Source organism: Schistocerca piceifrons, chromosome 3, assembly GCF_021461385.2.
Source record: "Schistocerca piceifrons isolate TAMUIC-IGC-003096 chromosome 3, iqSchPice1.1, whole genome shotgun sequence".
Taxonomy (NCBI): domain Eukaryota; kingdom Metazoa; phylum Arthropoda; class Insecta; order Orthoptera; family Acrididae; genus Schistocerca; species Schistocerca piceifrons.
In genome coordinates, this window is record NC_060140.1 from 882305319 (window position 1) to 882449497 (window position 144179).

The window sequence follows — 144179 nt, forward strand, 5'->3', positions numbered from 1 at the left end:
AGAATCACAAGAGGAGGAGGTGTACTTGAAAAGACCTGGAGACAAAGAAAGGTTCCGGCTAGATTACTTCATGGTCGGACAGAGATTCTGCAATCAGATTTTGAATTGTAGCGCGTAGCCAAGTGCAGATATGGACTCAGATCACAATTTAGTAATGATGAAAAGCAGACTGAAGTTTAAGAGGCTCGTTCGGAAGAATCAGTGTGGAAGGACGTGTGATACTCAAGACTGAGGAATGATGAGTTGCGTCTGAAGTTTTCTAAGGATGTGGATAGTGCGCTAAGGTATACCAGAATAAGCAGTCTTGTTGAAGAGGAGTAGATATCTCTGAAAAGGGCAGATGTGCGACAGTCAAATGCAGGTAGAAGAAAGGTGGCCGCAAAGAAACCTTGGGCAACACACGAAATACTTCAACTGATCGATGAAAGAAGGAAATACAAAAATATTCATGGAAAGACAGGATGCAGTAATATAAATCCCGTAGAAATGAATAGGAAGTGCAGGGCAGCCAAGGTGAAATGGCTGCAGGAAAGATGCGAAAAAATCGAAAAAGAAATGATCGTCACGGGCACTGACTCAGCATATAGATAAGTCATAAGAAACTTTGGTAAAATTAAAAGCAAGGGTGGTGGCGTTAAGAGCGCAATGCCAGTTCTTCTGTTAGACGGTCAAGAGAGAACAGATAGGTGAAAACAGAACAATGAAAGACTGAATGACATGACAGAAGAAGAAATTGGAGTCGATATGGAAGACATAAGGGCATCTGATAACAGGGTCATAATTGAAAAGAACTCAACAAGATTTGAGGTTAAATAAGGTAGAAGGGATAGATAAAATTCCATCAGAATTTCTAAAATCGTTGGGAGACTCAGCAACCAACCGACCATTGAAATTGAATGTATGAACATGACAACTTACTATCATACTTTCTGAAAAATATCATCCACACAATTCCGAAGATAGTGAAAACTATGGCACAATCAGCTTAACAGCTTATGCATCCAAGTTACTAACATTAATGATGGAAAAGAAAATTGTGAATCGATTAGATTACGGTCAGTTTGGTTTTAGCAAAGTTGAAGGCACCAGAGAGGCAGTTCTGATTTTGCACTTGATAATGGAAGCAAGGTTGACGAAAATCAAGGCACGCTCATAGGAGTTGTTGACAAAGGAAAAGCGTTCGACAGTGTAAAATTATGAAAGCTTTTCGAAATTCTGAGAAAAGTAGTAGTAGAGCCTACGCTATAGGAAAGACGGGTAATATACAGTATGTACAAGAACCAACAAAAAACAATCAGATTGGTAGGCAGAAACAAAGTACTCGGATTGAAGAGGGTATAAGTCAGGGATGCCGTCTTTCGCCTCTGTAGGAAGAAGTAATGGCAGAAATAAAAGAAACTTTCAAGAGTGTGACTAAAATTCAGAGTGAAAGGATTTCAGTGATAAGATTCGCTGGTTACATTGACATTGCTATTCTCAGTGAAAGTGAAGAAGAATTACAGGATCTGGGGGATGGAATGAACAGCATAGTGAGTACAGAATATGGATTGAGCTAACCTGGCAAAATACAAAGGTGATAGGATGTGGCAGAAACTTGAATAGCAAGCAACATACCGTGAAAATTGGTGATCCCAAAGTAGATGAAGATAAGGAAATCTGAAACTTTGGAAGGAAAATAACCAGTGATAGACAAGGCAAGCAGGACATGAAAAGCAGACTAGCATGGGCAAAGAGCTCATTTCTGGCCAAGGGGAGTCTACTGGCATCAAACATACGCCTTAATTTGAGAAATAAATTTATGAGAATATACGTTTGAAGCACATCACTGTGTGGGAATGAATCATGGTCACTGCAAAAATTGGAGTAGAAGACAATCGAAGCGTCTGAAATACCGGGTGATCAAAAGCCAGTATAAATTTGAAAACTTAATAAGCCACGGAATAATGTAGATAGAGGGGTAAAAATTGACACACATGCTTGGAATGACATGGGGTTTTATTAGAACAAAAAAAATACAAAAGTTCACAAAATGTCCGACGGATGGCGCTGGACAGCAAGACGTCAGTGACTTCGCATGACAATCATGTGTAAAAGGAGCTGTAATGAGAGAAAGAATCAGATGCGCCAGCAGTCGCAGCATGTTGACGTTACCTGAAAAGGCGCTTTTAATGAAGCTGTATTATCAGAATGGGGAATGTGCTAGTTCAGCGTCACGATCATATCGCCATAGGAAGGGGATACGAACGGGTAAAGGTCCGTTTACAAATGCAGCTGTGGCGAGAATGATTTCGAAGTTCGAAGCCACGGGTTGTTTAGACGCTAGCCCCGTAGTGGCTGACTGAGCACAAGGCGTAATGCTGCTGAGACAGTTCAGGAAGAAATGGAGACTGTAGCGGGTTCGTCTATCCACGGGGAAGTCAGCGCTCGTGCAGTTGCACGTCGCACAGGCATTCCATACACTACTGTTTGGTTGGCACTTAGGCGCACGCTCCGATACTATCCGTACAAAATCCATTGGCATCAAGAACTGTTACCTGCCGATTTAGTGATGCGGAGGGCATTTGTGGTGTGGGAGTTTCAAAAGATGGCGGAAGATGACAATTGGTTGAGTAACGTGTTGTGGACCGACGAAGATCATTTCACGCTCCTAGGGTCTGTCAACGCCCACAACTGCAGAATTTGGGCTACCGAAAATCCTAAACTGTTGTGGAAACTCCATTGCACGACGAGAAACTCACGGTATGGGTTGGATTTACCACATCTACCGTTATCGGGCCTTTTTCCTTCGAGGAAATGCGTGATTCTGGTTTTGTAACTGATACCGTGACGAGTGAGAGGTACGCTGATATGTTACAGAATCGCATCATCCCCAGCCTTGCTGATAAACACCTGCTGGAACGTACGATGTTTATGCACCACCCCATATTGCTAGACGCGTGAAAGATCTCTTGCGCGCGTCGTTTGGTGATGATCGTGTGCTCAGCCGCCACTTTCGTCATGCTTGGCGTCTCAGGTCTCCAGACCTCAGTCCGTGCGATTATTGGCTTTGGGGTTACCTGAAGTCGCAAGTGTATCGTGATCGACCGACATCTCTAGGAATGCTGAAAGACAACATCCGACGCCAATGCCTCACCATAACTCCGGACATGCTTTACAGTGCTGTTCACAACATTATTCCTCGACTACAGCTATTGTTGAGGAATGATGGTGGACATATTGAGCATTTCCTGTAAAGAACATCATCTTTGCTTTGTCTTCCTTTGTTATTCTAATTATTGCTGTTCTGATCAGATGAACCGCCATCTGTCGGACATTTTTTGATCTTTTGTATTTTAGTGGTTCTAATAAAACCCCATGTTATTCCAAGCATGTGTGTCAATTTGTACCTCTCTATCTACATTATTCCGTGATTTATTCAGTTTTCAAATTTATACTGACTTTTTGATCACCCGGTATAGTGCTACAGAAGAACGTTGAAATTTAGGTGGACTGATAAGGAAAGGAATGAGGAGGTTCTCCACAGAACAGAATCGGAAAAGAAAGGAGCATATCAAAGACATTGATAAGAAGAAGGGGTAGGACGATGGAGCATGTGTTATGACATCAGGGACTAACCTCCATAGTAGTAGAGGAAGCTGTAGAGGGTAAGAGCCGCAGGGGAAGTCAAAGATTGCAATACATCCAGCAATAGCTGTGGACATTGGGTGGAAGTACTACTCTGAGATGGAGACGTTAGTGCAGTAGAGGAATTTGTGGTGGGCCACATCAAAGCAGCCACGAGACTGATGACTCAAAAAAATTGCTCCATCTTCTGAAGAGCTTTGGAAAGGCACTTTTTAGTCGACAAAGAAGAAACATACCTGTTTCAAGATCTCTGTTAACATACTAGCTACGAGGGTTAGCATAGTGCGTCGTTATCGATGAACATTTCAAGTTATACACTCACACTGTTGACTATAGTTGGACATTGTCTCAGCTTTGTTGCTGACTGATTCTGTGTACTATAACTTGCTGTAATAGTGGATTCGATATTGAGAAGAATTCATAAATTAAAAGTGTTACGTCTTTCACGATTCCTCATGACGATGTGAGAATTTTAGGCCACACGTGTCCTGCCACGAAGAAGCTACCGCTACGTTATCCCGCAGAACACAAGAGACTCGATAGCCGGTGAGTGGGTGTGCTGTGACGGACAAAGGAATCTGCTCCAGCTGCTGCCTGGTGGAGCTGGGTCGGATGCGGAACCTGCGCAGCACTGCAGCCAGCGCAACCCGCATCTCCAGGTCGGCGAAGCGCGCGCCCACGCACTTGCGAGGTCCTGTGCCAAACGGCAGGTAGCTGCCCGGCTGCCTGCTGGTGGCGCTGCCTCCGGGCAGGAAGCGGCCGGGGTCGAACAGGTCGGGCTCAGGGAACAGGTCTGGCCGGCGGTGCATCAGCAGGAACGACACAAGCACGCAGCAGCCGCGCGGTGCCACGTGCCGGCCTTCGCACAGCGGCGTGTCCTCAGTTACCAGGTGTGACATGTTGGGGATCGTCGGGAACAGCCGCAGCGACTCCTGCAACAGTCATACCTATCAAGCTCTAGGCTGTTCAGAATGAAGGGGACATTTAGCACCCGTAGCCCTTTTTCGCCCCAAAAACGTAGAAGTACCATATGTCGAAAATTGTCGTGGTTTTGCAGAGGGAACAAGAAAGAGTACGAGATTTCCTAGCCAGAAATTCATTGAAAATAAACATTCAAATGAATGGATTTTGCCGAATGTGGGAAACACAGCATAGTGGATGCGTGGGCTCTGAAACAAAAACATCGACACAGAAATGAGGCCTGGTAGATACCCCTGAACATACACGAGTCATCGGATGCCTCCCAATATCCTGTTGAACCTCCGTTTCCTCTGTGTAGTGCAATGACTCAACGGGCCAAGGACACAGGTCGTTGGAAGTCCCCTGCAGAAATGCTGAGCCATGCTGGCTCTATATCCATCTACAATTGCGGACGTGTTGCTGGTATAGGATTTTCTGCACGAACTGACCTGTCGGTTGAATCCTATAAATGTTCGACAAGATTCACGTTGAGCGATCTGGGTGCTCAAATCATTCTTTGGAACTGTCCAGAATGTTCTTCAAACTAATCACAAACGGTTGTGGTCCAGTGACATGCTCCATTGTCATCCACAAAAACTTCATTGTTGTTTGGACACAGAAGGCCTCCAAGTAAGAGAACATAACTATTTCCGCGTAACGATCGGTTCACTTGCACCAGAGGACCCAATACATTCCATGTGAAAACGTCTCACACCATTGTGGAGTCACTTCCAGCTTGCACGCTGCATTGCTGACAACTTGGTTCCATGACTTCATGGGGTACGCCCCGCACTCGAACCCTACCGTCAGCTCTTACCAACTGAAATCGGGACTCATCTGATCTGGCCAGGTTTTTCCAGTCGTCTAGGGTAAACTGATATTGTCACAACCCCAGGACAGGCACTACAGGTGATATTGTGCTGCTAGCAAAGGTACTAGCATCGGTCGTCTGATGGCATAGCCCATTAACACCAAATTTCACCACACTGCCAAAACGGATACATTCGTCGTATGTCTCAATTATTGCACATAGTGTTGCTTGTCTATCAGCACTGACAACTCTATGCAAGCGCCGTCACAGCATTGTCTGTCGTGAGAGGTAATGCCTAAATGTGGTGTTCTCGCCACGCTCTTTACACTGTGGATCCCGGAATATTGAATTCGCTAACTATTCCCCAAATGGAATGTCTCATACTTCTACCTCCAGCTATCATTCCACGTTAAAAATCTGTTAATTCCCGTCCTGCGGCCAGAATCACGTCGGAAACCTTTACACATGAATCATCTGAGTACGAATGAGAGCTATGCAACGTACTGTCCTTTAATACTTTGTGAATGCGATACTACCTTCGTCTGTGTATGTGTGTATCACTATCCCATGCCCTTTGTCACCTCACTGTACTATGTTTCAATGTGATCAATGCTCAGTTTAGAGAGGCAGCTCATATTCCATATTCCGCAATCAGGAAATGTAGCATGTGGTTGACACTCCAAGAAATAATATATCTAAAGCTAATCTAAATTAATATTAAAATACAAGAAATATGGGGTAGAAATTGAAGTGTGAAGTACACTGGCTATATCATTAGGGGTTACAGATCAGCAAGTATTAAGGACCGCTGCAGATGGAGAAACATCGTTAGGAGCTATGACCGGATCAAGATCACGACGTGACCTCTCGTCCAGATTGAGTAACAGCCAGGTTCTTTCCAGAGGATGCTCATACAACAGCTCCCGATTTAGCAATTATATTCAACGGCACGCTCACAGAAAGATCCACACCTAAAGACTGGAAAATTGCTCAAGTCACACCAATACCGAAAAAGAGAAATAGGAGTATCCCGCGGAATTACAGGCCCATATCACTAACGTTTAACTGTATTAGGGATTTAGAACATATACTGTGTTCGAATGTTATGAATTACCTCGAAGAAAACGATTTATCGACGCATAGTCTCCGCGATATCCTTTATTCCAGCAGTGCTAGTACTGCAAGGTTCGCAGCAGAACTTCTGTGAAGCTTGGAAGGGACGAGACGAGGTACTGGCGGAAGTAAAATTGTGAGGACGGGTCGCGAGTCGTGCTTGGGTAGCTTAGTTGGTAGAGCACATGCCCGCGAAAGGCAAAGGTCCCGAGTTCGAGTCTCGGTCTGGCACACAGTTTTAATCTTCCAGGAAATTTCACTCTAGGGGGTGTCTTCCAACAGTATAACGATCGCCACATACCGCTGTTGTAACCCAACATACTCTATAGAGTGTCAAAATATGTCAATAGGCTTCTCGGTGTATACTGCTGATGGAATCTTCTCGGGCTTCCATCCGGGTAGTTGCGTCGAAAATCCGCGACGTTTCGATGAGTGTCATTTTCATCATCTTCTGGCGAAGATGATGAGAATGACTCTCATCGAAACGTCGCGGATTTTCGACGCAGCTATCCGGATGGAAGCCTGAGGCGTGTCAAAATGTTGTCTCCTCCAGCTCGATCACGAGATACGTCTCCAGTCGAGCACACACACTACTGGCCATTAAAATTGCTACACCAAGAAGAAATGCAGATGATAAACGGGTATTCATTGGACAAATATATTATACTAGAACTGACATGTGATTACGTTTTCACGCAATTTGGGTGCATAGATCCTGAGAAATCAGTACCCAGGACAACTACCCCTGGCCATAATAACGGCCTTGATACGCCTGAGCATTGAGTCAAGCAGAGCTTGGATAGCGTGTACAGGTACAGCTGCCCTTGCAGCTTCAACACGATACCACAGTTCATGAAGAGTAGTGACTGGCGTATTGGTGCTCTGCCACCATTGACCAGACGTTTTCAGTTGGTGAGAGATCTGGAGAATGTGCTGGCCAGGGCAGTAGTCGAACATTTTCTGTATCCAGAAAGGCCCGTACACGACCTGCAACATGCGGTCGTGCATTATCCTGTTTTGCAGGGATCGAACGAACGGTAGAGCCACGGGTCGTAACACATCTGAAATGTAACGTCCACTGTTCAAAGTGCCGTCAATGCGAACAAGAGGTGACCAAGACGTGTCACCAATGGCACACCATACCATCAAGCCGGGTGATATGCCAATATGTCGATGACGAATACACGCTTCCAATGTGCGTTCACCGCGATGTCGCCAAACACGGATGCGACCATCATGATGCTGTAAACAGAACCGGGATTCATCCGAAAAACTGACGTTTTGCCATTCGTGCACCCACGTTCGTCGTTGAGTACACCATCACAGGCGCTCCAGTCTGTGATGCAGCGTCAAGGGTGACCGCAGCCGTACTTTCCGAGCTGATAGTCCATGCTGCTGCAAACGTCATCGAACTGTTCGTGCAGATGGTTGTTGTCTTGCAAACTTCCCCATCTGTTGAATCAGGGATCGAGACGTGGCTGCACGATCCGTTAAAGCCATGCGTATAAGATGTCTGTCATTTCGACTGCTAGTGATAAGAGCCCTTGGGATCCAGCACGGCGTTCCGTATTGCACTTCTGAACCCACCGATTCCATATTCTGCCAACAGTCACTGGATCTCGACCAACGTGAGCAGCAATGTCGCGATACGATAAACCGCAATCGCGATAGGCTACAATCCGACCTTTACCAAAGTCGGAAACGTGATGGTACGCATTTCTCCTCCTTATAAGAGGCATCACAACATTTCACCAGGCAACGCCGGTCAACTGCTGTTTGTGTATGAGAAATCGGTTGGAAACTTTCCTCACGTGAGCACGTTGTAGGTGTCGCCACTGGCGCCAACCTTGTGTGAATGCTCTGAAAAGCTAATAATTTGCATATCACAGCATCTTCTTCCTGTCGGTTAAATTTCGGGTGTGTAGCACGTCATCTTCGTGGTGTAGCAATTTTAATGGCCAGTAGTGTAGTAGACATCATCAAACAACAACTTCAGTGTCATCCATAACCAGTATTGACCGACCAAGTGCAACAAGCCTGAAACTCCATACCGTAAACTGACATCCGGCACCTGTGCGACATAATTCATGCACGTTTCCACGCTTGCATTCAACATTCTGGCGTTGCACTGATTATTAATGCACCAAAATTTCACATCGGCTTATCTGGCGCCTACCTTAACCTGTGCTCTTGCAATGGTAATCTCTTAAATATGTTACCCAGACCAATATATTCTCGAAAGTCATTACGCTGTATTAATTATTTTTTCCCATTAACGTATGTGCATCTCTATTGTCACCTAATGCCCTTGTTATCTAGCACAGAGTGAAATAAAATATCTAAGGTGTTCATGAGCAGGTGGATCTATGTGCATTTCGACTGTCGACTAATGCCCTTATTATCTAGTGCAAAGTGATATGAAATATCTAAAGGGTAGTGTTACAGGCCGTCTGCTGTTCCTTATCTACATAAACGATTTAGGAGACAATCTGAGCGGCCGTCTTACGTTGTTTGCAGATGATGCTATCGTTTATCGTCTAGTAAAATCAGAACATCAAAACAAATTGCAAAGCGATTTTGAAAAGATATCTGTAGGGTGCGAAAATTGGCAATTGACTCTAAATAATGAAAAGTGTGGGGTCATCCACAAGAGTGCTAAAACGAATACTTTAAACATCGGGTACAAGAAAAATCATTCAAATCTAAAGGCCGTAAATTCAACTAAATATTTAGGAATTACAATTAAGAACAACTTAAAATGGAAGGAACACATAGGAAATGTTTTGAGGAAGACAAACGAATGACTGCGTTTTACTAGCAGAATACTTAGAAGATGCAACAGATCTGCTAAAGAGACTGTCTACAATGCGCTTGCCCGTTATCTTTTGGAATATTGGTGTGCGGTGTGTGGTACTTACCAGATAGGATTAATGGAGTACATTCAGAAAGTACAAGAACGTTTTGCATTATCGAGAAATAGGGGAGATGGTGTAACTGACATGACACAGGATTTGGGATGGACATAATTGAAACGAAGGCATTTTTAGTTGCGGCAGAATCTTCTCACGAAATTTCAATCGTCTACTTTCACCTCCGAACGCGAAAATATTTTGTAGACACCGACCTACATAGGGAGAAACGATCGTCAGAATAAAATATGGGGAATCAGAGTTCGCACGGAAAAATTTTGGTGTTCGTTTTTTCCACTCGCTGTTCGAGATTGGAATAACAGAGAATTATTGTGAAGGTGGTTCGCTGAAAACCCTCTTGCAGCCTCTTAAGTGTGATTTGCAGAGTATACATGTAGAAGTAGATGAAAAGGGTTCATCAGCAGCTAGCTACACACATGTCTGAACTTTAAATGAAATACCGAACAGTTTTGATCTGCATGTGGATTCAAACCCAGTACCTACTGCCAATGGTAACGAAGCAAATCCTTCGTGGCTGACCGAGAGTCTCAATCGGTACCGATCACCTTTGCTGACTAAGCATAAAGAGACGTAGGGAATCTCACTAACAGGTCTCAAATTGAAACTAAATGACGAAATCCTTGTACTGGACTTGAACTCTCATTCAACTACTACAGTCCTTATTCATTAACTACGAAAGATATTAAATATAGCTTCATTCACAAGCGACAAGGTGTGCACTTGTTTAAAACTTGAAATGATGTGACGGAAACTTTTGTGTTGGACTGGAAATCGAGCCCAGCACCTAATCGGATTGTTACTAAAGGACAGTCAGATGTTAGATATGGAACTTTTTCATCAGAGTCCCAGTAGGTTGAGACGTGAGCAAGTATTCTTGCTTGTTCAAACAAAATCTACTTATTTAACAGGTTGTGGTCTGCCACCTCTGATTTATCCATATTACTGTATTTAAGCTATTGGCACTCTGTGATGAGGGAAGCAGTTGAAGGTAGTCTTTGTGAAAATGACATCAATAGAGACTCCGGCTATGCACTTGGCAATGCATGGAAGCGTGTTTTTGATGAATATGAAGCAGAGAGGAAGACTTCTCGCAGTTTATCGCCTGGCGTGAGAGATGGCGCTGTAGGCAACGCTGGAAACCGAGCGGAAACAAAATCTATGGACGTGGAGGACCATTCCGCTGTAGACAGCGTGATGTAATACAGCTAATGAGATGCTTTGCTGTGGGTACAAAAGAAGAAGCGTCACCAGTTCACGGCAGTCACTTTTAGCCCTTGACGACGATGATGGAGCTAATCATCGAAAATTTGGAATTTTATTCGAATTTGACGCAGGGAGCAAACAGAGAACGTTTTACGCAAGGACTCCATAGTGAGCAACATCGTAGGCAGAAAGTTATTCTTGGCTGAAAATTTACCTCATTCTATCCTTGCACGCATCGAAAGTGATATGGATATGGAAGATTTTCTGGCCGTCACGTGAACAAGGCCTTCCCTTCTAGAAGTTCTCCTAGTACTAGCTGACGGAATTTCATCCACAGTATGAGGAACCCCTTCTTGAAGCTCCAGCGCTTGTACGTTGTGTAGACTCTGTAACGACACCAGTATACGTCACACAGGGTAGGAATTCTTCAATTTCATTGCGTAGAAGTTATTTCGCTATTCTCTGTCATAACTTAGGAAAAATACGAGCAATAGCAGAGCAGTTGTAAAAACCTGTACAATGCAAGCAGTGAGATGATAGAGCCCTGAGGACGTGTATGCCATCCAACGGCAGCAGGGTAAAGTATGGCAGCTCGCCGCTGTAAGGTGCTGCCACCAGGCTGCGAAGTACGCAACCAATAATCTGTAACTGTCTCCAAAATGTATAGCTGTAAATAATGGTTTTTCCTATTAATCTCTATATATTGTTAAGTAAATGTTAGTTTCAAAAGTATTATGAACCTTTTTAATTAAAGCTGCAACGAGTAAAGGCTTAAGTTTCAATCTAAAGGGACTTATCCGTGGAAGAGTAAGGGGAGGAATGTTGCGACAGAAAGTTCCAGAACAGTTCTCTTTGTGAGTCGGAAGGGTTGTGAAGTAGCATGTGTGATGCCCACGTACTGAATTGTGTGGTGATTAAAAGGAGCACAATCATTGTCAAATGGCTGAGATGGACCAGAAATTATTGCTAGACATAATTCTACAGTGTGAAGCAGCTGTTTGTCAACCAAGCAGAAGTGGGAATGTTATTACGAGGGCCAGTGGGAAGACGTTGTTTGCTGTGAAGGAGGCAGACATTACGTTGCAGCATTACACACTGTACTGGCCAAATATTACAATGGGAATTACGACTTGGAAGCCACTGTGTAAAAGCTGCTGAATGGAGGAGGAGTTGCCAAATTTATTAAAAACTGCCATAAATTCAAGAACATTGACATCAATAAATTCTGTTTAGAGCAGCATCTAGAAGCATGTGCAACAGAAGTGAGTTCCATAACAGATCCTATATAATAGTAACTATCAACCGAGCACCTGCAAGAAATTATAATCTATTCATAAATCATCTAGAAGCTCTTATGGGTTATTTAACGGGAAGAAACAAAGAAATTTTGATTGCTGGTGACTCTAATACAGATTTTCAATGCAATCTTCCAGTAAAAATTTACTGCAGTTAGTAATGTTGTCTTTCAATCTAACTCATACTGTAAACTTTCCAACTAGGAACACTAAATCCTCAAGGACAGCCACTGATAACATTTTTATAGACAAATCAAAGGAACAAAATCATATCATAAAACCTGTAATAAATGGACTATCAGATCATGACATGCAACTCCTTGTTTTAGATGTAAATTCTAAGCAGATTATCAAGACTGCTAAATCTGAGTACAGGAGAGCAGTCAATCAACCAAAAATTGAGTGTTTTAGAAAACTGCTCAAAGTTATGAAGTGGAAAGGTGTTTATAGTGCTCCTGACATGAATGAAAAATATAACACATTCATGAACAATGTCAGTACCATGTTTGAAAACTATTTTCCCCTAAAAGTTACTCAAATTAAACAGAAGTCTATTATAAAACCATGGATTACTCAAGGAATAAAGATTTCCTGTAAGACAAGAAGGAAAATGTATCTGTCGACCAAGAATAGCTACAATGCTGATGATTTAGCTAAATACAAGGAATACTGTAAAATATTACAAAAAGTAATTCAGACATCTAGGCAAACGCACTATGAAAAGAAGACAGCAATGTCAGGGAACAAAATGAAAACAATATGGGATATAGTGAAAGAGGAGACTGGTAGAACCAGAAAGGAACAGGAGCAAATAGTTGGCTCTGAGCACTATGCGACTTAACTTCTGAGGCCATCAGTCGCCTAGAACTTAGAACTAATTAAACCTAACTAACCTAAGGGCATCGCACACATTCATGCCCGATGCAGGATTCGAACCTGCGACCGTAGCGGTCGCTTCAATCCAGACTGTAGCTCCTAGAATCGCACGGCCACTCTGGCCGGCAGGAGCAAATAGCATTAAGGGTAGATGACACATTAGTAACCGATGGACATAGTGTGGCAAATCTATTTAACATGTACTTTATATCCATTACTTATAGAATGGGATTGTCAGGATCAGTAAATAATGCCCTTGAATATCTGAAACTAGCCTTTACAAATAGCTTCATGTACATAAATATGTCACTCACTTCATCAAAAGAAATAACTTTCATAATAAAATCTTTAAAGACAAAGCATTCTAGTGGTTGTGATGAAATATCAACCAAGTTAATTAAGGCATGTTCTTGTGAGTTTACTACAATTCTAAGTAACTTGTGTAACCAATCAATTACAACTGGGACATTTCCTGACTGGCTAAAATATGCAAATGTTAAGCCTCTATTCAAGAAAGGGGATAAAGAGATACCATGAAACTACAGACCGATTTCACTTTTCCCAGCATTCTCAAAAATTTTAGAAAAAGTAATGTACAGGCAGGTTCTCAACCATCTGACCACAAATAACATATTACCGAGAACACAGTTTGGATTTCTGAAGGGTTCTGATATTGAGAAGGCTATTTACACCTACAGTGAAAATGTACTTAATTCATTAAATAACACACTACAAGCAGCAGGTATTTTCTGTGATTTGTCAAAGGCATTTGATTGTGTGAACCACAACATCCTTTTAAATAAATTAGAATTCTATGGTGTCATGGGCAGCGCTGCAAAATGGTTCAAGTCATGCCTTGCTAACAGGAAACAAAGGGTGTCAGTGCAAGGGACTCGTGAATTAAGTCATCAGTTATCATCAGAATGGGAAGAAATTACATGTGGTGTCCCACAAAGATCCATTTTAGGGCCATTGCTTTTTCTTGTGTACATTAATGATCTCTCATCAGTTACACTGCCAGAAGCAGAGTTCGTTTTGTTTGCAGATGACACAAGTATTGCAACAAATAGTTTGTCGAGTGTAGTTCTAGAAAGATCTGCTAATGATATTTTCATGGATATTAATAAATGGTTTAAAGCCAACTCACTGACATTAAACTTCAAAAACACTCACTATATGCAATTCAGAACCTATAAGAGGTCTCCATCCAGCATATGCATAAAGTATCAAGAAGAGCAGATAGAAGAGGTTGACAGTCTTAAATGCCTGGGATTACAACTTGATAATAAATTCAGTTGGGAGGAGCACACCACAGAACTGCAGGAACACCTTAACAAATCTGTATTTGCAATTCGAGTGTTAGTAGACATAGGCGACATAAAAATGAAAAAGCTTGCATACTTTGCCTACTTTCATTCCATAATATCATATAGTATAATATTTTGGGGTAACTCTTCAAGTCAAACAAAAGTTTTCAGAGTCCAAAAGTGTGTAATATGTATTATTTGTGGAGTAAATTCACGGACGTCCTGTAGAAACGTCTTCAAAGAACTGGGTATACTAACTACTGCCTCTCAGTATATTTACTCCTTAATGAAATTTGTCCTAAATAATATATCTGTTTTTCCAACAAACAGCTCAGTTCATACATACAATACCAGGAACAAAAATGATCTGCACAAGGACTTAAAAGCACTTACTTTAGTTCAAAAAGGGGTTCACTTCCCAGGAACAATCATCTTCAATAATTTGCCAGCAAACATAAAAAATTTAGTTACAAATAAAGATCAGTTTAAAAGAAGCCTGAAAGACTTACTAGTGGCCAACTCCTTCTACTCCATCGACGAATTTTTTAAATAGAAACAAATGCTGTATTGTATATACTCATACTATTAGTACTGTTATTTCAGCTTTAAAAAAAGTGACATGTTCCACATCCACGATGATCTCCTCAGCACGGATCTATGGAACAAAAAACTAATCTAATCTAATCTCATCAATCGGTAGCAAAATCTCGTCAGAGGCTGCAATACGCGGCTCAACTCAACAAAGCGACTGAAGTAATTATTTCTGTGGTAAAGTTCAGTAAATTCTATTTTTCCTAGTGGCGGACATATTATAAAAATCATGATTCGCCGACCTCTTGTGCAAGTTAAGTAATAAAAATTAAGTGTTTAAAAAAAACGACTTTATTACAGTGTTGTTATTTCAGTACACACTTAGTGTGTCCTTTCCACATACCGTGACATTTAATCAGAAACATTTTCATATTATAAGCTGGTAATACAGAGGTCTATATAAAGTGCTTCAAATTATTAGTGCAATATTAAGCAAAGCATCAGATTGTGTACAAAGTACCAGCTATTTTATTACATTGGGAAGCATAATAAAAGCAGTTGCAGAAGAAGACAACAAAAGGTATTGTGTACATTTTCATTACTACAAAAAGGATTATTACCACGATGTTCAGAACATACGATTTTACTGATTCATGGCATGTGACAAACTAAATTTATGTATCAACAAAAGTCCAGGAAAGTGTTTTTGCTAAGTTGCACTGAAGTATTATCCGTTCAAAAATTCTTCATGTTGAAAATGATCAGGAACAACAATGTAATAACACATTTTTAGTAAGTGGTCAATTCTGTGTAAAGATAATACTAAAGAAAGATGTTTATTAGTTACAAGAAGTACACATAACACCACCACAATAGCTATGCATCTTCAATTCTCAGCAGGATCTTTTCACTCAACAACTCTGTATTGCTTTACATAGAAGTATCTCGATTTTCAAACGATTTATTCCGTACTGATGGAAGTGTCAGTGGCTGCGGTAACGACAGTAATAAATGTGTAGGATCCATATTGTCAATATGCAGCATATGTCGGTGTTTCAAAGTGGTTATGACTTATATTGTGTGCTCTCCTCCTCCACAATTGTTTGTCAATTTACTACACTACTGGCCATTAAAATTGCTACACCACGAAGATGACGTGCTACAGACGCGAAATTTAACCGACAGGAAGAAGATGCTGTGATATGCAAATTATTAGCTTTTCAGGGCATTCACACAAGGTTGGCGCCGGTGGCGAAACCTACTACGTGCTGAAATGAGGAAAGTTTCTAACTGATTTCTCATACGCAAACAGCCGTTGACCGGCGTTGCCTGGTAAAACGTTGTTGGAATACCTCGTGTAAGGAGGAGAAATGCGTACCATCACGTTTCCGACTTTGATAAAGGTCGGATTGTAGCCTATAGCGATTGCAGTTTGTCGTATCGCGATATTGCTGCTCGCGTTGGACGAGATCCAATCACTGTTAGCAGAATATGGAATCGGTGGATTCAAGAGTGTAATACGGAACGCCGTGCTGGATCCCAACGGCCTCGTATCACTAGCAGTCGCGATGACAGGCATCTTATCCGCATGGCTGTAACGGATCGTGCAGCCACGTCTCGATCCCTGAGTCAATAGATGGGGTCGTCTGCGAGACAACAACCATTTGCACGAACAGTTCGATGACGTTTGCAGCAGCATGGCCTATCAGTTCGGAGACCATGGCTGTGGTTACCCTCGACACTGCATCACAGACAGGAGTGCCTGTGATGGTGTACTCAACGACGAACCTGGGTGCACGAATGTCAAAAAGCCATTATTACGGATGAATCCAGGTTCTGTTTACAGCATCATGAGGGTCGCATCCATGTTTGGCGACATCGCGTTGAAAGCACATTGTAAGCATGTATTCGTTATCGCCATACTGGCGTATCATCCGACGTGATGGTATGGAGTGCCATTGGTTACACGTCTCGGTCACCTCATGTTCGCATTGACGGCACTTTGAATGTTGGACGTTACTTTTCAGATGTATTACGACCCGTGGCTCTACCGTTCATTCTATCCCTGCGAAACCCTACATTTCAGCAGGATAATGCACTACCGCATGTTGTATGTCCTGTACGGGCCCTTCTAGGCACAGAAAATGTTCGACTCCTGCCCTGGCCAGCACATCCTCCAGATCTCTCACCAATTGAAAACGTCTGGTCAATAGTGGCCGAGCAACTGGCTCCTCACAATACGCCAGTCACTAGTCGTGATGAACTGTAGCATTGCGTTGAAGCTGCATGGGCAGATGTACCTGTACACACCATCCAAGTTCTGTTTGACTCAATGCCCAGGCGTATCAAGGCAGTTATTACGGCCAGAGGTGGTTGTTCTGGGTACTGATTTCTCAGGATCCATGCACCCAAATTACATTACCAAGGTTCTAGCAACGGGTAACTGCTTCTCAGCACAAAGTTAGCATGTTGCGTCCTCATTTGCATCTGCTGATCTGTACATGTAGTGCATGCCCATCATTTCAGACACTGAATACAGCGTTGTGAAATGTCATGATGGAACTTATTCTTAAGAGAACAAACTACGATGAGACAAAACAAAACAAATACCATGACAACTGTAAACAAGAAAGTGAGAAAAACAACGCATTTGAGGTAAATTGCACACCAGGAGTCAACGAAGGGAATTCCTTTCACACCTCCCTAAGGAAAAGGATTTTTCGACCAATAATCATATGAATTTTTTGTATTGTTTTGAATTCAAGAATCAATCCCTAAAGTTTCGGATACGTATTTTATACACCCTGTAGAGCATTTAGCTTCAAATGATAATTGTACACGAGTATCTAAAGACTGCTGCTAGTCTGGTGGAAGAACAGTTTGGATTTCGTGAATAATTTCAGAACAAACGAGACTATATCGGCCTTACAAGTCGTCGTACTAGATATGTCGAAGAAAAACACATTCCCATATTTATGGTACATCATTTGTTCATTTTGAAACACATTCTAAACAAAAAGGAGAGCAGAAGGTTATCAATAACTTGGACATAAAACGGCAGTCATAGCAGGTGAAGGACGTGGCAGTGGATCAGTAACAGAGAATGGAGTAAGACACGACTTTCGACCAGATGGCTGGACTTGGTGCATCTAATGAAAAGAAAATAAAGGGTTTGTACAACATCTATAACTGTAAGTTACGCTGATAAGTCATTCTAGTGCATACCTTAACAATGGCATCTATGACCGTGAGCTGGGAGAGGTCAGACACAGTGGCTGGCCTGAGGTAGTCGCCTCCAGACCCGAACACGTCGTCCAGCTGCCTCTGTGCCGCGTCCTGCCACTCTGGGTGCAGCCCGAGCAGCGCCAGCGTGAAACCCATGGAGGCTGCGGTCGTCTCCACAGCGCTCAGGGCGAGAGTGCGTATCTGAAGCAACAAGCCGCAACACAGCTGGTGCAAATTCTAAAATATTAGAATGTCTAGAGAATGTGCAACACAGGATTGGCTACTGTGAATGACACGAAAACACTTTCATTAAGAGAGGACTCCGTAAAGAGGTTGTGGGGATCAGTTCTGGAATGACAAAACACTTAACACATTTTCTGGCCGCCTTTCAAGATAAAGGTTAAGATGTGGCTAGTAGAAGATACTCTTTCAAACATCTACATATACAACTATGCTCTGCAAACCACCGTGAGGTGCATAGCTGAGCGTGTGTTCCATTGTACCAGTTTTAAGGTTTCTTCTGTACCATCCACGTATGGAGTACAGGAAGAATGATTGTTTCGATGCCTCTGTGCATGCATTAATTAATCTTATCTTCGTGATCCCCATGTGAGTGATACGTACGTGGTTGTATTATAGTCCTAGAGTAACCATTTAAAACCGGTTCTTGAAAGTTTGTTAATAGACTTTCTCGGGATAATTCACGTATATCTTCAAGAATCTTCCTGTTCAGTTCATTCACAATCTCTGTGACACTCTCTCGTGGGTTAAACAAACATGTGACCATTCGTGCTGCTCTTCTCTGTATATGTTCAATATCCCTCTCAGTCGTACCTGGTACAGATCCCACACACTTGAGCAATATTCTAGAAATGGTCACAGGTGTGATTTACGAGCAATCTCCTCTGTAGAGTGCTTGCACTTTCTCAGTATTCTAAAAATAAATGGGTTATGCAGCATTCTTTGTGAGTGTGGGTACTTTTGTACTGGTCAGTTGCAACATAACATTGCTGGCCACACCACAGGACTTTGACAGTTCCAGGGTGGGAGTTTTTTCTAGCATCTACCTGGGGACTTAGTGTTCCCCTAAAATGTCTAAAGTGGTCTGTGTCAGGAACCTACTTCTCTCACGTAGAGACAGGCGTACTCCAGTTCCCACTGGAAATTAGTTGGGTCAAATGGCTCTGAGCACTATGGGGCTCAACTTCTGAGGTCATCAGTCCCCAAGAACTTAGAACTACTTAAACCTAACTAACCTAAGGACATCACACACATCCATGCCCGCGGCAGGATTCGAACCTGCGACGTAGCGATCGCGCAGCTCCAGACTGTAGCGCCTAGAACCGCTCGGCCACTCCGGCTGGCTGGAAATTAGTGTGTGAAAAGTCCTAGTAGCGAGCAGCAGCTGTTATTGGGAGTACGGGAGCAGGAAATGAGCAGTGGAAATGTGTGAACTCCACTCCTGCGGCTAAGTGCCTGAAAGCCCTGAGTGTTATAACAATTTCCGTGCAGCTTCTTACAGGCCATGAAGTAAATAAGTCAGCTAGCGTAGGAGGCCCGCCGTGGGTGCTATGGTGAGAAGACGGTGTTTAGACGTCTTCAGCATTTGCAAAGTCCATAATTAGTGAACTTTAATGATCAACAAAGTTGTTTTCCTAGTACATAAAGCATACAAGAATATAAACAATCATTTCTATGTGTGGCATTCTCTAGAGTTCTAGGTGAGTGTCAGACTTTAGTGGGTGTGCACGAGCTTGGCAGGTAGCGTCCATATATCTGACCACGGAGCCATTACGTGGCTGGCATTGGTGTTTAATGGAGGTTGTGGGGTGTAACTATTGGTCGAGTCTTCAGACCAAACTCCCGTTTGGTGCAGCTCTCCATGTTACTCTATCCTGTGCAAGCCTCTCCATTTCCAAATAAATACTGCAACCTCTCTGAATCTGTTTACTGTATCCAACTCTTGGCCTCCATCTACGATTTTTACCCCCTCACACTAAATTGGTGATCCCCTGATGTCTCAGAATGCGTACTATGAACCAATCCCTTCTTCTCGTCAGGTTGTGCCACAAATTTCTTTTCTCCCCAATTCCATTCAGTACTTTCTCGTTAGTTACGTGATCTACCCATCTAATCTTCAGCATTCTTCTACAGCACCAAATTTCAAAATCTTTTGTTCTCTTTTTCTCTACACTGTTTATTGTCCGTGTTTCACTTCCATACATGGCACACCCTATCCAAGTACTTTCAGAAAGAATTCCTGACCGTTAAATCTACATTCAATGTTAACAAGTATCTCTTCTTCAGAAACGCTTTTCTTGCTATTGCTAGGCTACATTTTATACACTAAAGAGCCATAGAAACTGGTATAGGCTGAATTATTCAAATAAAGACTTATGTAAAGAATACGGCGCTGCGGTCGGCAACCCCTACGTAAGACAACAAATTGTTTGATCACTTACTACTGCTGCAATGGTAGATCATCAAGATTTAAGTCAGTTTGAACCTGGTCTTACAGTCGGCGCACGAGCGATGGGACACAACATGTCGGAGGTAGCGATAAACTGGGGATTTTCGTGTACGATCATTTGACGAGTGTACCATGAAAATAAGGAATCCGCTAACACATCAAATCTCTGACATTTCCGCGTCCAGAAAAAGATCCTGCAAGAACGGGACCAACGACGACTGAAGAGAATCGTTTAACGTAACAGAAGTGCAGCCCTTCCGCAAACTGCTCCAGATTTCAGCGCTGGACCATCAACAAGTGTCAGCGTGCGAACCATTCAATGAGACATCATCGGTATGGGCTTTTGGAGCCGAAGACCCACTCGTTTATCTTTGATGGCTGCAAGACACAAATTTTTATGCCTCGCCTCGAACTGTGAACACCGACATTGGACTGTTGATAACTGGAAACATGTTGCCTGGTCAGACGAGTCTCATTTCAAATTGTATCGCGCGGATGGACGTGTACGAGTATGGAGACAGTCTCACAAATCCATGGACCTGCATGTCAGCAAGGGCTGTTCAAGCTGGTGGAGGCACTGTAATGGTGTGGGGCGTGTGCAGTTGGAGTGATATGGGACTTCTGATATGTCTAGATAACACTGTGACTGGTGACGCGTACGTAAGCATCCTGTCTGGTCACCTGCATCCATTCATGTCCATTGTAAATTTCTAAGGACTTAGGCAATTCCAGCAGACAATGCAATACTCCACACTTCCAGAATTGCTAGACTGGCTCCAGCAACACTCTTCTGAGTTTAAACACTTCCGCTGGCGACCAAACACCCCACATATGAACATTATTGAGCATATCTGGGATGCCTTGCAACGTGCCGTTCAGAAGAGACAGTGCTAAAGAGCCAAAGAAACTAGTACAGCTGCCTAATATTGTGTAGGGCCCCCTAGAGCACACAGAAGTGCCCCAACACGATGTGGTATGGACTAGACTTGTCTGAAGTAGTGTTGGAGGGAACTGACGCCATGAATCCTGCAGGGCTGCCCATAAACCCTCAAGAGTACGAGGGGCAGATATATCTACTGAAAAGCACGTTGCATGGCATCCCAGATATGCTCAATAATGTTCATGTCTGGTGAGTTTGGTGGCCAGCGGAATTGTTTAAACATAGAAGATCGTTCCTGGAGCCACTCTGTAGCAATTCTGCACGTGTGGGGTGTCGCATTGTCCTGCTGGAATTGTCCAAGTCCGTCGAGTATGCACAATGGAAGTGAATGGATGCAGGTGACCAGACAGGATGCTTTTGTGCTTGTCGTCTGTCAAAGACGTATCTAGACGTATCAGTGGTCCCATACTACTCCAACTGCACATGCCCCACAGCAAAACAGAGCCTGCATAAGGTCGAACAGTACCCTCCTGACATGCACGGTCCTTGAATTCATGTGGTTGTCTCCATACTCATACATCTCCATCCACCTCACACAATTTGAAACGACACTAGTCCGACCAGGTAACATGTTTCCAGTCATCAACAGTCTATTGTCAGTGTTGAATGCACGAGGCGAGACGAAAAGCTTTGCGTTGTGCAGTCATCAGGGGTAAATGAGTCGGCCTTTAGCTTCGAAAGCCCATATTGATGTTGTTTCATTGAATGATTCGCACACTGACAGTTGCTGATGATCCAGCACTGAAATCTGCAGCAATCTGCGGAAGGGTAGCACGACTGTCATGTTAAACGATTCTCTTCATACGTGTTGGTCCCGTTCTTTTTCCGGCCACAGCAATGTCGGAGATTTGATGTTCTACCGGATTCCCGATATTCACGGTACACTCACGCAGATGCTTTGTCTCATCGATCGTGTGGCGACTGTAGCACCAAGTTCAAACTGATTTAAATCTTGATAACCTGCCACTGTAGCAGCAGTAAGCGATCTAACAACTGTGGCAAACACTGGTTGCCTTATACACTGGGCTCTCGCTAATGTGACCCTCAGTGGTCCGGCCTCTCAGTAATTCGGCTCACATTCAGCCTCTAGTCGCTCAAGCAGAAATGATGACGCATACAGTAATGAGTTCTCGTGTGTAGCAAAGTTGTTAGTTTAATACAATGTTAAATAATACTACACATGTTTGAATTTGTTACTTTTTTACTGTTCAGTATCAAGGCTTCCAAAAGGAAGCACCGTATGTTAGATGTCAAATAGAAACTCGAAATTAGAGATAAGGTGAACTGTGCTTCTTCACAGAAAGCCATTGCTGCCGGGTAAAATGTTGTAGGAGAAACTATTTACGACCAAACTTTAAAAGACGAAAAGATAATCAAAATTGCGCAGAAAAGTTATGATAAAAGTGATGAAGAAGAGGACATAGGGGGAAATAACGTAAAGATACGTCACACTGCTGGTACTGAAGCTGCAGACATCTAGGTGGAGTGCATTATGCAAATACAACACCGATTTAATGCTTGTAAAGTCGTTGTGTGATAAAGCATACAGCTGACGTGTATCATCAATGTGACAACTAAAAATGTGAGACATGTTTCATATGGATACTACTGTATAAGTATACGCTCAAGAACTTAGTTTTCTATGAAAATGAATGTCCCTTTGGATATAATAAAGTATTACGCCTATTTTACACTAAATTTAAGACACTCTCAACAATCCGTCACTTCCGCTAATTGGTGACCCATATGTGCAAAGAATGGCTAGATTAGCAAGAGTCCAGTGTATAGGCGTTGCCGAGCGCAATATTCTGCCTGTTTACTTATATCTGTATTTGAATACGATATCCAGGGTGTTTGAAAAAGAATTTCCTAATTTTAATGTATCCTCGAATCTGTATAAAGTGACATACAATATTCTAGTTCGTCGTGTTTGATTCATCAACTCTCCACATTTGGCTCCCCTGCAGTTGGCGTGCCTGCTTGACCTTGAGACGGCACGGCACGAGTGCTGTTTTTTTTTTCCTCTACGCCCTCAGTTCAGTCCAGGGGTGCATGTAGCGCAGTGCAGAGCAACTCAGCAACAGTGTGTACTCCACACCTGGATGTGCAGTGTGTTCTTTCACTTTCTTTTGGGGCCACATAAAAAATGTTGTGTACAGTGAAAAGACCAGAGACATCAATCATTTATGGGAAAGAATCGTCGCCGTGGTTGGGACGTTACACCTGAAATGTTGGAGAATATGTGGCAAGAAGTGGAATATCATCTTGACCTGTGCAGGGCAACAAATGGATACCATGATGACATCCGCTAACGTAACAAAACTTGAAGGAATCCTCATTGACGTAATTTTTCATTAATTTCCTCATTAAATTTATACTTAAAACTAGGGTGTTCTTTTTCAAACACCCTTTATATATATATATATATATATATATATATATATATATATATATATATATATATATATAACAAAATTTGAAAAACAGCTATGTGCTGTTTTGATTTCTTCCTCGGAGTCATATTTAACAGTGAATAGGAAAGTCGTAATTGTGGCTTAAGGTCGTATGATTAGATTGCCTCTACGGAATCTGAATCGCCACAACTTAGTATTAATACACGTGTGCAGATTAAAATGAGCTAATTACTGTCTGTGAAGCTGCTGTCCTCACAGACCCAGCAGCAGGAGAGCTCTCACACCTCAGATACCAATGATACCAACCAATTTACCCATTTATTTTAAGTGACTTCAACTCTCATCCAGAGTTCGTTGGCAGTAACAATAAACAAGGCTTAATGTAAGAGAGGGGGGAACTATATACGCAGATGGAAGGGGGGGGGGGAGGAAATGGACGCAGAGAGGGGAAGGAGAAGACGAACCAACAGAGAGCGGTGGAGGAGATGGAGGTGGAGAGAAATAGGGAGAGGAGGGGACGGTCAGAGAGATGGGGAAGGAGGTAATGGACAAAGAGAGGGGAAGGAGTAGGAGACGGACAGAGAGAGTGGGGAAACGGGAGTAGGACGTATATCGAATTCGCATACGTAATTAGCAATTGCAAAGCTTTTCCGTGTTTGCTATTGCAATTATGATATGAGAAAAAGGGACCCAACACATCGTGCTGAAAATCGTTTGGGGTGCCGTATTTGTTTACATTTTCGCCATATATACGGCGAAAATGTAAGCAAATACGGCACCCCAAACGATTTTCGGCACGATGTGTTGTCCAATAGATACGTGACATTCGTGTTGCGGCTCTTCCGCGCGCTCGAGGGGGCTCTACACGAAATTAGTCAGGTGCACCAGTATCTTTGGCTCTTCAGTGTATCAACGTAGCTCTTCTTTTCGTGAATTTGTGTAATTTTCCCAGAAAATTTCACGTCCCTTGGGACTGGTGATGAGCGCCTGTGTCCGATAGATCTGTGACATTCGACTTTTTGATCATGTTTCACCGCGTAGAGCACAGCTGTTCTGGACATGTGCAGAGAGCGCAGAGATCTTCACTGGCACTCATTTACATTCAATTCATATACTCTTGTGGATTAATTCAATAACCTATAAGAAAAAAAAACCTTCATCCCACCATGGAGGAATTATTCGAATTGGATGGAAATCAGTAGATGTGATGTACCTTTGTACACAAACGATTACAGTTTGGGAAAAATTAGATCGTTTATTTAAAATAAAGAGATTCATGAATTGAGCAAATCAAGAATGCGTTGGTTCTCCTTTGGTCATTAGGCAAGCAGTTTTTTGGTACGGCAGTGATTGATAAAGTTGTAGGATATCTTCCTGAGGGATAGCGACCCAAATTCTGTTCGACTGGAGCGTTAGCTCGTCAAAATCTGGAGATGGTTGGAGGGTCTCGCCCATAATGCTACTAATTTTCTGGATTGGGAGAGATGCAGTGACCTTGCTGACCGCAGTGGAGATTGGCTAGCGCAAAGATAAGCAGTAAAATCTGTCGTCGTGTACGATCGGGCGTTATCTTGCTGAAATGCAAGCCCAGGACTGTTTGCCATGGACGGCAACAAAACTCGATGTACAGTATCGTCGACGTACCGCTGTGCTGTAAGGGTTCCGCGGATGACAACCAAAAGACTTCTGTTATGAAAGGAAATGGCGCTCCACTTCTGGTTGCCTGATCTTATTGCGGGCGACAGGTTAGTATCCCCCGACGTCCAGAGCGTGTCCAGACACGTCTTTGCTGGCCATCGGGGACAGTTCGAATGGGGATTCATCACTGAAGACAACTCTACTCCAGTCAATGAAATTTCAGACCGAAGACGCGTCTGGAGGCTCGCCAGACACTGGTAGGATACTAACCTGTCTGTTTCCCGCCATACGGCCCGGTATCCAGGAGTGGTGGTCTGCAGTGTCATTTCCTTTCACAGCGGGACCCCATTGGTTGTCGTCCATGGCAGCCTTCCAGTGCAGCTGTATTTCGATGATATTCTACGCCTCGTTTCGTTGCCCTTCATGGCAAGCCATCCTGGGCTCACATTTCAGCAAGATAATGCCCACCCGCAGACGGCGGGAGTTTCTACAGCTTGTCTTCTTGCTTGCCAAACCCTGTCTTGGCTAGGCGGTGCCCTCCAACCATTTCGGGATTTTGACGATCTAACTCGCCAGTTGGACAGAATTTGGCACGATATCCCTCAGGAGGGCCGGCCGCTGTGGCCGAGCGGTTCTAGGCGCTTCAGTCCGCAACCGCGCTGTTGCTACGGTCGCAGGTTCGAATCCTGCCTTGGGCATGGATGTGTATGATGTCCTTAGGTTAGTCAGGTTTAAGTAGTTCTAAGTCGAAGGGACTGATGACCTCAGATGTTACATCACACAGCGCTTAGAGCCATTTGAACCATTTGAACCTCAGGAGGAAATCCAGCTGTTCTATAAGTCAGTGCAAAGAAGCCGAATAACTGCTTGCATAAGGGCCAGAGATTGAACAACACGTTATTAACTTGCTCGATTTGTGAAGCTCCTCCTCTTGAATAAATCATCAAATCATTCTGAAAGTGTAATGTACATCGCATCTACCAATTTCTGTCTCATTTGGTTAATTCCTTCGTGATGCGTCGTTCTTTCGTGATAGACTGTATCTGCAGCAGTGGCACCAGAGTTGCAATACTCGTATTGCAGTGGAATAATAAAATATATACTGAAGAAGCGGGACAAATGTTTGTCAATTACACCACCATGATGGGAAATAGTAAGTTGGTCCTCGCATATTATTCTCTGCCAGCTCACTAACATACAACATGAACATCTAGGATCCCTTAAATGTTCCTTGGTACACCTGAAGTTTCTTGTACATCTGTAGAGGTAAATTGTGTTTATGCTGACACAAGATATATACGGCGTGTTCGGAGAATGGACAGATGCACATGTACAGACAAGAGGAAACATAGTAATTTGTAGAGATATGAATGTAGAGTTCTTAAAAGATTCTGACAGAAAAAAATTAACTCGAGTCATTATTTCGCTGTTTCAATCTGATTTCAGTAATGAATGTTCCAACTAGCGTGCAGAAAGCTAGCATGGCTCTAACCGGTATCATCTTTATAGTCACTGCTCAAATTGAAAAAAAAAATTGTATTCAACAGTTAATGGACTGTCTGCTCATGATGCACAGTTAACAGAAAAAAACAATGTAGCACCTTACAGATGTGAGGTGTGTTCATACAAAGCTATAAGGTTTATTAATCAGATCACGTTAAAATGCTTTAACAGAAAGGAACTGATATGGGATGGAGTATGTATAGCAAAACATGCTGATGAGAAATTCAATAAAATTCATAGTAAATTTATGTCGAGTAGTAGCTGACGACATATAGCCAAAAGAGTAGTAGAAAAATTTAATTATTTCGTTCCAGTGAAATTCATGTCAATTGCAGTTATCTGTAGATGGAAATATTGATGAAAGTTATCAAAAACGAATACTCACCTCATTGTATATTTCTTCCTCAGTCATATGCTGCCCATGCTTCTGCTCTGAGAGGAAGTGGACCAACGGAGTTACGCCGTCAGCCTTCATGTTTTCTCTTGCAATGGCGAGGCCACCCTTCACGAGGCTTCTGAACTCTGCGATGTTCTTCTTCACTGCCCGGCCTTCTGCACTCAGCCACATGGCGCCAGTAATCGTCTTCCAGGGTCGGACAATTATTGCCTAAGGAATACACACCATCTGCTGTAAGAGCAGAGTGTCTATGTCTTATGTATAAAAGACGTTTTTAATCAAACTAACAGTTACATTACGGCCTTTTACACGTCTTCCGATTTGTGCCACGGGACTCGCATTCGGGAGGACGACGGTTCAATCCCGCGTCCGGCCATCCTGATTTAGGTTTTCCGTGATTTCCCTAAATCACTACAGGCAAATGCCGGGATGGTTCCTTTGAAAGTGCACCGCCGACTTCCTTTCCTATCCTTCCCTAATCCGATGAGACCGATGACCTCGCAGTTTGGTCTCTTCCCCCAAACAACCCAACCCAACCGATTTGTGCATTCTTTCCACGAGAAATCTTTGTTAGCTTGCAGTAACAACCCTTTTTAGTATGTAATATTTAATGCATTAGACTGTAAAGAAATGTCCATTCCTTTCAGTTGTGAAACTGTGTAACTGGCTTAAGAAGAGAATGTTGTTGGTTTATTGTAGTTCTCAGTACAAAGGCAGGTTTGCCGCAGCTCTCGACGCTGATCCGACCTGAGCAAGTCTTTCCGTCACTACGTACGTACTGCACGCTACATCCATTTGAATCTGTATACTGTATTCAAACCTGCGACACTACCAACAATTTTTACTTCACTCCAACCCTCCTCCTCATACACATACTTTCCCTACCTATTAGGTAATTATGTATTTCATAGTGCCTTCTACACTGAAGGGCCAAAGAAACTGGTGTAGGCATACGTATTCAAATACAGACATATGTAAACAGGAGCCGCGCGAAGTGGCCACGCGGTTCGAGGCGCCATGTCACTAATCGTGCGGCCTCTCCCGCCGGAGGTTCGAGTCCTCCCTCGGGCATGGGTATGAGTGTTGTTCTTAGCGTTAAGTTAGTTTAAGTAGTGTGTTAGTTTAGGGGCCGATGACCTCAGCAGTTTGGTCCCTTAGGAATTCACACGCATTTGAATATTTGTTAGCAGAAAGAATACGGCGCTGCGGTATACAACGCCTATATAAGGCAACAAGTGTCTGGTGGTGCAATTGTTAGATCGCTTACTGCTGCTACAATGACAAGTTATCAACATTTAAGTGAGTTTGAAAGTGGTGTTATAGTCGGCGCACGAGCAATGGGACATAGCATCTCCGAGGTAGCAATGAAGTGAGGATTTTCCAGTATGACCATTTCATGAGTGTACCGTGAATCGGGTAAAACATCAAATCTCCGACATCACTGCTGTCGGAAAAAAGGTCCTGCAAGAACGGGACCAACGACGACTGAAGATAATCGTTCAAAGTGACCGAAGTGAAACCCATCATCGATATCGGCTTCCGGATCCGAAGGCCGACTTCTGTACCCTAGATGACAGCACGACACAATGCTTTACGCCTTGCCTCGTGCCGTCAGCACCGACATTGGACTGTTTATGACTGGAAAAATATTGTCTGGTCGGACGAGTCTCGTTTCAAATTCTATCGAGTGGATGGACGTGTACGGGTATGGAGACAACCTCATGAATCCATGGACCCTGCGTGTTAGCAGGGCAATGTTCGAGCAAGTGGAAGCTCTGTAATGGTGTGGGGTGTGTGCAGTTGGAGTGATATGCGACCCCGATACGTCTAGATACCTCTCTGACGAGTAACATGTATGTAAGGATCCTGTCTGATCACCTGTATCCATTCATTTTCACTGTGCATTCCGACATACTTGGGCAATTACAGCAGGACAACGCGACACCCCACACGTTCAGAATTGCTACAGAGTGGCTCTGGGAACACTCTTCTGAGTTTAAACACTTCCGCTCCTCACCAAACCACCCAGACATGAACATTGTTGACTGTATCTGGGATACCTTGTAATGTGCTGTTCAGAAGAGATCTCCACCCCGTCGTACTGTTACGGATGTATTGACGCCCCTGCGGGATTCCTGATGTCAGTTCCCTCCATCACTACTTCAGACATTAGTGTAGTGCTTCCTACATAGTGTTGCGGCTATCTGCGCGTTCGCGGGGGCTCTACACGATAACAGGCAGGTGCACCAGTACCTTTGGCTCTTCAGTGTAGCAACGTAACTCTTCTTTTCGTGAATTTGTGTAACTTTCCCAGAAAATTTCACGTCCCTTGGGACTGGTGATGAGCGCCTGTGTCCGATAGATCTGTGACGTTCGACTTTTTGATCTTATTTACCGCCCAGAGCACAGCTGTTCTGGGCATGTGCAGAGAGCGCAGAGATCTTCACTGACACTCATGAATATATATTGCTGCTTATCTCCCTCCTCAACCTGAACTCTCTTTTCTGAGCAAGACAGCAGAAACACTCGTTCCCATTAGAACAAAATCCTTTCCAACCCACTCGGATTCTTACTCCAAGTCGTTCCCAATAGCAGGAACCCGAATCTAAAATGATTTCCCTCGCGCCATTAGTAACAGTCTTCAGGTTCAGAAGACAGTTAATGACTTGTCTACTAATAGAATAATAATATCTGACTGTCTTGCAACCACCCCTTACCCCATTACAGTTAAGTACCTTTCTTGACAACCACGCCATTCTGAATTCCAGAAGCGCATAACTGGTGCAGTCGACCATTAACTTGTCCTACTTAGAATTCGCTACGTACAGTTATAAACATATTTTGTATCTGCCGCTATCACTGTTATTATTGTTATTATGATTATTATTATTAGTAGCAGCAGTAGTAGTTGTGGTACAGATAGTATTGAAAATATTACACTATCTGATCAAAGATATGCGGAACTGACCACCAAATTTCGCGAGACGCTGTCGCTCCGGCATAAAAGGAGGCGTGGACTTCTATGTTGCCAGCAGAGAAGCAGTAAGAGCAGTATTGGTCGGTCAGGAGAAATCAGCGACCTCGAACTGCATATCAATTGAGTACCAGATGTATCATGAACACTTCAAACTTTCTAAAGCTGCTCAAGTCCACTGTTGCTGATGTGACTGTGAACTGGAAATGTGAAGGAACAGTTGCAGCTGATGGATAGGGACCGTCGAGTATTGTGGAAGGAATCACTCGTGAGTTCCAAAGTGCCTCCAGCAGTCCAGTTAGCACAAATATGGGCAAGGACTTAAAAATAATAATGTGATACAAAGTTCAGGCAGCTCCTCATCAACCCCATATTCCTATAGTCAGTGCAAAGTGGCGCTGGAGGTGGTGTAAAGAGTGGAGCCACAGGACAGTGGATGTCGGGAAACGAGTGATTTGGAGTGATGAACCACGCTGTACCCTGTGGCAGTCCGATGGAACGGTTTTAGTTTGACGAATTTCTGGAGATCTTCACCTTCCATCATGGGCATTGTCAACAGCGAAGGTGGTGTTAAGGTTGAGGATGTTCCATCGTGGGTATTCCCAAGGTGGTGTTAAGGTATGAGGATGTTCTTCGGGCTTAGTGTGTGGTCTCTTTATAATGCTTGAGATGTTCCGTCATGGATATTCCCAACAATGAAGGTGGTGTTAAGGTATGAGGATGTTCTTCAGGGTTAGTGTGTGGTCTCTTTATAACGCTTGAGATGTTCTGTCATGGATATTCCCAACAATGAAGGTGGTGTTAAGGTATGAGGATGTTCTTCAGGGTTAGTGTGTGGTCTCTTTATAATGCTTGAGATGTTCTGTCATGGATATTCCCAACAATGAAGGTGGTGTTAAGGTATGAGGATGTTCTTCAGGGTTAGTGTGTGGTCTCTTTATAATGCTTGAGATGTTCCGTCATGGATATTCCCAACAATGAAGGTGGTGTTAAGGTATGAGGATGTTCTTCAGGGTTAGTGTGTGGTCTCTTTATAATGCTTGATGATGTTGTGTCATGGGTATTCCCAACATTGAAGGTAGTGTTAAGGTATGAGGATGTTCTTTGGGGTTACTGTGTGGTCCCTTCATAATCCTTGAGGATGTTACGTCATGGGTATTTCCAAGAATGAAGGTGGTGTTAAGGTATGAGGATGTTCTTTGGGGTTACTGTGTGGTCCTTTTATAATGCTTGAGGATGTTCTGTCATGCGTATTACCAACAATGAAGGTGGTGTTAAGATATGAGGAAGTTCTTCGGGATTAGTGTGTGGTCCCTTTAATGCTTGAGAAAATGCTACGTGTAGAATGATATGAACACATTTTACAGCATTATGTACTTGGTACAGACGAGGAACAGCTGGTAAACGATGATTACATCAGCATGACAGTACACCCTGCCATACAACAGCTGTGAGGCCATATTTATGGACAATAACCTTCCTGACAAATCCTAGCCTGCCCACAGTGCGGACCTGGACATAATAGAACACCTTTGAATTGACTTAGAACGCCGTTTTCGCTGTAGTCTCCAGTGTCCAAGATCTCTACATTTTCTGGTTTCAGATCTTGAGGGAGAGCGGGTTGCCATTCCTCCGTACATATTCAGACAGCTCACAGAATGTTCCCCAGCAGAGCTGAAGTCGGTACAAAGGCAAAGGCAGACACAAGCTGTATTAATGTTCAGTAATAAGCGCCGGGATACTTTTGGTTAGACAGCATAGTTCTAAGTCAGACTGTTATTTACAATTCTTATTAGAAGCATTCAAATTTTCTTTTAAACGATTATTAATTATTGTAATATCCTATCACTACCGTTGCCAACGGCCTTGCCGCAGTGGTAACACCGGTTCCCATCAGATCACCGAAGTTAAGTGCTGTTGGGCTGGGCTAGCCCTTGGATGGGTGACCATCCGGTCTGCCGAGTGCTGTTGGCAAGCGGGGCGCACTCAGCCCCTTGTGAGGCAAATTGAAGAGCTACTTGACTGAGGAGTAGTGGTTCCCGTTTCGCTGACCACATGCCCCACCATATCCGCATCAGTGACGCCTGTGGGCTGAGGATGACACGGCGGCCGGTCGGTCCCGTTGGGCCTTCCAAGGCCTGTTCGGACGGAATTTAGTTTAGTTTCATTACCATTTATGATATTAAAATTATTGTAATTACATAAGTAACTAAAATATAAGAACTTCTGTTAAAATCCAAGTCCGAATAATATACTGTCGGTTGTGCACTATCGTGGTTATGAGGTAGTAGCTGTAGTGGTTGTGGAGAAATGACTTTTTGTGGAGTTCGCCATCACATCTTGGTGTTCGCAACAACATCTGAAGTCTCTTTCGCATCGATGTATTTTTCGAAGGAAAAAAAAAGTCGAGATTGTTGTGATATGTTCTCGGGCGTCTAAGAATATTCTTGAATGTTAACGAACGGTCTAGAACGTTCTAAAATGTTCACGAATGTTCTAAAATACTATCTGCAAACAGCAGATATAACATTTATAAACACACTGGCAAAATCGTCTTAATCGATGAGTTGTGTAATGTAGTAAATACAGAGGAACAACTCGTCGAAAAAGTGAATCCCCTTGTACAGAGAAACTACACTACGTAAACCAAGAGTGGTTGTGATTGCGAAAAATTTTAGCTGTTAAAATGACGTACCTAACACACAAAGCAGCGATGATAGAAGCGGAAATATTAACTGGGAAAGGAAAAAAGGCGAGTCAATGTTCGTACTTCCGGGATTCGGGGAACCAAGACACATAGGGGTGCGTAAATTCCGTCCCGGTGGGAGCTGGAGCTGGAAGGGGGGGGTGGGGTGTGCGGGGGGGGGGGAGGTGAAGGGCAGGGGTGCTGACCGGAAGGAGCATCCGCCCACCCTCTACTACTAACACTCATTGCCAAATACAGTAATTAACAAGCCGACACCGAGAAGACACGGGGTGAACGGCAGGGAAATAAGGAGAAATCCTATTAGGAATGGGCTCTGCACGCTTCAGCAATACTCTAGGACGGGCCGAAAGAATATTTTGTATGAAATGCACTTCTTGGAAGGACCGCAAGAATTTTTGTATGATATACCCTTTTTAGACTGAACGTATTTTCATAGTGTGCTACCAGTAAACTGAAGTCTGCCACCTGCTTTATCCACTACTCAGTCTACGTAATAATTCCATTTCATATCCGACAAATTACGCTGTAGTAATTGCGTAAGTAGGCTGGCTATATTTGTGACTTACTGATATTTCGTCATAGGGGATACTGCATTATTTTTTCGTGTAGTTTCTTTCTGACAATACTTCATCAGCTACAAAAATCCCGTGGTCGATATTCATATTCCCTGTCAGCACACTAACATACAACATGAACATATGGGGTGCCTTAAACGTTCCTTGGTACACCTAAAGTTTCTTGTACATCTGTAGAGGTATATTGTGTTTATGATGACACAAGACACATGCGGCGTATTTATGCGAATGAACAGATGCACATGTTCAGACAAGAGGAAACAGACAGTAATTTGTAGAGATATGAACGTAGGCTTCTGAAAAGATTGTGACAGAAAAAATTAAGTCGGGTCATTATTTCGCTGTTTCAATCTGATTTCAGTAATGAATTTTCCAACTAGCGTGCAGAAAGATAACATGGCTCTAACTGGTATCATTTTTGTAGTCGCTGCTCAATCTGAAAAAAAACAATCCGTATTGAACAGTTAATGGACCGTCTGCTCATGCTGCGCAGTTAACAGAAATAAACAATGTAGCACCTTCCAGATGTGAGGTGTGTTTATACAAAGCTATAAGGTTTATTAATCAGATCAGGATAAAAGGCTTTAACAAAAAGAAATTAATATGGGATGGAGTATGTATAGCAAAACATGCTGATGTGAAATTCAATAAAATTCGTAGTCAATTTGTGTCAATTAGTAGATTTCCTAAAAAGTTACCCAGAAAGGTAATTAAAAAAACAGAAAAGCCACAGGAAACGAAACAGATTATATTCTCTTGTAAGAGGAAAAGATAACTTTATGTAAAGACTAGAGCATGTCAAGATCCAACGTTACTTGCATTCTGCAAAAAACACTGTGAAATTTTGACGAAAATTATTAAAATGTTAAGATATATGCGTGTTCTGACATAAATTAATAATGCAGATAACGAGATTGAAACTACAATACATCTATATCTAATAGATTAAAGCTATACAGGGTATTGGGAAAAAGGAAGGAGGGCAACCACACAGTGCACAAGATACCATTACAATTAAATTATAAGACAATGTTGTTACTCTCAGTCAGCATAGTTCTCACACTCCTCTTCGACCGTCCGCTGTGACCGGGCGGTTCTAGGCGTTTCAGTCCGGAACCACGCGGCTGCTACAGTCGCAGGTTCGAATCCTGCCTCGGGCATGGATGTGTGTGATGTCCTTAGGTTAGTTAGGTTTGAGTAGTTCTAAATCTAGGGGACTGACGACCTCCGATGTTAAGTCCCATAGTGCTTAGAGCCATTCGAACCATTTTTGAACTCCTCTTCGAAAGTAAAGTTTCTTCCCTTGTAAACATCTACACATATGAACTGGCTAGAAAGAATTGTTACAATTGGCTGTGTCGGCAAGCTGGATGTGATTTCCCCACTGCTTTGTACCAAACTATACAGTACCTTACTAGTCGTGATGAACTTTCTCCATTCTTCGAGAACCTCATGATGGGATTTATTGCGCCAGTTTCCTGCGAAGTGGGGTGAACAGAGATTCATTTTGGTGCCGGTGGCTTCTCTACCCCTTGCAGTGGTCATGATTCGGGGGGTGTGGCTATTTACTGATTGTCTCTGTTTAACATTTAGACAGACAGTGGGTTACTGCATGCTAGCGCTTCTACCTGCTGTCACATTCCCCGATAGTCGATAAAGGTCGCCTGCCATCAATGCATTGTTATCATCTGTGGCGGCATTTTCCCCCAAGGCCACTTCTCACGGCTCACTTTTGACATGGTGGCATTTTATTGACTAGTGCTTCCTAGATCCTGGAGATGTGAAGACTGTCAACTGTCGAGCTCTATCGGTCTGGCCATAATGAAATGCATTGACATGGGAAGTGTCTCCCATCCCATGCTTCATTGTCATCTCATACTCGTAGGTCAGTACGGTATTTACCAACCGGTATCCCTGTCACGGTTCCGTTCTCATCGACTGCCTGAGCAACAAAGTAGCCACTGGCAGTGCTTCTTTCATGATTATTCAGATTTCAGAGATAGAGGAGAAGTGGCAGTCTATCACTTGAAGATTGAAACTGCCGGTCTGAGAACGACTGACAAGGTAAGCACCCCACATTCAACGGCTAAAAGCGAATAAAAAAAATGTTATAGAGATTGTCAGTTCTACCACTAATTCAGGTTATTTTCTGTAAAATTTTGCAGTTGTTAGCGAACATGGAGGGCACAACAAAGAACGCCACTAAAGAAATGGCAATGTGCAATAGACAGTTATAACCAGCACAGTCACAAGATCTATAAATGAGACATTATTTAGCGAAAAGCTAACATTTTTTTTGGAACAAAATACGGTAACAAATGCAGTAGTTACTGTGTCGTATTTGCCAAAAGAGAAGTTGCTGTGCCGTCTTATGTTCTTCCCGTATTTCACACTGAACTGCAAATGTGGAATCTCAGCAGTATTGAAACTTATCTGAGTGGAAGAATATGCATACGAGACGAGGAAAACTAGTGGACATTTTCGGTGTATCTGCACTGTAAAAGTGCAGTATTAAAAGGTAGGGTGGCATCTGCTGTACCGAGGCTTTTAACGCCTGGAGTGTCAGCAACCAACGTCACATCGATGCTTCAAAGATGCTTAACACACAGGGGACAATTTTCCTGAAGACAGCCAGGAAGCAACGCAAATGCCACCAGAGGCCACAGGTTACACGAACCTATTCTCTTTTGCACGAACGTGATCGAAAATAGGCCCACCTACATCCTAGCGCAGAGAAATATTTAGTGCAGTGCTCTGTCGATAACAGACATGCTTGCTCTAAGTAAGTGTTTCTGCGCCAGGCGCTGATTCTGAAAGGATTTCATGTAACAGGGGTCTTACCGGATAGTCGACTCCACGACGTCACTGCCATTGGCGTCTGAGCTTGGGACTTTAGGAGCAGCCAGCTGTGGAGTTGAGCGTGTTTTTCACCTGTTCACCTGTTCGTGGCAGACTTGTCGGCTTATAAATATATTCCTGTTCATCGTTCAAATGGCTACATGCCAGGCTTAGACAATGTTGCTCCCTACGTGACTTAAGCTTTGTTCATGCTGTTTGCACTTTAACGATAAGCATCCTGCGGAACTAACATTTTTATAAGGGGTGTGTTTAATGAACTTAGTTACAATCTAACCGACCTACAGTTGCTGTAAGTATTATTTTTCTGTTACAAAAAGTTACTTACAATATGCTTTGTTTAAATCTACATCAGGGTGGATGTGCTATAAACCTTTGATAAATGAACATGTTTATCCATTCCTACCTAGAAAATTTTTATGCCAATGGTGGACGTATCAATATCATTAACCAGATCTTTTCCATAAGCTGTCCCATTCCCCTGTCTTAATCATTTCATTGAGGCACATGGCTTTTATGATGTCTTCTGACGATTGAAAAATTGTAGGAAATGGTCAGTGACCCACGATATGACTTCCTCAAAACGGAAAGGAAATATGTACTCCACTTAAACTAATGCTAATGAGTATTCTGTTACATTTATGTCTAAACAGCGAGGACCGTAAGAGAAAAACGAACACTGAAGGAAAATTCTACCATCTGAAAGAAGCAATACAGTTTGTTTGGTGGGTTAGGGATGTAGGAAATGTCAAATTGTGATCAGGGTATTTGAAACAGCGCTACAGGTGACTCGTACCTAATATTATCATCTACTTAAAATGATAATTATTGCCGTTTTAAGTGACTAAATTGCATTGTCATTACTTCCCTTTTCACATTTAAGAGCAGAAAAACCATAACACTACGTGTGGGAAAAGTATCTTTACGCAAAACAGTGCTTAAATGGGGTCAGGGTAAAGAAACGTAACGTGACTGAACCATGGACAATAATTTTGAGTTAGACAAGTGGAAAGATAGATGAAACAGTCAAAAACTATATGAGCAGTCACAAATGGTACGCGAAAGAGAAACATTGTTCTATAGCCACCTAAAAAGTAATCCCAGTACAATGAATAAATATGCATCAAACAGATGGCCTAGAATTATGTTAAGATCATTCAAAGAAACTAAGGTAGACATGTAGACGCTGAACATATACCTATGCAGGCTCCTCCACTCGTAAATACGAGAAAATGTATAGTTGTGTTGTTTGGGGGAGGAGATCAGGCAGCGAGGCCATAGGTCTAAACGGATTAGGGAAGGGCGGGGAAGGAAGTCGGTCGTGACCTTTCAAAGGAACCATCCCGGCATTTGCCTAGAGCGATTTAGGGAAATCACGGCAAACCTAAATGAGGATGGCCGGACGCGGGATTGAACCGTCGTCCTCCCGAATGCGAGTCCATTGTGCGCCACCTCGCTCGGTAAAATCGTATAGATTTAAATTATTTGTTCGTTGCTATATAAAGAAAACCGTTCCTAAAGCCATGACTTTTACAGATAAGGTAACAAGGGTGCAGTAAAAGTAAAAGAGTTTGAGCGGTTTAGTGGACTCACCGACATTTTTCTGATGGCCGCTATACGGGAATGCTTGCGCCGATCCGGCTCCAGGCGGTCCAGCTCGACGCCAAACATTGCCTTCATGATGGTGCGCAGCGCACACACCATCAGCATGGGGTAAACGTCGACCGTGGCCCCCGCAGTCTCTGCCAGCTTCTCACACAGGGAGAGCCCGCTCTCGTTGAACGTTCCCATCAACTTCATGAGCACCTGCGACATGGCAGTAGCACACCTGATATATAGCACATGTCTTCTTTAGGAATTAAGATGCATTATTAAGTGTTTGCCTATACCCTTGTCATACTACTTTTCATTACACATAGTACTATGACAAAAGCTTCTCGAAAGTAGAATAGTAGCAAATGAAGTGATCACAGAATCGAAAAGGAACAATAATTCGGAAGGCTTCTGTACCTGATGGAGTCTCCTTTGTATTCTACATGTTGTGAGGTATCACCTGTAGTTATGTGATGGGAATAGAAGAAGTAGTCTAGTCCACTAACAGTTAGTGCTAGTGACTACCTCCCTACGCACTTCCCTCTCCAGCAATTAACAGCACGGTAAGACAATGAAAAGTTAGTCGCAATGCAGTATTTTAACTGGCAGTGAAAAAGTAACAGAGAATCACAAAGTATCCCTAAAGCAGTCACCGAAACATTATAAAAACGCCATGATAAAATATTAACTTTATCTTGCAATACAGAAGTTTGTCATCTCCTGGTGATAATTTCAACCATTACATTAATCCTCATGCCTTATCACGCAGCATAAAACATTTGTCATTTTCTGCTGGTAATGCTAATTGTGCTGTCACACAGAGGTAACTACGTTACGCTTTGCTGAAATAGCGTACTGAACAGTAGCATTATACATTCATATAGGTATGAAACGAGGGTTCCTATGCTTTCAAGGTCACTCAAATATTAAAGAGACTGCATGCTAGGCGTATTAATTATATCTTGCAGCACAAGGCGTTTGGAATCTTATGCTGGCAATGCTAAGCAGGCAAGAAAGTGAGAGTTGTCGCAAGCAAATAGGTATTTGGAACTGTAGTATTTTAACAGCAGTAGCTGACTGTGTAGGTGGCATTACCTGAAAGCAAGTTGCGAATAGTTCTGAGTAGTTTCGATTAGTTGCGAGAGTTCACATTTTCATGTTACAATAACATTGTGTAAAGCAATGGTAGTCAGCTGAGGTAGTAACCGTCATTACCCAGCATGTTATTTATCTCAACTCAGCGAGATATGCTTCAAGGTAGTGTCAACGCACATGCGTAGATTTCAGTAACTCTAATCATAATGCTGAGTAAGCAAACGGAGACTTGTTCCACAATTTTGTTACTTTTTTCAACAAGCAAAAGCAAATACTCAGCAAGTTGAGACTTATCGAGTCAAGACTTGTTCCCTTGGTACTGTGGTTGTCAGCTGCTTTGGGGTGCCAGCTATTGAGGATATCTGTTACTGAGGTATCAGCTATTAGTGGAGGGAGGGGGGATGTCAGGTTCTGGGGTTCTCAGCCACTGTACAAAATTGAAACAGGATCGGGGTGAACCGATCCTCCGGAGAATAGGGGGCGGACTATAGGCTGATAATCTATACCCGAAAAAAGTCTTGTTACGAAAGCTCAAGGAAATGTAACTGGAATAATGCTGTTAAGAACGAAATTCTGGTTTGTGCTTGGTGGGAATGCTTCAATCCAGTCACAAAACTGATCTGAAAGCTCACATTTTCTTCATTAAGCAACAGTGCGGTTCTGGTGTGAACTTTGGCGTCCGTATCTACAACCTTTCGGGTACGATGGACAAACAGACGTAGCTGCACGATCATTGTTTGCAAAAGAAATGTTTGTTCTGACACAGGAGCTTTTTGGTTTTCAGAACGGTCAGAATACGCGAGCACACTGTGTGTTCCTAAATTCATATTAATTAATATGAATAATAATTAATATTCATTGATATGGATGTTCAGGTGTATGCGCCTGTACGTGAAAGAGCACACTTTTCGCGAGGAAGTAGCATCGAACTTCCTTTTTCCTCGCACAGACGTCTCCTTCAGATACAACGCCCAAAGGTCAGCTGTAGTTGCACAGATGATTGCAACTAATATAACGCTTATAATAACACGTTTGTGAAATTAGGTCGCCGTGGATGATGGCACGATCCTCGTATCTTTCCACTGTCAGTGTGATGATAACGCCAGTTTCATGAAATTGTTCTTTGTTTATGAATTAATTGAAAAGGATGACTGAGGGGGAAATAGTGCTTGCTGATTGGCCGATTTTATGCGCCTTTCTGGCATCCAGAGCGGAAGGCTTTTAGATTTGGTATTTCCGTCAGCTGGTTGCCGTATTTCGGAGGGTAAATATGTATTCTCAATACAGTCCGATGCTGTGAACACTTGGTTGTGTGCATAGGACACATTTAGAATTTTAAAATAAGTGACTTTGGTTCCAAACAGTAACATATAGTTGTTAGTAATACGATTATTAGTGCTACGACTTTTCATAATTTTGCATTTAAATAACATGCAAAAATGATGGCCTAGGCCTAATTTTACATATTTGCATCAGCTTGATCATTGAATGCGGGTTTTTTGCCACTCAGGCTATTACTTATTTAAATTTTTCTTTGTGTATATGTTTTCTCATTTTCCATTTACGAGCACAAACCGTCAAAACATTAAGAACAGCTAAAGTTTTGTAAATTAAAACGAAGGAAACACAAAATGTGAAGACACTGCTATTTAAGACATGGCAACTTTTATAGACAATAATTGAAAAATGACTTAAAAAGCCGATATCGGGTTTGAAAAGAAAGAGAAGTTTAAATAAATAAAATGAAGGTTGGGATAATGTGCTTCTGTCATTCAATAAATATATGGCTGTGGTTCCTTCAATAGAGATAAAGATAAGCTTGTCTTAATTCTGGATATGTTCCAATGACAATCTTATGTTTTAATGATCATTGATCTTACGGAATAGCATATCTCCGATCCTCTCCAATAGCAGACATTATGACGAACACCAACAGCGAAAATAATGCCAGTAATGTATCATGCAAAAGATGTGAACCATCCTCTAGTAGCACTGGCTGGGAAAAACGAATATGTGTTCCTAATTTTTAGTAAAGATCGGAACAAGATGTACGGATCTTCAAAGTCGGAACACTAACTTTAATTCGAAGTAGAAAATGTAAGTTAGTTATAAAAGGACCCCATAAATGACGTCAGTAAGTCTATGTAATTGTTCTTCAACGACGCAGTTATACGTATATGGGTTGATCACAGCAATAGAGGAATGTTGTGCGGCTATTGAAAACCTGCAAAAATCAGTACTTGATGGGAAGACTGGCAGGTGACACTCGATGTATCTAAACGATGAAATCATGGGCATCAATAGGAGAAAAAAGGACCACTGTTGTTGGAGAACAGGATGACCCAGTAATTACTGAAATACCTTTTGATACAGATGCAGGCTTTTTAAGGTGGGTCGACCATAGAACTTCAGAATAGAGAGAGCTTAGTGCTATATGAAAGCCGTTTAGAAGAGTCTTAAGGGAATCCAATTCATATACACTGGAGTTAGATTGAAAAACACTCGTCCGGCAAAAATTTCATAACTGCTCGTCAGTTTGCGATCCCTACCAAGCAGGGAGTGTAGAACAGTCACAGAAGACTTGAAGAGCTGCAAGGTTAGTCATGTCTTTGTTAAGTCGCCGTTAGAGTATCACATAAACGCCCAACAAACTACTAAGAGAGTTGCCTCAGGGAACGCATGCGTCATATACTTACTGTTTGCTTAACACTGTGTGAGCCATGGTTTTGTTACGTTGACTAACCCTGCTATGGCTGACCCACCTCAGACGTTACACAGAAATTATTTAATTGATAATATCTAATTAATATTCTTAAATAACCTATTAAGAACCGCGCTGCTGCTACTGTCGCAGGTTCGAATCCTGCCTCGGGCATGGATGTGTGTGATGTCCTTAGGTTAGTTAGGTTTAAGTAGTTCTAAGTCTAGGGGATTGATGGCCTCAGATGTTAAGTCCCATAGTGCTCAGAGCCATTTGAACAATTTTTTAACCTATTAAGAATCACTGGGGTTAATACCCATCCTAGTTAAAAAAGAATAAGAGGATGTTATCACGGTATTTATTACAAAAAATCAAAGAAATTGCGAAACTGGATCTGTACAATTACAACATTCAGTTGATCCTACTGGTTACAGTAAGTTTAAGATTGGCATGATGCCTATATTTTATGGAAAAATCGCGTCCCCCCACCTCCATTTTCATGACAGGAACACATAAGTGGTTGATACTGTCTAGCCTCTTGTAAAAACGTCCATACTCACGGGCGCTGACAACAGAGAGCTCAGAGAACAATCTAGTGGAATAGAACACATTTATCGTTACAATTCCCTATTTCTCAAGCCGTGGCATGTATATCACCATAAATCGTCAAGTGGAGAGCATGTCTGCCATGTCCATTTGTGGAAGGTTGCGGACAGTGTGGAGACGAAGTATGACGTGCAGATGTGATTTTAACCACGCAGCGGATGTGTGGTTGCATCAGCAAACTCCTATGTTTATAGTTAGTCAAATACAGAGTCCATTTATGAGTCAATACAATCTGTTTACATACTTGCGGGGAGCAGACACTTGACTCAAGTGTGCGGTCGTAAGTGAGCACTTTTGAATGCCTAAAGCTGCACGGAGAAGCGCAGATTTGTCCCTCTGCTCACAGAGAAACAAAATGATTCTGCTTCAAGTGACACATCGGCACTTCATCAGAGTAAGTTTAAGAGTGAGCACTGGACACTTTGCTACCACTGTCTCAAACAAATAATATGGTCTCCCCCGACGTGTGTCGGCTGGACACTGACCAGAGAGTCCTCAACATTTCCTACCTCGATATTAGCAAACAATGGTTCAATCAATGACGGCCTTCTTTACAACCTGATTTCCTCCCGTACTTTCTAGACATGAAACCACTGTATAACATAGAGCAGTTCATACAAAAATTCTCTTGAAGCTTCTCAAACAAGTTAAAGCAACATCCAACTGAGGTGCCTAGCCATCACAGGGCTTCCTGAAAACAGCGGTGGGAAATTGCTTCGTATTGTGCATGGGAAGAATTCTTAACCGTTTACTCCTGGACACCAACGTGGCTACAGGAGATGCATTCTGATGAGGCAGAAAAAACCTGCAGCTGGCTTTTGTTTGATGGTTCTTTACTGCCTTTTTTCAGCTTTTCCTGCACCCCTGATAAAGGGAGGCAGCGCTCGCTGAACCGCTCCACAGGACGGCTTTATGGCAGGCTGTAAAAATTCTGCCCTTCGGTTGGTGAGAAAAAAAGCTCCCAGCTCACCTCTGACCTGCCCGAAGTTTCTTGCTTCCTCTTCCTCACTCGTTTTCCTAGCCACCACAAAAATTACTTTTGTTAAGCATGCAGTACTATAGTTATTAATGTGAAGATGTCCAATATGAACCAGTACGATAAATAAACTAATAACCCCACCTAACATTCGATCCCAAATGATATAAATATGTTAATCTAATCGAACAAATTAATTTATCATGCAAGCAGGTAAAACACCACTGCACTTCAGTACGTTATACGACGAATGAAGAACCCGAGACAGACCTCACCCCTCCAGTCTGACAGACACGAAACTGCTAAACTATGTTTGCGCGTTGGAAGATCTGTAAATGAAATGACAGATTTATGGATTCTGTTCTGTGACAGTACTACACAGATGTACTCCGAGCTGTGCCCACGGACTTTCGATGGATTTGTACAGTTCCCTGTAAGACTACACCCGACTTAGCAGTCGCTATGTATGGAGTAACAGGACAATCAAGATTGTCTGCAGTAAGAAACCGGACACAAGGAAAAATTCATCAATGTAATGGATCAGACCAGCATGGATTTAAGAAAGGCCCTAGAATGAGAGGCGCAATTTAGCCATATGGATACTGCTAGAAGAAGACTAGAAATGAGTATAGGCATATTATTTCAGCTTCAGTTATTTGGAAAAGGCTTTAGAATATAGGGACTTGTAAATGATTTTCACAAATATGAAAAAAAGTTGGGCTGGACTACAAGGGTAGAATAATAATTTATAAATTATAAAAAACTTCAGGATACCAAAATTATAACAAGCGAAACTGAACAGGAGATTTAAACCAAGAAATTAATGAGGCAGGTTTGTCCTTTGCATCCATATTTTGTGTTTAATACATCATGGAAGAAACTATAGAAACTCTGAAGAGAGAACGGTAAAGAAGGACTTGTGTCATCGTCCTACCGACAAAGTCGTCGCGGGCGAAGCACAAACTCTGAATGGGGAAGGCTGGAGAGTGAAATCGGTTGTGCCTTTTCCAAGGAACCATCCCAGCATTTGCCTCTCGCATTTTAGGGAAACCACATAAAATCTAAATCCCAACGGATGAAGGGTATGTAATCCGCTGGCTTCCTGGATCTTATCTCTGTGCCCCCTATCTTAATATGAAGACAGAAACAAAAAGAGAATTACAGTCGATGGTGAAACAAGCTGCTGCATCAGACTTGGTGACAACACAGCAACATTTGAAGTTCCATAGAAAGAAATGAAACGTAGCAAATTTGATCAAAGATCTGAAAAAAAGAAAGCTGAAGGCAAATAAATTGAAAAAAGAAATACCGTAACTTAGGAACAGCCAGAAACAGATAAACATAGGGATAAGGACCGACAGTACTGAAATCAACCAAGTGAAGTAGTTTCTCTTCAGTGCAATTGTAGTACATAATTGATGTATAAGAGAAGTGAAGAATAGCACTAGCAAAATTTTGTGAACTAAACAATAGGTACACTACTGATACCACGAGAGGCGGCCACTACTCAGGCACAACCATTCGCCTGGTGGCCCTCTGTTCCTTACAGCAGCCTCCAGATGGCCCCCCAAACCTGGACCTCTTCCTGCCTCTGTGCCGCTTCTGGAATGTGTTATGTACATCCACTGATTGCGTGGAAAGACGCCACAACGGATGCTTGCACTGGGGGGACGCGGAAATAGCTTCTGCTAAGGGGCACCAAAACATGATGCACCATTGAAACTCAGACAGTTGTAAGCCAGCAGTCAGACAGATCAGTTCAGTGCCTGCAGCCAGCTCTAAACAGTTCTCTATAAGGCTACATTCTAACAAAGTAGTCGCTATTTACAGAACAGCAAGACAACCAAGAGTGTCTGCAAATCATATCAGTTATGAGCCGTACCCAGCCATGCTTAAGTGTGGCTCAGTCTGCTTGAACGGAAAATAATCAAAAACGAAAGCTAACGTTCCTGATGTGTATGGGAATTGGATACACATCGTAATCCTCTTCTCTGTCCATCTCCTCCTCACTCTATCTTTGTCCATCTCCTCCACCTCCTCCCCCTCTCTCTGTCCACCTCCTCCTCCCCCCCTTCTGTCTTTCCATCTCTCCCTCCATCTCCTCTTACCCCTTCTCTCTCTCCTCTCTCAGTCTGTCCCCTCCTCCCCCTTTCTCTGTCCATCTTCTCCTCCACTTCTGTCTCTCCACTTCCTCCAGCTCCTCATCCTTCCCATTTTCTGTGTGCATTTTCTCCCACCCCAATGTCCATTGTTCTTGCACCCTCTCTCTCACATTGAGCATTGTTTATTGTTACTGCAAATTCAGATTCTGTAGTAGTATTCTAATTATAAACCAATAACCTATAAATACAACTTTTCTGATTGCAAACAAAGTTTCATATATATATATATATATATATATATATATATATATATATATATATATATATATATATACAAGGCTATTACAAATGATTGAAGCGATTTCATAAATTCACTGTAGCTCCATTCATTGACATGTGGTCACGACACACTGCAGATACGTAGAAAAACTCATAAAGTTTTGTTCGGCTGAAGCCGCACTTCAGGTTTCTGCCGCCAGAGCGCTCGAGAGCGCAGTGAGACAAAATGGCGACAGGAGCCGAGAAAGCGTATGTCGTGCTTGAAATGCACTCACACCAGTCAGTCATAACAGTGCAACGACACTTGAGGACGAAGTTCAACAAAGATCCACCAACTGCTAACTCCATTCGGCGATGGTATGCGCAGTTTAAAGTTTCTGGATGCCTCTGTAAGGGGAAATCAACGGATCAGCCTGCAGTGAGCGAAGAAACGGTTGAACGCGTGCGGGCAAGTTTCACGCGTAGCCCGCGGAAGTCGACGAATAAAGCAAGCAGGGAGCTAAACGTACCACAGCCGACGGTTTGGAAAATCTTACAGAAAAGGCTAAAGCAGAAGCCTTACCGTTTACAATTGCTACAAGCCCTGACACCCGATGACAAAGTCAAACGCTTTGAATTTTCGGCGCGGTTACAACAGCTCATGGAAGAGGATGCGTTCAGTGCGAAACTTGTTTTCAGTGATGAAGCAACATTTTTTCTTAATGGTGAAGTGAACAGACACAATGTGCGAATCTGGGCGGTAGAGAATCCTCATGCATTCGTGCAGAAAATTCGCAATTCACCAAAAGTTAACGTGTTTTGTGCAATCTCACGGTTTAAAGTTTACGGCCCCTTTTTCTTCTGCGAAAAAAACGTTACAGGACACGTGTATCTGGACATGCTGGAAAATTGGCTCATGCCACAAATGGAGAGTGACAGCGCCGACTTCATCTTTCAACAGGATGGTGCTCCACCGCACTTCCATCATGATGTTCGGCATTTCTTAAACAGGAGATTGGAAAACCGATGGATCGGTCGTGGTGGAGATCACGATCAGCAATTCATGTCATGGCCTCCACGCTCTCCCGACTTAACCCCATGCGATTTATTTCTGTGGGGTTATGTGAAAGATTCAGTGTTTAAACCTCCTCTACCAAGAAACGTGCCACAACTGCGAGCTCGCATCAACAATGCTTTCCAACTCATTGATGGGGACATGCCGCGCCGAGTGTGGGAGAAACTTGATTATCGGCTTGATGTCTGCCGAATCACTAAAGGGGCACATATCGAACATTTGTGAATGCCTAAAAAAAACTTTTTGAGTTTTTGTATGTGTGTGCAAAGCATTGTGAAAATATCTCAAATAATAAAGTTATTGTAGAGCTGTGAAATCGCTTCAATCATTTGTAATATATATATATATATATATATATATATATATATATATATATATATATATATACAGGGTTATTACAAATGATTGAAGCGATATATATATATATATATATATATATATATATATATATATATATATATATATATACAGGGTTATTACAAATGATTGAAGCGATTTCACAGCTCTACAATAACTTTATTATTTGAGATATTTTCACAATGCTTTGCACACACATATAAAAACTCAAAAATATATATATATAACTTCAAGTGGACATATGCCCTATTGCAAAGGGTTTCTGAGATAGAACACGTTTAATACCACTGTTGTACGTTTTCCTTTAATAACTCGAAAACCGCACATTCCAACGTAAACGTGTGTCAGTCTACATTTCAACTAAACTAAACCTGCTACAAAAAAGGTCCTATTTATTTTTTGTCTAGAACTAACAGTTTGCCTGGACAGATCGCGAGAATACTGAAAATCTCGCACGACGCGCGTGCGCTGTAGCTTAAGTGTTTTTTGTGGCCCCGTTTGAGGTAGTTTCCCAACTTGATATACCACAAGCGTCCTGTATCTAAACGTTCGTCTCAACTTCCTGTATATTAATGTAGTACGTTGTAAAAGATGACAATGAATGACACAGAAAATTAATAGAAATGTACATTAAAACTGTCCTATCTCGGAAACCATTCGGAATAGGGCATATATCCACGTCTAGTTTTTTGTTCAGAATCACTAATGCTATTACCAGTCAAAACACGTACCTTTCCTCCTGACTTACCCTGTATATACAGGGTGGTCCATCTGAAGTTTCAGATGAAATTATCTCGAAGACTATACATCGGGTAAAAATAGTGGGTAAGATAGGTTCGTAAGCTCAGAGGGGGACATCAAATGATACGACACGTGACCCCAGCCCCCGCTCCCTTGGGGGCAACTTTTAAATCTTAAATGGAAACCCCCATTTTTTATTGCAGATTCGGATTCTCCATAAAAAAGTAATCAAGTTTAGTCTCAAACATTTTTTAACCCATTGACAACTGGCGCTGAAATCGAGAAAAAAGTAAAATTGGGGAATAACTGTGATTTATTTAGAATGATCCGAGAAAGGTGCTTTAAATCATTAAAAAATGTGCAACAATTCTTTCGTTTATCCAAATTAAGCTATTTTTGTACAGAATGTACTGTATCCGACTTTTAGCGTTACCCAGGAACAACCACATAGACGTAGTAGAGTGATGTTCCCATGGGGTGCTACATTAGTGTGAGTCCCCTTGCTTCTCACATGTTGGGATGCTTCATTAGTGTGAGTCCCCTTGCCTCTCACTATTTGGGGTGCTTAATTAATGAAATTAGCCACGAATAAATTGTTCAAAACTATCCCCATTTGCTTCAATGCATGAAGTCAATCGTCTGCGAGAGTTGTCCACAGTTTTGAACAGCACATCCCGTGGTATGCCTCCACATGCTCTTCGAATGCGTTGCACCATATCGTTTCGGCTTGTGGGCTGTCTTTCACAATTGATTTTTTTAAATAACCCTACAAGAAAAAATCAGATGTTAGGTCTGGTGAACGTGGAGGCCACTGAATTGGTCCGCCGCGTCCTATCCACCGACCAGGGTACCGTAAATTTAAAATGTTCCGCACATTTTTAGCATAATGGGGAACTGCTCCGTCCTGTTGCAACCACATTCGTTGCCTAGTTTCTAAATCAACATCTTCCATTAGCTCCAACAAATCATCGCGGAGAACTTTTAAATAAGATTCCCCAGTAACATTTCGGTCAAAAAAATACGGCCCTATCAAGTAACCGTTTAAAATTCCACACTAGGCCATTAACGACCAGCTGTGTTGATTGTCAACGGGTCTGTGGCAGTGTGGATTGATAGGGGACCAATAATCGATGAAAACAACGCATCTAAAAAAACTCATTGTCCTCTCTTATCATTTCCAAGGCCCATCGGCAGAAAAGCAAGCCTATTTGCATATCTTTCGGCGTTAATGCCTGTGTCAGTGTGATACGACACGCATGATATTTGTGTGCCTTCAAAACCTCAAAACAGTTGATTTCGGTATTCCAGTTTGTCTCTGAATCGCACGACTACTCATTTCGTGATACAGCTGAACACAGGCGAGAACGGTAAGGGTATAGGCGTCATTTTCATTGTATTCGCGATGACAAGGTGGACGGTGCATGTATCCATTTCGAGTTCAATGAGTGCAATGTCGAATAATATTTTCGGTTCGATGTTGTCTGTTTGGGAAACGATCCGCATACAATTGCGCAGCTGCAGCGTAATTATTATGGCCTTCACATAAAATTAACATAATATCAACAGTCTCTGTAGGAGGATAGTGCCGGCCGCGGTGGCCATGCGGTTCTAGGCGCTGTAGTCCGGAACCGCGCGACTGCTACGGTCGCAGGTTCGAATCCTGCCTCGGACATGGATGTGTGTGATGTCCTTAGTTCTAAGTTCTAAGGGACTGATGACCTCATTTCGCCAGTTGATATTTACGGTTCACAAACTGAAGTGAAGTGACGTCAGATCGCATTGCACCGACATTTATACTGTGCCATAGTTCGCAGTTGGCCACGGCAGCACCACAGTCGAGTGAGTAACGCAATTGTGAAGAGTTCCCTAACGGGATTTTAATACCATTCCGCCTCCCTCCATCAAAAACTTTGGCGGGTAGGATACGTTTTGTAATAAAATAGCTTAATTTGGTGTAATGAAAGAATTGGTGCACATTTTGTATCGATTTGATGCGTTCTTCTCGGATCATTCTGAATAAATCGGAGTTCTTACACAATTTTAATTTTTCTCGATTTCAGCGCCATCTGTCAATGGTTTAAAAAAATGTTTCAGACAAAACTTGATTACTGTTTTATGGAGAATCCGAATCTGCAATAAAAAATGGGGGTTTCCATTTAAGATTTAAAAGTTGGCCCCAAAGGGGGCAGGGGCTGGGGTCACGTGTAGTATCATTTGATGTCTCTCTTTGAGCTTACAAACTGGTCTTACCCACTATTTTTACCCAATGTATAGTTTTCCAGATAATCTCATCCGAAATATTCAGATGGACCACCCTATATATATATATATATATATATATATATATATATATATATATATATATATATATCAGTGAGAGTGTGTGTGTGTGTGTGTGTGTGTGTGTGTGTGTGTGTGTGTGTGTGTGTGTGTATTAAAAATATACATAAATGTGTAATATGTGGGTATTCGAATGCAATGTTATGTCCAAATTTCAAAGCAATCTGTGAATAACTTTTGGAGATTAGACGTTTTGAGGAAAGAAACATGTATGTTTGTACTCATACTGAAACTGTAAATGTTGCTAATCGTAAATCTCGCAAAATTTTTGACCGAATGCTTTGGAATTTTGACACAACATTGCATTCGAATACATGTATGTGTTTTTGTATACCTATTTTGGAATACACTTAATACATAATTTTTATTAATAAACATTTAGATTTTTATTCGTATAGGTTTGTGAAGTATAGAGTGCCAAGATTTCATTACATTAGATATAGGATATCAAATACTATGGATCAAAATGTATCAAAGTTAGCATATGGTTACGTACCATTTATTGTAACATACTATTAGTTGTTTCTTGTTGTGTTGCCACATCTCTGTTATAGCACCGTCTTGTCCAACAAGTATTTAATTAGTAAGCGTGCAATCAGCGCCTATAAACAACTGTTGGAGTAATTCATTTTTCTGCTAGAGTGCGTATTTAACTTGAATTAATAGTGCATTCAGTTAAAACACTGACAATATTTTGGTGGCGATGTAAAATTTTGTAGTACGTTCACGTTTTTTCGCCAAGTTTCAACATTTTGATGATGAGGAACAGCTTTAAAGATGTTGACAATTTTTCACGACTACTCAACATTTTAACAATGAGAAAAACTGGAAATTGTTGACAACGAATTTCATCAGTGCAAACCCACAGCATTATCGTCGACATTGGGGCGACAAATAGACGAGTAAAGAGAAAAGTTACTAAGCTGGACAATTTATTATTTTCATTTGTTCCTTAGAGTGCATGATTAAAAATGTGTGAAATCTTATGGGGCTTAACTGCTAAGGTCATCAGTCCCTAGAGTGCGTGATTAATTTCATTGATTTCTGTGATAACAGTAGGTGGCTTTATTCTGTGATAGTTACATCCCAGGGTTGCTAATCCATTTCCTTTCCAGGAAAATTTTTGTGAATTTTGTAAACTGTTATGAGCATAGTTTTTAGACATGATCCAATCGGAATTCGTCGTTCAGCCCATACTAAGGGAGCTTATAGTGGAATGCTTCGCCCGACTTGAAGACAGCGAGAACGACGGCCAACAGCAACAATCACTTAATTTAAAAATACTGCCGCTACTTTTTCCGGCATTCAGTAGGAAAGTTGAGTCCTGGAACAATTACATCCAGTGAGTGGAGCAGGACTACATCATTCATGAGATCCCACGTGAACAAGGCCTTGTATCTACAGAGGCAACGCATTGTGGAGACGCTGACGTGTTTACCACAAGTAAAACATCCAGCAAGGCCAAGCGACTAGCGAGCCAGATCCAGGAAAAACAATGCACGCTTACTACCCGATGCAAGTAGTCAGTAAACAAGTTAAGAAATACTAAGTTACGATCATGTTCACTCAGTGTCGTAAACCACCCAAGAGACTATTCTTTTTGTCAGAGAGGCCTTATGTTGTTTTTGTGGTATTCAGTCTAAAGACGGGTGAGATGCAGCTCTCTATCCTACTACATCCTGTACAAGCCTCTTCATTTCCGAACAGCTACTGCAAACTTACATTCTTCTGAATCTCCTTACTGTAGGCTCTCCATCTCTTGGCCTCCCTCTACAACTTTTGACCCCCACACTTCCCTCCAGTGTTAAATCTGTGATCACTTGACGTCTCAGAATGTGTCCTGTCAACCGATCCCTTCTTCTAGTCGGGTTGCGGCACAAAATCCTTTCTCCCCAATTCCATTCACTAACTCCTCGTTGTTTACGAGATATACCCATCTAATCTTCAGCATTTATCTGTATTTATAAAGCTTCAGTTGCCTTCTTGTCCAAACTGTTTATCTTCCATGTTTCACTTTCCATATATGGCTACACACTAGACAAGAACTAAATGAATTTTATCCATAGTGGATGCTGTTGAACTCCGTCACTGTTCCTTTATAGGGTGTAGAAAAATTTCCACTACCAGCCACAATAAAAGGTTATTTATTTGTCACACGACCGGTTTCGGGCTTGTGCCCATCCTCAGGTGTTTATACATTCTCCAGCAACATAAACATGTACATGAATGTGTAAACACCTGAGGAAACCGGTCGTGTGACAAATAAATTACCTTTTATTGTGCCTGGTAGCGGAAATTTTTCTACGCCCTATAGACAAGTACTTTCAGAAAAGACTTCCTAACACTTAGACCCGTATTCGATGCTAACAAATTTCTCTTCTTCAGAAACGCTTTTTTGGTCACGGACAGTCTACATTCTACATCCTCTCTACTAGGGGAGTGCCTCAAGGAAGCCCGCTGTCAATTACTTTGTTTGTGTTGTCTCTGGAGCCCCTACTTTGGATGCTAGAATCCCAGTTGATAGGTTGGACGCTTTCCGGCGGGACTACAATTGTTCGTGTATACGAGGATGACGTGATGGTTCTACTTCGCAATCCTGCTGAGATACCTCGACTGAAGGCTGTAATCGATTATTGGTGCAAAACTTAATGAGGGTAAATGCAAGTTTCTTCCCTTGCGAGGTTTTGATGAAGCGTTTGTTCCATGGGCTACTGCGGTGCATCGGTATACGTCTTTCGGTATCATCATTGATCGTTGCCCACCTAAAATAGCGACGCTAAACTGGAAGTCCGTTACGGCAAAAATTCAGGGAGCGATACTACAGCATTAAAGGCGTTCTCTTACTCTGTTCCAGAAAGTCCGAATACTGGATACATATGTATTACGCAAAGCTTATTCCGTGGCCCAAGTTAATCCGCTTCCCTCGATGATGGCGAAGAAATTGTCTGGTCGTTTCTTATGGAAGAGACATTTATTTCGCTTACGGTATGATGTGGTCACGAAGCCTCGTTCCTTTGAGGGGCTGGGCTTGACTGATACACGAAGGAACACATTCACGTCTCATTTATTTCTCTGTGTCCTTCCTGCTAGTCTTGAACCCCCTATTGATGTTGGTCCAATAAATTATAAGTTAAAACACATTTGTGAGTTCTATTTCGCGGTGAGCTGTTTATTGGCTGAAATCTTATGGAGACCTGTCCTCACCATGAAATTCCTAAAGACTCGTTGGGAAGCAGTCCCTTGCCCGAACCTCATTGAAAGAGAATCACCTCATACAATTTGGACAATAGTTTGGTTCAATAGCAATCTTCTCATTTTGTCGATGCACGTGGCGTCCTCGTGGTATAAGGTATTAAATAACTTGGTTCCAAAGAACCAACGACTTTTCCGTATTGGGCTTAGTGCAACGGATTTATGTAGTCGCTGTACGTCTCCCAATACGATACGGCATCGCTCTACTTGTGGAGGTCATGTGGCACACTGGTCTTGGATCAGGACCCAATTGGCCTTCCTTACTCGATCTTCTGAGGCTGCATACACTACGGACATTATATTGTGCCCAGATTCTTCTTTCCTCCTACGGTCGAAAACCCATACAGTTATGTGGTTGCTGGGACACTTCGACCATTATGTTGTACAAGGCGAGGTGGAATGCCACATGAACTTCATGCAGTACACGATCACTGCCTATTGGACATGTTTGCGAACGCTTGGATATCGAGACCTCTTCGGCCACATGTTGAATCTTGCTTTTCATCAGCAAGGTGTTGGTTAATTTAATTTTTCTGATAAGTGTTTTTTCTTTGTTATGTATGTTCCCATCTGATTTGCAGCGGCTTGTCCTCTCTGGTTTACCTGTTTCGTTTTGTTTCGTGTGTTGACTCAGCATCGCTCCAGTTCTATTGTAAAATGTGCGTAGAAGAAGTGTAGATAGACATGAGCGTCTACAATCCTTGCAATCAAACTGGATGTTTCTTAGTTTGCTATTTCGAATGTAATCTGATTTCGTTTAACTTCTACTTTAAGATTCTATTATAAACTATATATATATTCTATTACAAACTATATATATATATATATATATATATATATATATATATATATATATATATATATATACAGGGTGTTACAAAAAGGTACGGCCAAACTTTCAGGAAACATTCCTCACACACAAATAAAGAAAATATGTTACGTGGACATGTGTAGGGAAACGCTTAATTTCCATGTTAGAGCTTATTTTGGTTTCGTCATTATGTACTCCAACGTGATCAAATTGTAAATTTTCACAATCAACATGTGTAGGCTGACGAGAATCCGCACGCAATTGTGCAATCACGTCATCAACACAGATTTTCTGTGAACGTTTGGGCAGGCATTGTTGGTGATGTCTTGATTGGGCCCCATGTTCTTCCACCTACGCTCAATGGAGCACGTTATCATGATATCATACGGGATACTCTACCTGTGCTGTTAGAACATGTGCCTTTACAAGTACGACGCAACGTGTGGTTCATTTACGATGGAGCTCCTGCACATTTCAGTCGAAGTGTTCGTACGCTTCTCAACAACAGATTCAGTGACCGATGGATTGGTAGAGGCGGACCAATTCCATGGCCTCCACACTCTCTTGACCTCAACCCTCTTGACTTTCATTTATGGGGGCATTTGAAAGCTCTTGTCTACGCAACCCCGGTACCAAATTTAGAGACTCTTCGTGCTCGTATTGTGGACGGCTGTGATACAATACGCCACTCTCCAGGAGTGCATCAGCGCACCAGGGATTCCATGCGACGGAGGGTGGATGCATGTATCCTCGCTAACGGAGGACATTTTGAACATTTCCTGTAACAAAGTGTTTGAAGTCACGCTGGTACGTTCTGTCGCTGTGTGTTTCCATTCCATGATTAATGTGATTTGAAGAGAAGTAATAAAATGAGCTCTAACATGGAAAGTAAGCGTTTCCGGACACATGTCCACGTAACATATTTTCTTTCTTTGTGTGTGAGGAATGTTCAAATGGTTCAAATGGCTCTGAGCACTATGGGACTTAACATCTGTGGTCATCAGTCCCCTAGAACTTAGAACTACTTAAACCTAACTAACCTAAGGATATCACACACATTCATGCCTGAGGCAGGATTCGAACCTGCGACCGTAGCAGGCGCGCGGTTCCGGACTGAGCGCTTAGAACCGCTATATACATGGTGTTACAAAAAGGTACGGCCAATCTTTCAGAAAACATTCCTCAGCCGGCCGCGGTGGTCTAGCGGTTCTAGGCGCTCAGTCCGGAACCGCGCGCCTGCTACGGTCGCAGGTTCGAATCCTGCCTCAGGCTTGGTGGTGGTATGTCGGTTACGTTTTCGTTTTTTGTTATCATAATTAATTTTTTCTCCCATTTGCAGGTGATATTACATGATGATTTGACTATGGTCTTCTGAAGTGTCATGATAGTACCAAGTCATTCTGATAATACAAAAAAAAGATGGCGCAGTGTTTACGCATTTGCCTAGGAAGCAGGAGATCCCGAGTTCGAATCCCAGTCCGGTACACATTTCCACTCCTCGCCACTGATCCCGTGTAATGTTCCAATGCAGCGGACAGCAATGATCCCCTCCACGTTCAATTTACATATAACAGTTCGTATATTGTTGCAAAGCGAATAATCAAAAAGTTCTGGTCTGTTAAACGAACAGCCTTCAAATTTGAGAAAACATTTTCATGAAACATTTGAGCATATATGGTTCATATGTCTCAATTTTCCTGTCACAGATGCATGTTATAAAGTTGACATTATGAGGAAGTCGTTCTGTACAAAGTGGCAGCCAGTCGAGGAATATTTTAGGGAACGGGTTTAAAAAAATTATTTCAAAGGCCCTGTGAAATTTTTATACAAATCTACTCCCAGAGCAACTTACGCTGTGCCCACGTGACACAAATTGCCTGCCTTTCAGAACCGAGGCAGTTCTGTCCAGTCAAAGCTGTTGGCAAGAGACGCCCTCAGTCCTCTGCTGAAACTACTAACGAATTCACTCCATTGCTTTCAGCCAATAGCGAGGGTGGGATACAGCTCACATGTGTGCCTCTCTCTCTTGTGAGCCATACCTCGAGCAGAACAGATGTCTTTTTGGAAGGCAGAGCCTCTGGCTCTACATTGCATGTCCGGCCACCAACATCAATTAACATGAACTGCCGTCCCTTCCTGAGCCATACATGGCTCATGTTTCTGCCATCATGTATTTTACACCCTGTTTTTAACGTACTTCCACCTCACTACGTTAGTTTAAATTACTACTGTCATTGAGTTGCTGCTTTGTCTGATCCTGAGCTACACTAGCAGTGCTTATCGATATATCCCCTCTCGTAGTATCTTTGCTGGACTGCTATTACTCCCCAGTCGTTGTCTGTCATAGGGGAGTTTGCGTCGCGACTTCGGGTTGTGAGTTCAGGTCTGCCAGTCGGTTGAAACGTGTCTCGATGCAGTCCGGACCTGCCAGTCGGTAGTTGCAATGCGGCACTAGTGCAGTCGGGTTGGAGCAGTGAGGTTTGCGTCGACATGGCTCGCCCAACCATTGCCGCCACGCATCACTTGAGCCGGGCCACAGTCTTGGTGGACCGGCGGTCGGTCGTCCTACCGGACGACGCGTTTTGGCTCGCCGATCGTTAATGAGTTGGCTGTGTGTGTGTGCATCAACTTCCGATCTTTCGTGTGTCCTTAGTTACTGTTGAGTATCGTTCAGGTCTTCGTGCAGTGTTTGTCAGGTTGTGTGCGTAGTTGGTATGTTTGTGATTGACAAGTTATTTTAAATGTTTTCGGCGCTTTGGCTCTAAGAGGTGGGTCGTGTCATCGGGCGACGTGTAACTGGTTCTCTGAGCGCTACTGGGCCCCTTCAGTTACCATCTTGTGGAACTTGGGTGCAGGGAACCTGGTGCAGGGATGTCGCTTAGCCAGTGGGCGTGTTTCCTCTCCATCGTTGGGTCAGAGCCATATTTCCACCGTCGTGTGTCTGGAAGTGAGCGGGAGACGCACCGGCAATGCAGTCGCGACGGAGCAATAGGCGGTCGGTCGGTTGTTGCCGACGAGGGAAGTCTTCGCCACGCGGTGCAGCCGGCTGGGGCCGCTGGCAGCCCCTGTGCACTGTCGAAGCGTGTGTGGAGCTGTCCGATTGCTAAGAGCTTTGTGGTTCACCGACCCAGGACGTCAAAGTTGAGTAGTGGTTTCAACTAGCCAAGCCACGTCCATTCATGTTGTGGTGGTTAGTTTCAGTGGTTTGCTGTTGGGGAGGTTTTCCTGTGAGCAACACCAAGTGTTTCTACTGCTGAAATTTAGCCGCCATGCGGTGCAATTAACTATTTTGGTCGACTACAATTTGAATGCACCAGTGGAATTTTCTGTCTTGTTGCCGTTAGTGTTCTGGTTACCTGCCCTGGGCACTGAAGTTAGTTCAGGCAGTGTTCTTTTGAGTGAAGTTAACTGCATTGCCGTGTTTCAGATTCAAGTGTACCAGCAGAGTTTTGTGCCTAGTGGCCGTTAGTGGTCCAGTTACCAGCCCTGGCCACTAACGTAATTTCAGGCAGCGTCCTTTCCTCACCTGTTGTCGCTGTCCAACATGGTTTAATTTTGACAGCTAAAACAAAAATGTTTTAAATGGCTGTGAACACTATGGGACTTGACTTCTGAGGTCATCAGTCCCCTAGAACTTAGAACTACTTAAACCTAACTAACCTAAGGACATCACAGACACACATGCCCGAGGCAGGATTCAAGCCTGCGACCATAGCGGTCGCGCGGTTCCAGACTGTAGCGCCTAGAACCGCTCGGCCACCCCGGCAGGCAGGCTAATCCACACTCCATTGTGGATTATCACGTTGGTAACCTTTCCGGTTTGAGTTCTCATGTACTGATTGATGGGAGGAAGTCGTTGTGTCGGTCGGTCCGTGGCTGTCCCGTGGTTGAGTTCCGACGGATCAAGTATGGTTGGGTTCACCACCTGTCTCTCGCCTAAGTGAACGAGGGCAGACCGACCTCCTTGGAGGCTTCTGAGTGCCACCGGTGTTCAATTATCTGCGGTCAGCTACTTTAAATTCAAGGCTTATGGTTATTTTTTTATCTTCTTAAAAATTTGGCAAATTTTTTTTTTAAATTTATCTTTCAAGCTTAAACACTGCGGCCTTCTACCTTAAAAAGATTATGGCAATGTATTTTAAAATTTTGAAACGTAATTGAGGCCTTCAGCCATTGGTATTGCACCTTGCATATTTATGTTCTACCTGCTTAGCCTTAAGGCTTTCCACGTAGCCATGATACGTTTCTTTATTTATTTGATTTGCCTCTTTAATTGAATTTTAATCTAGTTGATTTTTAAGATTTCTTGTTGTTAAACATTCTAGCCTTCTGCCTTTAAAAGTCTGTGGTAATATATTCTAAAATTTTGAAATTTAATTGTGACCCTCAGCCATTTGTATTGCACTTTGCACATGTTTTTTTTAATTATTTTATTGCTACCTTAAATGGATTTTTGTCTTGTTGATTTGTTAAGATTTCTTGTTTGGAGGCCTTCAGCCGTGAAAGAGTTGCATTCGATAAAGTTCCGCTTTGGTTGTAAAGGTTATTGAACTACAATAAATGACAATTAGAAAGAGAAACTGACCTCAATCTGTGGCCCTTTCCACAATCCTATTACCTGTTCTGCCCAGTGGGTTTAGCGGGCGTATCACTTCCGTTGCTCAATAAATATTAAGTAGCGTAAACCTGGGAACTTCCGTCCCTAGGCGCGCCCTTTGTATACCGTACAGTGAAATATATTCTCTTTATTTTACCTAATTTTCTTTTCGGTCATTTTACGGCATCCCTGGATGCCCATTCACAAGTCCTGAACGCCCGAAATCCTGGACATTGTCATCGTAAGCAAAATCTAACCACCTTTTCCTCGCTTTCCCTGCCCATGTAAATTGGTGCCAGAAGTGGCATTCGTTCTCACCCTTCGATCCGCAGGGCGGCCGTTTACTTTTGGTTCCTGTTTGATGTCGTGTGGTCGATCAGTATTCGCCGCTCTTAACTCCGCTACGAGCCGAGCCTGGATGCTGAAGCGCGTCGGCTACGATGCCGCGCCAGATGCTGCGTCCGCACATACCAGCGCTCAGGGCAAAGACTTCCTGCCTCTCGCAGCGCGCCGCACCAACACGTGCTCGCTGAGTGCAGTGATCTGCGACTCACAGCCTGTGTGCGTACTGCCTGCGCTCTGGCCCCATTTGACGGTCACAGCTGGCCCAACTTCTCAGTCGCAGCCCGCTACCTCCAAGCCGGGCGATTTGCAGCTTGCAAAACGTGTTTGGCAACAACAGAGTCTCCCAGCCGTTCATGACATTTCCTTCCATTTCGTTTTCGTGTCCTGATCCGTCCTGCTTTCTTTCATATTTCCTATGAGCATCATTTCTGCGCCCTCTGATGAAAGTACGAGGGTCACTCCAAAAGAAACGCACACTATTTGTTTAAAATCCATCTTTTATTTTACATGTTTGAAAGTTTTACAGTGTGTAGATACATCCTTTAGGAACAATATTTTCATCTCTCCACATAATTTGCATTCCTCTCAACTGCCTTACGCCATCTTGGAACCGGCGCCTGTATACTCGCACGGTAAAATTCTGACCAACCTGTTGGAGCCACTGTTTGGCAGCGTGCACAAGGGAGTCATCATCTTCAAACCTTGTTCCACGAAGAGAGTCTTTCAGTTTACCAAAGAGATGATAGTCACATGGAGCCTGGTCACGACTGTAAGGCGGGTGTTTCAGTGTTGTCCATCCGAGTTTTGTGATCGCTTCCATGATTTTTTGACTGACATGTGGCCGTGCATTGTGGTGCAACAGCAAAACATCCTGTTTTTGCCGATGTGGTCGAACACGACTCAGTCGAGCTTGAAGTTTCTTCAGTGTCGTCACATATGCATCAGAATTTATGGTGGTTCCACTTGGCACGATGTCCACCAGCAAGAGTCTTTCGGAATCGAAAAAGACGGTAGCCGTAACTTTTCCAGCAGAAGGTGTGGTTTTGATTTTTTTTTCTTGGGTGAATTTGCATGATGCCACTCCATTTATTGCCTCTTCGTCTCTGGTGAAAAATGAGGGAGCCATGTTTCATCATCTGTCACAATTACTCAAAGAAATTCATCTCCACCATTCTCGTACTGTTCCCAAAGTTTGCTGCATACCGTTTTTCTTGTTTCTTTGTGAGCCACTGTCAACATCCTGGGAACCCACCTGGCACAAACCTTTTTAACGCCAACACTTTCAGTATTCTGCAAACACTTCCTTCCCCTATCCCAACGTAGCGTAACAATTCGTTCACTGTGATGCGTCTGTCAGCAGTCACCAATTCGTTAACTCTCTGCACTTGAGTGTGTGCAGTACGAGGCCTGCCGCTGCGAGGACAATCCTCAACATTGCCGTGCCCGCTTTCATCACGTAATCTGCTTGTCCACCGACTAACTGTAATGCGATCGACAGCAGCACCTCCACACATCTTTTTCAACCTCTTGTGGATGTTTCCCACTGTCTCGTTTTCACAGCACAGGAATTCTGTGACAGCACGTTGCTTCTGACACACGTCAAGTGTAGCAGCCATCTTGAAGACATGCTGTGAGGGCACCACTCACGGGAACAAGTTGAATCACGTTTGAAGACAAGCGGGAAGGATGTATCTACACACTGTAAAACTTTCACACATGTAAAATGAAAACTGTATTTTTACAAAAATAGTGTGTATTTCTTTTGGAGTGACCCTCGTAGATTCCTACCGCTTGCTCCACAGACGTGAACGCTTTAACGGCTCTGTAGCCCCCTATATCTCCATACCGCGTCTGCAAAGTTGCCAAAACCTTTGGCACACTAAATCACTTTACACTGATGCGAGTTAGTATCTATTGCAAGACCAGGCACAGACTCGAAATCAGCGTTTAGGCCTTGTAAGAAAAGCGACAAACTATTGGATTCTGACGAGTAAGGTAATGTTCATAGTTTATTACTGGTACTAGGCGACTTTAGGTTCCAAGCGCATAAACATAGTTCCACGATTAGCACTTCTGTTGCCGAAACCGATAGGACGGTGTGTGAAATGTCGGATTGTGGAACGAAAGGACCGAACTTTTTCTTCCTTCTCTTTCCTTTCTTTCTGCGTCTCTCTACACACTCTTTCCCGACCTTCTATTCTTATTCAGCCCATACCTTCTGTTCTTCGTAACTGGTAGTTGCTTAACTGGTTAGCTCAATGCACAAAGTTACGATGTGTTCTGTTATTTACCGTAATAAGAGTTGTAACGAAAGATGAAAGAAACTGATCTGTTGTACCCCTGTAAGTTGTTAATTGAGGATATGATGGCTTTCGGCTGTTATCCCCCAGAGGGTAGCGAAGTCTTTTTGATTTGAAGATATATACGACAATGTTTTATTGAAGTTATTTGTAAGCAGGCAATAGGTCCCGTCATTCATGTGGTTGAAGGTAATTATGCGCAGGAAAGTGTTCTTGTGTCAATTGTTTTAATTGATGTTATTTCTGTTGTACACATAATGTTTTGTTGTGGAAGCTGAGGAGGATACAATGAATGCTAATTATTTTGCTAATTGTATGACGATGTAGCCAGCCCTGGTGGCCGAGAGGTTCTAGGTGCTACAGTCTGGAACCGCACGACCGCTACGCCTCGGGCATGGATGTGTGTGATGTCCTCAGGTTAGTTAGGTTTAAGTAGTTCTAAGTTCTAGAGGACTGATGACCTCAGAAGGTAAGTCCCATAACGCTCAGAGCCAATTGAACCACTAATTGTATGAGAGAAGATGATTCAGTGATGTTAAATGGTATGTTTTATGCTGTCGGCCCAGCGGTCAGAGCAGAACCGTTAACCATGATTCATTTTACCATGCAGCGAGTTTCGAATTGAGACAACGTTTTTGCAGTCGTTTAAAATGCAGACTATGTTACAAGTGAACACTTATTAAAGCAGAGACCGCATGGTGTAGACACGTGGACAGGCACAACTGTCGCCTTGTGATAAGCCAGCCACGCCCCAACACGCTGCTACTTCTCTCCCTATTCTTAGTCTGGTCTGTCATAAATTACTTCATGATTTATGTCATCTATTGCATGAGTTTTGAATGACGATGTACTGACAGTATTATATAGAGTATAAATATTAAGTAATTGTAAGTAATCGTTAACATTTTTGTGAGAATGATGGCCTAGGTGCACTCCTATTTGTATTACGTAGAATTTTTACGTATTTTGTGGTGTTTAAAGGTACCCTCTCTCATATACTGTAGAGGTCTTTGTCAAGTGATGCATTTAGCTACCTGCATTATTCAGCTTTGTTACAAAATGTTACTGTTCTTCTGTATTTCACTTGTAGCTCACTTTCATTGACGGGGTTTTGTTTTGTCTTTCGAAACAATGCATCACGTTTATGTCACTAAATTTTTTCTACAATGCTACCTCTTACAAGTCTGCTTCGTTGAATATTTTGTTTTGTTGTCAAACCTAGAATGTGGAGCCGCTCTTTGCGGTATCTATTCTATCTGTCTTTTATTGACAATAGATTGCGATACTTCGAATGTTCATCTAATTTTTGCAACTGATGTTTCACTGCTTTGTGGATGAGCTAAGTCCACTGTCGGTTTAGAAGCATTTATTTCCCTTTTTTTTTAAGCTGTCGCTAAGATTTAGAAATGATAGCACGTTTTTAGTTCTCATGTCCGCCGAACTGAAAAAATAGAGTAGATGAGCTGCTAGTGTGTTTAAATGATCTCAAAAATAAGAATGAGTTTGAACACTCACTGTCTGAACACCATGTACCTGTGTGATTGGAAAGTGTCAATGTAAATCGGTATAATGTAGCATCTCACACTTGCAGATCTAGCATGAATAAAGGAGGAGTTGCCATTTACACAAAACAAGGGTATCAGTACAAAACAGTAAAAGTAAGCAAACTTTGTGTTGATCAGCACTTTGAAATTTATGCATGTGAACTACAGCTAGAAATTTAGTGTTGATATTAGCAACAGTGTACAGGTTCCCATTAGGAGATTGGGAGCTATACATAAAAATGTTTGATTCCCTGTTATGCTGCTCATCAGACAAAAAGAAGAAGTCATTAATCTGTGATGATTTCAATGTAAACTTCCTAGGCAAGTCTGATAGGAAAAGTGAACTGCAAGTGTTATTAATGACATATAACTTAGAGTCAGTGATCAACTTCCCTACACACATAACTCAACACAGTAGCACTGCAATAGATAATTTCTTTCTACGGCAAGAGGATGTGAAACTAACGCATGCTTTCTCTGTGATAAAGGGATTATCAGACCAAGATGCACAATTGATTAACTAACAAAACCTAGCTCGCTGAGCCCAGGCTCCTTGCCGCTAACGAAGTGATTGCTTTTGGTGACATCATTTGCAATAGCGACTGCGCGAATTGACGGTACCTCTTACGGAAAGAAAGAGTAGCTGATGCTACTGAAGACTCGGCCGCGAGCATTTTCGACGCCTTCTTGGGCTCTTATTCGTGATGGCATTCAGACAGGCACGGGTGCTGTCGATTGTTGCGTACGAATGCGAAATAGCTGCACAAAGTGATTTTTACGCCAAAATTGCGATCGTCCTACAAGTTGCGTCAGATGTGCAGCACAGAGCGTAGCAGTTGCCGTGGTGTAGCGGTTATCACGTCTGCCTAACACGCAGAAGGTCCCCCGTTCGATTCCGGGCGGAAACACTTATTCGTCACACTCAACGAGACACTTGCTTCAGAAACCATTAAGTAAAAGTGAAAGGCTGGTCAACCCAATATCTATAGATCACTTCAGAGAAAGTTTAAGTAACCTTTATTGGGGAGAAGTATATAATGAGGCCAAATGCTAATGATAAATGCTACATATTTCTTGATAAATTTATATCCCTTTTTGAACAGCGTTGCCCCAAAAAATTATTAAATGTAACACCAAACAGTTTTCAAAGGACCTTGGATTACTATAGGCATTAAATTGTATATAGAAAGAAAAAGAAAATTGTATGAGACAGCAAGAATTAGTAAAGAACCAGCAGTAATTTTACACTATATATATATATATATATATATATATATATATATATATATATATATATATATATACACTCCTGGAAATTGAAATAAGAACACCGTGAATTCATTGTCCCAGGAAGGGGAAACTTTATTGACACATTCCTGGGGTCAGATACATCACATGATAACACTGACAGAACCACAGGCACATAGGCACAGGCAACAGAGCATGCACAATGTCGGCACTAGTACAGTGTATATCCACCTTTCGCAGCAATGCAGGCTGCTATTCTCCCATGGAGACGATCGTAGAGATGCTGGATGTAGTCCTGTGGAATGGCTTGCCATGCCATTTCCACCTGGCGCCTCAGTTGGACCAGCGTTCGTGCTGGACGTGCAGACCGCGTGAGACGACGCTTCATCCAGTCCCAAACATGCTCAATGGGGGACAGATCCGGAGATCTTGCTGGCCAGGGTAGTTGACTTACACCTTCTAGAGCACGTTGGGTGGCACGGGATACATGCGGACATGCATTGTCCTGTTGGAACAGCAAGTTCCCTTGCCGGTCTAGGAATGGTAGAACGATGGGTTCGATGACGGTTTGGATGTACCGTGCACTATTCAGTGTCCCCTCGACGATCACCAGTGGTGTACGGCCAGTGTAGGAGATCGCTCCCCACACCATGATGCCGGGTGTTGGCCCTGTGTGCCTCGGTCGTATGCAGTCCTGATTGTGGCGCTCACCTGCACGGCGCCAAACACGCATACGACCATCATTGGCACCAAGGCAGAAGCGACTCTCATCGCTGAAGACGACGCGTCTCCATTCGTCCCTCCATTCACGCCTGTCGCGACACCACTGGAGGCGGGCTGCACGATGTTGGGGCGTGAGCGGAAGACGGCCTAACGGTGTGCGGGACCGTAGCCCAGCTTCATGGAGACGGTTGCGAATGGTCCTCGCCGATACCCCAGGAGCAACAGTGTCCCTAATTTGCTGGGAAGTGGCGGTGCGGTCCCCTACGGCATTGCGTAGGATCCTACGGTCTTGGCGTGCATCCGTGCGTCGCTGCGGTCCGGTCCCAGGTCGACGGGCACGTGCACCTTCCGCCGACCACTGGCGACAACATCGATGTACTGTGGAGACCTCACGCCCCACGTGTTGAGGAATTCGGCGGTACGTCCACCCGGCCTCCCGCATGCCCACTATACGCCCTCGCTCAAAGTCCGTCAACTGCACATACGGTTCACGTCCACGCTGTCGCGGCATGCTACCAGTGTTAAAGACTGCGATGGAGCTCCGTATGCCACGGCAAACTGGCTGACACTGACGGCGGCGGTGCACAAATGCTGTGCAGCTAGCGCCATTCGACGGCCAACACCGCGGTTCCTGGTGTGTCCGCTGTGCCGTGCGTGTGATCATTGCTTGTACAGCCCTCTCGCAGTGTCCGGAGCAAGTATGGTGGGTCTGACACACCGGTGTCAATGTGTCCTTTTTTCCATTTCCAGGAGTGTATATATATTAGAGATGAAATTAACAACTCGGGCAATAAAATCAAATCAATATGGAATGTTGTTAGAAGAGACACAGGGAAAGTAGCCACTATTACTATTAAAAAAATAAGACCTCCTTAACCAACAGTATACAAGTAGCTAATGTATTCAACAACCATTTCTTAAGTGTAGGTGAAAAAATTGGTGAGAATAGTTCAAAAGAAAAAGCCCAGCAGTACATGGAAAAGTCAGTTTTGAGAAATCCTTGTCAGATTAATCTTCATCTAACAACCTCTTCTGAAATAAAGGAAATCATTTAATTTTTGAAAAATAAATGTTTAGTTGGAGTAGATGACATCTCTAACAAGATATTAACACAGTGTGGAGCAGGTGCAGCTGATGTTCTGAGTAACATTTGTAATGCATCACTAATTCAAGGTATTTTCCGAGACAGGTTAAAATATGCCATTTGCAATCCTCTCTACAAAAAAGCAGTCACCACACATGTAAATAATTACTGGTTAGTAATTTTGCTTACAGCATTTTAAAAATCGTCAAGAAAGTAATATACTCAATAGTGGTTAGCCTTCTCCACAGTAATGGGATACTTAGTAAATCACAATTAGGATTTCAAAAGCGCTGCTCTACTGAAACAGCAATATACAATACCACTGCGAACGTAATGTATTGTTTAAATAGTAAAATGTCACTAATAGGAATTTTCTGTGGCTTATCCAAAGCATCTGATTGTGTGAGCTGTGGAATTATGTTACAGAAATTACAATTCTACAGTATAAATGGAATGGCATATGAGTGGTTTGTCATATGTGCAGAACAGGAAGCAAAAAGTTTCTTTATATGGTTTAAATGATTTAAGGAAGTTATCCACTTCATCTAACTGGGGTGAAATTGTATTAAGTATTCCACAGGCTTTGATCATGTGTCCCTTGCTGTTCTTGATATATGTGAATAACCTTACTTTTTATTTGAAACAACAAGCTAAACCTGCACTGTTTGCTGATGATACAAGCATAATTATTAATACAGGAAAAGAAACCCGAATAGAAAATGACACAAAGAATGTCTTTGGAAAAGTTATTGATTGGTTTTCTGTGGATGGGCTTGCTTTGAACTTTGGAAAAACATAGGACATCCAATTTTCTACTGCAAGAAGTACTGTTCCAATATAACACATAAACAGAAGTTAGTAGCCAGGGTATAGCATATTAAGTTTTTGGGTGTACATATAGCTGAGAATTTTAATTGGGAAATTCATATTTTGGATCTCCTAAAGCGACTAGGTTCAGCAACTTTCGCAATCAGAATAATTGCTAATTTTGAGGATGTAGAAATAAGCAAGCTAACATACTTTGCATACTTTCACTCTATCATGTCATAGAGAATAATATTTTAGATAACTCAACACTTAGGCAAAAAGTCTTCAATGTTCAAAAGAAAGGGGTTAGAATAATGTGTGAGGCTCATAGTAGCACGTCTTGTGGGCATCTGTTTAAAAGGTTAGCAATTCTTACAACAGCCTCACAGTACATTTATTCAGTAATGAAATTTTTTCTCAACAACATGGACCACTTTAAAAACAACAGTGACATTCATGATTGTAATACCAGAAGAAAGAAAGACTTACACTATCCTCTACTTAACCTGTCTTTGGCAGAGGAAGGAGTGAAATATGCTGCTGTAAAACTTTTCGATAAATTACCAGATGAAACAAAATATCTGACAGACAGCAGTAATAGTTTCAAAAATAAACGTCCTTTACAACTTCTTCTATACCATGGATGAATTCTTGAATTGGAATAAATATATCAATAGGTATAATATTGCATTTTGTGCCATTTAAGGGAATGAGGTTGGTAATAAATAAAAATTGTGACCTTAAAAAAATAACAACCTAGATTAATGTGTGCATTTCAGGAACTCAGCTGATTTTTTACGTCGTTTGGAGCGACTGCGGTTGAATGACTATGATATTTTAGTGAGTTTAGATGTGGTCTCTCTCTTCACTCGTGTTCCTCTGTCTGATTCGTTGCGGTTAATTGAGGCTAGGTTTGGTGCTGAATTAACTAATCTCTTTCGGCATGTGTTGACATCCACTTACTTTTTATTCAATGACCAGTATTATGAGCAGACAGATGGAATTGCGATGGGTAGTCCGTTGTCTCCTGTGATCGCAAATTTGTTTATGAAGGACATGGAGGAACGTGCATTGGAGTCGGTGCCTTTGAAACCCGCCTGTTTCTTTAGATATGTTGACGATACCTTCGTTGTTTGGCCGCATGGTAGGAAGAATTTGGATGCCTTTCTAGAACGTCTGAACTCGATCCACCTGAACATTCGTTTTACGATGGAGGTGGAAGAGGATGGTTGCCTTCCCTTTCTTGACGTGTTGGTTAGGACGAAGGATGATGGATCATTGGGACATGCAGTCTACAGGAAACCGACCTGTACTTACAGGCTAATAGTTGCCACCATCCGGCTCAGCGTGAAGGTGTACTTCGTACCCTGGTACACAGGGCACATATCGTTTCCGAAAATGAGGCTTCATCAGCTGAGCTGTCCCATCTTGAAGTTACGTTTCGTCAAAATGGTTATAATGATAGAGAGATAGAACGTGCGTTGCGCTATCGACCAACTGTACATCGGGTGATTGATGATAATTCTGAGTCGAGACCTAAGTCTACTGCCTTTTTGCCTTACGTAGGAAACACTTACAACAAGATCGGTCGTATTTTACGGTAATACGGTGTGAAATGTGTTTTCCGACCTCCATCTAAAATTAGAGTGCTTTTGAGTTCCGTTAAGGATGATCTTGGTCTGCGTAAGGCGGGTGTATCTCGCATTCCTTGTAGCTGCGGCATGGCATATGTTGGTCAAACTATCAGGACCGTGGAGGACCGATGTACTGAGCATAAACGGCACACACGACTACAGCAGCCAAGTAGATCTGCTATTGCCGATTGCTTGGATACTGGTCATCCCATGTTATATAATAACACCGAGATATTGGCATGCACGTCCAGCTATTGGGACAGTGTTATTAAGGAGGCAGTTGAGATTAAATTAGCGAGCAACCTCGTTAACAGGGATGGAGGTTTTTGTTTACACTCTGTTTGGAATCCGGCTCTCTCCCTTGTCAAAAACCAGAGGGACAGAGTCAATGCTACCTCACCCGCGAGTTCGCAGTCTCACTATCGATAGCTATGACTGGTCATCTAGTTGTTCAGTGTGTGTGTTATCTTTCTTGCATCAGTCCGAGAGCCCAGGTTTTAAATTTTCATGTACGTCGCCTGCCGTTGCAGTTTGCCTTGAAAATGGCGGGGTGTTCTCCCGCTGAAATATCAGCAGTCGCTGAAAGTGTTACCTGACTGAATTCCCGGAAGTTATTTGAAAGTTGTATACGCCAGGAGAAACTCAGGTTTGACAGTTCCCATCTGTTCACATGTCGCAAACATCACAATCATTTTACATTCGGCAACAAGATGCTATAATTCAAGAGTACGTTATTGTTTTACACATTTCAGTGCAATGGTATATTTTGCTGGCCTTTACGAAACATAAAAACCGAATCGTGGGCGTAGGCCTTGTAATAGAACCTTCTAACATCATGCAGAAGAGGACCCTATTTCTCTGATACATCGAAAACAAATACCATCTGCGTGCTGACATATGACACTTTTGTTCTATAACTCGCCTCTACCGACCTGTGTATAAAGTTTCTTTCACCCATACTTGTAGAAGAAGTCGACATCCAGCAGACTATCATTTGCAATAGCAGCAGATTTCTTTGTTGTACTTTCGTAAGCAATTTGGTTATCACAGAGGAGCCTGTTTCAAGCAATTTACTCAAATGTTGGGAAAAACACTATCATCTTTAGGTTCCACTATGAGATATATTTCAATTGGTGTCTATAATTAGAGGTTATGATATATGAAATAATACAGGACTTGCGTTAGCACATATTTTTAAACACACACTTACGAGGTTAATAATAAAAACATTCATGATTTCACGGGAAAATATACAGTTGATTTCTATTAGTTGTATGAACAAATCGGTGTAATGTGAGAGCATCTCACATAGGGGGGAGGATTAAAACTGAATGCTGACACAGCATAATTTTTAAGCTTTTCTTGGTCTTAAGAGTCTGGATACCCCAAAATCACCTCAATTAACCGCATTTCATGGTATCTTTTCTCTAATTTTATGTAGTCTGTCAGTTTATGTAATTTTGTTAATTTTTCGAGGTTTTAAATATTTCGTCGTATTCCCTCAGTTTTACGAATTTACCATCAATTTTTGTAATTATGTGAAGTTTTATTCGTTTTTTTATCGATTTCATGTCTTTTTAATATTTTTTTCCATATGTATATGGTCATATTGTTGACATACCCATGCGTTGTTTGAATTTAAATGAGGATATTTGCGTGTCTTGTACTACAAAATTCTAAGAATCCCTTTCTTCCCGATGATCTTGGTAAGACGATCATGAAAAGCATCCACTTCGTACCTAGGTGAGGCTCAACGAAAGGTGCAGGTGATGGGCACATTGAAAACTCGATGCCTGGAAACAATTCCATGTACTGCTATGACACATCAGAGAGCTTATCTGCGGACTTATTTAGTGATTTACTTCATGGAAACTCAAAGTCTGGAAACACTTCTACATGTGCATTTGACCTACACTCTATCGTGTAGGAGTCTGCAACAGTGAGTTGACTTATGTACATAGTTGATTTCTGTTGCTGCTCGGATGTTTTCCCCATAAATATACGTTGTTATAACTTGCCAGATGAGCTTTTATTTATACCCTCCAACTCTGATACTTTTCCACAACCCTGTCGGACATATAAAAACTAAATTGTTTTTTACCCTAGTAATAAGTTATTCGTTAGCTGACAGTGTGTCAATTGCACTTAGCACCCTTGACCATAAGGGTTTTCGTTTTCCTTACCTACAGAGTGTATCTCCCAAGCAGCGTAATTTGTAGACAAACAGTTATGCATTCGAACTGCAACCGTCGCCGCTGACAGCTCTACACACATTCATATAGAGACGCTAAAAGCATATTACCAATCGCAAGGTCTCAATTTCAACCACTTGTACGTTATTTTCAACAGTGCTACAGCCCTGCATATAGCGAAACGGTTCTGTAGGGGATGTAAGCACATTTAAGTTCGTCCTGCTAAAGAACATAACATCTTTCATGCAGTTTATATTAGCAGTATTTTGTAACAAGATTGTCTAGATTAACCAGTAGTAGCAACAAACCAAGGTATCTTGCTGCGGCTGGCACCCCTTCTTCTATATTCCTAGAGATCCATGATGACTGGCATATGTACATCCCAGTTCCGCTATTTTCTGTGCTAGATGTCTGTTGGATGGAGGGAGACAGTCTTTTGTGAGTATTATTCTTATGTACGAGATAGAACAGAACAGTAGTTAGTCGGTATATAACACTGTACTCGAATGCACTCAGTCACTTACAATCACATATTCTACTGATGTAGCGCATTCCTGGAGGTAAGACTGGTTCTAAGCTGGGTAGTTCATGAGTGCACATCGAGATCGAGAAGAATGCGTGTTCATCTGCCTCCCCTCTCATCTGGTGCTATCTTTTGGTGTCACTCTTTGCAGCAATTGTGTTATTACAATGATTTTTTCCAATTCCCAGTACATGTGTTGGATTATGACCTGTTATTTACGAGTGCTGGCTTTCTCACGACAATTTCTATATCTAATCAGAATAGTGAAGCATTTTAGCAGGTGTGGTAACGTGTATAAGCCTTCCTGAATTTCGAGCGCTAGAGGTACAGGGTGTTTGTCGAGCAATGCAGCAGGAGGCATCTGTGGCAAACTCGGATGTCAAACAGTGATAAACACAGAGCTCACTTGTATGCTTTCAGATAATACACTTATTAAGCTCTTCTCTGTCCAACACCAACATCTCATCAGTTAAATACAATTCCCACCAAAACTAAATTTATACCTATCACTCCAGGCTTTTCCCCACCAGCTTGTAGGTGAAGGGATCCTATGTACATTTTGAGTATATCTGCCGCTGGTTTCGAGTGGTGTTATGAATTTGTTTTCCCCAGCAGGATAACACCAGTTGTGTGACATCATCAATTTTTGAGTTGTTTTGCGATTTTAGGCGCTCTATGTGTAGCCCTTTGTATATTGACGTGTAATTAAGCCAAATCTTTATGATTAATTACATAATAAGGACTGGTCTTTACTTCAGTTTCCCATCAAAAATAAATAAAGCACAGTAACCTAACCTTGCTATCCTGCATCTGGACAGATTCCCTCTGTAGGAGGGTATTTGGGCTTTCTGTCCAGGAGGATTGGGATTAAAGTCCCAGAAAGGGCATCCACCATTTTGAATTCCCCACCAATTCCCACCAATAGGGCAGTTGAGGTAAGGGGAGGGACAGGGAGGAGAGGGGATGCAGAGGAGGCAGGGTTCCAAATGCCAGCTGGGGAAAACCCATGACATCAGTGGGGGAGGGAGTGGGGATGGGGTAATTAACTGATCAATTTAATTAATTCTGATATCAATTTGATATCAAAGGTACCCAGAGCCCCATTACCCCACTACTCCCACTACTTCCTTTCACCTATTAGATTTTCCTTCTTTTAATACTTGCAAAACGACCGGACATAAGGCTGGGGTGTGTAAAACGAAACATAACCGATAGAAACAGCAAACACAAAAGCATACTAAAATGATTAAAAATAATAAAAAGGTAAGTAATGTTCTTAATGAACAGGTACAAATTCAAAAACTTCCATGTATGAGTCGTCATGCAAATGCTATCTTTTCTGACAATAACAAGTCATTATATCAGTCTTCGAGTTAACGAAGTGGAGAGCAGTTTTCAAACTGAGACAGGGTCATCAATTTTAATCGTTAATCTGCAAGTGTACTGAAAGTTAGAAATTTCAAAGTTAACTGACTTTCGTAGTTCGCTGTTTGGTTACAGTCATCGCGAGGACCCAGTAAAAGGACAACATTTTCAACGGATGTGACATATAAACAATTCGCTAAACAGGCTACATTCGTGGTTATAAATTCAGATGAGGCAGTTTTGCTTGGACTGGATCTCTTCAAAGCTTTGGTCATCCACAGTCATATAGGACTGAATTGAAAGTTAAACCAGCTGTTGCTGAAATATGACGATATTTTTGCCGAAGCTACAAGGAATATAAAAGACTGAAGCCTAATGTGGTCTCAGAATTCTGCAAACAATGCAACATTTCTTTTGCATTAAAAGATAAGATATACCAGGAACTCGACCACCTTGAACAGAATGAGGATATCGAAGCCATAAACAGTAGCCAATGAGCAACAACAGTCGTAGCTGTACAGAAACCGAACAACTGTCTTTGCATCTTTGGAGATTTCAAAGCTGCTGTTAATTCTCAATATATTATTTATTCTAATCCTATTGCAAAGCCAGAAGAACTGATGAAAAATTACTTTGGCAAGCTGGACGTCAAAGAAACATATTTGCAAATCCTTCTGGACGAAAACCGATACTCCATTTGTTGTCTGCCATTACAACAGGCTACCCTTCGGAATAGCCACCTCATCGTCTTTATTCCATTGATATTGAGAACAATTAATTCGGAAAGCTTCGAACATTGTGAACTACTTTGACGACATAATGAGCTCTGGCACAACGCAACAGGAACACTTACAAAATATGAAAACTGTTTCCAAAATTCTACAAGTGGCAAATCAGAAATGCCACAGGGACAAATGCATCTTCTTTCATCGTGAAGAGCAGTGCTTGAATTACATACTGGCTGCAAACGACATCAAGTCGATGCCGCACCGTGCTATTTCAGGACATACATATTATTACCAAAAGTTTCTGCCGTATCCAGATTCGGTCTCTGAACCACTTCACAATATGAAACTTAAGGGTACCAAATGGAACTGGAACCATGAATGCAAGCATGCTTTTAACAAAATAAAACATTGTTAACTTGAAACCAAACGTCTTACAACATATGTTCCAAGCAAAATACTCACATTTGCTGCGAATGTTTCACATTGTGTCATAGGCACCATTCTCTCGAATCGGCATCGTGGTTCCTAACGACTTCGTTTCATAGATTCTGACAGTGGCACATTGAAATTACAGTCAGGCCAGGAAGGAGGCTCTCGCAGTTATATTTGCAGTCAAGAAATTGGAAATTTCAGAATTACATCTACAGACATAAATACACCGTCCTCACAAACTGTAAACCTTAAGTGGCTATCTTTGGAATGAACAATACTGCCCCTACATGGACAGATCGACGTTTGCAGTGCAGAAAGCCGCTTCTGTCGAATTAAGACTAAGAAATTACGATGTCTTGCTGAAAAATTGTTCCTCCGAATTATGTATGTGAAAAGTCTTTAAGCTTTTTCAATAAAATAAACGTTATCATCATTCTACATATTTATTCTTCAAGTCTAAATAATTGTGCTGGTGACTAACAAATTTCTCCCAACGAGAGCCCAGTTTGTTGATACCATTACTGTAGAAAGTTTGACTTTATTGAAGGAGGCGGAACTTCAGGTCTGCTCCATCACTATCAAAGTGAAGTCGTCGAAGGTGTAAGGTGCCCAGATTTTACGGACCTTACATGAAGTTGATTCAGAACGACAGGACGATACAGTATGAGATCCTCAGAAAATGATAATTATGTTACACGTTTCTTGTAGTGGCCATTTTCGCAGCAGCTGTATATAAATTGCAGTTGTTTCAAAGAAAATGCCTTTTTTGCATGCTGCACATTGAAATTCATATTTTTATTTATGCACCCAGACGCGTTTCGCCTTTTTTACAAGGCATTTTCAGTGGGTGTCCTGAAATGTTACACAATTTGTCCATTTTTACACTTAGGTTATGTTTTCACATCTAGGTTATAGATTTAAAAACATTTCCTTAATGTATTTTTATGAAATGGAAAGGTACTTACAGGTAACTTCTAATTCATTGCATTGAAGCAAACAGCTTTTTCTCATCTGGTAACCAGGTGGACATCTTACAGTTCACTTTCAGCTCACTATTTACGTTACACATCACTGTAACTGACATCTTTTTCATACAGTGTTTCATTTCTTTTTCTATGTGTTACCAACATTCTCAGTTTTCTGCATTCAACTGTTTTGTGAATATGTGTGTGTGTGTGTGTGTGTGTGTGTGTGTGTGTGTGTGTGTGTGTGTGTGTATTAGAGAGGGGGAGAGAGATTTCTTTTATAAAATAAAACTATTTATTTTATTTTTATTACTATTTTTTATTCTTTTATTTATTCTTAAAAATAATACAAATTATTATTATTATTATTATTATTTCCTATATAAATTTATAAGAGGAATCAGATAGGTAATCATTTGTCAGGATTTCTGTCTGTCATATGATCAATCAGTGTAAACAGTGAGTTGTTAGTCATATTTACTTGCTCATTTAGTAGTTGTTTCTTTTCAGCCTTTGTTGTGTATTTATGATAATTTTCCTGTAATGTTAGGAGATGTCATTTATTATTTATTATAATAATTTTCATGTCATTTTCTCTTGTAGTAGGTTTGTGATTGTTTTCTCTCAAATTAGAATAAATAATGAAATACATCTCCTAAGATTACAGGAAAATTATGATATATACAAAACAAAGGCTGAAAAGAAACTACTGAATGACCAAGTAAATATGACTAACAACTCACTGTTTAAACTGATTGATCATATAAGAGACAGAAATCCCAACAAAGGATTACATATCTGATTCCTCTCATAAGTATACACAGGAAATAATAATAATAATAATAATAATAATAATAATTACTATTGTTTTTAAGAATAGATAAATGATTAAATAATAGTAATAAAAATAAAATAAATAATTTTCATTTTATAAAAAAATCTCTTTCCCTCTCTAATAAACACACACACACACACACACACACACACACACACACACACACACATACATACATACACACATTCACAAAACAGTTGAATTTAGAAAACTGAGAATGTTGGTAACACTTAGAAAAACAAATGAAATTCCGTATTAAAATGATGGCAGTTACAGTGATAAAAAAGCGTGAAGGAAATGTTTTTAAATTTATAACCTAGATGTGAATCCATAACCTATGTGTAAAAATGGACAAATCATGTAATGTTTCAAGACATCCACTAAAAATGCCTTGTAAAAAAGGCGAAACGCGTATGGGTGCATAAATAAAAATAAAAATTTCGATGTGCAACATGCAAAAAAGGAATTTTCTTTGAAACAACTACAATTGATAATTATGTTGTATCAACAAAAGGCAATAGCAGTTAATCTCATGTACTGAAAACTATCAAACAATATCTACCAATATATGGACTGGTATGGACAAACAAGTTAACATGATACGCATTTTGGAGACAAACCGAGCAGGTGGTTAATGATATCATATAACTCCCACTTAGCAAGAGAACGGTGAGCTTCAGCACAGAAAAGGATAAGGCCAGAACAATACACTATTCCTATTAACGTAAATAAGGTCGGGACCAAGGGGAAGTGGCTGCACGTCATTAACAGGGCTAGGCTGCGACCCAGCAAGGAAAAAAAATGTTTATTCACCTCTTGCGAGATGGTGATTGGCTGAAGCCACACTCAGCGATGCGGACACAACACAGTGGGGAGATCCCCATTATATAAACACATTCTGAGACCTAAAATTAAGGCTCTATCTCTCTCTCATCTTGCGGCGAACCGCACAATGTGTGGAAACAAGCGAGGGCGTTGAGAACTGATTTCTGTGAAGTGCGAGAATTTTTGTGGGCAAAACCCACAGCGAATGTGCAATGGCCATTATTTCTACTAGGAAAAGATTAACGTTCTATGGAACGCAGGAAAGTTGCAAGTGAGTGAATTCAGTCAAAGTCAGACTAGGGAATTAGCGATTCAGCTCCAGCACAGAGACAACGCTGTTGCAGATGCTGCTTGGTAAAGTACCATCGCGCATTAGGCTATGGTAAATGTTGAGTCTAGATTTTACTCACTCCAACATGCGTATGCTTTGACCATTGAATATCAAAAGCAAGGATACTAACCTACCCTCACATTGAGTACATGAGAGTTTTTTTCATTGGTTCAAAAAGCAAATTTGTTCTCCACCAACTCAGTGCATTGACCAGCTACGAGAATGTAGATTTAAATGAGCTGATGAGGATTTTTAAGAATCATTCTTTCCTCGTGATTAAAAAGTTTTCATGTGTAGAGATAACGATATTAATAATCGTCATTTCAATGTCCAAGAATTAAATATTTTGTTATTGAGTGTCAAAAGTAATTGAACATGATTGTTGTTTATCACTTGACCCCTGAAAGCAACAATTGATAAATTGTATGTAGAAAGAAAGGGGAATAGCTGTGTTGTCTTTCTAGAATAGACCCTAAACTTCCACATTTATCAATGCATGCATTATAGGTATGTGACAGCAGCATTTGCAATGATTTTGTTACGATCCACACCTGATATTAGCTGCCTTACAGGGCCAGGGTCATACTCATTTAGAAATTCTGTTTGACATCCTGGGCTTGAGAAGACAGTTCAGATGGTTCAAATGGCTCTGAGCACTATGGGACTTAACTGCTGTGGTCATCTGTCCCCTAGAACTTAGAACTACTTAAACCTAACTAACCTAAGGACATCACACACATCCATGCCCGAGGCAGGATTCGAACCTGCGACTGTAGCGGTCGTGCGGTTGCAGAGTGTAACGCCTAGAACCGCTCGGCCACTTCGACGGGCGACAGTTCGGATGTTTTGTTCATTTGCCCAGTATGTGGTAAGCTAAGTTTGCACACATTAGTACACTCACTGTGCAGATACAAAGGTTGTATGTACGACAAAGGTATTCTTGAAGTTTTGGAATCAGATGAAAATCTGATGGGGCCTAGTCGGGACTGTATGGATGATGAGCAGTGACAGTGACCGCAAGGCGTCGGATTGTTGGAGACATTGCAGCGCTGGTGTGTGGTCTGGCGCTGTCGTGCTGAATGAGAGGGTGGCCCATGTGTGGACGAACTCCGCGAACTCTAAACTCGGTTACAGAGCGCTGTTTTTCATGCACCGACATAGTTGCAATGCACACCGTCATGTTACACACTATAATTCGGAGCCCTCTTGTCACAGAGCACTGCAAATATGTAGACATGAAGAATAAAGACCTAGAGTGTTATTAATATTTATTTTGGTTATCACTGTTAGCATTCAACCGCGATTCTTATACATATATTTTAACAACGCGTTTCAAGAGACAATGCTCTTATTTTCAGGTTGTAAAGTCTATGTCATGAAATTAAACGGAGTAAATTTCATGACACAGACTTTACAACTAAATTTCATGACATAGACTTTACAACCTGAAGATGAGAGCATTGTCTATTGAAACGCGTTGTTAAAATATATGTATAAGAATCGCGGTTGAATGCTAACAGTGATAACCAGTATAACGACAACTGCTACCTCGACTCCATAATGGATTATATTAAATATTTATTTTATTGAAAAAACTTCAAAAGTTTTCACATAAAATATTAAAGGCATTATTTTTCAGCACGCCCTCCTATATCGAGGTCCACAGCACACAACGCGAATGCAGATTTACATTCATGTTTGCCAGTAGGGCAGGACATAAAGCTTAACTCATCAGCTGGTTTTTGTTTCCTAACAGATATCAGTAGTCAAGACACTATGGAGAATTCCAAGTACACACTAATTTAAGTGCCAAATTGGAGTCAGAGGTCCTATTTTGTCTAAGATCAAACAGTGTATTGAAACGGAGTGGCTTAACGATAAATAGTAACGTAATCAGCCAGAGATTAAATCCTACTGGAGTATGAAGAATTCACCTAAGTAGACGAAGATGTTATTTTGGTACATTCAGAATCAAGCAAGGCATGAGTGGTTATCCCCACCTTAAATCTAAGGTACCACAGATGCTACATCAAAGGCAATGGAATATAGTTTGTACCAAACACAATGCCAGAGAGCGCTGATACTAGAAAAATATTGACAAAGACATTGAACTGATGTGGGACTAATGCCGCTTGTGTCAAAAAATACCAGTCAGCTCCGTCTCGACAATATTTCCCGTGGCCACAGGCATGATAACCCCCGTCACATCTGCATATCGATTTTGGGGGACCATTTATCGGACGCTACTGGCTTATCTTATTGATACTTTCCGCAAATTTAGATCCGTGATAGAGATGTCATCGATTTTTTAAATAAAGACTATTCAAGCTTTGTCGAAAACCATATCAATTGAAGGGATGCCGAAATCTATTGTCACTGACAATGGCACACAATTTTTTCCCAGGAATTTAAACTACAGGATTTTTCAAAAAGAATACCTGATTTTAGATGGTAATAATTACGAAACATGAGACGTGCCAGCTAGGAAATGTGTGTTTTTTCCATACACATGGACTAGAGTTTCAGAAAATCACCATTAGATGTCAGCCAATGTGTCTTGTCCGTTCGCAGCCAGTCAGGAGTAAGATGGCGTCTACTCACCAGAAGGCATTTTGTGTGCTACACTTTGCTAGGAGTGGGTCAATGACTTCGGTCCAGCGTATTTTTTATTGGCGTTCTGGCATTGATCCGTCTGCACACAAAAACATTCGTCACTGATATCGCCAATCTGCAGAGACAATATGCTTTTGCAAAGGTAAGAGTCAAGCTCAATCTTGGATTCAGTTAGAAGCTGGTGAGCCTCAAGCAGCTACAGGTGTAGACAGGGCACAACAGACTTTCACCAGCAAATTGAAAAGTAAGAATGTAGGGAAATCAGCAAAGAGAAAGAAAGTGTTGTTGTTAGGTAGTTCCCATGGAAGAGGTGTTGGCCAACTGTCGCAGGATGAACTAGGGTCAAAATACCACGTCACCAATTTTTTTAAACCTGGTGCTGGTCTGGAGCAGGTGACAGAGGATTTAGGATCACTTTGCAAAGATTTCAGGACATTGTGGTTATAGTGGGTGGGGCAGGTAATAGTATTGACAGAGATCCTAGGTACAGCATAGAGTGTGACCTGGCAAAGATTGCATCAGCATTGAAGCATACTAGTGTTGAGTTTGTATCTGTTCTTGGGCGCCATGACCGACCTCATTGGAACTCTTCTGTCAAGAGAGTTAATTTGGAGTTGGAACGGCTGCTTATGTTGGGTGCAGGGTCACACATTGGTGTGGTTCCTGTTGAGTCTCTCAATAGGTGGTATTATACTAGCCATGGCCTTCACCTCAACAGGAAGGGGAAGGGTAAACTGGCTGGGGAAATAGCAGGAAAGTTAAAGGGGGGAGGCACTGTCATAGTGATAAAATACCAGTGGTTATAGGGTTCAGAAAAGACCCTTTTTTAGGGTAGTGAGGACAGAAAGAAACCAAAATTTAAGAGAGGTTAGGACTGAGACAAACCTTCAGTTTGAGAAAGAAACCAGAAAAACATAATTCTAGCTTATTACATCAGCATAAACAGCTATTGGTTAAGAATTTTCAACAGTCAGCAGATATTTTAACTCTACCCAATGTTAACTCAGTCGATGTGAAATGTCAGCTATCTTTATTGCATCAAAATATTCGATGACTGAGAAATAAAATTAATGAATTAATTATCTGCATAGATGAATTAGAGACTTCAAACCCAGCTGACATAATCTGCCTCTCTGAATATCATGTGACCACTGGAATAGAACTTTTAAGTGTTACAGGGTTTAGGTTAGCATCTCACTTTTGTAGATCAGAAATGGGGAAAGGAGGAGTCGCCACATTCATCAGGAACTGTCATAAATTTACGAACATAGACATTCATAATTTTTGCCTAGAACAGCATATGGAAGCATGTGCAACGGAAGTAGAATTTCACAAAAAATCCTTCATAATATTAAATGTATATTGACCACCTGCAGGTAACTTCAATCTGTTCGTAAACCACATTGAAGCTGTACTGGCCCATTTAACAACCAAAAGCAAAGAAATAGTAGTAGCTGGTGATTTCAATGTAGATTTCCTTAAAGACTCTCCCAATAAGAACCTATTTGACTTAGTAACACTATAATTCAACTTAATTCCCACTGTAAAGTTCCCCACTAGGGTAGCCAATTGCTCACAAAAAGCCATTGATAATATCTTTATAGTAAAGTCCAATGAACAAAATTATATTACAAAACCAATAGTCAATGGCCTCTCAGACCATGATATGCAGTTCCTTCTGTTAAAAGTTAATACTGAACAGGATATAAAATCTGTTAAATCTGAGTTCCAGAGGGTAATCAATAAGCCAAAAATTGATTATTTTAGGACACTCCTCAGAGACATTCACTGGACTGATGTTTACAGTGCTCATGGCATGAATGAAAAATATAACACTTTTGCTAATAAAGTGCTTACCTTATTCAAACACTATTTTCCCCCAAAACTTGCCAAGGTTAGAGCAAAGTCAACAAAGAGGCCGTGGATTACTCAAGGAATAGGGATACCTTGTAAAACAAAAAGAAAACTGTATCTGTCAATCCGAAACAGTTCCGATGTTGATGCTATAGCACATTACAAGAAATACTGCAAAATATTAAAGACTGTAATATGGACATCAAAGCAAATATATTACAAGGAAAAGATAGTCATATCAGATAACAAAATAAAGACTATATAGGATATAGTGAAGGAGGAGACCGGTAGAACCAGACATGAAGAGGGACAAATAGCATTAAGAGTAAATAATACATTTGTGACAGATGTGTATGGTGTTGCAGAACTTTTTAACAAACATTTTATAACTGTTACTGACAAGATGGAGTTGTCAGGTTCCTTAGATGCTGCTATGGAATACCTCAGACCAGACATTTCAAGTAACTTCCATAATATGCATTTGATCCTCACTAGCCCAGCAGAAATAATATCCATCATAAAATCTTTAAAATCAAAAACATCTAGTGGGTATGATGAAATATCAACAAAGTTAATTAAATAATGTGATTCTGAGTTAAGTAACATAATAAGCTACCTGTGTAACCAGTCATTTTATTTCCTGAATGGTTGAAATATTCTGAAGTTAAGCCACTGTTTAAGGAGGGAGATAAAGAAATAGCATCAAATTTCTGTCCAGTTTCACTTTTGCCAGCATTCTTAAAAATTTTGGAAAAAGTAATGTACAATAGGCTTTATAACCATCTTATCTCAAATAACATATTGTCAAAGTCACAGTTCGGATTTCTAAAGGGTTCTGATATTGAGAAGGCTATCTACACTTACAGTGAAAATGTGCTTAATTCATTAGACAAAATATTGCAGGCAACTGGTATATTTTGTGATCTTTCAAAGGCATTTGACTGTGTAACTCACAATATCCTTTTAAGTAAATTGGAATATTATAGTGTAACAGGAAATTCTGCAGAATGGTTCAAATCTTATATCTCTGGCAGGAAACAAAGGGTGTTATTAGGAAAGAGACATGTATCAAGCTATCAGGCATCATCCAACTGGTAACTAATTACATGTTGGGTCCCACAAGGTTCCATTTTAGGCCCCTTACTTTTTTCTTGTGTATATCAATCACCTTTCATCAGTAACATTACCAGAAGCCAAGTTTGTTTTGTTAGCCAATGATACAAACATTGCAATAAATAGCAAATCAAGTGTAGTCTTAGAAAGGTCAGCTAATAAAATATTTGTGGACGTTAATCACTGGTTCCTAGCCAATTCTTTGTTACTAAACTTTGAAAAAAACACACTACATGCAGTTCAGAACTTGTAAGCGGTGTCCACAAGTATATGCCTAACATACAATGACAGGCAGGCAGAAGAAGTGGACAGTGTTAAATTCTTGGGATTACAGCTTGATAATAAATTCAACTGGGAGGAGCACAACACAGAACTGCTGAAGTGTCTTAACAAATCTCTATTTGCAATGCAAATTGTGTCAGACATAGGGGATGTAAAAATAATGTCATATGGGATTATTTTTTGGGGCAATTCATCAAGCCAATCTAAAGTTTTCTGGGCACATAACGTGCAGTAAGAGTTATATGTGGTGTGAACTCAAGAAACCCTGCAGAAGCCTGTTTAGGGAACTAGGGATACTAACTACTGCTTCCCATTATATTTATTCCTTAATGAAATTTGTCATTAAAATATATCACTTTTTCAAACCAACATCTCAGTTCATGGAATCAGTACTAGAAATAAGAATAATCTTCACAAGGATTTAAAGTCACTTGGTCTTGTACAAAAAGGTGTGCATTATTCAGGAACACACATTTTCAACAACTTGCCAGCAGCCATAGAAAGCTTAACAACCAATGAAATTCAGTTTAAGAGAAGCCTAAAGGATTTATTGGTGGCCAACTCCATTGATGAATTTCTCAGTAGAACCAACTGATTTATATATAAGTACAATATAACTTCGGCACACTTTCAATGCAGTAATGTGTTCATTGTAAATAAGTGTGTGTGTGTGTGTGTGTGTGTGTGTGTGTGTGTGTGTGTGTGTGCACAATCTAACTTCTGCACCAGTTCAGTGCAGTAATGTGTTCATTGTAAATAAGTATTTAGTAGTTGTATTACATGTTTATTACCTTGTAAATAAATAAATAACTTTTTTATTTTAAATTCAGTGAATTAGTATTTGTAAAATGATTCTTTCATATAGCGTTCATTAAAAAATGACAACGAAGCCACGTGGAACCTGTGGAATGGTAAATTAGCTTATTTATTTGAGTTGTAAATATTTGTCATGTATTGTTGTTTTTCTGACATGTTCTACATCCTGGAGGACCTCCTCATTACGGATCAATGAGGATGGAGCTCCAACACACTGCCACAACACCGTAAATCGGTTTGTCAAAGACACTCTCCCCCAACGTTGGATAGGGAACACGGGGCCTCGAGATACAGACCTGCATTCTTGGCCTCCAAGATCGCCAGACATGACCCCATGTAACTTTTTTCTTATGGAGGTACGTAAAGGAAAGTATGTTCATTTTCCCTTTATCTCATGACAAAGACGTGAAGAACAGAATAACAGCCGCCTTAATGTCTGTAAAAGCAGATAAATGACGAATTTTGCTATCATCTAGATGTTGTTCGTGCTGCTGCTGGTGGACATATAGAGCAATTGTAATACCACAGCTAAAACTTTAAGACTTTATGAGTATTTTGCAATGTCTCGCTTGTTTGTAGCATGTTTCTGCAATACATGTGCCGGCCGGAGTGGCCGAGCGGTTAAAGGCACTACAGTCTGGAACCGCACGACCGCTACGGTCGCAGGTTCGAATCCTGCCTCGGGCATGGATGTGTGTGATGTCCTTAGGTTAGTTAGGTTTAAGTAGTTCTAAGTTCTAGGGGACTTATGACCACAGCAGTTGAGTCCCATAGTGCTCAGAACCATTTGAACCATTTTTTTTTGCAATACATGTGGAGTTTTGAAATTATATCATTCTTTTTGAAACACCTTGTGTTTTATGAAAACAACATCATTTCACAACTCAGAACTGCACCGTTTCATCCTGAAGCTAATTTGGAAGTCATGCATGACGAAGCTTGTCCAATACTACAATGACGACAACGCTTAATTGATCTTCCTCTCTCAATACGGCCACTGCATACGATGCATATTCTGCAGCAGTGAAACTACATGAAAGACCGCATCAGGCGTTAATGCCAGTTTTAAAGTCATTCGTGCCGGCCGTTGTGTCTCAGCGGTTCTAGGCGCTTCAGTCCGGAACCACGCGGCCGCTACGATCGCAGGTTCGAATCCTGCTCGGGCATGGCTGTGTGTGATGTCGTTAGGTTAGTTAGGTTTGAGTAGTTCTACGTTCTAGGGTAAGATGTTAAGTCTGATAGTGCTTAGAGCCATTTGAATCATTTCTGAAAGTCATTCGTGCATCCATATCCCAATAGTCAACAACGATCGAAACAAAAAGTTTTTTGAACTAAATGATCCAGCACTCATTTCAATGTGCAAGAATGGGATGAAGATATGGGTACCAGGCTAAGTCACAGTACAGCTCGGCAAAGTCACGCATAAAATTAATTTTTCATATGGAGCCGCAACGTACCATAAAATCAAATTCTAATAGGCAGAACTCCAAGGCTGTTTCCTTTCATAGAATCATAACACCTAAATGCAGCCTCACATCTCAGACCATGCTACAGACGTCGGAGTGGCGAATGCTTGACTGACCATCCTCTCATCTTGGTTTTTCGTTGGTTTCCCTCAGTGCAGCGACCAAATGCCGGGGGAGGGGGGGAGGGGGGGGGGAAGAAGGGGCAACATATGTACACCCACCAAATGTGCACCCTGGCAAGCAAGGAAGCTGGACACCAATGAAGTGAGCCAGCTTCATCAGTCCCCTCTCCTTTTCCAGGGGAGGGATGTTGTGTACCAATCAAGAGCTACGCAGCAAGTGCCACGAGAGACCGTCACCACACAGCCACAGACACTCACCTGGCGCCCCTCATTTCTGTGCAGTTGCCCCCAGATAGCGCTCACAAATTGTAAACACATTGCTTTTCCCGAAAGTCGATATTTTTTTTCTTTTATGCATTACTTTGTCACAGTACGTATGTATCATTTATTTCAACTATTCTTTGTTTGTTAATACGTCACATTGTTTCTTCATTCATGTTACTGCTGTTTTATATTTTACATTGTACGAATATGAATGTTCTGGTTTTATATGCTTTGTAAATCTTTGGTTAGGCTATGAGAAGTACTGTGTCAGAGAGAGAGCGAATGACTATCGATAGAGAGCGTGGCCGGTTCGCGGGTGGAGAGACGTTGCAAAGTTCGGCCTGAAAGACGGTGATACGCGGAGGAACAATTAATTACAGTGCATCCGCTGTGTTAATAGGAGGTCGTGCATTATTACGTGAACAGTGAAACCTGAAAAGTATATCTAGTGTTTGCCGTGACGATTTTACATACTGTGTGAACTTGTGACAATTAGCCGTGAACCAGACACCATTGTCGTGTGGAGACAGTTATGTTAAAATTGCGTGAAAGTGGAACAAACCAAAATGATAAGTAAAAGAACAGTGCTGTGATTTGATCAAGAAACATTTACTACATCATCCAAACTGTCTTAAACACGACGACGTACATTGAACTGATGTTTAACGGGCTGTTATAGTGATACACAGATGCACAGATGTGACCGTTTTCCTGTGGCAACACGGTGAAAGAACTGTGCGAAGTATTGGCATTAACTGGCTGTATATCGTAAATACTAAAGACACTGCATAATTTCGACCTACCCGCACCGCGTGATTAATAAACTTTTAATAATAAAACGTCGCGCGTAACGACAACGCACACACTGGAACTATTATTATCGCGCCAGTGCTGCCAGCTGATTCGACTACAACGGAGACGTGGATCACCGCCGTAACTGGAATATTAATGAAACAGGAGGATCCAGCATTATCTTCACGCCACGAACCAGGATTCACTTCATACATCGTCCGCGCGGACCACCGCTGACGTCATCGCACTGCCTGCAGCAACAGTTAAGAATTAAAAGAAAATTATTACGCTCTCTCTCTTTTCAAAATTAAAGACAATTGCAGTTAAATTATCTATTTTAAAAATACTGTCACAATATCAAGGTTCAATTTTGTTTGGTTCCAATAAATATTCTTTTCATTATTTCGTCTTGTTGACAGTGTTGAAAACCCGCTAAATTAACGTTCAATTAATAATTTTCTTTCAAAATTCTTCTTAAACATTTTGCTGCTCATCATAATTTTATTTTAATGTTCATGTGTAACTTCTTTTGGAGGGAGTACATATTTTATTTTTGTGCAGTAAAGTTAGCTACCATAAAATTACGTATATTACCAGCTGACGCTGTCCGCCATTACTGCTGGAAAACTGACCAATAGTATTTTTGCACCGGTTTTCTCATTCGCTGTCAGCTTCAAAACAAAATTATGTATTTCGTGTCATCTAGCAGATGCGCGATGACTATGTAGGCCGCTACAATACTTTTTTTTTTTTTTTTGACTTTTGCAGGTTTACTGGAATTATAGCCTATTGACCTTAATTGTTCATTTGGCCCCCGTTAAAGTTATTTATGGCATCTATATAATAATTGTACTGAATTACCTAATTTATTTTTTTATTATATAAACATTGGCATACCATATTTAGATTAAAATTGACGTCTTATTGGCCCCACATAAGATTCTGCATGTTCTGACAAACACTATGCCAATTTCTTTTTCTTCCATGACTAACAGGGGTAGTCAGATTCCTTGTACAGTTCATGTTTTATTATTTAAAAGTTTTTTTTTAGTGAGTAGAGAACCAGTTTCTTTACAAAATCCAGACCTCTTTCTGCTTCTGCACCACTTCCTTCAGCGTATCGAGCATCGGCATATAGTGTGGACAGCTGTCACAAAACGTGCTACCGATCGTACACTGCATGGCCTTGTGGGGCCAGACATGGAAATCCGTTAACTGACAGGCACAGCTGTGGACATTCAGGCACTGATGTACCAGTAGTTACACTCAGCGCTGCCCAGCGTCTTTATATTTAACTGATACTTAACGTGGAGTAGGAGCGGCTGCCCTCGCAATCATTATTTTTGTATTACTATTACTACCTACTACTACATTCATGCTCATAAATTAAGGATAATTGCAGAATGTGGTGCCACACAACGTGGCACTACACAAAACGGGCGCTAATGGCATAGGAACACACACAACACAGATCTGTAAGTCCGTAGTATTGGTGATAAATTGAGAAAACCGTCCCGAAAAACATGTGATACAAACCGCCACTGTTTCCTGCGCATGTACCCCGACATCGATATGGGATATGATCACCATGCACACGTACACAAGCCGCACAATGGGTTGGTATACTCTGGATCAGGTGGTCGAGCAGCTGCTGTGGTATAGCCTCCCATTATTGCACCAGTGCCTGTCTGAGCTCCTGAAGTGTCGTAGGGGTTTGAAGACGTGCAGCAAAACGTCGACTGAGAGCATCCCAGACGTGCTCGATGGGGTTTAGGTCTGGAAGCAGACAGGCCACTCCATTCGCCTGATATCTTCTGTTTCAAGGTACTCCTCCACGATCGCAGCTCCGCGGGGCTGTGCATTATCATCCATCAGGAGGATGGTGGGACCCACTGCACGCCAGAAAAGGCGGACATTCTGGTGCAAAATGATGTCCCGATACATGTGATCTGTTACAGTTCCTCTGTCAAAGACATGCTGGGGTGTACGTGCACCAATCATAATCCCACCCCACGCCATCAAACCACGACCTCCATACAGGCCTCTTTGAAGGACATTAGGGGGTTGGTGTCTGGTTACTGGTTCACGCCAGATGAAAACCCGGCAAGAATCACTGTTCAGACTATACCTGGACTTGTCTGTGAACATAACCTGAAAACACTGTTCCAATGACCATGCACTGTATTCTTGACACTAGGCTTTACGGGCTCTCCTGTGACCAGGGGTCAGAGGAATGCACCATGCAGGTCTCCAGGCGAATTAATCATGTCTGTTTAGTCGTCTGTAGACTGTGTGTCTGGAGACATCTGTTCCAGTGACTGCGGTAAGGTCCCGAGCAAGGCTACCTGCAGTACTCCGTGGCGGTCTGCGGACACTGATGGTGAGATATCGGTCTTCTTGTGGTGTTGTACACTGTGGATGTCCCGTACTGTAGTGCCTGGACATGTTTCCTGTCTGCTGGAAATCGTTGCCATAATCTTGAGATCACACTTTGTGTCACACGGAGGGCCCGTGCTACGACCTGCTGTGTTTGACCAGCCTCCAGTCGCCCTAGTATTCTACCCCTTATAACGTCACCAATATGTGTTCTTTGAGCCATTTTCAACACACAGTCACCATTAGCAGGTCTGAAAACGTCTGCATACTGACTCACTACACCGTACTCTGACATGCATCAACACACCTCTGAGTATGTGGTTTGATGTCAGAGCCACAATGCGACGACCGCAGGTCAAATGCACCATATGGTCATACCCCGAAGTGATTTAAACCCGCAAACCGCCGACCAGATCGTTGTTTCAAAATGTATCAGCATTATCCTTAATTTATGAGCATGAGTGTACAAATGTGTAATGCTGTAAAGTGTTTCAAGGAACTATAATTATAATTGCTTAGTTTTTCAACTTACATAATTAATTAGGAGTCTGACACTGCATGTTCGCTGTAAGTTCAGAAAAATTTGGTGTATAGCTTGAACACGCTATTGTTAATGCATCATCTAAACGTGAGTCTGTCGGGCTGGACTGGTATTTATTATTGATGTTCATAGATGAAAATGCAATCTCCCAAAGATATGTCGAGCCAAATCAAGAATAAGTTTTCAAAGCAACACTAGCGATCAAAGGATATTTGTTGCTATCCAGCAGAGTCCAGAAATTGTCTGAAGTTGCAAAACATAGTTTCAAAGACGTATTTTCATGAAAGTCTAAAACTTCCATTTCTAATTCTTCAAGATTACAAATTCCGAAGATCTCACACATCTTGTCTCCAAGTTCAGCAATGTCAACTGGTAAAAACAGATTACTGACAAATTAAATCACTAAATCAAATGCTGAAAACAGGCTAAACCTATTTATAAATTGTGTCTAGGATTCCAAGACGTTTGGCATAGATAAATAATCACATAAACCGACATTTGCGGTTCCATAATTGAAGTCGAAGCTAGAAAGTGTTACGGGGAATTTCTTTTTAAATGTGCAATCTATAATTGTAGTTTTCTCTGAACGCATTTACTGTACGTAGCACAGCTGAAACATTTCAATTTTCTCCCTTGCAACTGTAGGTTTAGCTCAGTTAAATTTTAGGTGATATATGAAAAGAAAACTAACTCCAATGGCCATGATCTCTTGTCAAGTTTTTGACGACGTTATCCACAAGATGATTTCAAAAAATCTCTTATCTCATCCAGAAAATGGTTATTAAGCTACCTGACATCTGCATGAAAAATTGTATCACCTTGCTCAGAATCTGATAGATTTAAAAGATTTCTGAACAATCGGTTTCGTGTAGAGGATGGTCAGATGCAATTTGCTACACGAGTTACAATTTTCATGACTTTGTTAACCCCAGCAATACCTAGGCATTTTCCATAACACGCAGTACCAAGGAGGATTGCTTTATGGCCACACAAAAAATAAAAAAAAAAACAAAATTCCCTAATTGTTGTTGAGTTATATTAACAATTTTTAAAGAGGTACTGATGTGTAATTAGGGTTCAAAACATGAAAATATCTTTTAGCACTCACTTACCAGTATTAATGCGCTTTCAGTATCGTGTGCTACCGACTTTGATAACCATAAAAATTAAAAAACGCACATTTCGTTTATTGTTGTTGACCTTTAATCTCAAAATACTTTTTAAAGATATATTCTCGTGTATATTAGGTCCTGAGCCTGGACATACCAAGTTCACTGTGGGAAGTGACATCTGCCACTGAGATTTAAATTTTTTGGTTACGTTTAACGAAAATTTTGAAACAGACGTGGAATCCGCTGGAATAATTAATTAAAAACGATAAATATTTTTTCAAAATTTTGAAATAAAAAGTAACCGACAGAATTAAAAATTATAGGGAGATGAGCTTAAGCTACCCTCCCCCCCCCCCCCCCCCCTGGGGCATGGTGTTGCAAGGGTTTAACTTCAGAATTTTTGCACGTAAAAGCTTCCTGGTGCATAATACAGTGAGAAGAAAGAAATTTTGATAATGAGTCATCTTTAGCACAAAGAGCGAGAATTTTGGTCACTGAAGGCATCTCACCAGTTGTTACAGCAAGTGGCATCAAATAAAAGCACTTGAACTGCGTGGCAGAACAATCCGAGATGGGGTCTTCCTGCCAAAAATACCATACGACCTAAAAGTTTGGTACAGTCGCAGGTTCGAATCTTGCCTCTGGCATGGATGTGTGAGATGTCCTTAGGTTAGGTTTAAGTATTTCTCTAAGTCTAGGGGACTGATGACCTCAGATATTAAGTCCCACACTGCTTAGAGCCATTTGAACCTAAAAGTTTTTGTTTTCCTCTACTTTTTGTAGTACTTATAAATTTATTTTTCCTTTCATCGGACTTGTTCTGAAGATTCGGTGACACATCCACACCTCTATTCCCTCCACATAGATTCTATCGCGTTTCCTCATGCTCCACTTTTGTATAACCGAAGTTCACTCCCTACAGTTGATTTTACAAATAATTTCCGTATGTCTACTTTGATCTTCGTACTCGAAGAAATGTTTCTCTTGGCCCTATTGCTTGTTTTGTGTTGTGGATGCATACTGACTACTACTATTAATCGAGACCAAACTTTCACAACCAGTAGCATGAAAGGGTATTACTGCTACTTTTCTTTAAATGTGGCTAATTACACACTTAATAATTAAACACATGTTGGATGGGGTGGCACTGTAACAGGAATATGGCAAAGAAATAAAACATAAACAATAACATTGATTAAGAGTATGTTACCAAATGGTACTTAACTTTGGTACACTTTGATGCCTGGGACTTGATGTCCTACACATAATACAATGAAATCTAAATAACTTTGCTGTCTCTTGGCAGTTTATGATATTATATCTATAACAGTTATGTTTTAGGCACTCTTGGTTGTCCTTTTAATCCTTAAATAGTTTCTGCTAAGTGGGAAGGTAGTCTTGTGTTGGTCTGGCTTCAGGCACTCATCTGAACTGTAAAATAGCGCCGTTCAACAGGTTCGAATCTTGCCTCGGGCATGGATGTGTGTGATGTCCTTAGGTTAGTTAGGTTTAAGTAGTTCTCTAAGTCTAGGGCACCCCGGGTGCCATGATGTCCATGGTATATTCTCCTGGCGCCCTTCGCAAGCAAATTTCTTATCCGACTATTTCTGATATTAAATCAAATATCAGGAAAAGTCTGGTTTTTTAAAGCAGTACTCATTACTTTTCTTAGAGTTTTTTTTTTTACACTCAAAGCAGTACTAATTATCCCCCTACACAAATATTACACCTCAGTTGCTGGGAACTGGAGGTTACAAGCTTAATCCCAACAAAACTTTGCCACAAACAACAACTCCGCTCTTTTCAAACATTGTTGTTTGTAGCGATAGCTTCTTCCTGTGCAATATTTTTGGCGCTATCCAGTGTAACTTGGGGGGGGGGGGATGGGTAGGGGGGGGGGGGGAGGAGTTGTGTGTGGACTATTATTCTTAATACAATACGACTAACAGAGAAAGAGTATACAGTTTTGATAGTGATTGGGAGAAGCACTATTGTTTGGTCGAATTCGGAGGAAAATCTGTGTGTTTATTGCTTAACAGTAGTGCGTAGGTACTCAAGGAAAGTAATGTAGGACGTCAGTTTTCGACAAATCACACAAAGTTTAACAGTGAGTTTCCTGTTAATTCTGAACTACGAAAACAAAGGTACAGCCTTAAAATCTAAGTTAACGTAACAGGAAAGAGTGTTTAAAAAGCCAGCTCAGCAAAATATTAATGCGTTAACAGCCTCTTATAAAGTATATTATGCTTTAGCGAAAAGGAAGAAAAACTTCTCAGTGATGGATAAGTAGTTAAAGAAGCAATGATCAGTGCCATTTGCTCGTCGATGATGATGAAATGAAGATGAGCGCAGTACAGTACCCAGGCCCCAGGCGGATCATAGTGCTGACCTGGCCTTAGACGAGATGTAGCCCCAAACGACAATACCAAAGCGCTCAGTGATCGTTCCTTTTACCACACAGTTTGAGTGAAACGCTTTTTCCCATGGGCGGTAAGCCTAGTAACATCGAAACATATGTTCTGTTAAAGCAAGTGTTCGTAATTCCATTTGCTTAACAGATGGAGGATAAAAACAATGTAAGTGTACTGGAAAGGAAATATAAACCTACAAAATACGAAATAATTTTGTAATTCAAATGGATTTAAACAAATTTGTATGATCATTTCCTTCTTGTCTCTCCTGGGATGTTTTAAGCGTTAGAAGACACTAGTTCATTCGCCAAGATGAATCGTCCAGTCAGAATCTTTCTTTCTTTCTTTTCCCTTTTTTTTTTTTTTAAGACATGTTTTCGATCTTTAGATGTGCAATCAAAGGGTTTTTGGATCTCGGACAATATAGTCTCTTCCTGCAGTTCAGTTCATGTACTATACATAACCGCTCCCAGAGGATAGCAGTCGAGGAAAGCATTCGCTTTTAAGTTTATCTGAGAGACATTGTCCATCTCTTTCACTAGACAAACAGGATCGAACGCTTTCACCATTTCCCTCGATAAACCCATTTCTCAAGTAACATTTCGACCTATGTCTAGCTGTGTGCATCGGTCCCTTGTCCTTTGGAAGAACGGCATTTCTCACTGTCGATCAGCATGATTTTTCAAGTTTTTCTCGACTGGCTCTACTGCGAATGCATTATCAGTTGTCACCTATCTTGTGTGAATCGCCATTTATACAGAAATTCGTCTACTATTAAAAGGAAGAACACGAGAATAATAAAAGGAAGACAAAGAGCCTACGGATTATGTAAAAAAACGTCCAACCAAAAAATGCGTGAGGGACCTCCATCTGTAACTTTCCACTACTTTTCAGCTACAGCTGTTCCTCTTATTTACACTTGTCCGCAATTTAGCCTTTAAATCGGAAAGGTGGCAAGAACAATTGTAAAATAAAGTACTTGCATTTACTTGTCATCTTTATCTGCAACTTTGTAATCTTTTCCGATAACGTTTTCAACTCGTTTCCGGGTGTTAATAACGTTTCAGGTAAATTTAGGCAGTACACTTAAATATAGTATAGAAAACGTTCGAATTTTATGCATCCTCTGTTTATTAAATTAGTCAGCCCAACGGCCTCTGTTTACACAAAAGTTTTTAATTCATACAGCTTTTTACTTATATTATCAACTATCATTATTCAGTGAGGCATTACTAAACATTCTGCTCCATGACCTTTTCCATTGAATTTCCGACGAGCCGCCCATCACTTTGTTGTACAAAGATGCAACAGCAATGACTGCTCAAAAATGAAGGAAAGTAATACAAAACAACACTTAATATTTGAATTGTGTAGGCTTTTAAGATTTTTTGTAATCCAACTTTTCAAACATGTTTATAACAATTTTACTTTTGATGATAGGATTCTAAAAAGCTTCTAATAAATTTTAAAGTCCGAAATTTCACCTTTACTGACAACATCTCACAATTCTATGTCAATTAAAAATTTCTAAGTAAATAATTTGGATAATGAATGCTGGAAAGGATTACTACACAAAATGTCCTAAATTGAAACACCTATCTCACAAACATAAAAAAAATGATTATCCTTCACAGAAGTCTGCCAGCTCATATACCTGCTGAAGAGTAATGAACTGTGACAACACTGAATTAGATTAATAGAACCACATCTTGCCGATCTATACTCAACCGTCTGATATTCCTGATAACATCACACACAACAAAGACAAAACAGTTTTAATTGATATTTGAGGAAGTAGTACAGTAATTGTTATTAATTACAAAATCGTCCGCCCCCGGTAGCTGAGTGCTCAGCGCGACAGACTGTCAATCCTAAGGGCCCAGGTTCGATTCCCGGCTGGGTCGGAGGTTTTCTCCGCTCAGGGACTGGGTGTTGTGTTGTCCTAATCATCATCATTTCATCCCCATCAACGCGCACGTCGCCGAAGTGGCGTCAAATCGAAAGACTTGCACCAGGCGAGCGGTCTACCCGACGGGAGGCCCTCGTCACACGATTGCATGCATTACAAAATCAGTTTTGATACAGACTCGTGTATGGCTTACTTGTTTAAACAGATGTTTGGCTTATTATGTGAGTAATACATTAAGCATACACATTTTGACACTGCTACTTTGTAAAATTGACGCACTAGACGGCGTGAAAAGTTATTGTGGTGTTACGTTGACTATACGAGGAAGTCCAGGGCAGCCATGTCTCTGAAAGAATTGTTCAGTCAGTTGCTCAGCTGAACATTATTCCTCTGTTCAGAGACCCAGTCCCTGCTCGCAAGTGAATTAAGCGTTTCGTAGTAAGAACATTTGTGGATCCAATACTACACTCCTGGAAATGGAAAAAAGAACACATTGACACCGGTGTGTCAGACCCACCATACTTGCTCCGGACACTGCGAGAGGGCTGTACAAGCAATGATCACACGCACGGCACAGCGGACACACCAGGAACCGCGGTGTTGGCCGTCGAATGGCGCTAGCTGCGCAGCATTTGTGCACCGCCGCCGTCAGTGTCAGCCAGTTTGCCGTGGCATACGGAGCTCCATCGCAGTCTTTAACACTGGTAGCATGCCGCGACAGCGTGGACGTGAACCGTATGTGCAGTTGACGGACTTTGAGCGAGGGCGTATAGTGGGCATGCGGGAGGCCGGGTGGACGTACCGCCGAATTCCTCAACACGTGGGGCGTGAGGTCTCCACAGTACATCGATGTTGTCGCCAGTGGTCGGCGGAAGGTGCACGTGCCCGTCGACCTGGGACCGGACCGCAGCGACGCACGGATGCACGCCAAGACCGTAGGATCCTACGCGGTGCCGTAGGGGACCGCACCGCCACTTCCCAGCAAATTAGGGACACTGTTGCTCCTGGGGTATCGGCGAGGACCATTCGCAACCGTCTCCATGAAGCTGGGCTACGGTCCCGCACACCGTTAGGCCGTCTTCCGCTCACGCCCCAACATCGTGCAGCCCGCCTCCAGTAGTGTCGCGGCAGGCGTGAATGGAGGGACGAATGGAGACGTGTCGTCTTCAGCGATGAGAGTCGCTTCTGCCTTGGTGCCAATGATGGTCGTATGCGTGTTTGGCGCCGTGCAGGTGAGCGCCACAATCAGGACTGCATACGACCGAGGCACACAGGGCCAACACCCGGCATCATGGTGTGGGGAGCGATCTCCTACACTGGCCGTACACCACTGGTGATCGTCGAGGGGACACTGAATAGTGCACGGTACATCCAAACCGTCATCGAACCCATCGTTCTACCATTCCTAGACCGGCAAGGGAACTTGCTGTTCCAACAGGTCAATGCACGTCCGCATGTATCCCGTGCCACCCAACGTGCTCTAGAAGGTGTAAGTCAACTACCCTGGCCAGCAAGATCTCCGGATCTGTCCCCCATTGAGCATGTTTGGGACTGGATGAAGCGTCGTCTCACGCGGTCTGCACGTCCAGCACGAACGCTGGTCCAACTGAGGCGCCAGGTGGAAATGGCATGCCCAGCCGTTCCACAGGACTACATCCAGCATCTCTACGATCGTCTCCATGGGAGAATAGCAGCCTGCATTGCTGCGAAAGGTGAATATACACTGTACTAGTGCCGACATTGTGCATGCTCTGTTGCCTGTGTCTATGTGCCTGTGGTTCTGTCAGTGTGATCATGTGATGTATCTGACCCCAGGAATGTGTCAATAAAGTTTCCCCTTCCTGGGACAATGAATTCACGGTGTTCTTATTTCAATTTCCAGGAGTGTATAAATTCGTCCCAAGAAACACGGTAGTTTTTCAAAATGTCATATGATACGGCAACAATATTGTCCTACCTCGTAGTGGAAAGCTGGTTCGATGGCCTTCCGGTGCCTCCTCCAGGTGTCACCCGTACAGGTGATGAGCCCGTCGCTTATGAGAGTCCGGAGCACGTGCATGAAGTAGGGGTCCCGCTCGCACGTCTTGGTCGACGCCAGGACCTTCCGCACGTCTTCTGGTCGCGATATCACAATGAACAGCTTGGGACCCACGTAGTACCTGCAACACAGTGTCTTGAAACTGTACAAGTGCAGTGCGTTTCCATGAAACTTTGATAAAGCACTTACAGTATTGCAATCAGGCTCAAGCAAACGACGTAACAAAGTTAACACTTCTGCTAACTATCCTTGAAACAAATAACGCTTTCGAAAGCATCGGCCCTTCGAAATTCTAGAATTTTGGAGTCACGTGCTGCCACAAGCTATACGCCAAATAAGAAACCGTATTGAAAGCCGACAAAATGGACTGAAAAGAACAGACCCATTCTCTAATGAAATCGAGGTACTACGCGTACCAATTAGTTTCTGCCGTTCAACATTAACATTCTTGTTGTCACCATAACGTCTCTCTGGAGTACATCAAGCTGCCGCCTTACGTAAGAGTAAGTATATTTTTTCTAGCCTCGAAATGAATTAGTAAAGTTTGTAATTGTCTGCACTACAAAATTGATTTTACTGTATAATATCTTCAAAAAAGCTATGTTCTTTTCATAAATAAGTACTGTACAGCACCATATACTGGACCCCCTACAATCCGTAATAACTTTTTATATCCCTTTTTTCATTTTCTCACCACTGAAGGGCTAGGCTGTACTGGCAGCGATGTTATTTGGTATCACGGCGAGTTTTGTCTATGCTGTAGACTACTGAGATACTAAATGGCTCAGCCGGCCGGAGTGGCCGTGCGGTTCTAGGCGCTGCAGTCTGGAACCGAGCGACCGCTACAGTCGCAGGTTCGAATCCTGCTTCGGGCATGGGTGTATGTGATGTCCTTAGGTTAGTTCGGTTTAATTAGTTCTAAGTTCTAGGCGACTGATGACCTCAGAAGTTAAGTCGCATAGTGCTCAGAGCCATTTTGAACTAAATGGGTCAGGAATCAGCCGAGACTGCGAGCAAGGTTTCTGACTGTGTGTGGGGAGCATACGAAGGTTTCTTGGATCAGGTGACTGTCCATCCACTCATTATAGTGATAGCTATCCGAGACCCAAATTAGTGCCACTCACGGACGAGACCACTAAAATCCCAGTCATCAGTTGCCGAAGCTTTCGCAACAAAGTCCATGAGTTTGAAGCACTCCCAACAAGTCAATGGAGCTCATGCTTGGAAAGAGAAGGGCAGCTAAAACCCGAGATGATACAGGTGAAATATTTGAAGCAAACCTAAGTGTATAACTAAACGCTAACTAATGGGTAATAGCACTCCGTCTTCAGGCCACAAGTGGCCCATCGGGATCATCCGACCGCCGTGTCGTCCTCATAAGGATGCAGATAGGACGGGCATATGGTCAGCACACTGCTCTCCCGGTCGTTACGATGGTTTTCTGACCGGACCCGCTACTATTCGGTCGAGTAGCTCCTCAAGTGGGATCCCGAGGCTCAGTTCAGCCCGAAAAGTGGCAACAGCGCGTGGCGGTCCAGATGGTTAATCATCAAAGTGCCGGCCACGCCCGACAGCGCTTAATTTCGGTGATCTGACTGGAACTGGTGTATCCACTGCGGCAAGGCCGTTACCTAACTAATAGCTAATGGTGGTGTTGTATTTATTACAGCAGGAAATAAAGTCATACTCAGCGACGTACGAGGATCACTCAAAAAGTAATGTCTCCTGTTTGCTTTATTTGTCAGGAATTTCAGATGCAAGTACATTGGTTGAAAACCACAACACTGACGATTAATTTATGACTTTATATTTATAACTTCCTATTTCCCTCCATTTCCACAGTTTTGGTCCTCTTTTAACAAGGCATGTATTCCATTGTGGTGAAACGCTCGGTACTGCTTCCGAAGTCTTGACACTCGGACATTTTCATAGCGTGCTCATTTTAAAAGTGAATCCCACGATGAGCCCGAACAGATGGAAGCCTGATGACGCCATGTCAGAGCTGTATGGGGGATGAGGCAACACTTCTCATTCAATTTGCCAATATATTCGGTGGTGTGATAACTGGTGTGCGGTCGTGGATTGTCACCCAAAATAGCTTTCGTTGGGAGAGCTTGCTGAAGAGGTACTTTAAGCTGTCTGGGGGTTCTGACTTACTGCACAGAATTTGTTGTCGACCCCTACATCAAAAAATTAACCATAATCAAACCCTCTGTGACTCAAAATACTGTATCCGTAACTTTCTGATCCGATCGCACAGTTTTCAACCTTTTTTTCCCCCTCGGTGAGTTTCTGTGATGCCATGTCATTGGATGCCCCTTTTCTTCTGGTTTAAAAAAATAGTTCATGTTCCTGGTCACATTTTTTTTTCAGAAAATCCTTTTCCTCCAAACGGAAGCGCTGCAGGAGTTGGGAGGCAACTGTATTTCTTTCCTCTTTATCATGGTCGGTTAGTATTCTTGATAACCAAGATGCACAAACCTTTGAGTATCCCAGTTGTTGAATAATCGGTATCACGCTGCTTTTACTGAGGAAGGCAACGTGACACTAATCGTGGAGTTACTTAGGTTGCCGCTTCGCGTTTCGTCAGCCAACGGTGTTTGACCTTCAGTTTCGTTACAACGACGAACCTATCGTCTAATAGTGCTGGTATCCTCTGATGCATCTCCGTGCATATTTCCCAGTCTTTCACGAATATGAGTGGGCGTTTCATTTTCTATATTCAATAGTTCATCACAGGACCCTATCTAATACGAACATCGATATCGGCCATTTTGCAGGCGACTCCATTTCTGGCATCTGTTGACACAGAAAACTACTTCTGCAGTGGGTTGAAGAAGAAGCATTGCGGAGTAACAGCTAATTCAAATTTTTCGCTTAACAAACTTTGTTTATGGAGGCTTTTTGACTGGCCATCGTATTTCATGAACTACATACCGTACAGTGATAAAATTAAGCTGCATTCGAGGTCGTCCGCGCAAGACTCTGGTCAGTGGATACACTGGATATAATGAGTGATTCAAAATTGTTACTTTGGTCATGGAACGTGCATGTGCATAAAAGATGCCCTAATCTGCAGATTATGTAGTGGTCTCAGACTTGCTCACCATCATTTGTAACAGACAGAAGCTATGCTAGACTAAAGTTGAATACCGTACGTGTTTGGTCAACATTCAATAGATAGACATCCATCCCATTTCAGTGGCAACATAGGTCTGAACATAATTTTGTATATTAGATCTAATTGCATAACACAGACCTTACGTCTTTGAAGACGTCCATCCCGAAACTGACAAAAGTGGCCGTAAACAGCTGTAACAACAATGATAACCAGAGTACAATGGGCAGTCAAAGTTGTAGAAAGATTTACATCAGTAATCTAGGTAAAGACGTAATAGTGTCTTATGTCAACGAGGAACTCGAAAATTTAGCTCTGGGCAGGAGCCTGCAGAAGAACTGGAGCTGAAACTTAGGAAACAGCTGACCCAGTAAATACTGGAAACCGATTTTCACTACCAAGTTCACATGTTAGGCCTTGAACCGGTTTTACAACCCTATCAGATATCGGATTTGCAAGCTTCAGTTGCTTACCGTGGAAAGTCTGTGTAAATCGCCTGCTCCGATTCCACCGAGGCAATGTATTTAGGTTATCAGTATCTTCGTAATATTTTTGTAGAAGCGAGAATAAGGATGCTCCGTGAACTCATAAGGAGGAAGAGAGGGAGATTTTTCAAGAAAAGATGCTTCAAAAATGTAATCTACGCTAGTTAAAGTGTGCGAAACTGGATTATCACACGTAAATAGATAACGTGCTTTTGAAAAAAATGCAAAGTTATCACTGGTGAAATGTTATTGCACTCCAAAAACTTGGAGAGTCGGAATCGCTGGAAAACTCCCTAATGAGTAAAGACACATTCTTAACCCTGCACACAGAATGAGCGAAAATTTAGCCAGCCGGTGTGGCCGAGCGGTTCTAGGCGCTTCAGTCTGGAACCACGCGACCGCTACTGTCGCAGGTTCGAATACTGCCTCGGGCATGGATGTGTGTGATGTCCTTAGGTTAGTTAGGTTTAAGTAGTTCTAAGTTCTAGGGGACTGATGACCTCAGATGTTAAGTCCCATAGTGCTCAGAGCCATTTGAACCATTTTTTGGGAGAGCCTTTGCCACTAAATGAGCGTCAGTACAGCAGTTTGTAAATTAGCCAGCTATGAGTATACAGAGTTGGATGAAAAATTATTACGTCACAATGGCTTAGACATGAAAAAAATTACGTTACCGGTTTTGGCAAGTAGTTGATATCTTCAGATGTGATTAATCCACTAAAAAACTTCATATAGTTATATAAACAAATATAGTTGGGCACCTGTGACCATCATTATTTTAACATTTCAATGAATGTACATCACATCATCATATGATAAAAGACTTGAAATTAGATATCGTCTTGCTTTACTGCACATAGGGATATCGGAGAAAGGGTATAGGAAAAATGGGGGAAGGGAGTAAGAGGGGGGGGGGGATAGCAGTCGAAACGAGAGGATTACAGCGTACTCTACATCTGATTATGTCTTTTGTGGTCTATCATGCAAAAGTGATAGTTTCTTTAAAAAAAAGGGGGGCCAAGGGCGCAAAGTACTACCTTAAAATCATAAAACCTTTAAAAAAATTTTAAATTAAAAAAAATTCAAATAACTTGAAAAATTAGTAACATATGCATACGGCTGCAACTGTCGTATATTAAAATCATATAAAAGTATAGATTTCTTTACGTCTAATCCAACATTTAATAAACTTCTTTACGTCTAATCCAACATTTAAAGCAAATTATCTAAAAAATTGTTGTAGTGAAGGAAGTGCTCATATTAAATCACTCACATGTGTATAACTAAACGACTGACAAAACCATGATGTTGTTAATGGAAGAGGTAAGGACGCTAAGGTCATTATTAAAAAAATGCAAGCGTTATGTGTACGATAAAATGAGTGAAAACTCATATAAAAGCTGTTACAATGAAATAAAAATAAAACACCATGATCTCAGGATAGCAAAGTCCTCCACTGGGTTGTTCTGTAGTGTTGCATTGCAGGTTCCCGCGCCGTTGTTTTCTTTATAGTTGTTATCTTATTTTTTGAAATTTATTTATTGTGTTTCGGCGTTAACCACTTAGCCAGAAATTTGAGTAGTTACATATATGGTATACAATATCTTATATACAGCATATGAATTAGGAATTACATTAACAGCAGTCAACGTTCATGGTACAATTTGTACATTCACATATTCAACACAGTTCGTATATCACAATTTCTGATGTGTCTGACTTGCAAACTAGGTATCAACTTCTTGCAGAAACAGACCAGTACTGACGTAGCCAGTTGTTGACAACTGCCAACGTGTTTTCAGTAGCGCGTGGTAGGCCCGGTGTGGTCACCTCGACCGACATAGTTGCTGCGTCCGTCACCTGCTACCTATCTCAAGGTCTGGCCTTCTACGTTCCACCGGAGGATCAACTCCTCAAAAACATTTCAAAACGAACTCCGACAAAAACCGTAGTGATCGTTCAGCAGATTTACGGGATCCAGCATGTTATGTGAGTGAATTGCAAGCTCCCCCCATATATCTAGTGCCTGTCCCTGATCTGTTCTATGTAAATTTTTAAGCGTCCTTTGTAGTCATTCGACAGCATGTATATTCAACCAAGTGAGGATCGAAAGTTGTCTTATAGCTATAGAGCCGTAAGCGTTCCTCAAATCTAATCTCAGAATGTCGTCTCGTCAGCTCTACGTATATTTTTTTAGCAATTAATACGCTTTGTCCAGTATACTCCCGAAATTGCAAACGGATTCTTGTTATTTTCAGTGTTGTGCTGTAGTTGTATTTTAAACAGTTGCGTCCGGAAACATTTGTTAACTTTCATGTCACGAAAGCGTTTTGCAACCTTATCGTTCACCTGATCATAATTTCATAGGTGCACGTCACGTTTTCATCCTTACAAGGGAACCTCCCCATCGCACCCCCCCCCAGATTTAGTTATAAGTTGGCACAGTGGATAGGCCTTCAAAAACTGAACACAGATCAATCGAGAAAACAGGAAGAAGTTGAGTACAACTCCTCCGCTGTTCGATCGTGTGTATCTGAGAGCACCGAATTACGTAGGGATCCATAGGGAGCGGTGATGGACCTTAGGTACAGAAGAGACTGGAACAGCACATTACGTCCACATGCTAACACCTTTTTATCGATTCGTCAGTATTTGATGTGGTTTACGAAATATATCCAGCGGTAATGTTAGGTGACTCACCCTGTATATATATATATATATATATATATATATATATATATATATATATATACATCACCCTGTATATATATATATATATATATATATATATATATACAGGGTGAGTCACCTAACATTACCGCTGGATATATTTCGTAAACCACATCAAATATATATATATATATATATATATATATATATATATATATATATATATATATATATATACAGGGTGAGTCACCTAACATTACCGCTGGATATATTTCGTAAACCACATCAAATACTGACGAATCGATTCCACAGACCGAACGTGAGGAGAGAGGCTAGTGTAATTGGTTAATACAAACCATAAAAAAATGCACGGAAGTATGTTTTCTAACACAAACCTACGTTTTTTAAAATGGAACCCCGTTAGTTTTGTTAGCACATCTGAACATATAAACAAATACGTAATCATTGCCGTTTGTTGCATTGTAAAATGTTAATTACATCCGGAGATATTGTAACCTAAAGTTGACGCTTGAGTACAACGCCTCCGCTGTTCGATCGTGTGTATCTGAGAGCACCGAATTACGTAGGGATCCATAGGGAGCGGTGATGGACCTTAGGTACAGAAGAGACTGGAACAGCACATTACGTCCACATGCTAACACCTTTTTATTGGTCTTTTTCACTGACGCACATGTACATTACCATGAGGGGTGAGGTACACGTACACACGTGGTTTCCGTTTTCAATTACGGAGTGTAATAGAGTGTGTTCCTGACATGTCAGGCCAATAGATGTTCAATATGGTGGCCATCATTTGCTGCACACAATTGCAATCTCTGGCGTAATGAATGTCGTACACGCCGCAGTACATCTGGTGTAATGTAGCCGCAGGCTGCCACAATACGTTGTTTCATATCCTCTGGGGTTGTAGGCACATCACGGTACACATTCTCCTTTAACGTACCCTACAGAAAGAAGTCCAGAGGTGTAAGATCAGGAGAACGGGCTGGCCAATTTATGCGTCCTCCACGTCTTATGAAACGCCAGTCGAACATCCTGTCAAGGGTCAGCCTAGTTTGAACTGCGGAATGTGCAGATGCACCATCATGCTGATACCACATACGTCGACGCGTTTCCTGTGGGACATTTTCGAGCAACGTTGGCAGATCATTCTGTAGAAACGCGATGTATGTTGCAGCTGTTTGGGCCCCTAATGAAGTGAGGACCAATGAGGTGGTCGCCAATGATTTCGCACCATACATTTACAGTCCACGGTCGAAGTCGCTCTACCTGTCTGAGCCAGCGAGGATTGTCCACGGACCAGTAACGCATGTTCCGTAGATTCACTGCCCCGTGGTTTGTGAAACCCGCTTCATCGGTAAACAGGTAGAACTGCAACGCATTCTCTGTTAATGCCCATTGACATAATTGTACTCGATGATTAATGTCACCACCATGTAATTGCTGATGTAGCGACACATGAAACGGGTGAAAGCGGTGACGATGCAGTATACGCATGACACTACTTCGACTCAGTCCACCGGATCTCGCAATGTCCCGTGTACTCATGTGTGGGTCCATGGCAACAGCAGCTAACACACCAACTGCACCCGCTTCTCCTGTGACGGGCCTGTTACGGACCCGTTTGCGTGCTACGACCATACATGTTGCATACAGTTGGCGGTTTTGCAATGTGCGGCACGTTGGATGCTCTCTGTCCGGGTACCGTTCTGCATACACCCTGCAGGCTTCAGCTGCATTTCGTCGACACTCGTCATAGATGAGTATCATCTCCGCCTTTTCAGAGTTCGAATACACCATGCTCACAGTTCCTACAACACTACACTATCACAGACGTCTGGTAACACGGTGTACTACAGTTAGTCTGCGTGGGGAGACGAATGCAGAATATCAATAGCAGCAAGCGCTACATGCGGACACGGCGACAGCTAGACCAAACCACAACAGTGCACTACAGCCACACTCGTAAACACGGCCGTCATCGTAAACATGTCTCTGCAGATGCTGCTCGCCGACCGTGGCCCGTGTTTGTTACAACACGTAACTGAACGTCGGAGGTTTCAAGCGTCAATTTTAGGTTACAATATCTCCGGATATAATTAACATTTTACAATGCAACAAACGGCACTGATTACGTATTTGTTTATATGTTCAGATGTTCTAACAAAACTAACGGGGTTCCATTTTAAAAAACGTAGGTTTGTGTTAAAAAACATACTTCCGTGCATTTTTTTATGGTTTGTATTAACCAATTACACTAGCCTCTCTCCTCACGTTCGGTCTGTGGAATCGATTCGTCAGTATTTGATGTGGTTTACGAAATATATCCAGCGGTAATGTTAGGTGACTCACCCTGTATATAACATAGTGGGAGTATTGTGGACACTCTGACTTGTGTACAAATTTGATCTGTTTCTGGCAGATTAAAACTGTGTGCCGGACCGAGACTCGAACTTGGGACCTTTGCCTTTCGTGCTTGGGTAGCTCAGTTGGTAGAGCACTGGCCCGCGAAAGGCAAGGTCCCGAGTTCGAGTCTCGGTCCGGCACACAGTTTTAATCTGCCAGGAAGTTTCATATCAGCGCACACTCCGCTGCAGAACGAAAATCTCATTCTGGAAACATCCCCCAGGCTGTGGCTAAGCCACGGTCCGCAATATCCTTTCTTCCAGGAGTGCTAGTTCTGTAAAGTTTGCAGGAGAGCATACAGTCTGCCTTCGGCAGTGACACAGTGCGGACCGTGTTGCCTGCCGGCCGCGCTGTGGTGCGCGCGCCTGTTTGTTTACCCCGGAGCAGCTTCGCGTGTGCGGTGTTGTGAGTCTAGAACGAGATGGCACACTCGTACAGAAAAACGACTTTGAAGTTCAGTTTTGCGAACGACTATACACGACCAAAGGCACACGAAATTGAACGTTTCTTCAGAGAAGAGGTAAAAATCGATCCACAGGAAATCATGGGAATCAATTTATCGCTCGTTTCAAGCGTCGTCTATGTCAAACTTGTTGACGAGGCTGCTTGCGAAAGACTTCTACAACGATCACCGAACGGGTATCGTTTCTGTCATGCCGACGGGAATGTTGGTGCGGTTACAGTCGATCACGCGGGAATGGGGATCCGCACTATACGAGTCTTCGAACTTCCGTTTGAGATCCCGTCTGAACTTGTTACCGACGCCTTTCGACCATACGGTACAGTTCTATCCCATGTGGCCGAAAAATGGACGAGTTTTACAACGTACCCCGTTTTAAATGGGGTGAGACAAATACGGATAGAACTGCGCAAGCACGTCCCCTCTTATTTGTACATAGGAGGTTGTCGAGCGATTATAATCTATGATGGGCAACCTCGCACTTGCTCGGGGTGCGGGAAAGAAGGTCACGTCCACTCGGAATGCCTCCAGCGACGTTTAGTGCAAACTCCACGGAATGACGTTCAGTCACCACAACCAACGACTGTCTTACCGTTGACCTTTGTGGAAGCCCTGAGAGGCGACGTGAGGGAGACTTCCGGTGGGCACCAGCAGCTGCCCCCTATAGAGAACATGGACACCAACGGACTGGAACTCCGACCACCGGTTCCACCACAGCAGACACAGGACATCACAGAAGAGATGCAGTTGACGGCCGCTCCAGGCTCATCCGTGGTGGCTGCCAGTGCTTCCACCGAGGCCCAAGACGGAGGATACGCAACCCCAACAGCCGATGCGGAAGCAAGGCAACGGAAACAGCGTTCGCCGAAGAGAAGAAAGAAGCGTCGACTGACTTCTGCTGACGATAGCCATAGTCCCGAGGGGACAGTGGACGACAACGACAGTATCGACCTGAGACCAGTGGATCCAACAGATACCGAGATGACGATGCAGGAACTACACAGCGACGATAACTTCAACTCTCCTTCTGGTGACCGGAAGGCAGAAGTGGAGATGACAACTGTCCAACATCAGAGCGATGACACCGTTACCTCCCATCCTTCGACCAGTTCCGGAAATATGCTGGGGGACTGGGCGCAAGAAATGGACCAACAGGAACAGGATGAAAATACGAACGCGACGATTGAGGACAGTCCTGGCCAGAGGCCGGGAGGGGTCGGGAAACGTTGACCAACTTAGGTGTGTTGAGGAGCGCCGGGGGTGCAGATGGACGCTTAATGACACCGCCCTACAACTGATGAACACAAGCCAGGCGTACCGCATTGCCAAGATAAACATTAATGGCATACGGACACCGCTTAAAATTCAAATTCTGAAAGATATGTTACGCGCTGCGGACGTGGATATTGTACTCCTACAAGAAGTGCGTTTCACATCGCCGCTTGAGTTCTACGGTTACGAGGCACATTATTCAGTGCACGATGAAAGTGGATGCGGTGTGGCGATTCTCACCAGGGAAGGAATAGAAGTGGAGGACGTCAGGTCTCTCCCTTCGGCACGCGGCATAGCGATCACTGTCGACGGCGTTCGTTTCATCAATTTATACGCACCATCTGGCTCCACAAAACGAAGAGAAAGGGCGACTTTTTACACCGAAGAGATAGCACCGTTGTTCGCTGGACGCTTTGATAACTATATAGTGGGCGGCGACTTTAATTGTGTCGTCGACAAAAAGGACCAAGTACCTCATTATGTGCCATGCATGGAACTGCGTGCGTTGATTACCGAAATGGCGCTTCTGGATACCTGGGAACTGCAGCATGGTGACAGACCGGGTTATACGTTTGTCACGGGACACTCGGCGAGTAGACTTGATAGAGTGTACGTGACACGAGCTCTACGGACGACGATACTGGATGCCGAAATCTGGCCAGCGGCTTTTACGGATCATATGGCGTACGTCTGTACGATGTCACTAACGCGTCAGAAGATATGGCGGAGTAAAGGTCACTGGAAAATGAATTGTGCACTTTTACGTGACACTGAATGTCACCGGTCGATAGAGGCGGCCTGGGAGACCTGCGTTCGCCGCCAACGAGCATACACCTCGGTTCTCCAGTGGTGGGTTAAATGCGCAAAACCAACGTTACGGAGAACGTTGATACGATACGGGCAGGACAAATCGCAGTGGAACCGCACAACGGCTGATTTTTATTTTACAGCCCTGAGGGAGCTGATGACCCAACAACCATCGCCGGAAAGGCACACGGCCATGCGCAGGATAAAAGCCAAGTTATTACAGCTGACGAGACTAAGAATGGAAGGTATAATGGTCCGGGCGAGATTGGCGGACACAGTTGCTGCCGAAACCCCCTCCATGCACCACGTGGTACGTGAACGCCAACGACGACGCAGGACATTGATCAGGGAACTAATCTCTGAAACTGGCCAGCAAGTTGTGCACCAGCGTGATATTGCGCATGTGTTTACCGGCTATTTCCGCCAGTTATATGGACCTGTACATGTGAACCACGAGACACTACATGATGTCATCTCGGAAATGCTAGACAGAGGACCACCACTGGATGCAGAGACTTTCATCACAGCGATAACAGAGGACGAGCTGACAGACGCAATTGCCAGGGGGGCTCCGAACAAGTCCCCAGGACAGGACGGCTTCCCAATTGAATTTTACCGCGCCTTTGCATACCTCATGGGACGGACCTGGATTCAGATGTACAACGAACTCCTGTTACCGCAGACTGAGATACCTCCCGAATTCACGGAGGGTATCATCATCCCAATACCCAAACCACGCGGTGGCAGAAATCCAGGAGATTATAGACCACTCACTCTCTTGAACTGCGACTATAAGATTTTCGTGCGCATCCTTGGGGCTCGCCTGCGCTCTTCACTTTCTGATAGACTCCTCATAGATCAAACTTGCCTCGGCGGTAAGAGCAACGTACATACGGCGCTCAGTGACTACCGAGATATCATCGCATTAGCAGCGGCATGCCGAGTGCGTGGGGCACTCGTCGCTATTGACTTCGATCATGCATTCGACAGAGTGGATCATACCTTTTTGCATGCGGTGATGGGCAGATTGGGAATCCCACAGGCCTTCATCCTAGTGATCATGCGACTGTTACACGGCGTACGATCAAAGGTCTCGGTGAATGGGCGGGGCACTGACTACATTGTTATTTCAAGGTCAGTTCGTCAAGGTTGCCCCCTTTCGATATTTTTGTATGCAATGGCTTTGGAACCCTGTCTATATGGTCTCCGAAGACGGTTGGAGGGCGTGCCGTTGCCAGAACTGACCTTTCATTGCCGCGCTTATGCTGACGATGTGATGCTGGTGACACGGACAGGCGAAGAAGTACGTACGGCGTTGGCATGGATACAGCGATACGGGATGGCGGCAGGAAGCGTGCTTAATCTACAAAAATCACGCTGCATGAATGTCGGCCGAGGATTACAACCGGGGGAGGAAGGCCCGCTCATCTTAGTTAAGACCATAAAATGCCTAGGTATTACGTTCCACACGGATGTGCAGCGGACAGCAGCGGATAACTACCGACGCATATTGAAGCTGATGCGGGCAATGGTGCTGTTACAGAAATTAAGAGCGTTGGATATGATTCAGAGGGTGACCTATGTTAACGTATACATAGCACCGAGACTCACTCACGTAGCGCATGTCCTGCCTTTAACGCGCACAATGGCATCACGGATACAAGCAACTTTCGGAACCTACGTGTGTGGGACACCTGTTTAAGATCCGATACACAACGCTTACGCTACCACCTGGAGAGGGTGGACTTGGTCTAGTGAACGTATATGAAAAGGCACGGGCGTTATTCGTCAGTACGATTTTCCGACAGTGGCGCGGTCAATTTCGCAATATCTCGGGTGCTTTGGCCGATGTACTAGCGCCCACTTCAATGCTGCCCCCAGTCGATGTGGGCCATATTTCATCGAAGCTGTCACATTTCAAGTCTTTTTTTTTGGAGCTTAGCTATATCAGAGATTCCTTCCCAACAACACGACTACCGACGACGCGGGACGTATACCAACTCTTACTGCGCCGGTGCCCCAGGAATACCCTGGAAAAGAAGTACCCAGACAAGAACTGGCGACAGATATGGCGCGTTATACGGAACGTTTACCTCCCAACGTCGGTACGCTCAACATGGTATGTGGTGGTAAATAGGAAGTTCGCAACGAATCAACGGCGCACGCGATTCATTTGGCAGACACTCCACTATGTTTAGGCTGCGCAACAGTGGACACTGATGAACATCGTTTAGCATGTAGTGGGACGGCTCCAGTGTGGCACTTGGTACAACAGATATTGGCGTTCCTGTTACGCTCCGCCCCTCACACAATTTCATCAGACACACTTTTTTTCCCCCAAGAATCTTATTTCCCGGTCCAAAATACCAATGCAGTGACATGGGTACGGGGAATGGTGGTGGGCTACGTGTATAACGAATCGGAAAAGGACAAACTTGATTTTTGGCATTTTCTCCTGGATGGACACACGAAGCTGCAACAGCATAAGAAATATAGGCAAGACTTCGCTAATTACTTGCGACTTACATTTACCGACCCGCCGGCCAGATGGGGTGTAACGGGTGAGAGATGAGATAGACGAAGAAGCCGAGATAGACATCGATCACACTTACGGACCCTTAGTTAAGTTCGAGAAGACGACCCAGTCTTACACCAACGTCTGGAGAACGAGTCGATAGATGGCTCTCTTGCTCTATCGAACGTCGGGTCGTGAGCAGGTGTTGCCCCCGCCACGAATTTCATTTCATTGCTACAGGAGCATGTTTCTTTTGTATTTGTATTATCCGCAATTGTCTTCATGTCTTTCATTTGAGCAAAAAAAAAAGAAAAAAAAAGTTGGTAGAGCACTTGCCCGCGAAAGGCAAGGTCCCGAGTTCGAGTCTCGGTCCGGCACACAGTTTTAATCTGCCAGGAAGTTTCACATCAGCGCACACTCCGCTGCAGAACGAAAATCTCATTCTGGAAACATCCCCCAGGCTGTGGCTAAGCCACGGTCCGCAATATCCTTTCTTCCAGGAGTGCTAGTTCTGTAAAGTATGCAGGAGAGCTTCTGCAAAGTTTGGAAGGTAGGAGACGAGGTTACTGGCGGAATTAAAGCTGTGAGGACGGCTCGTGAGGAATCGTGCTTGGGTATCTCAGTTGGTAGAGCACTTGCCCGCGAAAGGCAAAGGTCCCGAGTTCGAGTCTCGGTCCAGCACACAATTTTAATCTGCCAGGAAGTTTCATATCAGCGCACACTCCACTGCAGAGTGAAAATCTCATTCTGGAAATAAGTGATTTCTATCTGTTTGATGATGCGTGGCTACGATACCCTAAGAATTATCACATGCACCTCAGTGTACTGAACATTTACACGTTTTGTGACAAGTTTCTTGTTACCTTTTAAATAATGATATGTTTAAGATTTTTCATCTTGTTGCACATTCACGAGACCGTTTCACTTGGGATCTGTGGAAAATACACTCTCATAAATGTTTTCTAAGTGAATATTTAATGTGTATTCTTGTCTTCTGACATGTTCACAGATCTCCTTACTAAAGATTAAATGGAACGAAAGTACACCCAATCTAATCTTAATACGAAGGGCATCGAATAAGTAATGCAACACTTTTTTCCCGGTCAATTTAGGGTGAAAAAATGAGGAATTTGCTGTGGGACATCGTGGAATATTCCCACTTCAGCCCCTATTGTTTCATGAAGTTCCGACAGGTGGCGCCACTATCCGTAGCCTTCACAACGACTGCTGCAACGGAGGTGCGTTCCAAGGAGAGATCCGTCACTGGGTTTCTTTTGGCGGAAAACAAGAGCGTCATAGAAATACATAGGCGCTTGCAGAATGTCTACAGTGACCTGGCAGTAAACAAAAACACATTGAGTCGTTGGGCTAGGCGTCTGTCATCATCGCAACAATGCCACGCAAACCTGTCCGATCTTCCGCTTGCCGGCCGGCTGCGCACAGCTATGAGTCCTGCAATAATGGAACGACCGAACACTCTCATCCGAGGTTATCGACCGATCACAAACAGACATCTGGCTGGTCAACTAGGCATTTCTGTCGATAGTGCTGACACACTCGTCCACCGGTTGGGATACTCAAAGGTTTGTGCCTGCTGGTTAGGTGTAACAGAAGACCATAGAGCAATGAAGGACAATCTGTGCGGATTGCTTGCGTGTTACGAGGCTGTTCGTGACTAATTATTGGCGGACATCGTCACAGGTGATGAAACAGTGATTAATAGCTTCGAACCGGAAACAAAACGGCAATCCATAGAGTGGTGGAACAGCACCTCTCCTCCTAAGAAAAATTTCAAAGCCGCACCTTCAGCCGGTAAAGTCAAGGAGACGGTTTTCGGGGACTCTGAAGAGGTTTTTCTGTTCGATGTCTTCCCTGATGGTGCAACGATCAACTCTGAAGTGTAGCGTGATACCCTCAGGAAACTGAAGAAACAACTTCGGCGTGTTCGTCGCCACAAAAATGCAGATGAACTTCTCCTTCTCCTGGTCCCGGCGGAGGTTCGAGACCTCACTCGGGCATGGGTGTGTGTGTTTGTCCTTAGGATAGTTTAGGTTAAGTAGTGTGTAAGCTTAGGGACTGATGACCTTAGCAGTTAAGTCCCATAAGATTTCACACACATTTAAACATTTTTTTCTCCTTCTCCTTAACAACGCAAGGCCTCACACAACTCTGCGCACCCGAGAGGAACTCACAAACCTTATTGGGCTGCTCATCCTCCCTACAGCCCGGATCTCGCACTTTCCGACCTGTGTTTGGCCCAACGACGGATGCACTCCGCGGGGAGCAGTACGTGGATGTTGGGAAGGTTATTGACGCAGCAAGGCGTCATCTCCGACGTCGAAGAGTAGAGTGGTACCACGCAGGCATATAGACCCTTCCAGTAAGGTGGAGTAAGGCCGTCGCATTGTGTTGAAACATAGAGCTTAGTAGCCAAAAAGAGTGAGGAATAATATATATTGGAATCTCGAATAAAACCAAACTGCTCTTAGACAATGCTTATTCAAGCCCCCTCGTAAATGCCTACCATACATCTGTCATGAATTTTGCGTTCGTTAAAAAGCTGTATTACTACTACTAGTTCCTTAAGTCTGTCAATTCCGACTTCTAATATCTCGAATGGTATCTCATCTTGTATACCACATCACCCCCGACTCCAATAGTGCCGTTTAGCTTCGTGGACTTATGTACATCTACATCTACATGTACATGGTTACTCTGCAATTCACACTGAAGTGACTGGCAGAGGGTTCATCGAACCATTTTCATACTACTTCTCTACCATTCCACTCCCGAATGGCGCATACGAACAAGGAACACCTAAATCTTTCCGTTCGAGCTCTGATTTTCCTTATTTTATTAGGATGATCATTTCTCCCTATGTAGATTAGTGTCAACAAAATATTTTCGCATTCGGAAGAGAAAGTTAGTGATTGAAATTTTGTAAATAGATCTCGCCGCAAAGAAAACCGCCTTTGTTTCAGTGACTGCCACCTCAACTCACGTATCATATCAGTGACACTCTCACCCCTATTGCGCGATAACACGAAACGAGCTGCCCTTCTTTGCACTATTTCGATGTCCTCCGTCAATCCTACCTGGTAAGGGTCCCACACCGCGGAGCAATATTCCAGCAGAGGAACGACATGTATGATATAGGCTGTCTCTTTAGTGGGTTTGTCGCATCTTCTAAGTGTTCTGCCAAGAAAGCGCAGTCTTTGTTTCGCCTTCCCCACAATATTATGTTGTCTTTCCACTTAAAGTTGCTCGAAATTGTAATTCCTAGGTGTTTAGTCGAACTGGGAGCCCTTAGATTTGTGCGATTTATCATATACCCAAAATTTATCGGATTTCGTTTAGTACCCATGTGGATGACCTCGCGCTTTTCTTTGTTTAGTGCCAATTGCCACTTTTCGCACCATGCAGAAATTCTCTCTAGATCATTTTGTAATTGGAATTGATCTTCTGATGATTTTACTAGACGGTAAATTACAGCGTCATCTGTAAACAATCTAAGGGGGCTGCTCAGATTATCACCTAGATCATTTATTTAAATCAGGAACAGCAAAGGGCCTATGACACTACCTTGCGGAACGCCATATATCACTTCTGCTCTACTCGATGTAGCTTTTCCGTTTTCTCATTAGGTATGCTTTACTCGCGATCATTGCTTGATTTGTGGCGGTACGCACGGTACAAATTCTCCATTCGACTTTAACATTCAACATCAGGAAATGGGACGTATTAAAATATGTCAGAGCTGATGAATATGGGCACATCTTGTGGAAGTGAAGCCTGCGCTGGGGATATGTTTCACTATGCCTGGCTCGTGTTAGGAAACTTCGTCACCTGCGGCCTGTAGGTACAGATATGCTCGTCTGAGTCCGTGCCTTCATTAGATCCACTGCTGTAGTTAACTTGTAGTTTTGCTTCCGTATTTGGTTTTAGGCAAGGCCCACTTGATCAGATACACCATTAAATTACACACTAAGCGTGATGTGGATTACCCTAGCGGATAGCTATGTGTGTTAATGCACCACTTCCCCCAGGGGAGATGCGTCAGCTCCTGATCGAATCCCCCCGGCGGATTATAGACAAGATTCAGTGTGCTGGACAGTCCTACATTTCAATAGGTCAATACTGGGCTGGTACCGAAGATCCCTCTCTCAGTTACACGATCCGCAAACATTTAGAAAAACTCTCGCTCGCTTTCACATGAATAACACAGATGAATCCTGGGCTAGCAGGACAGAGCGGATGAGGTTATATTTGTGGAAAGGGGCCAAAATAAGTTACTGTCAGCTGCACTCAATATATAAATTTTATTTCTTAAAACACACGATCACACAAGCAAGAATCAAAAACTCTCAAGATTTTAACGAAACACCTCCTTTAATTTAATTTAATTCGAAACTCCAAGGCACAAGGTCTAAGCTAGGAACAGAGGTACAGGAGTTCTTCTGGAGGTTTCATTTCTTTAGAAAAATTTTTTTATCTTCAATATAAGTAGGCTGAAAGCCTTAGCTCAATTTTTTCCCATACAACTCGGCTGAAGGCCTCACATTAATCAAGAACTGTGTTATGGCTTCAGGCCGAGACAAAGATTTTCGAAGTTTAATCTAGATAGGCTGAAAACTCGGCTGAAGGCCGCTTATCAACAAAACAATTTAACGGCTTAAGGCCTAGAAGAAGAGCTTTCAATTTGAAAAGGCTGAAGGCCTTATCTTAAAATATTTCGTGTAAAACTCGACTGATGGCCTCATACTACAGAATAACAATCTTATGACTTAAGGCGCAAGATAAGGATTTCGAATTTTTAATTTCAGAGAGATTAAAACTCAGCTGAAGGCCACACACCATGCAGAAAACAATTTTACTGCTTAAGGCCTAAAGGGAAGAGCTTCTAAAATTCAACTAAAATAGGCTAAAGGCTTTATCCTAAAATGCTTCACATAAAACTCGTCTGAAAGCCACATACGAAACCCAGACAATCTCACGGCTTAAAGCTCAGACAAAGAAATTTCCAATTTTTAATTTAAGCTGGAAAATTCGGCCGAAGGCCACATGCAAACTAGAAAATATTTTTTACAGCTTAAGACCTAGTCAAAATTTTTCAGTTTTAATTTTGAAAGGCTGAAACTCGGCTGAAGGCCACATACCAAACAAGAAACATTTTTTTTTTATGGCTTAAGGCCTAAGAAGAGAAACTTTGCAATTTTGATAAGCTAAAACTCGGCTGAAGGCCACATAGAGTCCTTAAGACTAAAAGAGGAAATCACTATGTAAGACACAAGGAGCGGCGCTCAGAAGGTTCCAAGGGTCGGCCTGGGAAGGTAACACTAACGCACATTTAGGTGAGACAGGCAGCCAGACCGACAACCTCTTAATCGGAAAGCAACCCAACCGAAAGCCAGCCGACGAACCAACCAACAAGATCAGTTCTGCTCCGCCCGACCAGCAAAACGACAACAAGATGTCAACAGCACAACGTTCTGGGCACTGGCACCCAATCCAGCCTAGTCAGAATAAACGTCTAAAACTACCAACACACCTCAGCTGTCGAACTACACGCCGTGCTGGACAGCAACAACACGACGAGGAAAATACACTGCCAAAAACTACGTCATCGACCAGGGCAGGTAACCGGAACGTCAACGGCCACAAGGCAGAAGATACCGCTGGTACACTTCATTAATGAAGAAATGAATTAAATTAAGTTAAACACCACACAGGGAGACGGCTGCAATTCTAGCCGACTTCAATGCACCCACGTTGTTGCTCGCGGGAATCTCCAAGAAAGCGACAACCAGGATCAAACAAAGAGATGTGATAGCAGTTGGGGCTTAATAGTAGGTTAACTGAGCACGCAACTTTAGAGTCCAGGATCAGTGGGCGATGAACTTCGTAACCCTCGCAAGAAGTGTCTCACAACTCCAAACCGCGCGTGCACGCCACCAGCGGTTTCGGCCTGACCATGCGCCACGGAGACATCCTCGCTGCTCTGCCCCAGCCGACCGACTGCCACACACGTCACACACGGAAAATAATATCTGCCAAACCAAAGATAGTACATCAGTACTAGTATCGATACACGCTGCTGCTGCCACTCACAGAGAGAAGACAGCAACGTTATGGTGGTGGTCGCAGAAGACTGCGATCAATGATAAAAGAACAAGGCATGACACGAGCCAGCCACGGCTCAACAGACATTGGGGTACATGTATTCCGCTCGTTTTTTTTTTTTTTTGGGGGGGGTGGGAAGGGGGGGGACAATATAGGTAGGGTATCCGGCCAGCCCTTATTCTAATCATGCCAAATCTGTTAACAACCATGCTGAGATTGCACCAAGGCGAGACAAAGGCATAAGAAAATGGAAAAAAAGCTTGTGTTGGACATCTTCCCAAGCAATTACAATTATATGGTGGTCATATTACGAGAACGGGACATATGTAACATAAACCTCGAACACACCGTATAATTACACCAAGTTGTTATATTCGTTGGACATGACTCCCATACGCCAGGGGTATAAAAAGGTATTGTTTCTGCATCTAGCACTCACTTTCCACCAGATTGTATTGTTTAGCTGCTGCAATGAAGTGTGAGGCGAAGTACTTTTACAGATTCCAAGAGATAAGAGTGGATCTGTACGACTACCTAACGAATGGTAGGTAGATGATACTACAAATCAGCCAAGAACTTCTCGGATGCATGTCAAACAGCTCGTCATATATACTGAAGCGCCGAGGAAACAGGTATAGACATTCGTATCCAAATACACAGATATGTAAACTGCAAAATACGCCGCTGCGGTCGGGAACACCTACATAAGACAAGTGTCTGGCGCAGTTGTTAGCTCGGCTACTCCTGCTAAAATGGTGGATTATCAGGATTTAAGTGAGTTTGAACGTGGTGTTATAGTAGGCGCACGAGCTATGGGACACAGCATCTCCGAGGCAGCGATGATGTGGAGATTTTCCTGGACGACCATTGCACGAGTGTACTGTGCATATCAGAAATCCGGTAAAACATCAAATCCCCGACGTCAATGCGGCCGGAAAAAGATCCTATAAGAACAGGACCAACGACGACTGAAGAGAATCCTTCAACGTGAAAGAAGTACAACCATTCCGCAAATTGCTGCAGATTTCAGTGCTGGGGCATCAACAAGTTTCAGCGTGCGAACCATTCAACAAAACATCATCGAAATGGGCTTCCGTAGGCGAAGGCCCACTCGTGTACTCTTGATGACTGCACGACAACAAAACTTTATGCCTCGCATGGTCGCGTTAACATCGACATTGGACTGTTGATGACTGGAAACATGTTGCCTGGCCGGACGGGTAACGTTTCAGATTGCATCGAGCGGATGGACGTGTACGGGTGTGGAGACAACCTCATGAATCCATGGCCCCTGCATGTCAGCAGGGGACTGTTCAAGCTGGTGATGGCTCTGTAATGGTGTGGGGCGTGTGCAGTTGGAATGATGTGGGATCCCTGATACGTCTAGATACGACTCTGACAGATGACAGGTACTGTCTGATCACCTGTATCCATTCATGTACATTGGGCATTCCGACGTACTTGGGCAATTCCAGTAGGACAATGCGACAGCCCACACGCCCGAAACTGCTACAAAGTTGCTTCAGGATCACGCTACTGGGTTTAAACACTTCCGCTGGCCGCCAAACTCCCAAGACATGAATATTATTGAGATCTCCACCGCTTGAACTCTTACGCATTTATGTACAGCTCTGCAGAATTCACGGTGTCATTCCCCTCCAGCACTACTTCAGTCATTAGTCGAGTCCATGCCACGTCGTATTGCGGCACTTCTGAGTGCTCGCGGGGGCCCTAAGCGATATTGGGAAGGTGCACCAGTTTCTTTGGCTCTTTTCTGATAACAGTCGTCAGGGCGCATTTTTTTCTGGTGTTTCGGTATATTTGCACTTCCGTTTTTGCATTTTGTAACTGGAGTTAGCCCAAAAAATTACTGCTCTCCATGTCCTTTGCGAATCCCAATGTCAACAGAAAGCGTCTTTTCGTTTCCCATTACGAACAAAATTATTTTTAAAAAGGACTTTTACGTGCCCGTTCTATGGAGCGCTCCAAAATTAGTCTAGGACGATATTTGTTTTACCTATGTGTGTTAACGGGGACAGTAAAACGAGAGGAATGACTAGTGCTCCAGCGACGACTAGTAGCGCTGGATGTCGATAAAACAAACATCCCACTAGAGAAATCTGGAAACTCTCTATCGAATAGGCAAGTAAAATTCAACTATAAAAATCATGTTCACCCTCTTTCTCATATCAAGTTCTTTTGACCAGTTATAACGTTTGTAATCTGTTTTCACCTAGACGAATAATGACCAAGCGTGCGAACCATTCAACAAAACATCATCGAAATGGGCTTCCGTAGGCGAAGGCCCACTCGTGTACTCTTGATGACTGCACAACAACAAAACTTTATGCCTCGCATGGTCGCCAATTTTGCAATCGCTGTACACGCACCAACTTAATTTTTTTTAATGTAGCTATGCTCTCTTTACGGTCATAATAGCAGATCCCTATGATGTAGATCTAGCAAGGAAACACCGAGTAAAAACACACTGAATATAGGAATTTTTGTGCTGTTGTGGCCGTTGACTGGCTGGCCACCAGGACGTTTGGTCACTTTCCAACGAAATTTGCACCGCCAAGGCAACAGCTAGTGATGTTCACGCTGATTTCAACGGAAACCTGCTGTCAAAAGGTCAATGAGAGATTATTTTAAAGAATTTGAAAGCAATGTTTTATCTACAGATTCTAAAAACAACCCCAAAAAATTTTCGTCGTACATAAAATCTATGAACTCTACAAATAATTCAATACCTTCACTTGCTGACAGAACGAGTAATGTAACGGATGATGACAAACAGAAGGCCGAAATTCTAAACTAGCTTTCAAAAACTCGTTTACGGTAGAGGACTGCAAAACCATCCCCCCACCTTTCAATTATCGAACAAACGCAAGGATGGCTGACGTAGTGTTTAATGTACCTGTGATTGTAAAACAGTTAAGATCCTTATACGCCAGGAAGGCATCTGGCACAGACGGTATCCCCGTAAGATTATATGTTGACTATGCTACAAATACAGCACCATTCTTATCCATCATCTATCAGAGATCATTGGAACAATGGAACAACGGAAAGCTCTACCGGACTGAATGAAGGCCCAGGTCATAGCAATCTATAAAAAGGCCAGAAAATCGAATGCACATAATTACCGGTCAGTTTCACTGACATCGATTTGTTGTAGAATCGTGGAACATACACTCCTGGAAATTGAAATAAGAACACCGTGAATTCATTGTCCCAGGAAGGGGAAACTTTATTGACACATTCCTGGGGTCAGATACATCACATGATCACACTGACAGAACCACAGGCACATAGACACAGGCAACAGAGCATGCACAATGTCGGCACTAGTACAGTGTATATCCACCTTTCGCAGCAATGCAGGCTGCTATTCTCCCATGGAGACGATCGTAGAGATGCTGGATGTAGTCCTGTGGAACGGCTTGCCATGCTATTTCCACCTGGCGCCTCAGTTGGACCAGCGTTCGTGCTGGACGTGCAGACCGCGTGAGACGGCGCTTCATCCAGTCCCAAACATGCTCAATGGGGGACAGATCCGGAGATCTTGCTGGCCAGGGTAGCACGTTGGGTGGCACGGGATACATGCGGACGTGCATTGTCCTGTTGGAACAGCAAGTTCCCTTGCCGGTCTAGGAATGGTAGAACGATGGGTTCGATGACGGTTTGGATGTACCGTGCACTATTCAGTGTCCCCTCGACGATCACCAGTGGTGTACGGCCAGTGTAGCAGATCGCTCCCCACACCATGATGCCGGGTGTTGGCCCTGTGTGCCTCGGTCGTATGCAGTCCTGATTGTGGCGCTCACCTGCACGGCGCCAAACACGCATACGACCATCATTGGCACCAAGGCAGAAGCGACTCTCATCGCTGAAGACGACACGTCTCCATTCGTCCTTCCATTCACTCCTGTCGCGACACCACTGGAGGCGGGCTGCACGATGTTGGGGCGGGAGCGGAAGACGGCCTAACGGTGTGCGGGACCGTAGCCCAGCTTCATGGAGACGGTTGCGAATGGTCCTCGCCGATACCCCAGGAGCAACAGTGTCCCTAATTTGCTGGGAAGTGGCGGTGCGGTCCCCTACGGCACTGCGTAGGATCCTACGGTCTTGGCGTGCATCCGTGCGTCGCTGCGGTCCGGTCCCAGGTCGACGGGCACGTGCACCTTCCGCCGACCACTGGCGACAACATCGATGTACTGTGGAGACCTCACGCCCCACGTGTTGAGCAATTCGGCGGTACATCCACCCGGCCTCCCGCATGCCCACTATACGCCCTCGCTCAAAGTCCGTCAACTGCACATACGGTTCACGTCCACGCTGTCGCGGCATGCTACCAGTGTTAAAGACTGCGATGGAGCTCCGTATGCCACGGCAAACTGGCTGACACTGACGGCGGCGGTGCACAAATGCTGCGCAGCTAGCGCCATTCGACGGCCAACACCGCGGTTCCTGGTGTGTCCGCTGTGCCGTGCGTGTGATCATTGCTTGTACAGCCCTCTCGCAGTGTCCGGAGCAAGTATGGTGGGTCTGACACACCGGTGTCAATGTTTTCTTTTTTCCATTTCCAGGAGTGTATTTTGTGTTCAGACATAATGACCTTTCTAGACTCTGAGAAGCTCATCTGCAGAAACCAGCACGGTTTTAGGAAACAGAGGTCATGCGAGACACAGCTGGCCCTCTTTGTGCGTGATGTACAACAGGCTCTAGATAACGGCTCCCAGGTTGATGCCATATTCCTCGACTTTGGAAAGGCGTTCGTCTCAGTTCCGTACTGTCGCTTACTCCAAAAAGTGCGAGCTTACGTTCTATCCGATGACATATGCGGTTTGATAGAAAGTCTTCTAACAGACAGGAAGCAGTATGTCGTCCTGAACGGGGTGACTTCAACAGAAACAAGCGTAACTTCAGGTGTGCCCTAGGGCAGCGTAATAGGTCCGCTGCTTTTTACGATTTACATAAACGATCTGGTTGACGGTATTGACAGCGGCATTAGACTGTTTGCCGATGATGCTGTAGTGTACAGGAATATAGTATCACACGAAAGTTGTGAACAAATCAGTGAGGATTTGCAGAAAATAAATGGGTGGTGTAATGACCGGCAGTGTAACCTACTGCGTAAAACAAGGCGAAAATCCCCATTAATGCATGCGTACAAAATAAACGTCGTCTTTGGAAGCGGTAACATCCGTCAAGTATCTGGGTGTGACTATTCGAAATGATCTCAAATGGAATGATCAGATTACACAAGGAACGGGCAAGGTGAACTCTAGATTGCGGTTTATAGGTAGAATCCTGAAGCGGTACATTCCTTCAACAAAAGAAATTGCTTATAACATGTTAGTTCGTCCAGTCTTAGAGTACTGCTCGTCTGTATGGGACCCTTACCAGTTGGGTCTGATTCAAGAGATTGAGAAGGTCCCAAGAAGAGCGGCACGATTCGTGACTAGTACATTTATCCACCGCGAGAGCGTTACAAATCTCATAGAAAGTTTGAAGTGGGACACACTTGCAGATAGACGACGCGCCAAACGGAAGCGGCTGCTCACTAAATTCCGAAATCAGATATACGTCGAGGATGTAGAGTATATATTATTAGCACCAACTTTGAAATCGCGCAATGATCACCATTCAGAGATAAGGCAAATTAGAGCTAGTACTGAGGCGTTCAGACAGTCGTTTTTCCCTCGTGCGATCCGAGAGTGGAACACTTTGGCGTGAATTGTGCCCTCCGTCACTCACGACTTGGTGGCTAGCGAAGTATATATATAGATGCAGATGTAGGTGTAGAAACCTCTGTCGTAGAGACAGCAGATACGATGTCAGTTCTGTTACCCTGCGGAGAATTTGACTGTCTATTTAAATCAGATTTATTATGAGGAATAAAGCAATTCATTTACGGTGTGTCTAAATAGTTGAATTGTTAGTGATACACAGACCATTTTCAGAAGTACAGTACCATTTACTAATGAAGAGTTGGTCGACATACGCTTATGGCGGAGGTCACCAAAATGCTTCAAGAGCAGCAGAGCCGTATACATAACGGTTTCTAGGTACACACTGACAACTCGTCCAGCCTAAGTTAATACCATCAAAAGACTTCGTGGGACCGAAAGTTTTTGCCCCAAAAAAAAAAAAAAAAAACGTATAAGAAGGAAGACTGCTACCAATGAAGCAGCAGAAACATCGATCCTTGCAAATGCGGCTATAAATCGGCAGCTAAGTTCTCATCAAACATAAAGAGAAATTGACATCAACCGAAAAAGACATAATCACCATCGTTTTCATTTTCCATATTTTTCTATACCAAGAGCTACGTGGCAGTGATTTTCAATTATTTTAATTCTGTTGATGTATACTACATCGAGATAGTAGTTTTACGGAGAAAGCATTTTTTTATTAATTGAGCCACCTTCACAAATCATGAAAATGCAAATTTAAAAAAAAAATGCCCTAATGGCCAACGGAAAAACCATGTCTCCTTCATCACGTGATCAACCAATGGCAGTGGAGTGTGAATCTGTGGTGTGGCATAAGCGGATAGCATTTGGTCGTTGATGATATGCTGAACAAGGAAAAACGCACATCTTTTTATGAATATTTTACCCTTCTTATTAGAGAACGTGCCCATAACAACAGATCAAATACGGTTCCAGCATGAAGTCCTGACAATAAATTTTGAATAGTAAGAGAAGTATTAAATCTCTTATTTCTAAACCGTTGTGTGAGAAGACGCAGCCCTATCCAGCACGATCGCCTGATATGTTGAAGTTGGACTTATTCCTCTGGGATCAGGTAAAGCATGTTGTCAACATGGAGGTTCTCACGGCTGCTGAGGGCGTTAGAGAGCGAATTACCGCTGCGTGTTAAGCAATTACTCCGAATACATTGTATGACTCATGCACCATGTACAAGATCGTCGTGATGCGATTGGATCTCTCTTTGAAAATTAACAGAAAAATCACCAACAGGAATGTGACGGCATACAGTAATGTCTTCATAGTTTTTTGTTCATAATCGTTTGTTTCGTTTTTTTCATTTACTACTTTAATTTACGATTTTTCACTGGCATTCAAATGACACAAAATATATAAAAAAGAGGAAGAAAGAAGTTGATTTCAACTCGAAATGATAAATGAAGCCAGGGAAAAACGATTATCTTCACGCCTCGTCGGTGGCTTCTAATCTCATTCTCTTGCTACCTTCGCGAGATACACGACGGATGAAGTAGAAACGTCGCATTGTGGTCCTGGAATACCGGTTCAGTAAATTTACACAACTGGTTACTCGAGAACAACATCGCCCTTACTTCCAAAGGATCCTATCAAAGATAAGTGTCTTTGGAAGTAAGGGCGATATTGTTCTCGAGAAACCTGTTGTGTAAATTGGTTCTGTTAGTGTAAAATACCTCGAGCCAATCACGTGTTTGTGAACGTACTTCACATTACGCATTTTGGTTACCAGCCGACATTGCGGTATAAACTCTAGGAAGGCGAAGTCTACCTGTTCACCTGCATCAACTATTTCCAGGATGTCGTGTGCGAATAAAGCAAGTTGTAATTGAGGGATTTCCTTAACGTTCAATAGACAAACCTTAGTTACATTTGCCATTCTGCATCTACATGTACATCTACATGGATAATCTGCAAATCACATTTAAGTGCCTGGCAGAGGGTTCATCGAACCACCTTCACAATTCTCTATTATTCCAATCTCGCATAGCGCGCGGAAAGAATGAACACCTATATCTTTCCGTACGAGCTCTGATTTCCCTTATTTTATCGTGGTGATGGTTCCTCCCTATGTAGGACGGTGTCAACAAAATATTTTCGCATTCGGAGGAGAAAGTTGGTGATTGGAATTTCGTGAGAAGATTCCGTCGCAACGAAAAACGCCTTTCTTTTAATGATTTCCAGCCGAAATCCTATATCATTTCTGTGACACTCTCTCCCGTATTTCGCGATAATACAAAACGTGCTGCCTTTCTTTGAACTTTTTCCGGCTGGTCCCGGCGGAGGTTCTAGTCCTCCCTTGGGCATGGGTGTGTGTGTTTGTCCTTAGGATAATTTAGGTTAAGTAGTGTGTAAGCTTAGGGACTGATGACCTTAGCAGTTAAGTCCCATAAGATTTTCTGACAAGTTCTAACATTTTTGAATTTTTTCGATGTACTCAGTCAGTCCTATCTGGTAAGGATCCCACACCGCGCAGCAGTATTCTAAAAGAGGACGGACAAGCGTAGTTTAGGCAGTCTCCTTAGTAGGTCTGTTACATTTTCTAAGTGTCCTGGCAACAAAACGCAGTCTTTGGTTAGCCTTCTTCATAACATTTTCTATGTGTTCTTTCCAGTTTAAGTTGTTCGTAATTGTAATACCTAGGTATTTAGTTGAATTTACGGCTTTTAAATTAGACTGATTTATCGTGTAACCGAAGTTTAACGAGTTCCTTTTAGCACTCATGTGCAAGACCTCACACTTTTCGTTATTTAGGGTCAACTGCTACTTTTCGCACCATTCAGATATTTGTTCTAAATCGTATTGCAGTTTGTTTTGATCTTCTGATGACTTTATTAGTCGATAAACGACAGCGTCATCTGCAAACAACCGAAGCCGGCTGCTCAGATTGTCTCCCAAATCGTTTATATAGATAAGGAACAGCAAATGGCCTATAACACTACCTTGCGGAACGCCTGAAATCTGTTTTACTCGATGACTTTCCGTCAATTACTACGAACTGTGACCTCTCTGACAGGAAATCGCAAATCTAGTCACGTAACTGAGACGATATTCCATAAGCACGCAATTTCACTAGGAGCTGCTTGTGTGGTACAGTGTCAAAAGCCTTCCGGAAGTCCAGGAATACGGAACCGATCTGAAATCCCTTGTCAGTAGCACTCAGCAGTTCATGTGAATAAAGAGCTAGTTGTGTTTCACAGGAATGATGTTTTCTATACCCATGTGTGTCAATAGGCCGTTTCCTTCGTGGTAATTCATAATGTTCGAACACAATGTATGTTCTAAAATCCTGCTGCACATTCGCTCTTTCACCCCTTTTGCAAACAGGATTGATTGTACGCTTTTTAAGCCACTATCAGCAAGAGTCATTTAAGAAAAGAATTAGAAAAAAATGTTATACGAAAAGTAAGTTAAGTCACTGCGTTCCGGTTTAATAAGATCGTAGCCAGTCTGATGACGTCAGAATTTAATTGGTATGTGTTGTGTTTAACGACGCCGACGACAAGCTCCTACTTACTCCTATTAAACGTGCCACTGAATCTCTAAAACGACCTGCTGAACACCTGCATTGCTAGCAGCACGCAATTAAGCTCTGATTAGACCTTTCTTGTGGTTATTCTAAACGCGTGCGTGGCCAGACCGGTTAACGATGCAAATATGACGCGGTTCTTGGCAGTGAAATCCCAAGCCATAAATTTACAGCAGGCAATTTCTCCTGATTGCTCACTGGCGCTCTATTATACCCAGAGTCCGACTGTAATCCATTCCGCCGCAGCCGTAGCGAGAGCCATTTACGGTGAGCGCAACGTTCCCTCGAACCTGACCTTAATCGGCCTGCTGTTCTCTTCCCACCCACTGCCACGCCGCTGTAACAGAGGTTTCCTTTATCAGAAAACCGCCAACGGCACGTAAACGTTGGAATGGCTTCTCTGAACGAGATAGGATTGATTTTCTTCCTCATACATCGTCAACCCGAGCTTGCGATCCATCTCTAATGACCTTGTCGTCGACGGGCCGTAACCCTAATCTTCTTGGAGCTCTCAGTATGCTTCACTCAATTGTTCGTTTATCAGTCCTAAATATTTGAATGTATTTCGTATTAAAACCCTAGGTGTCGCACCTGTAAGTCAAAATGCGCAGTGCATATTGAGGGACATCAGAAATTTAGTTTCAAAAACGCCATTTTGTTTACAAAAAGTAGGCCACTATCTTCTGTTTCGCTTCTTTGTTGCCCATCCAGATATTGTCTTCAACTGATATGAATGCAATAAAATCATTGGTTTCTATGACGTCGTCGTTGGTTTGTACAGTTTTCTTCTCGATACTTTTCCGTGTTTACAGAATGACATGTTCACTCTGCAGCGGAGTGTGCTCTGATTTGAAACTTCCTGGCAGGCTGAAACTGTGTGCCGGACCCAGAGTCAAACCCGGGATTAGATCAGATTAGTACTTGTTCCATAGATCATGAACACGACACTTCGTAATGATGTGGAACGTGCCAGGTTAATAAAGGGTGTCTAAACAAGATATTACATTACACAAAATATTACATGACACAATATTTTTTTTAGGTAGGGGGTGGAGAAATTACTCACTTACTACATCCAAACAATCATCTAATGAGTATAAGGAGTTGCCATTCAGAAATTCTTTTAATTTCCTTTTAAATGGTATGTGGCTATCTGTCAGACTTTTGATGGCATTAAATAAGTGACCAAAGGCTTTTGTGGCAGCATAATTTACTCCCTTCTGAGCCAAAGTTAGATTTAACCTTGAGTAGTGAAGATCATCCTTTCTCCTAGTGTTGTAGCCATGTACACGGCTATTACTTTTAAATTTGTTCGGATTGTTAATAACAAATTTCATAAGTGAATATATATATTGTGAGGCTACAATGAAGATCCCTAGCTCTTTAAATAAGTGTCTGCAAGATGATCTTGGATGAGCTCCAGCAATTATTCTGATTACACGCTTTTGTGCAATGAACACTCTTTCACTCAATGATGAGTTACCCCAGAATATGTTGCCATACGAAAGCAGAGAATGAAAATAGGCGTGGTAAGCTAATTTACTGAGATGTATATCGCCAAAATTTGCAATGACGCTAATAGCATAAGTAGCTCAACTCAAGCATTTCAGCATATCTTCAGTGTGTTTTTTCCAGTTCAACCCCTCATCAATGCATACACCTATAAATTTTGAATATTCTACCTTAGCTACCGATTTCTGATCGAAGTCTATATTTATTAATGGCGTCATTCCATTTACTGTGTGGAACTGTATACACTGTGTTTTGTCAAAGTTTAATGAGAGCCCATTTGCAGAGAACCACTTAATCATTTTCTGAAAAACATCGTTTACAGTTTCATCAGTTAATTCTTGTCTGTAGGATGTGATAGTTACACTTGTATCATCGGCAAAAAGTACCAGCTTTGCATCTTCGTGAATATAGAATGGCAAGTCATTAATATATATTAAGAACAGCAGAGGACCCAAGACCGAATCTTACGGCACTCCATTCTTGATTATTCCCCAGTTTGACAAATCACAACTTTTTTGCGTATTATGTGAACTGCTTATTTCAACTTTCTGCACTCTTCCAGTTAGGTATGATTTAAACCATTTGAGCGTTGTCCCATTCATACCACAGTACTGGAGCTTATCTAGAAGGACCTTTGCATTTCGCGGGCACGTGCTTTAACCAGTGAGCTACCCAAGCGCGACTCACGACCCTTCCTCTCAGCTTTGATTCTGCCAGTACCTCGTCTCCTGGCTTCCAAACTTCAAAATAGCTCTCCTGTAGACCTACAATATAGTTTGCTGCTCTTCGCCGCAGTCAGGTTGTGGAGATGACGTCCATACCCACTGGTGCAGCAGTGCTCCACATTTGATCCCGTCTTTTCTGATCCTATTCAGCAAGCACCAGTGTCGTCGGGCGATATGAAGACCTGCAGGTCGTTCCCTGAGAGTTTGAATTAGTTTGTGAGGCATTAAGGAAGTTTGCTCTTGCCACTGACTGTTCCGTGCATCGTGCATGTTGAAGCGACTGCACTATGGACTGATCTCTGTGCGCCAAGCTCTCAGTCGCCGGGATTCTAATAATGAAAATTCTGAATGAATTGGTAATTCTGCGTTGTTTTTTATTCTTGTCCACACATTCAGTAGTGATTTTCTGTGGATTATGGCAACCAGTGGGGCCCTGTGATGGGTGTACAATATCACCAATAAAACCAAGTGATTCAGTCGTGTTCACCAACACGTCTACATATTAATCTACGCACACACTCCGAAAGACGCCTTATGGTGCGCGGCGGAAGGTATTTTCTACCACTACTGGCCATTTCTGTTTCTGTTCCACTCGGAAACAGGGCGATAAAGAAACGATTGTCTGTATGCTTCCGTACGAGCCCTGCTCTCTCTCTCTCTCTCTGCTGCTGCTGCTCTCCGGCAGAAACAGGCCATGAAGACCCAAAGCTACCGACTGGCCGCCGTGTCATCCTCAACCCACAGACGTACTAGATGCGGATATGGAGGGGCATGTGTGGTCAGCACACCGCTCTCCCGGCCGTATGTCAGTTTCCGAGACCGGAGCCGCTACTTCTCAATCAAGTAGCTACTCAGTTTGCCTCACAAGGGCTGAGTTCACCCCGCTTGCCAACAGCGCTCGGCAGATTGGATGGTCATCCATCCAAGTGCTAGCCCAGACAGACAGCGCTTAACTTCGGTTATCTGACGGGAACCGGCTTATGGAATATCGTCTCAGTTATGTGACTGCATTTGTGATTTCCTGTCAGAGAGGTCACATTTCGTAGTAACTGACGGCAAGTCACCGAGTAAAACAGATGTGATTTCTAGCGTTCCCCAAGGTAGTGTTATAGGCCCTTTGCTATTCCTTATCTATATAAACGATTTGGGAGACAATCCCAGCAGCCGGCTTCGGTTCTTTGCAGATGACTCTGTCGTTTATGGACTAATAAAATCATCAGAAGATCAAAACAAACTGCAAAACGATTTAGAGAAAATATCTGAATGGTGCGAAAACTGGCGGTTGACCCTAAATAAAGAAAAGTGTGAGGTCATCCACATGAGAGCTAAAAGGAACTCTTTAAATTTCGGTTACACGATAAATCAGTCTAATCTAAAAGCCGTAAATTCAACTAAATACCTAGGTATTACAATTACGAACAACTTAAATTGGAAGGAACACGTATAAAATGTTGTGGGGAAGGCTAACCAAAGACTGCGTTTTATTGGCACGACACTTAGAAAATGTAACAGACCTACTAAGGAGACTGCCTACACTGCGCTTGTCCGTCCTCTTTTAGAATACTGCTTCGCGGTGTGGAGTCCTTACCAGGTAGGACTGACGGAGTACATCGAAAAAGTTCAAAGAAAGGCAGCACGTTTTGAATTGTCGCGAAATATGGGAGAGAGTGTCACAGAAATGATTCAGGATTTCGGCTGGAAATCATTAAAAGAAAGGCGTTTATCGTTGCGACGGAATCTTCTCACGAAATTCCAATCACCAACTTTCTCCTCTGAATGCGAAAATATTTTGTTGACACCGACCTGCATAGGGAGGAACGATCACCACGATAAAATAAGGGAAATCAGAGCTCGTACGGAAAGATATAGCTGTTCATTCTTTCCGCGCGCTATACGAGATTGTAATAATGGAGAATTGTGAAGGTGGTTCGAAAAAACCCTCTGCCAGGCACTTAAATGTGATTTTCAGAGTATCCATGTAGATGTAGATGTGGATGTACCACTGCGGCAAGGCCGTTGCCTCCGTACGAGCCCTAATTTCACGTATCTTCGTCGTCCTTAAAGGTACTTACATGAACAGTACGTTAGTGGTAGTAGAATCTTCTGCAGTCAGCTTCAAATGCAGATAACCTTAATTTCCAAAAAAGTGTTTCGTGAAAAAACTTCGCTTTCTTTCCATAGCTTCCCATTTGAGTTCACGAAACATCTCCGAAATACTCGCGTCTTGATCAGAACTACCCGTAACAAATTAGCAGCACGCCTCTGAATTGCTTCGATGTCCTCTTTTTATCCGGCAAGCCTCTGAATTGCTTCGAGTTTTGCTTTAATCCGACATGCCGGGGGTTTCAGACACTCGAGCTCTTCAAATAGTTCAAATGGCCCTGAGCACTGTGGTACTTAACATCTGAGGTCATCAGTCCCCAAGAACTTAGAACTACTTAAACCTAAGAGGCAGGATACGAACCTGCGACCGTAGCGGTCAAGCGTTTCCAGACTAAAGCACCTAGAACCGCTCGGCCACACCGGCCGGCTCTCGAGCACTACTCAAGAATGAGTCGCATTAGTGTTCTACGCGCGGTCTCCTTTATAGGTGGACTACACGTTCCCAAAATTCTCCCAACAGACCGAAGTCGACCATTCGCCCCTTGCGTGCTCGCTACACTTCATATTGCTCTGCAACGTTACGCCCAGATATTTAATTGATGAGACTGTGTCAAGCAGCGCGCTACTAATGCTGTATTCACACATTACGGGATTATTTTTCCCACTCACCCACATCAGTTTTGATTTTTTCTACATTTAGAGGAAGCTGCCACTCATCACACCAACAAGAAATTTTGTCTAAGTCATCTTATACCGTCTTACAGTTACTCAAAGACGACTCCTTTACGTACACCATAGCGTCGTCAGCAAACAGTCGCTGATTGCTGCTGATCCTACCCAGTAGATTATTTATGTACACAGAGAATAAGAGCGATCCTGTAGCCCTTCCGCGGGGCACCCGTGACGCTGACCTGTCCTCTGATGAGCACTCGCCGTCGAGGACAACGCAGCTGGTCCTACTATTGCAGAAGTCTTCGAGCCACTCTCACATCTGAGAACCTACTCAATCTGCAGTGAGGCACCGTGCCCAACACTTTCCGGAAATCTGTTGTTGTTGTGGTCTTCAGTCCTGAGACTGGTTTGATGCAGCTCTCCATGCTACTCTATCCTGTGCAAGCTTCTTCATCTCCCAGTACCTACTGCAACCTACATCCTTCTGAATCTGCTTAGTGTATTCATCTCTTAGTCTCCCCCTACGATTTTTACCCTCCACACTGCCCTCCAATACTAAATTGGTGATCCCTTGATGCCTCAGAACATGTCCTACCAACCGATCCCTTCTACTGGTCAAGTTGTGCCACAAGCTTCTCTTCTCCCCAATCCTATTCAACACTTCCTCATTAGTTATGTGATCTACCCATCTAATCTTCAGCATTCTTCTGTAGCACCACATTTCGAAAGCTTCTATTCTCTTCTTGTCCAAACTATTTACCGTCCATGTTTCACTTCCATACATGGCTACACTCCATACAAATACTTTCAGAAATCGCTTCCTGACACTTAAATCTATACTCGAAGTTAACAAATTTCTCTTCTTCAGAAACGCTTTCCTTGCCATTGCCAGTCTACATTTTATATCCTCTCTACTTCGACCATCATCAGTTATTTTGCTCTCCAAATAGCAAAACTCCTTTACTATTTTAAGTGTCTCATTTCCTAATCTAATACCCTCAACATCACCCGACTTAATTCGACTACATTCCATTATCATCGTTTTGCTTTTGTTGAAGTTCATCTTATATCCTCCCTTCAAGACACTGTCCATTCCGTTCAACTGCTCTTCCAAGTCCTTTGCTGTCTCTGACAGAATTACAATGTCATCGGCGAACCTCAAAGTTTTTATTTCTTCTCCATGGATTTTAATACCTACTCCGAATTTTTCTTTTGTTTCCTTTACTGCTTGCTCAATATACAGATTGAATAACATCGGGGATAGGCTACAACCCTGTCTTACTCCCTTCCCAACCACTGCTTCCCTTTCATGTCCCTCGACTCTTATAACTGCCATCTGGTTTCTGTACAAATTGTAAATAGCCTTTCGCTCCCTGTATTTGAAAGAGAGTATTCCAATCAACATTGTCAAAAGCTTTCTCTAAGTCTACAAATGCTAGAAACGTAGGTTTGCCTTTCCTTAATCTTTCTTCTAAGATAAGTCGTAAGGTCAGTATTGCCTCACGTGTTCCAGTGTTTCTACGGAATCCAAACTGATCTTCCCCGAGGTCGGCTTCTACTAGTTTTTCCATTCGTCTGTAAAGAATTCGTGTTAGTATTTTGCAGCTGTGGCTTATTAAACTGATAGTTCGGTAATTTTCACATCTGTCAACACCTGCTTTCTTTGGGATTGGTATTATTATATTCTTCTTGAAGTCTGAGGGTATTTCGCCTGTTTCATACATCTTGCTCACCAGATGGTAGAGTTTTGTCAGGACTGGGTCTCCCAAGACTGTCAGTAGTTCTAATGGAATGTTGTCTACTCCCGGGGCCTTGTTTCGACTCAGGTCTTTCAGTGCTCTGTCAAACTCTTCACGCAGTATCGTATCTCCCATTTCATCTTCATCTACATCCTCTTTCATTTCCATAATATTGTCCTCAAGTACATCGCCCTTGTATAGACGCTCTGTATACTCCTTCCACCTTTCTGCTTTCCCTTCTTTGCTTAGAACTGGGTTACCATCTGAACTCTTGATGTTCATACAAGTGGTTCTCTTATCTCCAAAGGTCTCTTTAATTTTCCTGTAGGCAGTATCTATCTTACCCCTAGTGAGATAAGCCTCTACATCCTTACATTTGTCCTCTAGCCATCACTGCTTAACCATTTTGCACTTCCTGTCGATCTCGTTTTTGAGACGTTTGTATTCCTTTTTTCCTGCTTCATTTACTGCATTTTTATATTTTCTCCTTTCATCAATTAAATTCAATATTTCTTCTGTTACCCAAGGATTTCTACTAGCCCTCGTCCGGAAATCCCTCCGGAAATCTAGGAATATGGAATTTGCCTGTTGCCGTTCATCCATGCCTCGCAGCATATCATCTGACATTCTGGGGAAACGACAAGCTGTGTTTCCCCCGAAAAAGGCCATGCTGATTTGTAGACACAAGCTTTCCCGTCTCAAGGAAATATATTCGAACTCAGAATGCAAGAATTCTGCAGCAAACCGATGTTAGGGATATTGGTCTGCAATTGTGCTGATACATTCTTTTAAACTTCTTTTTTCCTGTTCCTCGGGAATTTGCGCTGGGCCAGAGATTCGTGATAAATAGGAGATGAGGGAGAGGCCAATGCTGTAGAGCACTCTCTCTCAAACCGAACTGCGATTCCATCCGGTCCTAGGAACTTATTTGCTTTCAACTCTTCCAGTTGATTTTCTACGCCAGGGACGTCTATTACTATGTCATCCATACGGCGCCGCGCGGGATTAGTCGATAGGTCTAAGGAGCTGTAGTCTTGGACTGTGCAGCTGGTCCCGGCGGAGGTTCGAGGTCTCCCTCGGGCATGGGTGTGTGTGTTTGTCCATAGGATACTTTAGGTTAAGTAGTGTGTAAGCTTATGGACTGATGACCTTAGCAGTTAAGTTCCATAAGATTTCACACACATTTGCACATTTTTTGCATACATACGGCAGTTTGTGCGACGGTCAAACGACGGTATGCTTGTACGGTTCTCCTGCGTGAATGATTCCTTAAACGTGGAATTTAAAACTTCAGGCTTCCTTTTGATGTGCTCCCTTGCCACACCAGACTGTTCAACGAGAGACTGGATAGAAGCCTTCGACCCGGTTAGTGATTTTTCTTAGAACCAGAATTTTATAGGATTCTCGGCAAGATCTTTTGCTAAGACGTGGCGTTGGAAGTTGTTTTATGCTTCGCTAATCGATCTACAGTCGAACGAATTTCTCTAACTTTTGGCTGTCGCCATTTGTGCGTTCTTCTTTTTGAACTGAGGGTGCTACAGTCGCTGCTTCCTCAGCATTTTCCGATTTTTGTTATTAAACCACGGATAGTCTTTTCCGTCCTTAATGCACTTACTCGGAACCTACTTCTCCAGAGAGCGATTTACAATCCGATAAACTTTGTCCATAATTCCTCTACGTCCATCATACTGAAACTAACGTTGCTGTCCATTCATTGTCTAAGTTGGAAGTTAACAACGGCTTATCTGCTCTTTATCTCGACAATACCCTCCAAGCCTTCTTGAAGCGTTTATTAATTTTAAAAATGGTTCAAATGGCTCTGAGCACTATGGGACTCAACTGCTGAGGTCATTAGTCCCCTAGAACTTAGAACTAGTTAAACCTAACTAACCTAAGGACATCACAAACATCCATGCCCGAGGCAGGATTCGAACCTGCGACCGTTGCGGTCTTGCGGTTCCAGACTGCAGCGCCTTTAACCGCACGGCCACTTCGGCCGGCTATTAATTTTATTCATCGTCGTTGCTGTGATACGTCATAGTCGCTAATCACGGTCTCTATACTGACACGCCGGCCGTTGTGGCCGAGCTTCTACGCGCTTCAGTCCGGAACCGCGCGACCGCTACGGTCGCAGGGTGGAATCCTGCCTCGGGCATGGATGTGAGTGATGTCCTTAGGTTAGTTAGGTTTAACTAGTTGTAAGTTCTAGGCGACCGATGACCTCAGGTGTTAAGTCCCATAGTGTTCAGAGCCATTTGAACCATTTGAATCTATACTGACACTGTCGGTAAGATCAGACCTGTTAGTAGCTACAAGGTCTCAAATACACTCCCGGAAATGGAAAAAAGAACACATTGACACCGGTGTGTCAGACCCACCATACTTGCTCCGGACACTGCGAGAGGGCTGTACAAGCAATGATCACACGCACGGCACAGCGGACACACCAGGAACCGCGGTGTTGGCCGTCGAATGGCGCTAGCTGCGCAGCATTTGTGCACCGCCGCCGTCAGTGTCAGCCAGTTTGCCGTGGCATACGGAGCTCCATCGCAGTCTTTGACACTGGTAGCATGCCGCGACAGCGTGGACGTGAACCGTATGTGCAGTTGACGGACTTTGAGCGAGGGCGTATAGTGGGCATGCGGGAGGCCGGGTGGACGTACCGCCGAATTGCTCAACACGTGGGGCGTGAGGTCTCCACAGTACATCGATGTTGTCGCCAGTGGTCGGCGGAAGGTGCACGTGCCCGTCGACCTGGGACCGGACCGCAGCGACGCACGGATGCACGCCAAGACCGTAGGATCCTACGCGGTGCCGTAGGGGACTGCACCGCCACTTCCCAGCAAATTAGGGACACTGTTGCTCCTGGGGTATCGGCGAGGACCATTCGCAACCGTCTCCATGAAGCTGGGCTACGGTCCCGCACACCGTTAGGCCGTCTTCCGCTCACGCCCCAACATCGTGCAGCCCGCCTCCAGTGGTGTCGCGACAGGCGTGAATGGAGGGACGAATGGAGACGTGTCGTCTTCAGCGATGAGAGTCGCTTCTGCCTTGGTGCCAATGATGGTCGTATGCGTGTTTGGCGCCGTGCAGGTGAGCGCCACAATCAGGACTGCATACGACCGAGGCACACAGGGCCAACACCCGGCATCATGGTGTGGGGAGCGATCTCCTACACTGGTCGTACACCACTGGTGATCGTCGAGGGGACACTGAATAGTGCACGGTACATCCAAACCGTCATCGAACCCATCGTTCTACCATTCCTAGACCGGCAAGGGAACTTGCTGTTCCAACAGGACAATGCACGTCCGCATGTATCCCGTGCCACCCAACGTGCTCTAGAAGGTGTAAGTCAACTACCCTGGCCAGCAAGATCTCCGGATCTGTCCCGCATTGAGCATGTTTGGGACTGGATGAAGCGTCGTCTCACGCGGTCTGCACGTCCAGCACGAACGCTGGTCCAACTGAGGCGCCAGGTGGAAATGGCATGGCAAGCCGTTCCACAGGACTACATCCAGCATCTCTACGATCGTCTCCATGGGAGAATAGCAGCCTGCATTGCTGCGAAAGGTGGATATACACTGTACTAGTGCCGACATTGTGCATGCTCTGTTGCCTGTGTCTATGTGCCTGTGGTTCTGTCAGTGTGATCATGTGATGTATCTGACCCCAGGAATGTGTCAATAAAGTTTCCCCTTCCTGGGACAATGAATTCACGGTGTTCTTATTTCAATTTCCAGGAGTGTATTTCCACTGCGTGCGGGCCGTCGAACTAACTGCTCAAAACAGTTTTCGGAAAACTTGTTCAAAACTACTTCACAAGACTATATTTCCGTACCAGGTGCAATGAATCCATCACAGTATATACTCGGTAAGATTAAGTCACCTTCAACTAATACTGCATGATTGGGTATTCCTACGCTATTGAGATTAGACTTTCTTTAAGTTATTCTAAAACTGTCACGGTGGAGTTGAGTGGTCTGTAAAAATATCCGACAACGAACTTGTGCTCACATAGCCCTGTAATCTCTTCCAGATAACTTCACAATTTGACTCAATTCCGACCTCCAGACAGGATGAGCAACTCAACGAGACTTTTTGCTGATGAATCTGCTATCTACAGGAAGGTATCGTCGCTAGACAGTCTTAAGGAATTGCATGCAGACTAGGACAACGTTTCCACTTGGTGTAATGTTTGTTACCGAGTGATTATAATTAACCTGCAGCTACTCACAAAGGTCTGCTGTGGGCTGTAATTATTACACGGTAGTGAAACTTGGTAGTTATTCTAATGTGTCAACGCGAAAGCAATTTATAAAGGAAAAAATTATTTCCAGTTTTGGCCAGCAGGTGCAAATCTGGCATGTGTAATGGGTAAGGAACGGGACATGGACTGAAAAGATTAAACAAGTTTTAAAGGCATAATTTTTGTTTTATTACTAACCGCAACTTACACGATTTGTTCAATACGAGGACCGGAGACGTCGACGAGGTGCTGCATCAGTAAAATGACGATCGACAGTGAACCTGCACGCGCAGCAGTTCCGGTGTAATCTGCACGTGCTCCTACATATTGGCCTTCAGAGCAGGCAGAGACCGAACGTGTCCCTGATGCGTTCTTTTAGAAATCACCATAGCCACGTGGATTTAGATCAGGTGAGCTTTCAGGCTACGCATCTGGAAAACGTCTGGAGATAACACGTTCATGGAAGGTTGCGTTAAGCAGATCTTTCATTGGACGTGCTACGTGCCCACCGTGTATGAAAAAATTTATTTCCACACAGTCGCCCTCTTCCGAGGCAGGAATCACGTGCGGTACAAGGATGTCTCGATGAGTACAGGCCGACTAGGTATGTTTTCTCCAAAGAAGAAAGAACCGAGAATAAAGGTGCTTGTGAATCCCAATGTCAACAGAAAGCGTCTTTTCGTTTCCCATTACGAACAAAATTATTTTTAAAAAGGACCTTTACGTGCCCGTTCTATGGAGCGCTCCAAAATTAGTCTAGTACGATATTTGTTTTACCTATGTGTGTTAACGGGGACAGTAAAACGAGAGGAATGACTAGTGCTCCAGCGGCGACTAGTAGCGCTGGATGTCGATAAAACAAACATCCCACTAGAGAAATCTGGAAACGCTCTATCGAATAGGCAAGTAAAATTCAACTATAAAAATCATGTTCACCCTCTTTCTCATATCAAGTTCTTTTGACCAGTTATAACGTTTGTAATCTGTTTTCACCTAGACGAATAATGACCAAGCGTGCGAACCATTCAACAAAACATCATCGAAATGGGCTTCCGTAGGCGAAGGCCCACTCGTGTACTCTTGATGACTGCACGACAACAAAACTTTATGCCTCGCATGGTCGCCAATTTTGCAATCGCTGTACACGCACCTACTTAATTTTTTTTAATGTAGCTATGCTCTCTTTACGGTCAGAATAGCAGATCCCTATGATGTAGATCTAGCAAGGAAACACCGAGTAAAAACACACTGAATATAGGAATTTTTGTGCTGTTGTGGCCGTTGACTGGCTGGCCACCAGGACGTTTGGTCACTTTCCAACGAAATTTGCACCGCCAAGGCAACAGCTAGTGATGTTCACGCTGATTTCAACGGAAACCTGCTGTCAAAAGGTCAATGAGAGATTATTTTAAAGAATTTGAAAGCAATGTTTTATCTACAGATTCTAAAAACAACCCCAAAAAATTTTCGTCGTACATAAAATCTATGAACTCTACAAATAATTCAATACCTTCACTTGCTGACAGAACGAGTAATGTAACGGATGATGACAAACAGAAGGCCGAAATTCTAAACTAGCTTTCAAAAACTCGTTTACGGTAGAGGACTGCAAAACCATCCCCCCACCTTTCAATTATCGAACAAACGCAAGGATGGCTGACGTAGTGTTTAATGTACCTGTGATTGTAAAACAGTTAAGATCCTTATACGCCAGGAAGGCATCTGGCCCAGACGGTATCCCCGTAAGATTATATGTTGACTATGCTACAAATACAGCACCATTCTTATCCATCATCTATCAGAGATCATTGGAACAATGGAACAACGGAAAGCTCTACCGGACTGAATGAAGGCCCAGGTCATAGCAATCTATAAAAAGGCCAGAAAATCGAATGCACATAATTACCGGTCAGTTTCACTGACATCGATTTGTTGTAGAATCGTGGAACATACACTCCTGGAAATTGAAATAAGAACACCGTGAATTCATTGTCCCAGGAAGGGGAAACTTTATTGACACATTCCTGGGGTCAGATACATCACATGATCACACTGACAGAACCACAGGCACATAGACACAGGCAACAGAGCATGCACAATGTCGGCACTAGTACAGTGTATATCCACCTTTCGCAGCAATGCAGGCTGCTATTCTCCCATGGAGACGATCGTAGAGATGCTGGATGTAGTCCTGTGGAACGGCTTGCCATGCTATTTCCACCTGGCGCCTCAGTTGGACCAGCGTTCGTGCTGGACGTGCAGACCGCGTGAGACGACGCTTCATCCAGTCCCAAACATGCTCAATGGGGGACAGATCCGGAGATCTTGCTGGCCAGGGTAGCACGTTGGGTGGCACGGGATACATGCGGACGTGCATTGTCCTGTTGGAACAGCAAGTTCCCTTGCCGGTCTAGGAATGGTAGAACGATGGGTTCGATGACGGTTTGGATGTACCGTGCACTATTCAGTGTCCCCTCGACGATCACCAGTGGTGTACGGCCAGTGTAGGAGATCGCTCCCCACACCATGATGCCGGGTGTTGGCCCTGTGTGCCTCGGTCGTATGCAGTCCTGATTGTGGCGCTCACCTGCACGGCGCCAAACACGCATACGACCATCATTGGCACCAAGGCAGAAGCGACTCTCATCGCTGAAGACGACACGTCTCCATTCGTCCCTCCATTCACTCCTGTCGCGACACCACTGGAGGCGGGCTGCACGATGTTGGGGCGGGAGCGGAAGACGGCCTAACGGTATGCGGGACCGTAGCCCAGCTTCATGGAGACGGTTGCGAATGGTCCTCGCCGATACCCCAGGAGCAACAGTGTCCCTAATTTGCTGGGAAGTGGCGGTGCGGTCCCCTACGGCACTGCGTAGGATCCTACGGTCTTGGCGTGCATCCGTGCGTCGCTGCGGTCCGGTCCCAGGTCGACGGGCACGTGCACCTTCCGCCGACCACTGGCGACAACATCGATGTACTGTGGAGACCTCACGCCCCACGTGTTGAGCAATTCGGCGGTACGTCCACCCGGCCTCCCGCATGCCCACTATACGCCCTCGCTCAAAGTCCGTCAACTGCACATACGGTTCACGTCCACGCTGTCGCGGCATGCTACCAGTGTTAAAGACTGCGATGGAGCTCCGTATGCCACGGCAAACTGGCTGACACTGACGGCGGCGGTGCACAAATGCTGTGCAGCTAGCGCCATTCGACGGCCAACACCGCGGTTCCTGGTGTGTCCGCTGTGCCGTGCGTGTGATCATTGCTTGTACAGCCCTCTCGCAGTGTCCGGAGCAAGTATGGTGGGTCTGACACACCGGTGTCAATGTTTTCTTTTTTCCATTTCCAGGAGTGTATTTTGTGTTCAGACATAATGACCTTTCTAGACTCTGAGAAGCTCATCTGCAGAAACCAGCACGGTTTTAGGAAACAGAGGTCATGCGAGACACAGCTGGCCCTCTTTGTGCGTGATGTACAACAGGCTCTAGATAACGGCTCCCAGGTTGATGCCATATTCCTCGACTTTGGAAAGGCGTTCGTCTCAGTTCCGTACTGTCGCTTACTCCAAAAAGTGCGAGCTTACGTTCTATCCGATGACATATGCGGTTTGATAGAAAGTCTTCTAACAGACAGGAAGCAGTATGTCGTCCTGAACGGGGTGACTTCAACAGAAACAAGCGTAACTTCAGGTGTGCCCTAGGGCAGCGTAATAGGTCCGCTGCTTTTTACGATTTACATAAACGATCTGGTTGACGGTATTGACAGCGGCATTAGACTGTTTGCCGATGATGCTGTAGTGTACAGGAATATAGTATCACACGAAAGTTGTGAACAAATCAGTGAGGATTTGCAGAAAATAAATGGGTGGTGTAATGACCGGCAGTGTAACCTACTGCGTAAAACAAGGCGAAAATCCCCATTAATGCATGCGTACAAAATAAACGTCGTCTTTGGAAGCGGTAACATCCGTCAAGTATCTGGGTGTGACTATTCGAAATGATCTCAAATGGAATGATCAGATTACACAAGGAACGGGCAAGGTGAACTCTAGATTGCGGTTTATAGGTAGAATCCTGAAGCGGTACATTCCTTCAACAAAAGAAATTGCTTATAACATGTTAGTTCGTCCAGTCTTAGAGTACTGCTCGTCTGTATGGGACCCTTACCAGTTGGGTCTGATTCAAGAGATTGAGAAGGTCCCAAGAAGAGCGGCACGATTCGTGACTAGTACATTTATCCACCGCGAGAGCGTTACAAATCTCATAGAAAGTTTGAAGTGGGACACACTTGCAGATAGACGACGCGCCAAACGGAAGCGGCTGCTCACTAAATTCCGAAATCAGATATACGTCGAGGATGTAGAGTATATATTATTAGCACCAACTTTGAAATCGCGCAATGATCACCATTCAGAGATAAGGCAAATTAGAGCTAGTACTGAGGCGTTCAGACAGTCGTTTTTCCCTCGTGCGATCCGAGAGTGGAACACTTTGGCGTGAATTGTGCCCTCCGTCACTCACGACTTGGTGGCTAGCGAAGTATATATATAGATGCAGATGTAGGTGTAGAAACCTCTGTCGTAGAGACAGCAGATACGATGTCAGTTCTGTTACCCTGCGGAGAATTTGACTGTCTATTTAAATCAGATTTATTATGAGGAATAAAGCAATTCATTTACGGTGTGTCTAAATAGTTGAATTGTTAGTGATACACAGACCATTTTCAGAAGTACAGTACCATTTACTAATGAAGAGTTGGTCGACATACGCTTATGGCGGAGGTCACCAAAATGCTTCAAGAGCAGCAGAGCCGTATACATAACGGTTTCTAGGTACACACTGACAACTCGTCCAGCCTAAGTTAATACCATCAAAAGACTTCGTGGGACCGAAAGTTTTTGCCCCAAAAAAAAAAAAAAAAAACGTATAAGAAGGAAGACTGCTACCAATGAAGCAGCAGAAACATCGATCCTTGCAAATGCGGCTATAAATCGGCAGCTAAGTTCTCATCAAACATAAAGAGAAATTGACATCAACCGAAAAAGACATAATCACCATCGTTTTCATTTTCCATATTTTTCTATACCAAGAGCTACGTGGCAGTGATTTTCAATTATTTTAATTCTGTTGATGTATACTACATCGAGATAGTAGTTTTACGGAGAAAGCATTTTTTTATTAATTGAGCCACCTTCACAAATCATGAAAATGCAAATTTAAAAAAAAATGCCCTAATGGCCAACGGAAAAACCATGTCTCCTTCATCACGTGATCAACCAATGGCAGTGGAGTGTGAATCTGTGGTGTGGCATAAGCGGATAGCATTTGGTCGTTGATGATATGCTGAACAAGGAAAAACGCACATCTTTTTATGAATATTTTACCCTTCTTATTAGAGAACGTGCCCATAACAACAGATCAAATACGGTTCCAGCATGAAGTCCTGACAATAAATTTTGAATAGTAAGAGAAGTATTAAATCTCTTATTTCTAAACCGTTGTGTGAGAAGACGCAGCCCTATCCAGCACGATCGCCTGATATGTTGAAGTTGGACTTATTCCTCTGGGATCAGGTAAAGCATGTTGTCAACATGGAGGTTCTCACGGCTGCTGAGGGCGTTAGAGAGCAAATTACCGCTGCGTGTTAAGCAATTACTCCGAATACATTGTATGACTCATGCACCATGTACAAGATCGTCGTGATGCGATTGGATCTCTCTTTGAAAATTAACAGAAAAATCACCAACAGGAATGTGACGGCATACAGTAATGTCTTCATAGTTTTTTGTTCATAATCGTTTGTTTCGTTTTTTTCATTTACTACTTTAATTTACGATTTTTCACTGGCATTCAAATGACACAAAATATATAAAAAAGAGGAAGAAAGAAGTTGATTTCAACTCGAAATGATAAATGAAGCCAGGGAAAAACGATTATCTTCACGCCTCGTCGGTGGCTTCTAATCTCATTCTCTTGCTACCTTCGCGAGATACACGACGGATGAAGTAGAAACGTCGCATTGTGGTCCTGGAATACCGGTTCAGTAAATTTACACAACTGGTTACTCGAGAACAACATCGCCCTTACTTCCAAAGGATCCTATCAAAGATAAGTGTCTTTGGAAGTAAGGGCGATATTGTTCTCGAGAAACCTGTTGTGTAAATTGGTTCTGTTAGTGTAAAATACCTCGAGCCAATCACGTGTTTGTGAACGTACTTCACATTACGCATTTTGGTTACCAGCCGACATTGCGGTATAAACTCTAGGAAGGCGAAGTCTACCTGTTCACCTGCATCAACTATTTCCAGGATGTCGTGTGCGAATAAAGCAAGTTGTAATTGAGGGATTTCCTTAACGTTCAATAGACAAACCTTAGTTACATTTGCCATTCTGCATCTACATGTACATCTACATGGATAATCTGCAAATCACATTTAAGTGCCTGGCAGAGGGTTCATCGAACCACCTTCACAATTCTCTATTATTCCAATCTCGCATAGCGCGCGGAAAGAATGAACACCTATATCTTTCCGTACGAGCTCTGATTTCCCTTATTTTATCGTGGTGATCGTTTCTCCCTATGTAGGACGGTGTCAACAAAATATTTTCGCATTCGGAGGAGAAAGTTGGTGATTGGAATTTCGTGAGAAGATTCCGTCGCAACGAAAAACGCCTTTCTTTTAATGATTTCCAGCCGAAATCCTATATCATTTCTGTGACACTCTCTCCCGTATTTCGCGATAATACAAAACGTGCTGCCTTTCTTTGAACTTTTTCCGGCTGGTCCCGGCGGAGGTTCTAGTCCTCCCTTGGGCATGGGTGTGTGTGTTTGTCCTTAGGATAATTTAGGTTAAGTAGTGTGTAAGCTTAGGGACTGATGACCTTAGCAGTTAAGTCCCATAAGATTTTCTGACAAGTTCTAACATTTTTGAATTTTTTCGATGTACTCAGTCAGTCCTATCTGGTAAGGATCCCACACCGCGCAGCAGTATTCTAAAAGAGGACGGACAAGCGTAGTTTAGGCAGTCTCCTTAGTAGGTCTGTTACATTTTCTAAGTGTCCTGGCAACAAAACGCAGTCTTTGGTTAGCCTTCCTCATAACATTTTCTATGTGTTCTTTCCAGTTTAAGTTGTTCGTAATTGTAATACCTAGGTATTTAGTTGAATTTACGGCTTTTAAATTAGACTGATTTATCGTGTAACCGAAGTTTAACGAGTTCCTTTTAGCACTCATGTGCAAGACCTCACACTTTTCGTTATTTAGGGTCAACTGCTACTTTTCACACCATTCAGATATTTGTTCTAAATCGTATTGCAGTTTGTTTTGATCTTCTGATGACTTTATTAGTCGATAAACGACAGCGTCATCTGCAAACAACCGAAGCCAGCTGCTCAGATTGTCTCCCAAATCGTTTATATAGATAAGGAACAGCAAATGGCCTATAACACTACCTTGCGGAACGCCTGAAATCTGTTTTACTCGATGACTTTCCGTCAATTACTACGAACTGTGACCTCTCTGACAGGAAATCGCAAATCTAGTCACGTAACTGAGACGATATTCCATAAGCACGCAATTTCACT

General features: G+C 42.9%; 1 protein-coding gene, 1 non-coding gene and 1 pseudogene across 2 annotated transcripts; 2 read left to right on the forward strand and 1 right to left on the reverse strand.

Moving 5' to 3' along the window:
* Positions 1-4067: 4067 nt before the first annotated feature.
* Positions 4068-105103, reverse strand: LOC124789149 (cytochrome P450 4g15-like). Its single transcript, XM_047256443.1, has 6 exons — positions 105090-105103; positions 96363-96564; positions 37943-38155; positions 27226-27447; positions 17876-18076; positions 4068-4556 (listed from the first exon to the last, which is right to left on the reverse strand). The coding sequence occupies exons 1-6, from the start codon at positions 105101-105103 to the stop codon at positions 4068-4070; spliced, it is 1341 nt and encodes a 446-aa protein (XP_047112399.1).
* On the forward strand, positions 32068-32185 carry LOC124790583 (annotated as a pseudogene).
* Positions 63878-63950, forward strand: Trnav-aac. The gene has a single exon. It is a non-coding gene; the product is annotated as a tRNA-Val (tRNA).
* Positions 105104-144179: the final 39076 nt, after the last annotated feature.

Coding starts and splice junctions, on each gene's coding strand:
- LOC124789149 (XM_047256443.1), bottom strand. Junction 18,077..27,225: donor AGGAAGAAATATACAATGAG/GTGAGTATTCGT, acceptor TTGTTGCTTCAG/ATACGCACTCTCGCCCTGAG. Junction 4,557..17,875: donor TCATAGATGCCATTGTTAAG/GTATGCACTAGA, acceptor TGACTGTTGCAG/GAGTCGCTGCGGCTGTTCCC.